Source organism: Centroberyx affinis, unplaced genomic scaffold (genome assembly GCF_046629955.1).
Source record: "Centroberyx affinis isolate AG114_WGS23_722 - 3 ecotype Tasmania unplaced genomic scaffold, CSIRO-AGI_Caff_v1 ptg002499l_1, whole genome shotgun sequence".
NCBI lineage: Eukaryota > Metazoa > Chordata > Actinopteri > Beryciformes > Berycidae > Centroberyx > Centroberyx affinis.
This window is the reverse complement of record NW_027280723.1, coordinates 642-135,217: the sequence shown is the minus strand read 5'-3', so window position 1 is coordinate 135,217 and position 134,576 is coordinate 642. Positions and strand designations below refer to the sequence as shown.

Here is a 134,576-nt window from a genome sequence, read left to right as displayed (position 1 = left end):
TCTAACTAGTTAACCTAACTAACCTCAACCCTGGTCTTCGTGCAGGTACTGGTGGGGGGTACTTATACACTGAAGCCCGCTGGCGTGGGAAAGGAACCAGAAAACTGGCAGCCTACCCGAAGCCACGGATGTGTTCCCGAGACAATTGCTCTACCCACGGTCTCCGCCACACTACAAAACTTAACCGACCAGTCCCATAGGGGAACCAGCCGCTTAAGCCTACCAGGGAATATAGCTCCAAAACCAAGAAAACTACCCCAACCAAGCTATTGCCACACTGTGGACTGACCCCCCCCCAAACACAATTTAACCCAAAGAGGACTCAAATCACAGGGACAAAACTAATGCTCCCCCCTGACATCACTCACAACTTAACAAAAATACCTTAACCCAAATATGGCAAATACAATATTTTTGCAAAACAGGAACCAATGCATGATTCTCCCAAAAGAGTAGCGTTTACCAAATTGCCAAACAAATAGTTGCCTACCACATGGTACTACAACTACTACCACCTTCAACAACTGAACCAAACTGGCAATGTATTGTCATCCCCCGCATGGCCAACAACCTACCATGAATTGCCAAGGAGACCAAACATACTACGCACTATCCCAAGCTGAGCTAAAGTTGTACTTACGTTACCCTATGCTCAACTACAAGTCAAGAGAACATGTAACTAAAAAGCGACGAGCCCCCATTTTGTCACACACCGGCTCATGTGTGACAAAAGATGGGAGACCACGCAGAACTTTAAATGCCAAAAGGATTATTTATTTAGAACTAAGAATAATAAATTATATCAAATGAGGAAATGGGATGTGTTAGCCAGTATAATCAGTGGTGCATGGATGTGGTGCATGGCTGAGTGAAAAGTATGGTGTAGGGGTGTTGCCTGGTGTAAAACAAAAGACCCAAAACCATACACCAACCAAAGTGGATACCTGTTGAGAGGGAGAGAGACAGAGCGTTAGTGACAGCCAGCTTTATACCCTAGAGCTGAGACCTGCACAGGTGTACTCCATGAGCACTGATGACTCCTCCTATCACTCCCTGCCAGCCCTCTGCAACAGACCCAATGACAGTTAAGGAGAGCAAAGCAGGCGGGTCGTCACAAGGAAGTACAAGGATGACATCACTTCCCGTGTGCCAGCAACAGTTGGCATTTCCTTTGGGGAGGCTCAAACTTATCACAACGTGCATTTGTCCCTGCCATGGCTAAACACTGCAAATGTAGGTGAAAGGCTGCGGCCTTTCTCCCGGTGAGCACAACGGCTGAGGGGGTTAATGATAATAAAGAAGAGTGTCAAGAGAACAGAAAAATGTTACTAATGAACAAGGAGCAATGGGAGTTCGAGAGCTACAACAAAGAACAAATGATAGGATTAGTGGGACTGACATGGGAAGAAGTGAGGGAGAACCTCACCAATCAGTCAAGCCAGGAAGCACCATGGGTTGGTTAATACTAATTATGGTAATTCTCTTACAATGGAACGCCAGGAGCTTACTGGCTAATGGCCAGGAATTCAAGCATTTCATTAAAGAAATGGCTGTGTACCAGATTTTTTCTCTGTGATATTGGGTGATGTTACAGAAACAAGCAGTTATACTATTAATCTTATTATTTTGTTAGGGAAAAGATTTATTTTTAAAGCTACTGACGTGGATTCCTTGAATATTAATCAATTTGTTCATTAATGTTCATTAAACGTCATTTTATTTTGGAAGGATATATTGCAAACACAAATGATGACGTTAAAAAACATTTAGAAAAGTGGGAAAGGTTTATTGAAGTGGAAGGCTGGTAAAGAAAAAAAAAGCATAAAGTGTAGAATTTGAATTTTTTCTTTTTTCTTTTATTTTTTATTTATTTATTTTCTTTCCCCTTTCTCCTCTAATGTTTTGTTACTTATTTAGGTTGTTAGGCCTACTGATATATGTTGTGATGATATATGGTATGTGTGTGCATTTATTATTTTGGTTTGTTTTAGTGTTACTTGGTGTGTTAAGTTTTATTTGTGTTTATTGTTTGTTTGTCTTCTGGTGATTTATGTCATGTTTTTGTTAAATAAAAAAAATAAATAAACTGGTCCATCCTCCACCACATGCATTACATTTACATTTTAGTCATTTTGTGTGAGCATATGGAATTTTCTTGTATTCATTCTTAGCTATTCTTGTGTACCAATGAACTTTCTTTATTTATATTACCTTCCATAATCATTCGTTTTTTGTTTACCACTTCTTACTTTTGAACCAAGGTTTATAGGCTGATGAGGATGTGTGTGAAAAACCCACAAGGAGTGGCCAAGGTTAGGAAGGCGCCTCAAAGCAGCTGTTCTCTATTGAGGACGACCCCTTCCTGTGTGTATGAAGCTTGGCTGTCTCAGCTCAGTTTACCCTATGAGACACTGAGCAGACACCTGTGTGTTTTGTTTCCTCTCGTCTTCCAGCTGTAATAAACTTTCGGTCTTTCATCCTGTCAAAAAAAAAAAAAAAAGAAAATAAAGAAATGGCTGTAAAACCGGATGTAGTATGTGTTCAGGAAACCTGGTTAAAACCAACTTTAGACTTTGTGGAATGCTGGCAAGTTATCAGAGTGGTTTTAGGAAAGGAAGGAATACCATGGACTCAGTGATAAGGCTTGAGACTGAAATAAGAAAGGCCCAGGCAAATAAAGATTCAGTAATTGCAGTGTTTTTTGATATAGAAAAAGCTTATGAAATGATGTGGAAGGAGGGATTGTTAATTAAGCTACACAGGATGGGTGTTGGTGGGAGAGTTTTTAACTGGATAAAGGATTTTCTGTTTGGAAGAAAAATTAGTATGGATTGGGTCAGACTTGTCAAGTCAGTACACGGTTGGAAATGGCAGGCCTCAAGGCAGTGTGATAAGCCCGCTACTCTTCATCATTATGATCAATGACGTCTTCTCAAAGGTATCAGTAGATATAGGTAGGTCATTGTTTGCGGATGATGGAGCCTTGTGGAAAAGAGGAAGGAACATGGAGTATGCAATCAGAAAAGTACAAGGAGCAATTGATGAGGTGGTGGACTGGGGTTATGATTGGGGGTGTAGGTTCTCAGTGGGAAGAACTCAAACAGTCTTTTTCACCAGGAAAATAATTGAGGAAGGGATGAAGCTAAGGATGCATGGGAAAGAATGAGAAAGGGTTGGAACATTTACATTTTTGGGAGTTCTCTTTGATTCACGGTTAACGTGGGCAGACCATATCAGGAGAATAGAAGAAAAATGCAAAAAAGTAATAAATGTGATGAGATGTTTGACTGGTAGGGAATGGGGAGAAAGTTGCTCATTGTTGAAAAGAATATATGTGGCCTTGATAAGATCTGTGCTGGATTATGGCAGTGTAGTATATGGAGCAGCAGCCAGGTCTCTTATAAGGAAATTGGATGTGATTCAGGCACAGGCATTGAGAGTGGGGCTTTTAAATCATCGCCAGTACCTGCCCTACAGGTAAAAATGGGAGAAATGCCGTTGGAATTGAGAAGGATGCAACTGATTACTGGGCTAACTTGCAGGGACACAATGATTCTCACCCCACAAAAGGAATGTTGTAGGCGTGCTGGGAGAATGGGAGGTGTCAGAGGGATAACTTTGGTCGGGTAGGGAATGACATTGTAAAGGAACTTGGAGTGTCTGATCTGAGGATAAGCCCTTCAGTAGTTTATCCGGTGGTGGCTCCATGGATGCTTGTGTGGCCTGATTGGCATTTGTTAGAGGTAAAAAGGAAAGAAAAAGATCAAATGGATTTGGTAAGTGCATTCAATTACCATGTAATGAAAGAGTATAGTGATTTTATACAGATTTATACAGGTGGTGCTAAAGAACCTGAGACAGGAGTGACAGGATTTGGGGTGGCAGTACCAGCAAAAGGAATTGGAATCAACAGAAGAAAATCCAATAAATTAGGGGTTTACACATTGGAGATGTTGGCGGTGTTGGTTGCACTACGATGGGTGGAGAAAACTAGTCTAGATAAGGTGTTGGTATGCTCAGATTCATCCTCAGCCCTAGCAAGTTTAAGGTCTTTCCAATCAAACAGCCATCAAGATATATTATATGAAGTCCTTCAGTCAATCACAAGAGTAACAAATCAGGGAGGTCAGGTAAAATTTCTGTGGGTTCCAGCACATGTAGGGGTGAGGTAGCCTGGTGTCCAGCCCCTATGAATCGCAGTTTTCAGCACTCTTCGAATTTGCATGCCGATTCATAAGGAATATGAATTGCCAAGGTGAATTCACCTTATGAATTGCCATGCAAATTCGAAGAGTGCTGAAAACTGCGATTCATAGGGGCTGGGCACCAGGCTAGGGGTGAGAGGGAATGAGAGGGTGGATGAGTTGGCTAAGAGGGCGTTAAAGAAAGGAAATATAGAAATGCAAATTGGTATCAGTAAAGCATCTAGGTAGAAAAAATGTGTAATCTGGGACAAAATCTACCAAATGTGGCAAGAAAGGTGGGACAGAGAGGGGAAAGGGAGGCACGTCAAATTCAAAAGAGTGTCAAAGTTACTAGGGTGGGTGGTGGACACAGGAGAGAGGAAATTGTGCTGACAAGGTTAAGGTTGGGGCACTGTGCACTAAACAAAACACTGAAATTTGTAAGGAAACACCAGACAGGATTGTGTGAGGGGTGTCAGGAGGAGGAGGAGTCAGTGGAGCACATAGTTCTGAGGTGTAGGGGGTATGGGACACAGAGAGAGATGATGAGGAATAATCTGAGGGAATTAGGGGTGCAGGAATTCACATTAAAAATATTACTGAGCATGGGTGAGAGAGCACAGATCAGGGTACTGTTAGCCTTCTTAAGGGATACAGGGGTTTTTGATAGGATATGATGGATAAGCAGGAATAGGATGCTAGGGTGGTTGACACGGATAGGGATTTTATAGTAGGAAAATGTAGGGTGTGTGTGTGTGTGTGTGTGTGTGTGTGTGTGTGTGTGTGTGTGTTTTGAAGGGATTTAGAGTGTAAATCTATTGTCTGATCCACACTCCAGAGCAGTAGGTGGCGGTAATGCACCAATAAACTGGATGCCAACCGCCGTAAAACTAGAAGAAGAAGAAGAAGAAGAAGAAGAAGCCTCAATTGCTTACGGCCAAGAAGAAGAAGAAGAAGAAGAAGTCTCAATTGCTTACGGCCATACCTCGCACGTGCGAGGCAGAGGACGCCAGAGAGCGAGGGAGTTTCGGTGGGGAGAGAGCTGAGAGAGAGTGTGTGGTTTTTTTTCGTTGTGTGAAAGTAGTTATCGTCTTTTGTGTGCTTTTTTTGGTGTTGTCGTGTCACCCAGCAGTGATTCACTGTTTGAGGGATATTTTTTCGGGAGTTAGTGTGTTTTTGTCTCAATGACGGACCAAGCGGGGACAGAATAAAGGAGTGGCATTATGGTGAACCAACAGCAAGACGGACGAGCGCGCATGTCGAAAGACGGTGGAGATGGCGACAGGAGTTTCTGTAAGGAGCTGACTGTGTGTGTTGAGCTGCAGGGAGGAGACAAGGTGACACTGGAGTTGATGTGTGCGGGAGCTGTATGGAGGGCTGATGGCGTGCCGGATGATTGGCGAGGGGAAACGAGATGACGATGAGCCACTGGAAGGGGAGAGATCGGCTGCTGGAGGGATTCAAAATCGGAGAAGCGAGAGTTATTGCAAGGGAGCTGTGTAATGACGAGCTGGTGGTCTTCTTTCGAAACCTGCGATTCTGGAAAAACTGCATGGTTGGGGAATGTCGGCCACCTCTCCGATCAAGCGCAGGATGTGGTCGGGAACACGGATTTCTGATGGGACACGGTTCATGAAAGTAAAGTTTAATGATCAGGTAGCCTACAATCTCTCCCATACTCCACAAAATTCAACACTGCTTTGGGGGCAGAATACTTCCCTGTCATTCATGGTAAACAGGTTAAAGTGTGTAGTATGTGCATTCAACCTGGGCACATCCTGCGTGAGTGCCCGGAGTTTAGCTGTCTTAAGTGCGGGGTTCAAGGACATTATGCCAGAGAATGTAAAGTTAATTTTTCAAAATGTAAACTGTGCCGCAATGTTTTAAGCGAGTGCATTTGCAATGAGATCGAGGGAAAGGTTCCCATTTGTCAGGAAAAATGAATGGAAATGTATTGCCATTGTCAAAATTGTGACACGGTGTCTGTGTGTTCGACGTTTAGCACACTTTGAATGGTGTCAATTGGGAACATCCTCGACATATGGGAACGCACCGCGCCGACGCACCAGATCCTAAGAGGGGCGTATGTGTGCCACCTTGACAAATGGTAACTTTTTTGAAATTTGGGAATACATATTAAGGGGAATGTTCAGATGGGATGCCAGACGGGATCTATGGCCTATGTGAACATTTTTGAAGCTCTTCCTCTGACGTTTGGGAAACCGTGGGGTGACAAACGGAAACATTATTGAATATTACTGTTATTATTGTCCATAGGAATATATATATATATATATATTGACAAGTGGGAACATTTTTGACATTTGGGTCAATATTTGTGATATTCAAAAGTGTGCCAAGTGTCAAAAAAAAAATGTGTCACCAATCTGTCCAAATTTGACAGGGGCTGTACAACTAGTCAATCCTCACACCATCCTCACTTCATTATTTCAAATAAACCTCATTTTTTTCTAGTTGCCGCACTGTCTGTGCAAAATCTGCGGTGTCTGGGACCTTTCTTTGAGAAGATATGCACGAAAATTTTATGTCTGTGTCCATTTGGGAACATTTTTGACATTTGCAATTGTCCATTTGGGAACCCTGGCCACCCCATTCAAAAGTATGTCAAAATATTAGGGAATGACTAAAATCTGACATTTGGCACACTTTTGAATGGGGTAGTCAGGGTTCCCAAATGGACAATTGGAAATGGCAGAAATGTTCCTATCTGTCAGAATGGGACTTTGTGGTCCTGACACTCCCCTGATACTCCATGCTTTCACTTGGTGGTCCGGGTACACTGACACATGGAAACCCTGACCACTCCATTCAAATGTATGCTAAATGTCAAAATATGAGGGTCACCCTAACCCTGACCCAAATGTCAAATTTGACACAAGGGAAACCTGCCGACCCTTTGACCTTTGCGCAGGTTTTTAGGCATCTTAACATGCATCCAGAACCACCAAATTCATGTCAGCTCTTCAGTGCAACACCAACTTTCAGTTGGAAAAGGTTGCAACTTTGTAGCTCCAGTATAAAGGTTCAAAATCCAGTGAAATGGCCTTAACAACCTTTTGTTCATTTGGGAACATTTTTGCCATTTGGGTATAACTTCCCATTCATTTATCCTATCCAAATTTCCCATTCAAATGTATGTGGGGTGTCATGCTTCCCACGCAGCAATGTTACGTGCTACAGGGTCTGAACAAAGATGGAAGTGCCCCATTTGGGTGTGGCAACAACATATTAAAAAATCAGAGCTCTGACAAATTTAGAAAAAAAAATTCACCAATCTGCCCAACTTTTACAGGGGCTGTACAACTAGTCAACCCTCACACCATCCTCACTTGACTATTCCAAATAAACCTCATTTTTTTCTAGATGCCGCAGCGGAGATTTGGTGATATGGGCTTGTTCTAGGCCCCGCCCACACTGTCTGTGGGGGTCTCTGGGACCTTTATTTGAGAAAATATGCACATTTGAAATATAATATGCACATCCCAAATGTCAAATTTGCCACAAGGGACCCTTGCCGACCCTTTGACCTTTGTGCAGGTTTTTAGGCACCTTAACATGCATCCAGAACCACCAAATTCATGTCAGCTCTTCACTGCAACACCAACTTTCAGTTGGAAAAGGTTGCAACTTTGTAGCTCTAGTATAAAGGGTCAAAATTCAGTGAAATGGCCTTAACTAGACCTTTTCACCTTTTGACCATTTGGGAACACTGTGCAGGTTTTTAAGGAACCTTAACATGCATCCAGAACCACCAAATTCATGTCAGCTCTTCACTGTAACACCAACTTTCAGTTGGAAAAGGTTTAAACTTTCTAGCTCTAGTATAAAGGGTCAAAATCCAGTGAAATGGCCTTAACGAGACACACACACAGACTGCATGAGTGACTGATCAGTGCATGGTCAATTCCTTACATTTGGCATACATTTGAATGGGTGGTCGGGGTTCCCAAATGTCAAAGACCAAATAATGACTTGATGTTGACTTATCAATGTGAAATTGAAATATGTTCCATAATAGAGGCTCCATAATAGAGGCTCCTCCTCTTAACGAGCGGTGCCATCATGTCTACTGTCCTCTCTTTCACTGCAGGCTGAGCAGAGGCTGAGCCAATTAAAGAGCAGTAAGAAGCCCTAGACCCCACCCAGCTTTCCCTTCTGCTTCAGTTGGATACAGCACACTCTGAAAGTAAGTTGTGTTTCTCTCTTCCTTGCTTTCTTTGCTTGGAAATTGTATTTTAGACAAGAATGTGTGAGTGCAGGTAGTACAGTTAAGCAGTATAGAGGACTTTAAATGATGTTTAAAGGTCATGCGCTGATCACATGCAGTCTGTGTGTGTGTGTGCATGTGTATAATTAAAGTGAAGTGCATTTATTTGATTTATTGCCCATATTTTATATATTTATTGATATTTTGTCAGCCACGGCAATATTTACTGAAGCCTATAACCTGTGTTTTTGAATCAACTAAGAATGTTTTTCTTTGTTTTTTCCTTCAGACATGACTCTGCCAAAGAGTAGCAACTGCTGCCCTGTCTGCTTGAAGGTGTATTTGGCTATGTCGAATCACCTTCGCTATTCTCACGGGATAGCGAATCCAAAGGAGAGGAAGCTTCTGCTATACCTGGCAACCAAGAGGGTGAACGTCAGGGATAAGGCCTGTCCAGTCTTGGGATGTACTTACAAAAGTACGAGACTGGACAGGCATCTGGTAGACAGCCACTCGGAGCTGAGCCAGGACGAGGTGGAGTGCCACTTGGACGAGGTCAGGAAGAAAAAAATGATTACCCTCCTGGCAGCTCTGAGGGTGACAAATCTGTCCCTGGCCATGGTGACCGCCCTAGACCTGGAGGGAGAAGAGCAGGGGGATGAGGTGCACATGGGGGAACCGCCGGAGGAGGAGCCCATGTGCACCGACCCCGAGTGTGTGAAGCTCAAGAAAAGCCGCACACAGAAAAACCAGAGGCTGGAGAAGCAGCTCTCCATTCTCCAGAGGAAATACAAGCGCCTGGCAAGAAAGCACTGCCGCCTGTCCAAGACAGCTGGATTGGTGAGTGAAGCTGGCTAGCCCTAGGCTTGAGTGTTTGATTATAACATGAGCTCAGAGAAAAGGACTGAGAGAATCCTGAGTTTTATTGAAATTAATTTGAGATGGAGCAAGTGAGAAATATATAGACAGCATGGGTGAAAGTAATTATTCTTTCTCTGTGTGTTTTTTGACAGCCGACGCTAGATGCTGGTGCACGGTCTGAGGAAGAGGAGACTGGGGCTGGAGAGGAGGAAGAAGAGGCGGGCCAGAGCGGGGTCGGGGAGCAGGCACCTCAGCAGCAGGCACCTGGGCCTGAGGTGGCGGCGGAGGAGGAGGAGGCTGGAAGGGAGGAGGAAGAGGCAGGGCCAAGCAGGCCGGCTTTGACCAAAGCACAAAAAGGGGGCGTGATGCGCAGTCTCTTCCAGGGTGGTGGGAGAACGCCGGGAATGAGAAATTTTCCCTACCTCCATTGGTAAGAAAAAAAGTAGCATGTGAGTGAGTGATTTAAGGTTCTAATTTCATGTTAAATGTTATCTATCTATGTGTATTCACAGAAAAATACCTCGAGGACTACCAGCGGTTCCACGAGGGAAGCTGTCCGTCCACCAAACAACTGGAACGCCTTCTATAAGGTCAGCAGAGTTAAATCCTTTGTGTTCTTCATGAGCATGGGGAACAAGGACTTGCACTCTTGGCTGTTTCTCGACAATATGGACAAAATCAGAAAGTAAGTGTGGCTTTCCTAATCAATTGTTATTAAGCAGTTATGACACAAGCCTGTGAACAGTGACTAAGTCCAACCTTGTGCTTTTGCAGATAGTCAGGCCACCTGGCAAGCATGGGCTAGACCATAACGACAGCCAACTTCTACTTGAGAAACGTTTACCAGTTTCTCAAGTACACAAAGGAGACCCCACCACGCCTCTGTCGCCTGTCCCAGGCCCAGCTCACCGGAGTGGTCAGGGCTGTGAAAGGAGCCCTGACCAACATCACCAAAAAGGTCGTCCTGCACCAGCTAAAGGTGAAGGCCGACAAAATGTCCAGGGTTGTGTCGAGGGAGACCCTGAAGAGGTGCCGGGAGCTCGCCATGGCCAAAATCCCAGAGCTGCTGGGTAAGTGTGCATAGTGGACAGTTTAGCCTGTGTGTGTGTGTGTCTGTCTCCAAGGTGCTGAGACGGTTTTTGTGTTCTTTCTTTTGCCATGTCCTCCTCTCAGATGAAATGAAGGAAGACAACACGCAGCAGCTCCGGTACCGTTTTTACGATTACTTTGCCGCATTTCTGGCTTCCCTGTATGGACACCGCCCCGGAGTCCTGACCAACATGAAGGTGGATGAAGTCCTCGCTGCCAAGACTGACACCCAGTCCTCCGCTGGTTTTGTTCTCTCTGTAAGTATGAGGGTCTTGGGGGATGTTCAGTTTGCTGTTGTGGAGGAGTGGGGAGACCAGAGAGTGTTCGCATTTGGGAAGCTTGAGTCAGAGAATTTGTTGTTTTTTTGTTTATTTTTATTTTTTGGAAAATTGCTCAGGCCGATTGATCGATTGTCAAGGTGGTTGGCGATTGGTTTAGTGGTTGATCGTTGCAACTCTACATACATTTGTCATTAATAGTGTGATTCTAAACCGAGATTGGGGGGTGGGGGGGGGAGAGGAGGGGAGGGAAGGGGGGGTAAAAATGTATGTGTATTGTGATGTATTTTGTTGATTTTCAATAAAAAACAATTGTTCACAAAAAAAGTAGGAGGGTCTTGACTGATGTATGGTTATAATTTGAGTTTTATTGGAAATGTTTGACAGGGTCCGGGCGTCTGTCTGTTTTCTCCATCCATTTGGAGCTAGAAGAATTCAAGTGGCTGGAGACCTGGCTGGAGCTGCGGGAGAGGTGCAAGCCCCGTAATAAGCTTGTCTTTTTCACGGGTGGCAAAGGGCCATGCAAGAACTTGGTGCGCTATATGCAGCGGGCCTAGAAGGAGATGGGCTTGCCAGGGAAGCCCACTCTCACTGACCTACGCACGGCCGTGTCCGCACACGTGAGTTCTCTTCAGTCACTCGTCCTGCAGCAGTATTGCAATTAAAACTGCTGGCTTTAATAACAGTACCAATCTTTTTTTGTCCCTCTCTTCTACTGTCTCCAGGCAAAGAATGTCCACTCAGCAGAGGTGAGATCGAAAATGGCCACTTTCATGTGTCACAACACCTCTACCGCGGACAAATTCTATGCCTTAAATCTGGACGTCCCCTCATACTGCATTTTTCCGACTTCCTTTGACTTCCTTCACTTTTCAGGCTGCCAAATAGAACTAATTGGTTCAATTGGACTTGGGACGTTAGAGTTTCTATTTCGAGGTCAGAGAAGTTTCTCTTCTTGGACGTATTACGCATCTCCATGTCATAAACTCTGGGAGCGAGGCCTCTAAACCGAGAATATTTAGGGGCGTGATATTTAAATGACGATTGTTTTCAGTCGCCACATTTATCAACGCCCGATCATTCTTACGCTGTGATTGGCGAGATACGAACGTTTCATGAATCACACGTGAACCCTGTCGTAAGATGATTTCTGCGCTCGGATCTGCGCTTGTTTCTACGTTAGATTGATAAATGAGGGCCAATGTGTGTTTTGTGTTTCCTCACCAGATGCCCGTAAAGCCCAGCAGCACTTACGCGCAGTACCAAAAGGTCATGATCAGGCTCAGCCCGCTGGGGGACAACATGCAGGCTGCACAGAGGGCGAAAGACAGGGCCCACGACAAGGCCAGGAGAGCAGCCATCAGGAGTGCCAGGAAGAGTGAGCAGTGGGGCCCGAATTTCCCTAATGCCTGAATGGCCGAGGTTGCTAAACGTCATTATGCTCCTAAGGCAGGGAAGGAAATTATATTAAACAGTGGGATAAGATAAAAGATCGAATTAAGAGAGCTTGTACAAACTATAGTAAAGAGAAAAGATGGATAGAAGGGATGGAGGAAAGATCCTTAAGGGATCTTCTTTCAAAATAACTTGTTTTGTTAGATAAGAATCCTGGTAGAAGCTGTGAGAAATTTGAAATGTATAAAACAAAGCTTGATATTTTTGAAAAAAAAACAGATGTAGATTTAAAAACATTTAAATCTACATTTAAAAACATCCTGGAAGGGGAGAAATGCACTGCTTTTTTCCTTGGGTTGGAGAAGAAAAAGCAAAATAAAGCTATTATTGAACAGATTGAAAATAATGATGGTGTTGTTATAACTGAGCAGGAGGGCATACTTGAGGAGGTGCATGCTTTTATGAGAATCTCTTTGCAAGTAATGCTTCTAGTCCAGATCAGATTGATGAAATGTTGGAATGTATTGAGGGAAAAATGAGTATTGATGATAAAGTGTGGTGTGACACCCCAATTTCTTTAGGGGAGGTTGAACCAGCGATTGATGGGTCAAATAAGAATAAGAGCCCAGGCTCTGATGGTATTTTGGCTGAATTTTATCAGTGTTTTAAAGACCAGCTAGCCCCCCTGTTATATAATAACATATTATTAACAATTATGTAATAACACAGAAATTGATCAGGTAACTCCGGATTCTCTCACAAAAGGTATCATTACATTAGTGTTTAAGGATAAAGGTAATAGGAATAAACTTGAAAATTACAGACCCATCAGTTTGCTCAACTCTGCAATGATTTTTGCTAAGATTTTGTAGTCAAACAGGCTTAAATTGGTAATAGGTTCTATCATAGGTAACACACAAGTGTACAGTATTCTAGGTAGGGACATTGCAGACTCCATCAGAACAATTAGGGACACAGTAAGGATTATGTCAGCGAAGGGGGGTTTATTGCTAGGAATAGATTTGGAGAAAGCGTTTGACAGGGTGGAGCACCCTTTTCTCCTGGCGGTGTTGGAGAGGTTTGGTTTTGGGCCAGCTTTTGTTAAATGGATTGATTTATTGTACAGTGGTGCGTCTAGTAGGGTGAAATGGAATGAGACTTTCACATCAAGAGATCAGTGAGGCAGGGGTGTCCTCTCTCTGCTTTGTTGTACAGTTTGGTGGCGGAGCCATTAGCGGTTAAAATATTGTTGGATAAAAATATAAAAGGTGTTAAAACATCAACTGATAGTGAGATAAAGATTGTACAGTACGCAAATGATATTAATATTATGGTGTCTGAAGAAAGCAGTATAGATTTTGTGTTAAAACATTTAGAAGATTATGAGGTGGCCTCTGGGGCGAAAATTAATAGAGAGAAATCTGAGATAATTTTATGTGGCTGGAACAAAGCAACTGTTAACAGATGGGGTTTTAAAGAGACCTCTGGGTGTAGGAAGATTTTGGGGTGTATGTAGGGGAGGATGAGGGAAAGGCGAGGGACAAAACGTGGGAGGTGGGCTTATATCCGCACGTGCCAATGGAGGAAAAGCCTGAGTATCCTCCGACCACGCCTTATTGGAGGACGGAGGCGAGGAGACTTGAAGGATCCTTCATGCGTCTTTTAACCATATGGAACATCCTTAATGATGGCGGCTCATTTTTGGATGCCAAGTCAGCGAGGAGACGAGGTCGCGAGGACGCATTTTGGCCAAATGGAATGCACCCCTGGCCAGCAGCAGTGCAGGAACTTTTGCAGAGGAAGTCTTTTATACAAGGCCAAGCCGTGTATAAAAGGCCCTCCTGCCGCAGTTTAATTGCTTACGGCCATACCACTCTGAACACGCCCGATCTCGTCCGATCTCGGAAGCTAAGCAGGGTCGGGCCTGGTTAGTACTTGGATGGGAGACCGCCTGGGAATACCAGGTGCTGTAAGCTTTTTCATCTTTCTAGGCAGCAGAGGGCGCTGCTCCCTCTCCAGGGGGAGACAGGGCCTTGAACAGCAGTACAGTGACTTTTGCGGAGGAAGCCCAAGGATGACATCACTTCCCGTGTGCCAGCAACAGTTGGCATTTCCTCTGGGGAGGCTGCAAACTTATCACAACCTGCATTTGTCCCTGCCATGGCTGAACACTGCAAATGTAGGGGAGAGAAAAGACTGCGGCCTTTCTCCCGGTGAGCACAACGGCTGAGGGCGTTCATGATAATAAAGGGCAGAGAAAAAGGCCCGTTTGGTGGAGGGTTTTGAAGGGGCCCTGCACTAGGCACGGGCTAAGCCGTGTATAAAAGGCCCTCCTGCCGCAGCTTCAATTGCTTACGGCCATCCCACTTTGAGCACGCGTGCGCATCGTGGGACTGAGGAAGCGAGAAGAGCGAGGAGTTGTGTGGAGAGAGTGGAGAGTGTGTTGGGTTTTTCGTTGTGTGATAGTTGCTTTTGTGTGCTTTTTTGTGCATTTCGTTTTTTCGTTTGAATCCCCCAGCAGTGCTTCACTGTTTGGGGGATCAGTTTTTCCGTGTGTGAAGGTTTTTTTTCTTCTTCTTCGTGTGTGTTTGTTTGACGGACCACCTGGTATCGAACTCAAAGACTGGCAATATGACGACCCTCAAGCAAGACGGACGAGCGGGTTTGGCGAAGGATGGTGGAGCCGGAGAGAGAGTATATTGTAAGGAGCTGACGGTTTGCGTGGAGCTGCAGGGGGGAGAAAAAATCACAGCAATGGAGCTGATGAAGTGTGTGCGGCAGCTGTGCGGAGGGCTGATGGCGTGCCGGATGACTGGGGAGAACAAATATGAGATGACCATGAGCCACCCGCGGGGGAGAGAGATCGGCTGCTGGAGGGTTTCAAAATCGGAGAGGCGAGAGTGATGGCGAGAGAGCTATGCAATGACGAGTTGGTGGTGTCTTTCTTAAACCTGCCGGCTTATATCACAGATGACGAGATATTGGAGAAATTGCATGGTTGGGGAGTGTCGGCGACCTCTCCAATTAAGCGCAGGGTGTGGCCAGGAACACGTATATCTGATGGGACTAGATTTATGAAGGTCAAATTCAACGACAAGGTGCAGTCTCTCCCATACTCGGCCAAATTTAATACTGTTTTGGGAGCAGAGTATTTTCGAGTAATCCATGACAAACAAGTTAAGGTATGCCGTATGTGTATCCAGCCAGGACATATCCTGCGTGAGTGCCCTGACTTTACGTGTCTTAAGTGCGGAGTCCAAGGGCATTTTGCCCGAGAATGTAAGGCTAATTCTTCAAAGTGTAAGCTGTGCCGCAATTTTCTAAGTGAGTGTGTTTGTAATGAGAGTGAGGATGACAGCAGCGCCGTCTCTGAGGAAGAGGTCGGGGCTAATCACTGCTCTGTGGTTAGAGAGGAGCAAGAGAGGCAGGAGAGGAGCGAGGCAGAGAAGGAGGGCAGTGAGCTCGAGTCTGGGCAAGCAGGTGCAGCGGCTGAATTTCGGCATGCTGCGGCAGTTGTCATGGACGGGGCAGGCAAAACTAGTCCGGAGCTGGGCTCCAGTATGGACTGCGTGGCTGCGAGCTTGCTTGTAGCAGAGTCGGTGAGAGGCGGGGGGGGTGCGATGCCCATTTCGGGAGTCAGACCTCCTGCTCTGCCTATCTTAACCGATGAGGTAAGTCCTGCTATCGTACCGGGCACTGCGTGCGACCCGGGTAGAGTGCTGACCCGGCGAGAGTCCTCACAGATGGAGGGTAGCCCGCTGCAGGCCTCAGCCCCTCTGCTTCCCTCTTTACTTGACTCTGACTCTGAGATGGACGTTGCAAAGAGTATTCAGTGGAGGAAAAGGCACAGTGATAGGTTATCTCGAAAGAAGAGTAAGAGGAACAAAGAAAGTAAAAGAGTAATGTGTAAATCATGGCTGTCGAAATCACTCTTTTTTTCACTCTCCTCATGATTAGCTTCACTTCTCTAAATGTCAATGGGCTCCGCACCAAAACAAAAATTGACTCTGTTTTTTCGAGTTTGAAGTTTGATGTTGTATGCTTACAGGAAACCAGGTGGGACAAGAAGTGGCATGATTACACAGCTGGACAGTGGGGTGGGAGTTTGTTTTCAAATTTCGGTTCTATAAAGTCATGTGGTGTAGCGATTTGGTTTAGAGCAGGCACAGTCACAAATCTTGCTGAAATATACAGGGACGGGCAGGGCAGGGCAGGGTTTTAATCATGGATCTCTCCTTCAATGATCGGTGTTATAGAATAATAAATGTTTATGCTGCCAATAATGAGAGCGAGAGAAAGCAGCTATTTGTCAGCCTAAATAAATGGTGTGACAATAACACGGTGATAATGGGGGACTTCAATGTGTGTTTGTCACAATCTGATATCTCAGTAAATAATACATTCAGAAATGATTGTAGCAGGAAGGCCTTAATGAGTTTGATAAGTGAAAATAATTTTGTGGACATATGGAGGGTGTCAAATCCGCTGACGCAGGGTTTTTCTAGAAGACAGGTGGTACAAGGAGTGCTGAAGCAGTCCAGAGTTGACCTCTGCCTGGCCTCCTCTGGTGTCGTCAGAAATATTAGTAATGTCAAGTATGTGTTTAACAACTGGAGTGATCATGCTTATTTGTGTTGGCAGCTGGAGAGAGTCGGGGCGGCCAGAGGGGGCGGCACCTGGTGCTTCAACGCCAGTCTCCTGGAGGACCTTGTTTTTAGACAGAAAATTAAAAGATTGTTAAATAACGTGAAAGAGGAATTAGATGCACAAGAGAATTATATCAAACAGTGGGATGGGATAAAGGGTCGAATCAAGTGGGCTTGTATAAATTACAGTAAGGGGAAAAACTGGAGAGAGGGAATGGAGGAGAGAACTTTGAGAGCTCTTCTCTCTAAAGAACTCACCTTGTTAGATAGGTGCCCTGGTAGGAGCTGCGAGGATTATGAAATATATAAGGAAAAGCTGAATATGTTTGAAAGACGAAGATGCAGAGGGGCGGCAGTTAGGAGCAGGTTCAAGAATATCCTGGAGGGCGAGAGGTGTACTGCCTTCTTCCTGGGCTTAGAGAAGAGAAAGCAAAATAAGGCTTTCATAGAGCAAATTGTGAATAATGACGGAGTGGTCATTACAGAGCAGGAGGGCATCCTCGAGGAGGTTCGCGCTTTTTATGCGAATCCCTTCGAGAGTAATGCTCCCTGCCCGCATAACATTGGTAAAATGTTGAGTTGTATCGAGAGGAAAATCAGTGTAGATGACAGAGTGTGGTGTGATGCCCCTTTCTCTCTAGAAGAGGTGGTGCAGGCAATTGAGGGTTTAAACAAGAACAAGAGCCCGGGCTCCGATGGCATTTCTGCTGAATTTTATCAATGTTTTAAAGATCAGCTGGCCCCCCTGCTACTGCAGTTGTATAATAACATCAAGGTGGATCAGATGACTCCAGAATCCCTCACAAGTGGAATCATTACGCTAGTTTTCAAGAATAAGGGTAGTAGGGACAAACTTGGCAACTACAGACCCATATCTCTGCTTAACTCAGACTATAAAATTTTGTCAAAAATCATCGCAAATAGACTCAAACTAGTGATAGGTTCAGTCATCGGCAACACACAGGCATATAGTATCCCGGGTAGAGATATTGCAGATTCTATTAGAACTGTGAGGGACGTAGTCAGGATCATGTCAGGTAAAGGGGGTTTACTGCTAGGCATTGACCTAGAGAAAGCGTTTGATAGGGTGGAGCACCCGTTCCTGATGGCTGTGCTGGAGAAGTTTGGGTTTGGGCCAGCTTTGATCGGATGGGTGGCTTTGTTGTATAGCGGTGCGACCAGTAGGGTGAAGTGCAATGGGCTTCTTACTGGAGATTTTAATATCCAGAGGTCGGTCAGACAGGGATGTCCTCTCTCAGCTTTGTTATTCAGTTTGGTGGTGGAGCCGTTAGCAGTGCAAATCTTGTTAGACAAGAATATAAAAGGTATCACAACATCCAATGGTAGCGAGGTAAGGATAGTCCAGTACGCGGATGACATCAATATCATGGTTTCGGATGAGAGCAGCATTGATCGTGTTTTAAAACATCTGGAGGAGTTTGAGTTGGCCTCTGGCGCGAAAATGAATAGGGAGAAATCGGAGTTGATGTTGTGCGGTTGGAACAAGGCAACAATCAATAGGTGGGGCTTTAAAGTGACCCCTGGATGCAGGAAGGTCCTGGGGGTGTATGTAGGGGAGGACGAGGGAGAGGCGAGGGACAAAACGTGGAAGGAAGTGCTGAGCAAGATGCAGGGATCTCTAAATTTGTGGAAGGCAAGAGGGCTTAGTCTGAGAGGAAAGGTAGTTGTTTCTAATGCTCTGGTTCTGTCAAAAGCGTATCATATTTTGGGAACTTGTGAGCTGCCAAGTTGGGCTCTAAATTCGCTGAACAGCGCAATCTCCTCCTTCCTATGGAGAGGTAAGGGAAATTCGATTGCTCACAGGACATTAGTGGATAATAAAAGGGAGGGGGGTTTAGCTTTGATTGACGTGAGTGCCAAAAAGGATGCACTGAGGGTGAAATGTGTAGGGAAATTTTTCGATTCGGCTTGGCAGCACCCCTGGAGGGACTTGCTGGTGGGCTACTTGGCGGAGTATGGGGAGAGGAGTGTGTACAATCTCTGTGTCTCCTCCCCCAGAAAAGCCTATAGTGGTCTGCCGCTGTTCTACCAGGAGGTGCTGGAGGCATGGGGCAAGATTCTGCCCCACCTCAGACCAGAGTGCAGGAGTAAAGAGCACGTGTTACAATTACCTTTCCTCTGTAACCCGTGTTTTGTCTTTCAAGGGAATCGTTTGGCCAGCAGTCACCTGGTGGCTGCTGGTCTTACTAAAGTGGGACAGGTTGTGAATTCTAATGGTGATTTTGATGTGCCAAAAATCTGTTTGAAATTAAGAGGTAAGAATGTGAAACATAGGAAAGATAGTGTTGTGTTATTGGGAGACAAATTTGACATGTGTTTTCCGCCTGAGTGGCGCGATTTGGTAAGAAGCAAGAGCTGTAAGGTGCAGGACGGTGCTTTGAACTTCCTCCTGTGCCTGGGTGAGGATCCTGTCGATATCGCAGCTGTAAAAACTAAGATCTGGTACAAACTGCTCATATCTAAAATTGTGAAGAGACCAGCCTCGGAGATGGCCTGGCAGAGGGTTTTTCCCTCTCACAATGTCAGCGATATCTGGAAGAACATTGAAATCCCGCTCATGTCGTCTGTTGTTTTTCACCTGGATTTCAGGCTGAGGCACAGGAGGATTTTCACAGGCATCGTCCTGCACCAGATCCACAGAGGTTTGTTCAGCAGGGACTGTGCTGTGTGCGGCACGGAGGCTGAGGACCTGGAGCACCTGTTCCTCAGGTGTCCGTCGCTGGGGGGCCTCAGAGAGAGGATCAAGGCCCTCTTGATGACATACTGTGGCCTGGAAAGACTTGCGGGGCCCGAGTGGGACTGGACGTTTCTGTTCGGGCTCCCACGGAAGAGCAAAGGGACGAATAATGTGGTGATCAACACTGTGCTGGCTTTCGCCAGACACGCAGTGTGGCTCAGGAGGAACTTCGCCTTATACGAAAAGAAGAACTACAGTGTCGTTGGTCTATTTGAAAACTTGCTAAGAGCTCATCTGAGGCTGCTGTTCGAGGCCGATGGAGACGGCTTCAGAGGGAAATTTATGCAGCGCTCTTCGCTGGTGTACGAAACGGAGGAGCAGGAGATTGCTTTTCATTTTTGAAATGTAAAAGTGTGATTGAGTGAGGCTATGTCTTTTGTGTTTTAAGTATTGTGTTTTTTGATTGGGGGGGGGCTTTTCTACTATGCAGTTGTTTGGTTTCTCTTTTGGTTTTCTCTGGGAGTCATTGTGTGTATTTGGGTGGGCTCAATGTGGTGTGCTTGAGGGTTTTTTTTCTGTTTTTTAAACTACGTAGTCGTATGGTCTCTCTTTGTTTCTGTTTTCAATGGCTTCCATTGGAGTCATGGTTTTTGTTTCCGGTTGTATGTATTTGGGTGGGTTTGAGGGGTTGTGTATGATGTTTTGTGTAGATATGTGTAAATTTTGTATTTTTGATAATAAAAGATCAAAAAAAAAAACACGCATGCGCTGTGAGACAGGAGAAGCCAGAGAGCGAGGAAGTTGTGTGAAGGGAGCAGAGAGTGTGTGCGTTTAGTTTTTCGTTGTGCTAGTTGTTTTTGTCCTTTTTTGTGCATTTCTTTTGACTTCGTCATATCCCCCGCAGTTCTTCACTGTTTGGGGGATAAGTTTTTCGTGTGTTAAGTGGTTTTTTTCGTGTGTATTTGTGTGTCAATGACGGACCACGAGGCAACGATTCTAAGGACTGGCAACATGGTAAACCAAAAGCAAGACGGACGTGCGGGCTTGGCGAAGGATGGCGGAGATGGAGACAGGGTTTTTTGCAAGGAGCTGATGGTGTGCGTGGAGCTGCAGGGGGGAGAAAATGTGACGACCATGGAGCTGATGAAGTGTGTGCGGGAGCTGTGCAGAAGGCTGATGGCGTGCCGGATTATCGGAGAAGGGAAGTTTGAGATGACCATGAGCCACCCGAGGGGGAGAGATCGGCTGCTGGAGGGTTTTAAGATTGGAGAGGCGAGGGCGATGGCGAGGGAGCTATGTAATGATGAGCTGGTGGTATCCTTTTTGAACCTGCCGGCATATAGTACGGACGGTGAGATCTTGGAGAAGTTACACGGTTGGGGAGTGTCGGCGACCTCTCCAATTAAACGCAAGATGTGGCCAGGGACACGTGTGTCTGATGGAACTAGATTCATGAAGGTTAAATTCAATGACAAGGTGCAATCGCTCCCATATTCAGCGAAATTCAATACAGTGTTAGGTGCGGAGTATTTCCGCGTGATTCATGATAAGCAAGTAAAAGTGTGTCGTATGTGCATCCAGCCGGGGCATATCCTGCGGGAATGCCCTGAATTTACTTGTCTTAAGTGCGGAGTCCAAGGGCATTTTGCCCGAGAGTGCAAGGCTAATTCTGCCAAATGTAAGTTGTGCCGCAATATTCGAAGTGAGTGTATTTGCAATGAGAGTGAGAACGACAGCTGCGTCGTCTCAGGAGAAAAGGTCGGGGCTAACCACTGCTCTGTGGTTGGAGAGGGGCAGGAGAGGAGCAAGGCAGAGAAGGATGACAGTGAGCTCGAGTCTGGGCAAGCAGGTGCAGTGGCTGAAATTCGGCCTGCTGCGGCAGTTGTCATGAATGGGGCAGGCAAAACTAGTCCGGGGCTGGGCTCCAGTTTGGACTGTGTGGCTGCGAGCATGCTTGTAGCAGAGCCGGTGAGGGGTGGTGGGGGTGCGGTGCCTGTTTCAGGGGCTGGGCCTCTGCTCTGCGACCTGAGTAAAGTGTTGTCTCGGCTGGAGTCCTCACAGATGCAGGGAGGCCTGAAGCAGGCCTCAGCCCCTCTGTTTCCCAGTTTATTTGACTCTGAGACGGACGTCGCTCAGGTTATCCAGTGGAGGAAAAGGCACAGTGAAAGGTTGTCGAGAAAGAAGAGTAAGAGGAATAAAGAAAGAAGTAATGAGTAAATAATGGCTGTGCAAATCACTCTCATTATCACTCTTTCCATGATTCCAATTTGTCACAAACCGGGTCTAGTACGTGACAAAGAGGGAGTCCACACATGAATTTAACTTCTTGGTCTAAATGTTTATGCTTTTCAGGCGAAACACGATAAAAGCGCTGCCTTATCGGTACCGCATCTCCCACATCCACGTCATGTTCAATAAGATGTGTGCGAGAGGGTACATCAGAAAACAGTGAGGGATAGCTTTTTATAAGGGCACTCAACTCTGCACGTTTAGAGTCATCCAAATATGCCAACATGCAATCCAAATTTCCCAAGCTCTCTGAATTTTTCAACCGACCTTGCAAAACAACATCAGGGGTTGAGGTCTCCTCCGGCAAGGCTGGTGGTGATGAAGCAAAGGCAACTGTAGTGGTACAAAGAGAAGCATTAACACTGGAACTCCCATTTTTCCCCTCAACATCTGGCAAACGTGAGTGATAGGGTTTCAACAGATTTACATGACACAACTTAGTGGCTTCTCTACTTTTTGGAGTCGCAATGATGTAATTCTACTCCGACACCTGTCGCACCACAGTGTAAGGGCCTGTGAATTTAGCTTCAAAGGGAGAAGTCACAATAGGTTGAAGCATCAGAACCTGATCGCCAGCATTAAATTGCCTAGGTTCTGCACGCCTATCATAGAGACATTTCATTTTCTGCTGTGATTTCACCAACTTCTCTTTTGCCTTTTCACCAGCCAAAAACAACCTCTGCCTGAAACCATTTACATAGTCAAGAAGATTTTACGGGGGTTCTGTTATTTTCCAGCTGTCTGTCAATACAGCCATGGGACCACGTACCTTATGACCAAACACTAAATAATTCGGGCTAAAACCTGCGCTCTCCTGCACCACCTCTCTGGCCGCCAACAGCAGCCATGGCAATCCTTCCTCCCAGTCGCAACCCAGTTCTGTACAATAAGAGCGCAACAATGACTTCAACGTTTGATGGAAACGTTCTAATGCTCCCTGACATTGTGCATGATACGCCGAAGCTTTGTTATGCTTGATGTGAAGTTGCTGGAGAATTTCCACGAACATGCGAGAGGTGAAGTTAGAAACTTGATCGCTCTGAATGATTTTTGGTATCCCGAACACAGAAATAAACTGCGTCAAAGCTTTTACCACGGATTTAGTGGTTATTGTTCTGAGTGGATACGCAGCCGGGTACCTGGTTACTTGGCACATAACAGTAAGCAAATAATTATGTCCAAGCTTTGAACGGGGCAACGGACCAACGCAGTCAATAATCAGATGCTCAAACAGCTGATCCACCGCAGGAATTGGACAAAGTGGAGCTGGTCTGATTGACTGGTTTGGCTTGCCGGTTAACTGACATGTGTGACACGTTTTGATGTATGCAGAAATGTCACGCTTCAAGCAGGGCCAAAAACAGTAACGCAACACACGGTTATACGTTTTCTTTACCCCCAAATGCCCAGCAACATTGTCATGGCAAGTCCGCAACACCAACTCTCGAAACTTAGATGGTACCACAAACTGAAAGACAGGATCACCAACAAGAGCTTCTCCATGAGGCACCCACTTCCTAAACAACATGCCATCATGAAAAAAATACCCTTGCGCAGAGCTACTTATTTCGCCAAGTGGCAGAGCTCTGTCAGACAGTTCTTGTAAGCCCGTATCATTTTTCTGCTCTGTCACCCAATCAGCGCGTGACATAGACTGGAATTGCTCAGGCAAAATCAAATCAACTTGGGCAATTTCAGTATCTACCTCCTGAGAGGTACGTGGCACGTCACTGGCACTGCTCATGGCACGCGTAACTGCGCAGGCTGGGTAAGCCACGACACCCTCAGACAAACTTTCCAGCTGAATTGGACAAGGTAACTTTTGAGTGACTACATTAGGTGGTGGCCCATCAGCCCATACCCGCAGACCAGCAAGACTGTTACCCAGAATTATGTCCACGCCATCAACAGGCAGCTCAGCACGCACCCCCATCCGGACTTCTCCATTCACCAAATCTGAAATGAGAGACAATTCATGGACCGGAACAGGGAACACAAACATTCCCATCCCCCGAATTAGAATAAAATCTCCTGTGTTAGTTTCAGATGAAAAAGGTAACAAAGATTCACGCACAAATGAATCTAGCGAACCTGTGTCTCGCAGTATCTTTACTGGCACCTGTTTATCACTGCCCACCAAAGATACATAACCATCAGAGAAGTATGGCCTATATTCATCCATGCTCTTTTGCTTTAATGGCTCAAGTTGCTGTACAGACGGCAATGCAACGGGGCTGAGTGAATTGGCCAGTGCAGCAGGTTTTACTTGTGCATTAGAGAATTTTCCTTTTGATTTTAGGACAGGACACTCACACAGCCTTGTGTTCTGTAATGTAAGTGGCCACATAATTGGGTACAGAGTTTTTAACTGTTCCAATACCACTAGATCACACAGTTTATCAAATGTATCCACTTCCGAAGCAGAACACCAGCGACCAAATTGGGCAACCAAATCTCGCGCAAACTCAACATGAGACTGTTTATCTCCTTTTTTCCAATTTCGGAACCGCTGCCGATAAGCCTCCGGCACTAACTCATAGGCCTTAAGCTCCGCGGACTTAACCAGGTCATAAACTTGACAGTCAGCGGGACTCAAAGCAGAGTATGCCTCTTGGGCTTTACCGGTCAGAACGCACTGCAACATTAATGTACGATCTTCATCAGGCCATTGCCTCGAATCTGCTATACGCTCAAATAATGAAAAGAACGTATCCGGATCCTTCTCACTAAATTTCGGAAGCAGGCGCAAATTACTGATTATATCAAAAGATGAAGCTGGGGCAACCGACCGATTAAAAGAATCGTCAGTACCAGATGAACTCAATAGCTTACCGTCTGATTAGACTCAGTTTTGTATGCTGCAACTCTAATTTGGCAAGTTCAGTCTTTTGTCTTAGTTCTTCCAAAGCCAACTCTTTGTGTTGTCTAATCTTTTCAAGTTCCAATTCCAACTCATGTTTATGTTTTAACAACAAAAGTTCTTTTTGCTGTTCGAAACTCAAAGCAGTAGCTACAGACAGACTACCAGACCGAGCCCCATCAACAGGCTTAAGAATTCCCTTCTCCAACAACCCTGCTTTTATACTGGTCTTAACAGACTCCTTCAGTTTTTTATCCGTTATCTCGAGGTCATATTGCTCAGCAATTAACAATAACTGGTCCTTAATACACTGCTCCAACAGTCCTACTGAAGGCGAGCCAACAAAATCTTGCACAATGGAAGCCATGATCCTCTCTCTGTACAAGTTGAAAAATACCAAGAACTCACCTGTGCTGGAACCATGGAGTGCAACAACCAAGTTTAGGACAGCCCAACCAAAATGGAACCTCCCCAGCCCTAACTGACTACACACCCCACTAACTACCTCATCTCAACCCCTAGTCTTCGTGCCACTACTTGTGGGGGGTATTTATGCACTGAAACCCACTGGGCAGAAAAAGCAACTGGAAACCAGCGACCCTTCTGAAACCAGGGATGTGCTCCCGAGATGACCACTCTACCCACGTTTGCAGCCACTCTAAGATTACCCAAGACCAGCCCCCTTAATGGGAACAAGTCATCTCAGCCTACCAGGGGATTTATGGTTCCTACAATGTAAAATGACTATCCCAACAAAATCATTGCAACCCCAATGACCCAACACTCACCTTACTTACTGAAACCAGAAAACAAATCCAAAACCATTAAATTAAACCAAAACTGGGGACAAATGCTGCTTTTCTACTTCCAAACTCCACCAACAATCAATCCTCCCTCAAAAACATGAAACAGGAGGTTCAAATTCACATGTGGTACTCCCAACACTGGCATACAACCACTTTAGTCTCCTACTAGCACCAACAGGTACTACCATTAAGACTAAACACATTTGAAACCAATTAGCCCACCTATATATAGAGTAAGCCAAAATACTATTCCTAACAGGAACTCAAACAAATGCCAGCAAGATTTAACTAACTCTCAGACCAACTAGACTGAATTTCAACAAATGCACCCTTACCAAACTAGATAAACTTCCAATCTGTCACCAATTGAACTTGATCAACAGAACTGGACGAGCCCCCAATTTGTCACAAACCGGGTCTAGTACGTGACAAAGAGGGAGTCCACACATGAATTTAAATACAAAAAGTAATTTATTTTAACCTAATTAAACTCAAATAAACCTAAAACACACCAAAAGGCATCAGTGGGAATAAATGTAAACCATCAGTCATGTCTGCAATGTATGGATGAATGAAGTGTAGTGTGTGTTGAAAGGTGCAAAATGAACGCCAGCTTAGCCCCACATGGCAGGTGGAGACCTGGGACCAAACAGTGGTGAGAAGGAAGAGAAAACAGAGAGACACATTAGGCTGCTAGCACAACAGCATATATACACCATGAGCCCCAGCTACCCAGGTGAGATGAATTGGTTGACGACCTGCCCCACTCTGCTGATAACCTCCCCTGAAGGGAAACAATACAGCCAGTAAGCAGGCAGAGGGGGAGGGCCGTCACACTTTACATCTCTAAATGTCAATGGATTCCACACAAAATCAAAAATAGACTCTGTATTTTCAACATTGAACTCTGATGTAATATGCTTGCAGGAAACCAGATGGGACCAAGGGTGGAATGATTATACAGCTAGACAGTGGGGTGGGCAGGTTTTTTCAAATTTTGGATCTATGAGGTCATGTGGTGTGGCGATATGGTTTAAAGCAGGCACTGTTACAAATCTTGCTGAAATATACAAGGACGGGCAGGGCAGGGTTTTAATTGTGGATTTTTCCTTTAATAATCAAAGTTACAGAATAATTAATGTTTATGCAGCCAATAATGAGAATGATGGAAAACAATTATTCATCAGCTTAAAGAAATGGTGTTGTAGTAACACGGTGATAGTAGGAGACTTCAATGTGGGTTTGTAAGAGTGAGATTTTGGGGGTGTACGTAGGGGAAGTTGATGGAAAGGCGAGGGACAAAACGTGGGAGGAACTGTTAAAAAAGATGCAGGGAACTCTTAATTTGTGGAAGGCAAGAGGGCCTAGCCTGAGAGGAAAGGTAATTGTCTAATGCTCTGTTACTGTCAAAAATGTATCATGTTTTGGGAACTTGTGAGCTGCCCAATTGGGCTCTAAATTTGCTGAATAGCGCAATCTCCTCCTGCCTATGGAGGGGAAAGGGAAATTCGATTGCTCACAAGACGTTAGTGGCTAATAAAAGGGACGGGGGATTAGCTCTGATTGACGTAAGTGAGTAAGTGCACTGGCGAACCTCAGAGAGAGGGTCAAGGCCCTCTTGATGAGGCACTGTGGACTGGACGGACTCGCAGGGCCTGAGTGGGACTGGACTTTTCTGTTCGGGCTCCCACGGAAGAGTCAGAAAACAAACAATGTGTTGATCAATACTGTGCTGGCTTTCGCCAGACACAGTGTGGATTAGGAGAAACTTTGCCTTATATGAAAAGAGGGACTTCGGTGTTGTGGAACTGTTCGAGAACATGTTGAGGGCTCACCTTAGGCTGCTGTTCGAGGCCGACAGGGACCGCTTCAGAGGGAGGTTTATGCAGCGCTCTTCGTTGCTGTGCGAAACGGAGGAGCAGGAGAGTTTTTCAATTTTAAATTAAATGTGTGAATGTAGGATTTGGTGAGATAATGTCTATTGTGGGGTTTGATTTAGTGGGTGGGATAGAGATTATTATTGTGTATTTTTGTTGAGCACTTTTGGGACTTTTTGGGGTCTTATGTACCGATTTGTTTTGTCTATGGTTTACTCTTGTCTGGTTGGTTTAAATCTTATGTTTACATCATATTTTGGCTATTCGTTTTTGGGGTGATTTTGGTCTTGTTTCTTGTTTTTTTTTCCCCATTTAATTTCATATATGCTGTGGTATGGTTTTTCTAGTATTTACTTTTACTTTACTGTTATTTTGGGGTTTTATGTATTTGGGTGGTTTATTAATGTGTTGTGTATTATGTTTTGTGTGGATATGTGTATTTTTGATAATAAAAGATTAAAAAAAAAAAACCCAACATGCCCGATCTCGTCCGATCTCGGAAGCTGTTGTTCAAGGGCCTTAAACAACAGTGCTGGCCAGCGGCAGTGCAGTCACTTTTGCAGAGGAAGCCCAAGGATGACATCACTTCCCGTGTGCCAGCAACAGTTGGCATTTCCTCTGGGGAGGCTGCAAATTTATCACAACGTGCATTTGTCCCTGCCATGGCTGAACACTGCAAATGTAGGGGAGAGAAAAGACTGCAGCCTGTCTCCCGGTGAGCACAACGGCTGAGGGCGTTCATGATAATAAAGGGCAGAGAAATAGGCCCATTTGGTGGAGGGTTTTGAAGGGGCCCTGCACTAGGCACAGGCTAAGCCGTGTATAAAAGGCCCTCCTGCCGCAGCCTCAATTGCTTACGGCCATACCACTTTGAGCACGCATGCGCATTGTGAGACTGAGGAGGCGAGAAGAGCGAGGAAGTTGTGTGGAGAGAGTTGAGAGTGTGTGTTTGTTATTTCGTTGTGTGATAGTTGTTTTTGTCCTTTTTCTGCATTTCTTTTTTTTTTCGTCGTATCCCCAGCAGTGCTTCACTGTTTGGGGGATAAGTTTTCCGTGTGTGAAGTGTTTCTTTTCTCGTGTGTGTGTATGACGGACCACGTGGCAACGAACTTAAGGACTGGCAACATGACGACCCATAAGCTGGCCGGACGTGCGGGCTTGGCGAAGGATGGTGGAGACGGAGACAGAGTATTTTGTAAGGAGCTGACGGTGTGTGTGGAGCTGCAGGGGGGAGAAAAAGTCACAACCATGGAGCTGATGAAGTGTGTGCGGGAGCTGTGCGGAGGGCTGATGGCGTGCTGGATGATCGGAGAAGGGAAGTTTGAGATGACCATGAGCCACCTGAGGGGGAGAGATCGGCTGTTGGAGGGTTTTAAGATTGGAGAGGCGAGGGAGCTGTGCAACGACGAGCTGGTGGTATCCTTCTTAAACCTGCCGGCATACATCAGGGACAGTGAGATTTTGGAGAAGTTGCATGGATGGGGAGTGTCGGCGACCTCTCCGATTAAGCGCAGGATGTGGCTAGGTTATCTCGGAAAAAGAGTAAGAGGAATAAAGAAAGGAGTAATGTATAAACTATGGCTGTTGAAATCACTCATTTTCACTCTTTATGATTAGCTTTACCTCTTTAAATGTCAATGGGCTCCGGAGAGAAGGGATGGAGGAGAGATCTTTAAGAGCTCTTCTTTCTAAAGAACTTGTGTTACTGGATAGGAACCCTGGTAGCAGCTGTGAGAATTATGAAATGTATAAAGAAAAGCTTGATATGTTTGAAAAGCGCAGATGCAGAGGGGCAGCAGTCAGGAGTATGTTTAAGAACATCCTGGAGGGTGAGAGGTGCACTGCTTTCTTCCTAGGTTTGGAGAAGAGAAAGCAAAGTAAGGCTTTCATTGAACAGATTGTGAATAATGATGGAGTGGTCATTACAGAGCAGGAGGGCATTCTCGAGGAGGTGCACGCTTTTTATGCAAATCTCTTCGCGAGTAATGCTCCTTGCCCTGATAAGATTGCCAAAATGTTGGATTGTATTGAGAGGAAAATTAGTTTTGATGATAGTGTGGTGTGATGCCCCTTTTTCTCTGGAAGAGGTTGAACAGACAATTGATGGTTTAAATAAGAATAGGAGCCCGGGCTCTGATGGCATTTCGGCAGAATTTTACCAGCGTTTCAAAGATCAGCTGGCCCCCCTGCTGCTGCAATTATATAACATAGGAATTGATCAGGTAACTCCGGAATCCCTCACAAAAGGGATCATCACACTAGTTTTTAAGAATAAAGGTAATAGAGATAAACTTGGAAATTACAGACCCATCCGTTTGCTTAACTCCGACTATAAAATCTTGACAAAAATCATTGCACATAGGCTCAAATCGGTTGTAGGCTCCATCATAGGTAACACACAAGTATACAGTATTCCAGGTAGGGACATTGCAGACTCCATCAGAACAGTTAGGGACACAGTAAGGATCATGTCAGCGAAGGGGGGGGTTTATTGCTTGGAATAGATTTGGAAAAAGCATTTGATAGGGTGGCGCACCCTTTCCTGCTGGCTGTGCTGGAGAAGTTTGGTTTTGGGCCAGCTTTGGTTAAATGGATTGATTTGTTATACAGTGGTGCGTCCAGTAGAGTGAAGTGTAATGGGCTACTGTCATGAACCTGCTCAAAGTCCAGACAAACAAGGGAGACCACACCGATAATTATGGATTTAAATTAAACCCATATTAAACTATACGCAAAAATACAGTGCAACATGTAAATCAGTATTATCAGTAGTGTAGTGAGTGCATGGGTGTGAGTAAGTGTAGTGCAGGCAAAAAGTAAAATGAAAAACAAGCCTAATAGAACCCAAAACCAACTAAACCAAGGTCCTGCTGGCCGGGAGGAGAGAGAGAACTGACTATCCAGCCCTCTTATATAGCAATCAGGAGGAATTAATTCACTACTCCTCCTGACACACCTCTGCCACTCTGACTGCCTCCTACCCAGGAACAGGAAAAACACACAGAGCCACAAACAGAGGGGGGAGGAGTCGTCACACCCCCCCGCATAAGAAAGGAGACCCACCAGGTACTCCGCCAAAATATTACAAAAAATACAATATTAAATACTACAATTTACAAATATTCATAAATTATCTAATCAGTACCAGAATACCTAACTCTTGCATTTGTCACTTGTACTGGAAGACTCACAAAATCACCTTCTACTTTTGGCCTATTCAAAAATCTAAAATACCTTATACCAATCCCTCCAAGTACTCTTCCTCACCCACTCCGCATACCTTGGTACCTGTAGGAGCATTTTAAGAGAGAGCAGGACCGACCAACAGGGAGAGACAGAAGAAGGCACAAATATAGGCAACATTAACAGTTATGCGGTAATGCAACTAGAAGGCGTGAGAAAGGGTGTCAGCCATTATCCAAATGATAAGGCTGCAAAGATAAGGCCCATCTCATCAAGCGTTGGTTAGGATTTTGCAAAGAGCGCAAAAAGGTAAGGGGGTAAGGTCTGTGTCCACTATGAGAGGGGTCCCAGAACATACACATCAAAATGCTGTAATCCCCAAATTAATGAAAATAGTGCTGGGTAGCTATTTATCAGTGAAACCAGTTCATTGCGCTTACCCTCATCCAAGTGCCCAAGTACTAACGGCAAAAACTTCAATGCCTCAGAATTGTTCAACCGTACCTGCAACACCCCCTCATCTTTCGGCCATTTCCCCTCCCCAATAACGGCCCCCACCGGAGAAGACACCAGCTCAAAGAGGGGCTTCACAGAGGGATCAGACTTTTGTTCCTGAACTAACTCACTATGAGAGATAGACTTAAGAGGCACAGGTATTACTACAACTTTTTCCTGCCGAGCAGCCTCATCTTTTCCGCGACCTATAGCTCGAGTTACTGCGCAAGCTGGGAACAACTCCACCTCAGGTTCAGACCCCGCTGTTTTTTCTACCTCTGACTTTGAAGGCAGCGGTACAGGGACCTGGGTGACCACATTAGGTGGTGGAGCATCAGGCCAAACTCTACCTCCCGCCACGTCATTCCCAAGAATTATATCGACCCCTTCCACAGGCAACGCCGGGCGCACCCCAACTGCCACCTCTCCAGTGACCAAACCGCAGACTAGCGCCATTTTATGCACTGGTACTGGAATAATACCCATACCCCGCATCAAAATGAAACCTCCAGTGTCTGTACCTGAGGAGAAAGGAAGAATCGACTCGATTTTAACTGCCACTTCCTTCTTTCCCGGCAAGGACACATAACCATCTGAAATAAACGCTGAATAATCACCTTTGCTTTCATACTCACCCCCAGTGAAACACAGGGCATCAGAGGGACACTCCGTTTGGAGCGCCATCTGGGCTGAAGAAACAGGGGCAGCCAATGCAGCAGATTTTACCTGCGCACTACCTGCAAACTTTGCTTTCCCTTTAAGAGCAGGACATTCATTTTTCCAGTGCCCTTTACGCTGGCAATAATTACAAGTGTTACTGGACTCATCTTTCTTCCAAGTACTACGCTCAAACCTGGAAGAACCAGACTCCCCAGGTGACACAAAAGGTTTACCCATGCGCGCTGAAAAAATATTCTGCTGCGCATTAACACCGCCTTCGCCAAATGTATTTTTATGAGTCAGAATATACTCATCGGCCAAAACTGCTGCTTCTTGGGGCATTTTAACTTTTCGTTCATTTATGTGAGTAGCAATACCATCTGGCACGAAATTTTTAAGTTGCTCAAGTGCTACTAAAATCACACAGTTCTTGGAGTATTAACCTCTGATGCAGAGCACCAGCGATTAAACTGTACCACCAAATCCCGCACAAATTCAACATGAGTCTGGTGTTCCTTCTTTCTCAAATTCCTAAAACGTTGCCGATAGGCTTCGGGAACCAGCTCATATGCCCGCAACACTGTAGTCTTAAAGTCCCACTGAAACGTTTGTTATTGGGCTGTTTCTTTGCTTTGACCTGCCAAGGGACTACAGATGTGAATTAGCTTGCAGCTATAATCTGGTATGGTGCATCAAATGGTGACATTTATGTTTGAACTGTACATTGTCCCTTTTAAATAAATAAATAAAAAAAAAAATAAAAAAAAAGGGAAGTTAGAGCATCTTTAGCTTCTGTACTGTGACGTATTTCCCAGTGAAATGGAATATTTGAGCGGTGTACAGTTACAAGAGGGATTTAAATCAAATCCTTCGCATTTGATTGGACCGCTAAACAGTGGGCGGGGCTTAGACTTTAGCGCTATACGGAGCTACAGAGGACTGTTGGCTCCACACACACCAGGTTGAAGAATGATTGATGGGTGGATGTCATGATATTATTGGTTGAAATTGGTTGGTTCATGCTTACGTAAGCACACGGCATATTTTGTTTTACAGGAAGAAAACATGATTGGATTTTGATATAAGAATACAAAGAAATGGATTTTTTATATTTTTTTCAGCATATATTGTTAAATAGGTGTACAATATGACTGGGGATGTGATCTAAAAGGGTTAAAAATGCATTTTTCATTTCATCTCGACTTTAACAACATCATAATTCTTACTCTCCGCTACAGTCAAAGAAGCATAAGCCTCCAGTGCCTTACCTGTGAGGACACATTGTAACAATAGCGTACTCTCCTCATCAGACCAGTCCCGAGACTCTGCCACCCGCTCAAACAAAGAAAAAAACTGGTCTGGATCTCTTTCTGTGAACTGGGGAAGCAATTTCAGGTTATTTCCAACGTTAAATACACTTTCCTCCTGAACAGCACCCACACCACACATCTTTCCCTCTCTTACCAAACTCAATTTAGAGTGTTCCAATTCCAACTTTGCCTGCTCATGTTTTTGTTTCAACACTTCCAGTTCAAATTGTTTATGCTGCATCATTTTTTCATGTTCCAATTTAAGCATTAACAACTGCTGTTCAAACGTTAAGGACTCAGGGGTCACTGCAGGAGAAAACACGTTTACCCACATCTTCAACAGACAGAATCTCATCTTCCACCAGTTTACCTTTCAGAAAAGTTTTTATATTTTCCTTCAAACGTTTATCAGTCACCTCAATACGAAAGTGCTCAGCAATCCTTAACAATTGGTCCTTCGTACACTGATCAAATAACTCCACTGAAGGAGTCTGAATAAACTCCTCCACCACAGAGCCCATATTCAAAGCCACTTACCTATAAGTAGAGGACAATCAACGGTGCAAGAATGGCAAAAACCTGGAGTCCAATCCCCCAACCTACCTCACCACATACTACCTAACTCAACCCTAGTCTTCGAGTGGTTAATTGTGGGGGGTACTTATACACTCTAAATCAGGGGGGTGGTAAGGCAACTGGTTATACCAGCGACCCCCCCAGAAGCCCCTGAGGTGTTCCCGAGCATGTAGCTCTACCCACGTTCACCACCACACTATAGATAAAACAACGGATTCCCTAAACAGAACCCGCTGTCTAATACCTAGCAAGGGAATAGAACTCCAAAAAAACAGGGCCATTCACTTAGAACCAGCACTGCACCAAAAAAAAAAAAAAGAGCTACCAGGCACTAACCAAGCTCTCTCTCCCCCAAGACCAAAACCAAATACCTGTGTGCATCTCCCACAACAATTTACACTAGTGAAATAATTTCACAATCAAATGTGGCACAGAATAAACCTTCCCAAGTGTTACTTACCAGGGAAGTCCAAAATCAATTGCCACCACTACAACTAAGCCAAAAAGCCACTAACTAGTCCTTTTAAATTGGACGAGGATTTAAAGTAAATTAAATTTATTTAACCCATGTTAATCTATACGCAAAAATACAGTGCAACATGTAAATCAGTATTATCAGTAGTGTAGTGAGTGCATGGGTGTGAGTAAGTGTAGTGCAGGCAAAAAGTAAAATGAAAAACAAGCCTAATAGAACCCAAAACCTAACTAAACCAAGGTCCTGCTGGCCGGGAGGAGAGAGAGAACTGACTATCCAGCCCTCTTATATAGCAATCAGGAGGAATTAATTCAGGTGTGGCTCATCTGAGTCAGGTATGGCTCCTCCTCCTGACACACCTCTGCCACTCTGACTGCCTCCTATCCAGGAACAGGAAAAACACAGGAAAAACACACAGAGCCACAAACAGAGGGGGGAGGAGTTGTCACAGCTACTTACTAGAGATTTTCACATCAAGAGATCGGTGAGACAGGGGTGTCCTCTCTCTGCCTTGTTGTTCAGTTTGGTGGTGGAGCCGTTAGCGGTTAAAATATTGTTGGATAAGAATATAAAAGGTGTTAAAACATCCAATGATAGTGAGGTAAAGGTAGTTCAGTACGCAGATGATATTAATATTATGGTGTCTGATGAGAGCAGCATTGATTTTGTGTTAAAACATTTGGAATATTATGAGATGGCCTCTGGAGCGAAAATTAATAGAAAGAAATCTGAGTTAATGTTATGCGGTTGGAACAAGGCAACTATTAACAGGTGGGGCTTTAAAGAGACCTCTGGGTGCAGGAAGATTTTGGGGGTGTACGTAGGGGAGGATGAGGGAAAGGCGGGGACAAAACGTGGGAGGAACTGTTAAACAAGATGCAGGGAACTCTTAATTTGTGGAAGGCAAGAGGGCTTAGCCTGAGAGGAAAGGTAATTGTCTCTAATGCTCTGTTACTGTCAAAAATGTATCATGTTTTGGGAACTTGTGAGCTGCCCAATTGGGCTCTAAATTCGCTGAATAGCACAATCTCCTCCTTCCTATGGAGGGGAAAGGGAAATTCGATTGCTCACAAGACGTTAGTGGCTAATAAAAGGGACGGGGGATTAGCTCTGATTGACGTAAGTGCCAAAAGAGATGCACTGAGGGTGAAATTGTTAGGAAGGTTTTTTGATTCGACTTGGCAGCACCCCTGGAGGGACTTGCTGGTGGGCTACTTGGCGGAGTATGGGGAGAGGAGTGTGTACAATCTCTGTGTCTCCTCCCCCAGAAAATGCAAATGGATTTGCAAATGGTCTTATTTAAATTGAAGGGAAAGAACGTGAAATATAGAAAAGATAGTATAGCTTTATTGGGTGAGAGATTTGAGATGTGCTTACCGCCTGAGTGGCGTGGCATGTTAAAGAGTAAGAGCTGTAAGGTGCAGGACAGTGCTTTGAACTTCCTCCTGTGCCTCGGTGATGATCCTGTCAATATTTCAGCTGTAATCAAAAATGGAGAAAAATACACACTCAAATCTGTGCAAGAATCTTTATAATATGCAAGCTTTCAGTCAGAGACCTTCTTCAAGGCATGAACAGGTAGCAACTTGCAGAGAGGGTGAGAAGAGTACTTGGAGGGATTGCTACCTGTTCATGCCTTGAAGAAGGTCTCTGACCGAAAGCTTGCATAAAGATTCTTGCACAGATTTGAGTGTGCGGATGCTTTTTTCATTCAATATTTCAGCTGTAAAAACTAAAGATTGGTACAAACTGTTCATATCCAAAATTGTAAAGAGACCGGCTTCTGAGGTGGCCTGGCAGAGGCTTTTTCCCTCTCATAATGTTAGTAATATCTGGAAGAACATCGAAATCCCGCTCATGACATCTGTAATCTTTCACCTGGATTTTAAGATGAGGCACAGGAGGATTTTTACGAGCATTGTCCTGCACCAGATACACAAAGATTTGTTCAGCAGGGATTGTGCTGTGTGTGGCACGGAGGCCGAAGACTTAGAGCACCTGTTCCTCAGGTGTGCGTCACTGGCAAACCTCAGAGGGAGGGTCAAGGCCCTCTTGATGAGGCACTGTAGACTGGACGGACTCCCGGGGCCTGAGTGGGACTGGACTTTTCTGTTCGGGCTCCCACGGAAGAGTCAGAAAACAAACAATGTGTTGATCAATACTGTGCTGGCTTTCGCCAGACACACAGTGTGGATTAGGAGAAACTTTGCCTTATATGAAAAGAGGGACTTCGGTGTTGTGGAACTGTTCGAGAACATGTTGAGGGCTCACCTTAGGCTGCTGTTCGAGGCCGACAGGGACCGCTTCAGAGGGAGGTTTATGCAGCGCTCTTTGTTGCTGTGCGAAACGGAGGAGCAGGAGATAGTTTTTCAATTTTAAATTAAATGTGTGAATGTAGGATTTGGTGAGGTAATGTCTATTGTGTATTGTGGGGTTTGATTTAGTGGGTGGGATAGAGATTATTATTGTGTATTTTTGTTGAGCACTTTTGGGACTTTTTGGGGTCTTATGTACCGATTTGTTTTGTCTATGGTTTACTCTTGTCTGGTTGGTTTAAATCTTATGTTTACATCATATTTTGGCTATTCGTTTTTGGGTTGATTTTGGTCTTTTTTCTTGTTTTGTTTTTTTCATTTAATTTCATATATGCTGTGGTATGGTTTTTCTGTCGATTTTCTTTCAGGCACACAGTTGTTTGGTTTCTCTTTGGTTTTTTCTTGATGATTTTTCTTGGAGTTATTTTGGGGTTTTATGTATTTGGGTGGTTTATTAATGTGTTGTGTATTATGTTTTGTGTGGATATATGTGTATTTTTTAAAATATTTGTATTTTTGATAATAAAAGATAAAAAAAAACCCCAACACGCCCGATCTCGTCCGATCTCGGAAGCTGTTGTTCAAGGGCCTTGAACAGCAGTGCTGGCCAGCGGCAGTACAGTGACTTTTGCGGAGGGAGCCCAAGGATGACATCACTTCCCGTGTGCCAGCAACAGTTGGCATTTCCTCTGGGGAGGCTGCAAACTTATCACAACCTGCATTTGTCCCTGCCATGGCTGAACACTGCACATGTAGGGGAGAGAAAAGACTGCGGCCTTTCTCCCGGTGAGCACAACGGCTGAGGGCGTTCATGATAATAAAGGGAAGAGAAAAAGGCCCATTTGGTGGAGGGTTTTGAAGGGGCCCTGCACTAGGCACGGGCTAAGCCGTGTATAAAAGGCCCTCCTGCCGCAGTTTCAATTGCTTACGGCCATACCACTCTGAACACGCCCGATCTCGTCCGATCTCGGAAGCTAAGCAGGGTCGGGCCTGGTTAGTACTTGGATGGGAGACCGCCTGGGAATACCAGGTGCTGTAAGCTTTTTCATCTTTCTAGGCAGCAGAGGGCGCTGCTCCCTCTCCAGGGGGAGACAGGGCCTTGAACAGCAGTACAGTGACTTTTGCGGAGGAAGCCCAAGGATGACATCACTTCCCGTGTGCCAGCAACAGTTGGCATTTCCTCTGGGGAGGCTGCAAACTTATCACAACCTGCATTTGTCCCTGCCATGGCTGAACACTGCACATGTAGGGGAGAGAAAAGACTGCGGCCTTTCTCCCGGTGAGCACAACGGCTGAGGGCGTTCATGATAATAAAGGGCAGAGAAAAAGGCCCATTTGGTGGAGGGTTGTGAAGGGGCCCTGCACTAGGCACCGGCTAAGCCGTGTATAAAAGGCCCTCCTGCCGCCGCTTCAATTGCTTACGGCCATACCACTCTGAACACGCCCGATCTCGTCCGATCTCGGAAGCTAAGCAGGGTCGGGCCTGGTTAGTACTTGGATGGGAGACCGCCTGGGAATACCAGGTGCTGTAAGCTTTTTCATCTTTCTAGGCAGCAGAGGGCGCTGCTCCCTCTCCAGGGGGAGACAGGGCCTTGAACAGCAGTGCTGGCCAGCGGCAGTACAGTGGGTGCATTCCATTTGGTAACGATTTCTCCTCGTCTCCTCGCCTCGCGTCTCTTCCTCGACTCCTCGGTCAAAGGTCACGGAGGAAACGAGGAGAAGATGCGAGGAGGCGAGTGAACCTGGCTTGTCAATTGGAACGTCCTCACTCCGCCATATTGAACTGACGTGTGAAGCGTTGCGTTGAGGCTCCTCCCGCGCAGGATGACAGCTGTCTAAATTATTCTAAGGCTCGTGTTTTATCCACATAAAAACGTTTAACAAAGTTCAGATTAATGTTTAATTCATCTAAATTATGCCAGCCTCTAGTGAGCCTTGTCTTAAAAAAAATCCCTAATGCCTAAAAAGCGTTTCTGTTTCTGTTTTATTCAGTTTTTTTGTTATTCTGTCTGCTGTATGCTACATTTTAATTTTGTGAAGCACTTTGCAGCACTGATAAGAAAGGTGCTATACAAATTGTCCAACTTTTATCCTTTATGCGACTTGGATTAGACAACGATCATGTGGGCTGTTTGACACTTACTGGCAATGAACCAAAGTGCTTTCTTTTTATTCCTAAATAAATAAATACAATTCCCAAATAACCATAGATCTAGCTGTAAGAGCAAAATGTGCGATTTTAAACAAGGAAATGCTGTTAATGTTTAGTAAGAATTTATTCTCCAGAAAAGAAATTCCATGGCAACACACACAAACACAATTCATAAGCATGATGAATACTGAATGAGAGACACATCAAACAAACGCAGCAAACCAACTGGTGATCCAGAGAAGACACAGAAGTGATTCCAGCAGTGATTCCGGCCTTTATGATGAAAATATGTCCTGTCATGGCAACGGTCATTGCCAAGGTTATGAATATGGTGAGAATGGAAACAGAGGTAGGCTACGCCTAAAAGGCAGAGAATTTTTTTTTTTTTTTTTTACATTAAAAAAAATAAATTAAATTGTCTCTAATATAGTTGAAAATCGCTCCGTCTGCTGCTCAGCCCGTGCGTCCTCGGTCGCTTCCCGGAGAAACCCCAGCAGCGCTCCCTCTCGTCTTCGCCTCTTGGCTGCCGGGGGACCCGAGGAAGCAGCGGAGGTCACACATGGGAGCGGGCAGCAGCATCTGATGGCCCCGGTTGCTCATCAGGGGGACTGGGATCGGGGCTGGATGGGGAGCGACAGCGGCTGACTCCGGCTGCTGGTCCACACGAGTCTATTAAAGCGGGAGGGAGCGCCGATGGCATCCCGCCGGTAGTCTCATGCTTGAGGGAGAACCGGGGCCAGGCCGCAGCCGTTTGCTCCCCATCCTCAGACCCAGAGCCCGGTGCTGCTGACTTGAGGTCCTATTAGAAAGAGACGCATGGTAAAAGAGTTGCATGTGTGCATTTATAGGCTATTTCTATATGTCCTAATGAACGGATTTCATTCAGGCTTATTAGATCATGGAATGTCATTCATAGTAATGATAAATCCTATAAAATAACTCCATATAAAATTCACGTTACTTGCCCCCGCTCACCCTCTCTATGCGCTGGAGGATCAGCTGGCGCATCTCCTCTGTCCCTATAATCACATTCAAGCCTTAAGATCATTTCCTGATGCCTATTTGGGAAAAGTTTGACATCCTACAACTACAGCAGATCTGTCAGTATATGAACCTTTAACGTATAACCCTTCATTAACAAATGTTCGGCTAACATTTAAAACCTCTGCTATTTCTGTTTGAAGAATATATAACAAGTTGGGGCTACTTACACCTGTGGATTTTTTTTCTGCCAATGTCCGCACGTTTTCTGATGGTATGGAGGTGGGCTTATATCCGCACGTGCCAATGGTTAATTGCCTTCACTCATTATTTCCGCATCGAGGATACACCTGAGTATCCTCCGACCACGCCTTATTGGAGGACGGAGGCGAGGAGACTTGAAGGATCCTTCATGCATCTTTTAACCAATTGGAACATCCTTAATGATGGCGGCTAATTTTTGGATGCCGGGTCAGCGAGGAGACGAGGTCGCGAGGACGGAGGAGGAGACACAAGACAATGCACCCGAGGAGACATGAAGGATCCTTCATGCGTTTTTTGACCAATTGGAATGTCCTTCATGATGGCGGCTCATTTTTGGATGCCGAGTCACCGAGGAGACGAGGCCGCGAGGACGGAGGAGAGGATGCATTTTGGCCAAATGGAATGCACCCAGGGACTTTTGCGGAGGAAGCCCAAGGATGACATCACTTCCCGTGTGCCAGCAACAGTTGGCATTTCCTCTGGGGAGGCTGCAAACTTATCACAACCTGCATTTGTCCCTGCCATGGCTGAACACTGCACATGTAGGGCAGAGAAAAGACTGCGGCCTTTCTCCCGGTGAGCACAACGGCTGAGGGCGTTCATGATAATAAAGGGCAGAGAAAAAGGCCCATTTGGTGGAGGGTTTGGAAGGGGCCCTGCACTAGGCACGGGCTAAGCCGTGTATAAAAGGCCCTCCTGCCGCCGCTTCAATTGCTTACGGCCATACCACTCTGAACACGCCCGATCTCGTCCGATCTCGGAAGCTAAGCAGGGTCGGGCCTGGTTAGTACTTGGATGGGAGACCGCCTGGGAATACCAGGTGCTGTAAGCTTTTTCATCTTTCTAGGCAGCAGAGGGCGCTGCTCCCTCTCCAGGGGGAGACAGGGCCTTGAACAGCAGTGCTGGCCAGCGGCAGTACAGTGACTTTTGCGGAGGGAGCCCAAGGATGACATCACTTCCCGTGTGCCAGCAACAGTTGGCATTTCCTCTGGGGAGGCTGCAAACTTATCACAACCTGCATTTGTCCCTGCCATGGCTGAACACTGCACATGTAGGGCAGAGAAAAGACTGCGGCCTTTCTCCCGGTGAGCACAACGGCTGAGGGCGTTCATGATAATAAAGGGCAGAGAAAAAGGCCCATTTGGTGGAGGGTTTGGAAGGGGCCCTGCACTAGGCACGGGCTAAGCCGTGTATAAAAGGCCCTCCTGCCGCCGCTTCAATTGCTTACGGCCATACCACTCTGAACACGCCCGATCTCGTCCGATCTCGGAAGCTAAGCAGGGTCGGGCCTGGTTAGTACTTGGATGGGAGACCGCCTGGGAATACCAGGTGCTGTAAGCTTTTTCATCTTTCTAGGCAGCAGAGGGCGCTGCTCCCTCTCCAGGGGGAGACATGGCCTTGAACAGCAGTACAGTGACTTTTGCGGAGGAAGCCCAAGGATGACATCACTTCCCGTGTGCCAGCAACAGTTGGCATTTCCTCTGGGGAGGCTGCAAACTTATCACAACCTGCATTTGTCCCTGCCATGGCTGAACACTGCACATGTAGGGGAGAGAAAAGACTGCGGCCTTTCTCCCGGTGAGCACAACGGCTGAGGGCGTTCATGATAATAAAGGGCAGAGAAAAAGGCCCATTTGGTGGAGGGTTTGGAAGGGGCCCTGCACTAGGCACGGGCTAAGCCGTGTATAAAAGGCCCTCCTGCCGCAACTTCAATTGCTTACGGCCATACCACTCTGAACACGCCCGATCTCGTCCGATCTCGGAAGCTAAGCAGGGTCGGGCCTGGTTAGTACTTGGATGGGAGACCGCCTGGGAATACCAGGTGCTGTAAGCTTTTTCATCTTTCTAGGCAGCAGAGGGCGCTGCTCCCTCTCCAGGGGGAGACAGGGCCTTGAACAGCAGTGCTGGCCAGCGGCAGTACAGTGACTTTTGCGGAGGGAGCCCAAGGATGACATCACTTCCCGTGTGCCAGCAACAGTTGGCATTTCCTCTGGGGAGGCTGCAAACTTATCACAACCTGCATTTGTCCCTGCCATGGCTGAACACTGCACATGTAGGGCAGAGAAAAGACTGCGGCCTTTCTCCCGGTGAGCACAACGGCTGAGGGCGTTCATGATAATAAAGGGCAGAGAAAAAGGCCCATTTGGTGGAGGGTTTGGAAGGGGCCCTGCACTAGGCACGGGCTAAGCCGTGTATAAAAGGCCCTCCTGCCGCCGCTTCAATTGCTTACGGCCATACCACTCTGAACACGCCCGATCTCGTCCGATCTCGGAAGCTAAGCAGGGTCGGGCCTGGTTAGTACTTGGATGGGAGACCGCCTGGGAATACCAGGTGCTGTAAGCTTTTTCATCTTTCTAGGCAGCAGAGGGCGCTGCTCCCTCTCCAGGGGGAGACATGGCCTTGAACAGCAGTACAGTGACTTTTGCGGAGGAAGCCCAAGGATGACATCACTTCCCGTGTGCCAGCAACAGTTGGCATTTCCTCTGGGGAGGCTGCAAACTTATCACAACCTGCATTTGTCCCTGCCATGGCTGAACACTGCACATGTAGGGGAGAGAAAAGACTGCGGCCTTTCTCCCGGTGAGCACAATGGCTGAGGGCGTTCATGATAATAAAGGGCAGAGAAAAAGGCCCATTTGGTGGAGGGTTTGGAAGGGGCCCTGCACTAGGCACGGGCTAAGCCGTGTATAAAAGGCCCTCCTGCCGCAACTTCAATTGCTTACGGCCATACCACTCTGAACACGCCCGATCTCGTCCGATCTCGGAAGCTAAGCAGGGTCGGGCCTGGTTAGTACTTGGATGGGAGACCGCCTGGGAATACCAGGTGCTGTAAGCTTTTTCATCTTTCTAGGCAGCAGAGGGCGCTGCTCCCTCTCCAGGGGGAGACAGGGCCTTGAACAGCAGTGCTGGCCAGCGGCAGTACAGTGACTTTTGCGGAGGGAGCCCAAGGATGACATCACTTCCCGTGTGCCAGCAACAGTTGGCATTTCCTCTGGGGAGGCTGCAAACTTATCACAACCTGCATTTGTCCCTGCCATGGCTGAACACTGCACATGTAGGGCAGAGAAAAGACTGCGGCCTTTCTCCCGGTGAGCACAACGGCTGAGGGCGTTCATGATAATAAAGGGCAGAGAAAAAGGCCCATTTGGTGGAGGGTTTGGAAGGGGCCCTGCACTAGGCACGGGCTAAGCCGTGTATAAAAGGCCCTCCTGCCGCCGCTTCAATTGCTTACGGCCATACCACTCTGAACACGCCCGATCGCGTCCGATCTCGGAAGCTAAGCAGGGTCGGGCCTGGTTAGTACTTGGATGGGAGACCGCCTGGGAATACCAGGTGCTGTAAGCTTTTTCATCTTTCTAGGCAGCAGAGGGCGCTGCTCCCTCTCCAGGGGGAGACAGGGCCTTGAACAGCAGTGCTGGCCAGCGGCAGTACAGTGACTTTTGCGGAGGGAGCCCAAGGATGACATCACTTCCCGTGTGCCAGCAACAGTTGGCATTTCCTCTGGGGAGGCTGCAAACTTATCACAACCTGCATTTGTCCCTGCCATGGCTGAACACTGCACATGTAGGGCAGAGAAAAGACTGCGGCCTTTCTCCCGGTGAGCACAACGGCTGAGGGCGTTCATGATAATAAAGGGCAGAGAAAAAGGCCCATTTGGTGGAGGGTTTGGAAGGGGCCCTGCACTAGGCACGGGCTAAGCCGTGTATAAAAGGCCCTCCTGCCGCAACTTCAATTGCTTACGGCCATACCACTCTGAACACGCCCGATCTCGTCCGATCTCGGAAGCTAAGCAGGGTCGGGCCTGGTTAGTACTTGGATGGGAGACCGCCTGGGAATACCAGGTGCTGTAAGCTTTTTCATCTTTCTAGGCAGCAGAGGGCGCTGCTCCCTCTCCAGGGGGAGACATGGCCTTGAACAGCAGTACAGTGACTTTTGCGGAGGAAGCCCAAGGATGACATCACTTCCCGTGTGCCAGCAACAGTTGGCATTTCCTCTGGGGAGGCTGCAAACTTATCACAACCTGCATTTGTCCCTGCCATGGCTGAACACTGCACATGTAGGGGAGAGAAAAGACTGCGGCCTTTCTCCCGGTGAGCACAACGGCTGAGGGCGTTCATGATAATAAAGGGCAGAGAAAAAGGCCCATTTGGTGGAGGGTTTGGAAGGGGCCCTGCACTAGGCACGGGCTAAGCCGTGTATAAAAGGCCCTCCTGCCGCAACTTCAATTGCTTACGGCCATACCACTCTGAACACGCCCGATCTCGTCCGATCTCGGAAGCTAAGCAGGGTCGGGCCTGGTTAGTACTTGGATGGGAGACCGCCTGGGAATACCAGGTGCTGTAAGCTTTTTCATCTTTCTAGGCAGCAGAGGGCGCTGCTCCCTCTCCAGGGGGAGACAGGGCCTTGAACAGCAGTGCTGGCCAGCGGCAGTACAGTGACTTTTGCGGAGGGAGCCCAAGGATGACATCACTTCCCGTGTGCCAGCAACAGTTGGCATTTCCTCTGGGGAGGCTGCAAACTTATCACAACCTGCATTTGTCCCTGCCATGGCTGAACACTGCACATGTAGGGCAGAGAAAAGACTGCGGCCTTTCTCCCGGTGAGCACAACGGCTGAGGGCGTTCATGATAATAAAGGGCAGAGAAAAAGGCCCATTTGGTGGAGGGTTTGGAAGGGGCCCTGCACTAGGCACGGGCTAAGCCGTGTATAAAAGGCCCTCCTGCCGCCGCTTCAATTGCTTACGGCCATACCACTCTGAACACGCCCGATCTCGTCCGATCTCGGAAGCTAAGCAGGGTCGGGCCTGGTTAGTACTTGGATGGGAGACCGCCTGGGAATACCAGGTGCTGTAAGCTTTTTCATCTTTCTAGGCAGCAGAGGGCGCTGCTCCCTCTCCAGGGGGAGACATGGCCTTGAACAGCAGTACAGTGACTTTTGCGGAGGAAGCCCAAGGATGACATCACTTCCCGTGTGCCAGCAACAGTTGGCATTTCCTCTGGGGAGGCTGCAAACTTATCACAACCTGCATTTGTCCCTGCCATGGCTGAACACTGCACATGTAGGGGAGAGAAAAGACTGCGGCCTTTCTCCCGGTGAGCACAATGGCTGAGGGCGTTCATGATAATAAAGGGCAGAGAAAAAGGCCCATTTGGTGGAGGGTTTGGAAGGGGCCCTGCACTAGGCACGGGCTAAGCCGTGTATAAAAGGCCCTCCTGCCGCAACTTCAATTGCTTACGGCCATACCACTCTGAACACGCCCGATCTCGTCCGATCTCGGAAGCTAAGCAGGGTCGGGCCTGGTTAGTACTTGGATGGGAGACCGCCTGGGAATACCAGGTGCTGTAAGCTTTTTCATCTTTCTAGGCAGCAGAGGGCGCTGCTCCCTCTCCAGGGGGAGACAGGGCCTTGAACAGCAGTGCTGGCCAGCGGCAGTACAGTGACTTTTGCGGAGGGAGCCCAAGGATGACATCACTTCCCGTGTGCCAGCAACAGTTGGCATTTCCTCTGGGGAGGCTGCAAACTTATCACAACCTGCATTTGTCCCTGCCATGGCTGAACACTGCACATGTAGGGCAGAGAAAAGACTGCGGCCTTTCTCCCGGTGAGCACAACGGCTGAGGGCGTTCATGATAATAAAGGGCAGAGAAAAAGGCCCATTTGGTGGAGGGTTTGGAAGGGGCCCTGCACTAGGCACGGGCTAAGCCGTGTATAAAAGGCCCTCCTGCCGCCGCTTCAATTGCTTACGGCCATACCACTCTGAACACGCCCGATCGCGTCCGATCTCGGAAGCTAAGCAGGGTCGGGCCTGGTTAGTACTTGGATGGGAGACCGCCTGGGAATACCAGGTGCTGTAAGCTTTTTCATCTTTCTAGGCAGCAGAGGGCGCTGCTCCCTCTCCAGGGGGAGACAGGGCCTTGAACAGCAGTGCTGGCCAGCGGCAGTACAGTGACTTTTGCGGAGGGAGCCCAAGGATGACATCACTTCCCGTGTGCCAGCAACAGTTGGCATTTCCTCTGGGGAGGCTGCAAACTTATCACAACCTGCATTTGTCCCTGCCATGGCTGAACACTGCACATGTAGGGCAGAGAAAAGACTGCGGCCTTTCTCCCGGTGAGCACAACGGCTGAGGGCGTTCATGATAATAAAGGGCAGAGAAAAAGGCCCATTTGGTGGAGGGTTTGGAAGGGGCCCTGCACTAGGCACGGGCTAAGCCGTGTATAAAAGGCCCTCCTGCCGCAACTTCAATTGCTTACGGCCATACCACTCTGAACACGCCCGATCTCGTCCGATCTCGGAAGCTAAGCAGGGTCGGGCCTGGTTAGTACTTGGATGGGAGACCGCCTGGGAATACCAGGTGCTGTAAGCTTTTTCATCTTTCTAGGCAGCAGAGGGCGCTGCTCCCTCTCCAGGGGGAGACAGGGCCTTGAACAGCAGTGCTGGCCAGCGGCAGTACAGTGGGTGCATTCCATTTGGTAACGATTTCTCCTCGTCTCCTCGCCTCGCGTCTCTTCCTCGACTCCTCGGTCAAAGGTCACGGAGGAAACGAGGAGAAGATGCGAGGAGGCGAGTGAACCTGGCTTGTCAATTGGAACGTCCTCACTCCGCCATATTGAACTGACGTGTGAAGCGTTGCGTTGAGGCTCCTCCCGCGCAGGATGACAGCTGTCTAAATTATTCTAAGGCTCGTGTTTTATCCACATAAAAACGTTTAACAAAGTTCAGATTAATGTTTAATTCATCTAAATTATGCCAGCCTCTAGTGAGCCTTGTCTTAAAAAAAATCCCTAATGCCTAAAAAGCGTTTCTGTTTCTGTTTTATTCAGTTTTTTTGTTATTCTGTCTGCTGTATGCTACATTTTAATTTTGTGAAGCACTTTGCAGCACTGATAAGAAAGGTGCTATACAAATTGTCCAACTTTTATCCTTTATGCGACTTGGATTAGACAACGATCATGTGGGCTGTTTGACACTTACTGGCAATGAACCAAAGTGCTTTCTTTTTATTCCTAAATAAATAAATACAATTCCCAAATAACCATAGATCTAGCTGTAAGAGCAAAATGTGCGATTTTAAACAAGGAAATGCTGTTAATGTTTAGTAAGAATTTATTCTCCAGAAAAGAAATTCCATGGCAACACACACAAACACAATTCATAAGCATGATGAATACTGAATGAGAGACACATCAAACAAACGCAGCAAACCAACTGGTGATCCAGAGAAGACACAGAAGTGATTCCAGCAGTGATTCCGGCCTTTATGATGAAAATATGTCCTGTCATGGCAACGGTCATTGCCAAGGTTATGAATATGGTGAGAATGGAAACAGAGGTAGGCTACGCCTAAAAGGCAGAGAATTTTTTTTTTTTTTTTTTACATTAAAAAAAATAAATTAAATTGTCTCTAATATAGTTGAAAATCGCTCCGTCTGCTGCTCAGCCCGTGCGTCCTCGGTCGCTTCCCGGAGAAACCCCAGCAGCGCTCCCTCTCGTCTTCGCCTCTTGGCTGCCGGGGGACCCGAGGAAGCAGCGGAGGTCACACATGGGAGCGGGCAGCAGCATCTGATGGCCCCGGTTGCTCATCAGGGGGACTGGGATCGGGGCTGGATGGGGAGCGACAGCGGCTGACTCCGGCTGCTGGTCCACACGAGTCTATTAAAGCGGGAGGGAGCGCCGATGGCATCCCGCCGGTAGTCTCATGCTTGAGGGAGAACCGGGGCCAGGCCGCAGCCGTTTGCTCCCCATCCTCAGACCCAGAGCCCGGTGCTGCTGACTTGAGGTCCTATTAGAAAGAGACGCATGGTAAAAGAGTTGCATGTGTGCATTTATAGGCTATTTCTATATGTCCTAATGAACGGATTTCATTCAGGCTTATTAGATCATGGAATGTCATTCATAGTAATGATAAATCCTATAAAATAACTCCATATAAAATTCACGTTACTTGCCCCCGCTCACCCTCTCTATGCGCTGGAGGATCAGCTGGCGCATCTCCTCTGTCCCTATAATCACATTCAAGCCTTAAGATCATTTCCTGATGCCTATTTGGGAAAAGTTTGACATCCTACAACTACAGCAGATCTGTCAGTATATGAACCTTTAACGTATAACCCTTCATTAACAAATGTTCGGCTAACATTTAAAACCTCTGCTATTTCTGTTTGAAGAATATATAACAAGTTGGGGCTACTTACACCTGTGGATTTTTTTTCTGCCAATGTCCGCACGTTTTCTGATGGTATGGAGGTGGGCTTATATCCGCACGTGCCAATGGTTAATTGCCTTCACTCATTATTTCCGCATCGAGGATACACCTGAGTATCCTCCGACCACGCCTTATTGGAGGACGGAGGCGAGGAGACTTGAAGGATCCTTCATGCATCTTTTAACCAATTGGAACATCCTTAATGATGGCGGCTAATTTTTGGATGCCGGGTCAGCGAGGAGACGAGGTCGCGAGGACGGAGGAGGAGACACAAGACAATGCACCCGAGGAGACATGAAGGATCCTTCATGCGTTTTTTGACCAATTGGAATGTCCTTCATGATGGCGGCTCATTTTTGGATGCCGAGTCACCGAGGAGACGAGGCCGCGAGGACGGAGGAGAGGATGCATTTTGGCCAAATGGAATGCACCCAGGGACTTTTGCGGAGGAAGCCCAAGGATGACATCACTTCCCGTGTGCCAGCAACAGTTGGCATTTCCTCTGGGGAGGCTGCAAACTTATCACAACCTGCATTTGTCCCTGCCATGGCTGAACACTGCACATGTAGGGCAGAGAAAAGACTGCGGCCTTTCTCCCGGTGAGCACAACGGCTGAGGGCGTTCATGATAATAAAGGGCAGAGAAAAAGGCCCATTTGGTGGAGGGTTTGGAAGGGGCCCTGCACTAGGCACGGGCTAAGCCGTGTATAAAAGGCCCTCCTGCCGCCGCTTCAATTGCTTACGGCCATACCACTCTGAACACGCCCGATCTCGTCCGATCTCGGAAGCTAAGCAGGGTCGGGCCTGGTTAGTACTTGGATGGGAGACCGCCTGGGAATACCAGGTGCTGTAAGCTTTTTCATCTTTCTAGGCAGCAGAGGGCGCTGCTCCCTCTCCAGGGGGAGACAGGGCCTTGAACAGCAGTGCTGGCCAGCGGCAGTACAGTGACTTTTGCGGAGGGAGCCCAAGGATGACATCACTTCCCGTGTGCCAGCAACAGTTGGCATTTCCTCTGGGGAGGCTGCAAACTTATCACAACCTGCATTTGTCCCTGCCATGGCTGAACACTGCACATGTAGGGCAGAGAAAAGACTGCGGCCTTTCTCCCGGTGAGCACAACGGCTGAGGGCGTTCATGATAATAAAGGGCAGAGAAAAAGGCCCATTTGGTGGAGGGTTTGGAAGGGGCCCTGCACTAGGCACGGGCTAAGCCGTGTATAAAAGGCCCTCCTGCCGCCGCTTCAATTGCTTACGGCCATACCACTCTGAACACGCCCGATCTCGTCCGATCTCGGAAGCTAAGCAGGGTCGGGCCTGGTTAGTACTTGGATGGGAGACCGCCTGGGAATACCAGGTGCTGTAAGCTTTTTCATCTTTCTAGGCAGCAGAGGGCGCTGCTCCCTCTCCAGGGGGAGACATGGCCTTGAACAGCAGTACAGTGACTTTTGCGGAGGAAGCCCAAGGATGACATCACTTCCCGTGTGCCAGCAACAGTTGGCATTTCCTCTGGGGAGGCTGCAAACTTATCACAACCTGCATTTGTCCCTGCCATGGCTGAACACTGCACATGTAGGGGAGAGAAAAGACTGCGGCCTTTCTCCCGGTGAGCACAACGGCTGAGGGCGTTCATGATAATAAAGGGCAGAGAAAAAGGCCCATTTGGTGGAGGGTTTGGAAGGGGCCCTGCACTAGGCACGGGCTAAGCCGTGTATAAAAGGCCCTCCTGCCGCAACTTCAATTGCTTACGGCCATACCACTCTGAACACGCCCGATCTCGTCCGATCTCGGAAGCTAAGCAGGGTCGGGCCTGGTTAGTACTTGGATGGGAGACCGCCTGGGAATACCAGGTGCTGTAAGCTTTTTCATCTTTCTAGGCAGCAGAGGGCGCTGCTCCCTCTCCAGGGGGAGACAGGGCCTTGAACAGCAGTGCTGGCCAGCGGCAGTACAGTGACTTTTGCGGAGGGAGCCCAAGGATGACATCACTTCCCGTGTGCCAGCAACAGTTGGCATTTCCTCTGGGGAGGCTGCAAACTTATCACAACCTGCATTTGTCCCTGCCATGGCTGAACACTGCACATGTAGGGCAGAGAAAAGACTGCGGCCTTTCTCCCGGTGAGCACAACGGCTGAGGGCGTTCATGATAATAAAGGGCAGAGAAAAAGGCCCATTTGGTGGAGGGTTTGGAAGGGGCCCTGCACTAGGCACGGGCTAAGCCGTGTATAAAAGGCCCTCCTGCCGCCGCTTCAATTGCTTACGGCCATACCACTCTGAACACGCCCGATCTCGTCCGATCTCGGAAGCTAAGCAGGGTCGGGCCTGGTTAGTACTTGGATGGGAGACCGCCTGGGAATACCAGGTGCTGTAAGCTTTTTCATCTTTCTAGGCAGCAGAGGGCGCTGCTCCCTCTCCAGGGGGAGACATGGCCTTGAACAGCAGTACAGTGACTTTTGCGGAGGAAGCCCAAGGATGACATCACTTCCCGTGTGCCAGCAACAGTTGGCATTTCCTCTGGGGAGGCTGCAAACTTATCACAACCTGCATTTGTCCCTGCCATGGCTGAACACTGCACATGTAGGGGAGAGAAAAGACTGCGGCCTTTCTCCCGGTGAGCACAATGGCTGAGGGCGTTCATGATAATAAAGGGCAGAGAAAAAGGCCCATTTGGTGGAGGGTTTGGAAGGGGCCCTGCACTAGGCACGGGCTAAGCCGTGTATAAAAGGCCCTCCTGCCGCAACTTCAATTGCTTACGGCCATACCACTCTGAACACGCCCGATCTCGTCCGATCTCGGAAGCTAAGCAGGGTCGGGCCTGGTTAGTACTTGGATGGGAGACCGCCTGGGAATACCAGGTGCTGTAAGCTTTTTCATCTTTCTAGGCAGCAGAGGGCGCTGCTCCCTCTCCAGGGGGAGACAGGGCCTTGAACAGCAGTGCTGGCCAGCGGCAGTACAGTGACTTTTGCGGAGGGAGCCCAAGGATGACATCACTTCCCGTGTGCCAGCAACAGTTGGCATTTCCTCTGGGGAGGCTGCAAACTTATCACAACCTGCATTTGTCCCTGCCATGGCTGAACACTGCACATGTAGGGCAGAGAAAAGACTGCGGCCTTTCTCCCGGTGAGCACAACGGCTGAGGGCGTTCATGATAATAAAGGGCAGAGAAAAAGGCCCATTTGGTGGAGGGTTTGGAAGGGGCCCTGCACTAGGCACGGGCTAAGCCGTGTATAAAAGGCCCTCCTGCCGCCGCTTCAATTGCTTACGGCCATACCACTCTGAACACGCCCGATCGCGTCCGATCTCGGAAGCTAAGCAGGGTCGGGCCTGGTTAGTACTTGGATGGGAGACCGCCTGGGAATACCAGGTGCTGTAAGCTTTTTCATCTTTCTAGGCAGCAGAGGGCGCTGCTCCCTCTCCAGGGGGAGACAGGGCCTTGAACAGCAGTGCTGGCCAGCGGCAGTACAGTGACTTTTGCGGAGGGAGCCCAAGGATGACATCACTTCCCGTGTGCCAGCAACAGTTGGCATTTCCTCTGGGGAGGCTGCAAACTTATCACAACCTGCATTTGTCCCTGCCATGGCTGAACACTGCACATGTAGGGCAGAGAAAAGACTGCGGCCTTTCTCCCGGTGAGCACAACGGCTGAGGGCGTTCATGATAATAAAGGGCAGAGAAAAAGGCCCATTTGGTGGAGGGTTTGGAAGGGGCCCTGCACTAGGCACGGGCTAAGCCGTGTATAAAAGGCCCTCCTGCCGCAACTTCAATTGCTTACGGCCATACCACTCTGAACACGCCCGATCTCGTCCGATCTCGGAAGCTAAGCAGGGTCGGGCCTGGTTAGTACTTGGATGGGAGACCGCCTGGGAATACCAGGTGCTGTAAGCTTTTTCATCTTTCTAGGCAGCAGAGGGCGCTGCTCCCTCTCCAGGGGGAGACATGGCCTTGAACAGCAGTACAGTGACTTTTGCGGAGGAAGCCCAAGGATGACATCACTTCCCGTGTGCCAGCAACAGTTGGCATTTCCTCTGGGGAGGCTGCAAACTTATCACAACCTGCATTTGTCCCTGCCATGGCTGAACACTGCACATGTAGGGGAGAGAAAAGACTGCGGCCTTTCTCCCGGTGAGCACAACGGCTGAGGGCGTTCATGATAATAAAGGGCAGAGAAAAAGGCCCATTTGGTGGAGGGTTTGGAAGGGGCCCTGCACTAGGCACGGGCTAAGCCGTGTATAAAAGGCCCTCCTGCCGCAACTTCAATTGCTTACGGCCATACCACTCTGAACACGCCCGATCTCGTCCGATCTCGGAAGCTAAGCAGGGTCGGGCCTGGTTAGTACTTGGATGGGAGACCGCCTGGGAATACCAGGTGCTGTAAGCTTTTTCATCTTTCTAGGCAGCAGAGGGCGCTGCTCCCTCTCCAGGGGGAGACAGGGCCTTGAACAGCAGTGCTGGCCAGCGGCAGTACAGTGACTTTTGCGGAGGGAGCCCAAGGATGACATCACTTCCCGTGTGCCAGCAACAGTTGGCATTTCCTCTGGGGAGGCTGCAAACTTATCACAACCTGCATTTGTCCCTGCCATGGCTGAACACTGCACATGTAGGGCAGAGAAAAGACTGCGGCCTTTCTCCCGGTGAGCACAACGGCTGAGGGCGTTCATGATAATAAAGGGCAGAGAAAAAGGCCCATTTGGTGGAGGGTTTGGAAGGGGCCCTGCACTAGGCACGGGCTAAGCCGTGTATAAAAGGCCCTCCTGCCGCCGCTTCAATTGCTTACGGCCATACCACTCTGAACACGCCCGATCTCGTCCGATCTCGGAAGCTAAGCAGGGTCGGGCCTGGTTAGTACTTGGATGGGAGACCGCCTGGGAATACCAGGTGCTGTAAGCTTTTTCATCTTTCTAGGCAGCAGAGGGCGCTGCTCCCTCTCCAGGGGGAGACATGGCCTTGAACAGCAGTACAGTGACTTTTGCGGAGGAAGCCCAAGGATGACATCACTTCCCGTGTGCCAGCAACAGTTGGCATTTCCTCTGGGGAGGCTGCAAACTTATCACAACCTGCATTTGTCCCTGCCATGGCTGAACACTGCACATGTAGGGGAGAGAAAAGACTGCGGCCTTTCTCCCGGTGAGCACAATGGCTGAGGGCGTTCATGATAATAAAGGGCAGAGAAAAAGGCCCATTTGGTGGAGGGTTTGGAAGGGGCCCTGCACTAGGCACGGGCTAAGCCGTGTATAAAAGGCCCTCCTGCCGCAACTTCAATTGCTTACGGCCATACCACTCTGAACACGCCCGATCTCGTCCGATCTCGGAAGCTAAGCAGGGTCGGGCCTGGTTAGTACTTGGATGGGAGACCGCCTGGGAATACCAGGTGCTGTAAGCTTTTTCATCTTTCTAGGCAGCAGAGGGCGCTGCTCCCTCTCCAGGGGGAGACAGGGCCTTGAACAGCAGTGCTGGCCAGCGGCAGTACAGTGACTTTTGCGGAGGGAGCCCAAGGATGACATCACTTCCCGTGTGCCAGCAACAGTTGGCATTTCCTCTGGGGAGGCTGCAAACTTATCACAACCTGCATTTGTCCCTGCCATGGCTGAACACTGCACATGTAGGGCAGAGAAAAGACTGCGGCCTTTCTCCCGGTGAGCACAACGGCTGAGGGCGTTCATGATAATAAAGGGCAGAGAAAAAGGCCCATTTGGTGGAGGGTTTGGAAGGGGCCCTGCACTAGGCACGGGCTAAGCCGTGTATAAAAGGCCCTCCTGCCGCCGCTTCAATTGCTTACGGCCATACCACTCTGAACACGCCCGATCGCGTCCGATCTCGGAAGCTAAGCAGGGTCGGGCCTGGTTAGTACTTGGATGGGAGACCGCCTGGGAATACCAGGTGCTGTAAGCTTTTTCATCTTTCTAGGCAGCAGAGGGCGCTGCTCCCTCTCCAGGGGGAGACAGGGCCTTGAACAGCAGTGCTGGCCAGCGGCAGTACAGTGACTTTTGCGGAGGGAGCCCAAGGATGACATCACTTCCCGTGTGCCAGCAACAGTTGGCATTTCCTCTGGGGAGGCTGCAAACTTATCACAACCTGCATTTGTCCCTGCCATGGCTGAACACTGCACATGTAGGGCAGAGAAAAGACTGCGGCCTTTCTCCCGGTGAGCACAACGGCTGAGGGCGTTCATGATAATAAAGGGCAGAGAAAAAGGCCCATTTGGTGGAGGGTTTGGAAGGGGCCCTGCACTAGGCACGGGCTAAGCCGTGTATAAAAGGCCCTCCTGCCGCAACTTCAATTGCTTACGGCCATACCACTCTGAACACGCCCGATCTCGTCCGATCTCGGAAGCTAAGCAGGGTCGGGCCTGGTTAGTACTTGGATGGGAGACCGCCTGGGAATACCAGGTGCTGTAAGCTTTTTCATCTTTCTAGGCAGCAGAGGGCGCTGCTCCCTCTCCAGGGGGAGACAGGGCCTTGAACAGCAGTGCTGGCCAGCGGCAGTACAGTGACTTTTGCGGAGGGAGCCCAAGGATGACATCACTTCCCGTGTGCCAGCAACAGTTGGCATTTCCTCTGGGGAGGCTGCAAACTTATCACAACCTGCATTTGTCCCTGCCATGGCTGAACACTGCACATGTAGGGCAGAGAAAAGACTGCGGCCTTTCTCCCGGTGAGCACAACGGCTGAGGGCGTTCATGATAATAAAGGGCAGAGAAAAAGGCCCATTTGGTGGAGGGTTTGGAAGGGGCCCTGCACTAGGCACGGGCTAAGCCGTGTATAAAAGGCCCTCCTGCCGCAACTTCAATTGCTTACGGCCATACCACTCTGAACACGCCCGATCTCGTCCGATCTCGGAAGCTAAGCAGGGTCGGGCCTGGTTAGTACTTGGATGGGAGACCGCCTGGGAATACCAGGTGCTGTAAGCTTTTTCATCTTTCTAGGCAGCAGAGGGCGCTGCTCCCTCTCCAGGGGGAGACATGGCCTTGAACAGCAGTACAGTGACTTTTGCGGAGGGAGCCCAAGGATGACATCACTTCCCGTGTGCCAGCAACAGTTGGCATTTCCTCTGGGGAGGCTGCAAACTTATCACAACCTGCATTTGTCCCTGCCATGGCTGAACACTGCACATGTAGGGGAGAGAAAAGACTGCGGCCTTTCTCCCGGTGAGCACAACGGCTGAGGGCGTTCATGATAATAAAGGGCAGAGAAAAAGGCCCATTTGGTGGAGGGTTTGGAAGGGGCCCTGCACTAGGCACGGGCTAAGCCGTGTATAAAAGGCCCTCCTGCCGCAACTTCAATTGCTTACGGCCATACCACTCTGAACACGCCCGATCTCGTCCGATCTCGGAAGCTAAGCAGGGTCGGGCCTGGTTAGTACTTGGATGGGAGACCGCCTGGGAATACCAGGTGCTGTAAGCTTTTTCATCTTTCTAGGCAGCAGAGGGCGCTGCTCCCTCTCCAGGGGGAGACAGGGCCTTGAACAGCAGTGCTGGCCAGCGGCAGTACAGTGACTTTTGCGGAGGGAGCCCAAGGATGACATCACTTCCCGTGTGCCAGCAACAGTTGGCATTTCCTCTGGGGAGGCTGCAAACTTATCACAACCTGCATTTGTCCCTGCCATGGCTGAACACTGCACATGTAGGGCAGAGAAAAGACTGCGGCCTTTCTCCCGGTGAGCACAACGGCTGAGGGCGTTCATGATAATAAAGGGCAGAGAAAAAGGCCCATTTGGTGGAGGGTTTGGAAGGGGCCCTGCACTAGGCACGGGCTAAGCCGTGTATAAAAGGCCCTCCTGCCGCAACTTCAATTGCTTACGGCCATACCACTCTGAACACGCCCGATCTCGTCCGATCTCGGAAGCTAAGCAGGGTCGGGCCTGGTTAGTACTTGGATGGGAGACCGCCTGGGAATACCAGGTGCTGTAAGCTTTTTCATCTTTCTAGGCAGCAGAGGGCGCTGCTCCCTCTCCAGGGGGAGACAGGGCCTTGAACAGCAGTGCTGGCCAGCGGCAGTACAGTGACTTTTGCGGAGGGAGCCCAAGGATGACATCACTTCCCGTGTGCCAGCAACAGTTGGCATTTCCTCTGGGGAGGCTGCAAACTTATCACAACCTGCATTTGTCCCTGCCATGGCTGAACACTGCACATGTAGGGCAGAGAAAAGACTGCGGCCTTTCTCCCGGTGAGCACAACGGCTGAGGGCGTTCATGATAATAAAGGGCAGAGAAAAAGGCCCATTTGGTGGAGGGTTTGGAAGGGGCCCTGCACTAGGCACGGGCTAAGCCGTGTATAAAAGGCCCTCCTGCCGCAACTTCAATTGCTTACGGCCATACCACTCTGAACACGCCCGATCTCGTCCGATCTCGGAAGCTAAGCAGGGTCGGGCCTGGTTAGTACTTGGATGGGAGACCGCCTGGGAATACCAGGTGCTGTAAGCTTTTTCATCTTTCTAGGCAGCAGAGGGCGCTGCTCCCTCTCCAGGGGGAGACAGGGCCTTGAACAGCAGTGCTGGCCAGCGGCAGTACAGTGACTTTTGCGGAGGGAGCCCAAGGATGACATCACTTCCCGTGTGCCAGCAACAGTTGGCATTTCCTCTGGGGAGGCTGCAAACTTATCACAACCTGCATTTGTCCCTGCCATGGCTGAACACTGCACATGTAGGGCAGAGAAAAGACTGCGGCCTTTCTCCCGGTGAGCACAACGGCTGAGGGCGTTCATGATAATAAAGGGCAGAGAAAAAGGCCCATTTGGTGGAGGGTTTGGAAGGGGCCCTGCACTAGGCACGGGCTAAGCCGTGTATAAAAGGCCCTCCTGCCGCAACTTCAATTGCTTACGGCCATACCACTCTGAACACGCCCGATCTCGTCCGATCTCGGAAGCTAAGCAGGGTCGGGCCTGGTTAGTACTTGGATGGGAGACCGCCTGGGAATACCAGGTGCTGTAAGCTTTTTCATCTTTCTAGGCAGCAGAGGGCGCTGCTCCCTCTCCAGGGGGAGACAGGGCCTTGAACAGCAGTGCTGGCCAGCGGCAGTACAGTGACTTTTGCGGAGGGAGCCCAAGGATGACATCACTTCCCGTGTGCCAGCAACAGTTGGCATTTCCTCTGGGGAGGCTGCAAACTTATCACAACCTGCATTTGTCCCTGCCATGGCTGAACACTGCACATGTAGGGCAGAGAAAAGACTGCGGCCTTTCTCCCGGTGAGCACAACGGCTGAGGGCGTTCATGATAATAAAGGGCAGAGAAAAAGGCCCATTTGGTGGAGGGTTTGGAAGGGGCCCTGCACTAGGCACGGGCTAAGCCGTGTATAAAAGGCCCTCCTGCCGCAACTTCAATTGCTTACGGCCATACCACTCTGAACACGCCCGATCTCGTCCGATCTCGGAAGCTAAGCAGGGTCGGGCCTGGTTAGTACTTGGATGGGAGACCGCCTGGGAATACCAGGTGCTGTAAGCTTTTTCATCTTTCTAGGCAGCAGAGGGCGCTGCTCCCTCTCCAGGGGGAGACAGGGCCTTGAACAGCAGTGCTGGCCAGCGGCAGTACAGTGACTTTTGCGGAGGGAGCCCAAGGATGACATCACTTCCCGTGTGCCAGCAACAGTTGGCATTTCCTCTGGGGAGGCTGCAAACTTATCACAACCTGCATTTGTCCCTGCCATGGCTGAACACTGCACATGTAGGGCAGAGAAAAGACTGCGGCCTTTCTCCCGGTGAGCACAACGGCTGAGGGCGTTCATGATAATAAAGGGCAGAGAAAAAGGCCCATTTGGTGGAGGGTTTGGAAGGGGCCCTGCACTAGGCACGGGCTAAGCCGTGTATAAAAGGCCCTCCTGCCGCCGCTTCAATTGCTTACGGCCATACCACTCTGAACACGCCCGATCTCGTCCGATCTCGGAAGCTAAGCAGGGTCGGGCCTGGTTAGTACTTGGATGGGAGACCGCCTGGGAATACCAGGTGCTGTAAGCTTTTTCATCTTTCTAGGCAGCAGAGGGCGCTGCTCCCTCTCCAGGGGGAGACATGGCCTTGAACAGCAGTGCTGGCCAGCGGCAGTACAGTGACTTTTGCGGAGGGAGCCCAAGGATGACATCACTTCCCGTGTGCCAGCAACAGTTGGCATTTCCTCTGGGGAGGCTGCAAACTTATCACAACCTGCATTTGTCCCTGCCATGGCTGAACACTGCACATGTAGGGCAGAGAAAAGACTGCGGCCTTTCTCCCGGTGAGCACAACGGCTGAGGGCGTTCATGATAATAAAGGGCAGAGAAAAAGGCCCATTTGGTGGAGGGTTTGGAAGGGGCCCTGCACTAGGCACGGGCTAAGCCGTGTATAAAAGGCCCTCCTGCCGCAACTTCAATTGCTTACGGCCATACCACTCTGAACACGCCCGATCTCGTCCGATCTCGGAAGCTAAGCAGGGTCGGGCCTGGTTAGTACTTGGATGGGAGACCGCCTGGGAATACCAGGTGCTGTAAGCTTTTTCATCTTTCTAGGCAGCAGAGGGCGCTGCTCCCTCTCCAGGGGGAGACAGGGCCTTGAACAGCAGTGCTGGCCAGCGGCAGTACAGTGACTTTTGCGGAGGGAGCCCAAGGATGACATCACTTCCCGTGTGCCAGCAACAGTTGGCATTTCCTCTGGGGAGGCTGCAAACTTATCACAACCTGCATTTGTCCCTGCCATGGCTGAACACTGCACATGTAGGGCAGAGAAAAGACTGCGGCCTTTCTCCCGGTGAGCACAACGGCTGAGGGCGTTCATGATAATAAAGGGCAGAGAAAAAGGCCCATTTGGTGGAGGGTTTGGAAGGGGCCCTGCACTAGGCACGGGCTAAGCCGTGTATAAAAGGCCCTCCTGCCGCAACTTCAATTGCTTACGGCCATACCACTCTGAACACGCCCGATCTCGTCCGATCTCGGAAGCTAAGCAGGGTCGGGCCTGGTTAGTACTTGGATGGGAGACCGCCTGGGAATACCAGGTGCTGTAAGCTTTTTCATCTTTCTAGGCAGCAGAGGGCGCTGCTCCCTCTCCAGGGGGAGACAGGGCCTTGAACAGCAGTGCTGGCCAGCGGCAGTACAGTGACTTTTGCGGAGGGAGCCCAAGGATGACATCACTTCCCGTGTGCCAGCAACAGTTGGCATTTCCTCTGGGGAGGCTGCAAACTTATCACAACCTGCATTTGTCCCTGCCATGGCTGAACACTGCACATGTAGGGCAGAGAAAAGACTGCGGCCTTTCTCCCGGTGAGCACAACGGCTGAGGGCGTTCATGATAATAAAGGGCAGAGAAAAAGGCCCATTTGGTGGAGGGTTTGGAAGGGGCCCTGCACTAGGCACGGGCTAAGCCGTGTATAAAAGGCCCTCCTGCCGCAACTTCAATTGCTTACGGCCATACCACTCTGAACACGCCCGATCTCGTCCGATCTCGGAAGCTAAGCAGGGTCGGGCCTGGTTAGTACTTGGATGGGAGACCGCCTGGGAATACCAGGTGCTGTAAGCTTTTTCATCTTTCTAGGCAGCAGAGGGCGCTGCTCCCTCTCCAGGGGGAGACAGGGCCTTGAACAGCAGTGCTGGCCAGCGGCAGTACAGTGACTTTTGCGGAGGGAGCCCAAGGATGACATCACTTCCCGTGTGCCAGCAACAGTTGGCATTTCCTCTGGGGAGGCTGCAAACTTATCACAACCTGCATTTGTCCCTGCCATGGCTGAACACTGCACATGTAGGGCAGAGAAAAGACTGCGGCCTTTCTCCCGGTGAGCACAACGGCTGAGGGCGTTCATGATAATAAAGGGCAGAGAAAAAGGCCCATTTGGTGGAGGGTTTGGAAGGGGCCCTGCACTAGGCACGGGCTAAGCCGTGTATAAAAGGCCCTCCTGCCGCAACTTCAATTGCTTACGGCCATACCACTCTGAACACGCCCGATCTCGTCCGATCTCGGAAGCTAAGCAGGGTCGGGCCTGGTTAGTACTTGGATGGGAGACCGCCTGGGAATACCAGGTGCTGTAAGCTTTTTCATCTTTCTAGGCAGCAGAGGGCGCTGCTCCCTCTCCAGGGGGAGACAGGGCCTTGAACAGCAGTGCTGGCCAGCGGCAGTACAGTGACTTTTGCGGAGGGAGCCCAAGGATGACATCACTTCCCGTGTGCCAGCAACAGTTGGCATTTCCTCTGGGGAGGCTGCAAACTTATCACAACCTGCATTTGTCCCTGCCATGGCTGAACACTGCACATGTAGGGCAGAGAAAAGACTGCGGCCTTTCTCCCGGTGAGCACAACGGCTGAGGGCGTTCATGATAATAAAGGGCAGAGAAAAAGGCCCATTTGGTGGAGGGTTTGGAAGGGGCCCTGCACTAGGCACGGGCTAAGCCGTGTATAAAAGGCCCTCCTGCCGCAACTTCAATTGCTTACGGCCATACCACTCTGAACACGCCCGATCTCGTCCGATCTCGGAAGCTAAGCAGGGTCGGGCCTGGTTAGTACTTGGATGGGAGACCGCCTGGGAATACCAGGTGCTGTAAGCTTTTTCATCTTTCTAGGCAGCAGAGGGCGCTGCTCCCTCTCCAGGGGGAGACATGGCCTTGAACAGCAGTACAGTGACTTTTGCGGAGGAAGCCCAAGGATGACATCACTTCCCGTGTGCCAGCAACAGTTGGCATTTCCTCTGGGGAGGCTGCAAACTTATCACAACCTGCATTTGTCCCTGCCATGGCTGAACACTGCACATGTAGGGGAGAGAAAAGACTGCGGCCTTTCTCCCGGTGAGCACAATGGCTGAGGGCGTTCATGATAATAAAGGGCAGAGAAAAAGGCCCATTTGGTGGAGGGTTTGGAAGGGGCCCTGCACTAGGCACGGGCTAAGCCGTGTATAAAAGGCCCTCCTGCCGCAACTTCAATTGCTTACGGCCATACCACTCTGAACACGCCCGATCTCGTCCGATCTCGGAAGCTAAGCAGGGTCGGGCCTGGTTAGTACTTGGATGGGAGACCGCCTGGGAATACCAGGTGCTGTAAGCTTTTTCATCTTTCTAGGCAGCAGAGGGCGCTGCTCCCTCTCCAGGGGGAGACAGGGCCTTGAACAGCAGTGCTGGCCAGCGGCAGTACAGTGACTTTTGCGGAGGGAGCCCAAGGATGACATCACTTCCCGTGTGCCAGCAACAGTTGGCATTTCCTCTGGGGAGGCTGCAAACTTATCACAACCTGCATTTGTCCCTGCCATGGCTGAACACTGCACATGTAGGGCAGAGAAAAGACTGCGGCCTTTCTCCCGGTGAGCACAACGGCTGAGGGCGTTCATGATAATAAAGGGCAGAGAAAAAGGCCCATTTGGTGGAGGGTTTGGAAGGGGCCCTGCACTAGGCACGGGCTAAGCCGTGTATAAAAGGCCCTCCTGCCGCCGCTTCAATTGCTTACGGCCATACCACTCTGAACACGCCCGATCGCGTCCGATCTCGGAAGCTAAGCAGGGTCGGGCCTGGTTAGTACTTGGATGGGAGACCGCCTGGGAATACCAGGTGCTGTAAGCTTTTTCATCTTTCTAGGCAGCAGAGGGCGCTGCTCCCTCTCCAGGGGGAGACAGGGCCTTGAACAGCAGTACAGTGACTTTTGCGGAGGGAGCCCAAGGATGACATCACTTCCCGTGTGCCAGCAACAGTTGGCATTTCCTCTGGGGAGGCTGCAAACTTATCACAACCTGCATTTGTCCCTGCCATGGCTGAACACTGCACATGTAGGGCAGAGAAAAGACTGCGGCCTTTCTCCCGGTGAGCACAACGGCTGAGGGCGTTCATGATAATAAAGGGCAGAGAAAAAGGCCCATTTGGTGGAGGGTTTGGAAGGGGCCCTGCACTAGGCACGGGCTAAGCCGTGTATAAAAGGCCCTCCTGCCGCCGCTTCAATTGCTTACGGCCATACCACTCTGAACACGCCCGATCTCGTCCGATCTCGGAAGCTAAGCAGGGTCGGGCCTGGTTAGTACTTGGATGGGAGACCGCCTGGGAATACCAGGTGCTGTAAGCTTTTTCATCTTTCTAGGCAGCAGAGGGCGCTGCTCCCTCTCCAGGGGGAGACATGGCCTTGAACAGCAGTACAGTGACTTTTGCGGAGGGAGCCCAAGGATGACATCACTTCCCGTGTGCCAGCAACAGTTGGCATTTCCTCTGGGGAGGCTGCAAACTTATCACAACCTGCATTTGTCCCTGCCATGGCTGAACACTGCACATGTAGGGCAGAGAAAAGACTGCGGCCTTTCTCCCGGTGAGCACAACGGCTGAGGGCGTTCATGATAATAAAGGGCAGAGAAAAAGGCCCATTTGGTGGAGGGTTTGGAAGGGGCCCTGCACTAGGCACGGGCTAAGCCGTGTATAAAAGGCCCTCCTGCCGCAACTTCAATTGCTTACGGCCATACCACTCTGAACACGCCCGATCTCGTCCGATCTCGGAAGCTAAGCAGGGTCGGGCCTGGTTAGTACTTGGATGGGAGACCGCCTGGGAATACCAGGTGCTGTAAGCTTTTTCATCTTTCTAGGCAGCAGAGGGCGCTGCTCCCTCTCCAGGGGGAGACAGGGCCTTGAACAGCAGTGCTGGCCAGCGGCAGTACAGTGACTTTTGCGGAGGGAGCCCAAGGATGACATCACTTCCCGTGTGCCAGCAACAGTTGGCATTTCCTCTGGGGAGGCTGCAAACTTATCACAACCTGCATTTGTCCCTGCCATGGCTGAACACTGCACATGTAGGGCAGAGAAAAGACTGCGGCCTTTCTCCCGGTGAGCACAACGGCTGAGGGCGTTCATGATAATAAAGGGCAGAGAAAAAGGCCCATTTGGTGGAGGGTTTGGAAGGGGCCCTGCACTAGGCACGGGCTAAGCCGTGTATAAAAGGCCCTCCTGCCGCAACTTCAATTGCATACGGCCATACCACTCTGAACACGCCCGATCTCGTCCGATCTCGGAAGCTAAGCAGGGTCGGGCCTGGTTAGTACTTGGATGGGAGACCGCCTGGGAATACCAGGTGCTGTAAGCTTTTTCATCTTTCTAGGCAGCAGAGGGCGCTGCTCCCTCTCCAGGGGGAGACAGGGCCTTGAACAGCAGTGCTGGCCAGCGGCAGTACAGTGACTTTTGCGGAGGGAGCCCAAGGATGACATCACTTCCCGTGTGCCAGCAACAGTTGGCATTTCCTCTGGGGAGGCTGCAAACTTATCACAACCTGCATTTGTCCCTGCCATGGCTGAACACTGCACATGTAGGGCAGAGAAAAGACTGCGGCCTTTCTCCCGGTGAGCACAACGGCTGAGGGCGTTCATGATAATAAAGGGCAGAGAAAAAGGCCCATTTGGTGGAGGGTTTGGAAGGGGCCCTGCACTAGGCACGGGCTAAGCCGTGTATAAAAGGCCCTCCTGCCGCCGCTTCAATTGCTTACGGCCATACCACTCTGAACACGCCCGATCTCGTCCGATCTCGGAAGCTAAGCAGGGTCGGGCCTGGTTAGTACTTGGATGGGAGACCGCCTGGGAATACCAGGTGCTGTAAGCTTTTTCATCTTTCTAGGCAGCAGAGGGCGCTGCTCCCTCTCCAGGGGGAGACAGGGCCTTGAACAGCAGTGCTGGCCAGCGGCAGTACAGTGACTTTTGCGGAGGGAGCCCAAGGATGACATCACTTCCCGTGTGCCAGCAACAGTTGGCATTTCCTCTGGGGAGGCTGCAAACTTATCACAACCTGCATTTCTCCCTGCCATGGCTGAACACTGCACATGTAGGGCAGAGAAAAGACTGCGGCCTTTCTCCCGGTGAGCACAACGGCTGAGGGCGTTCATGATAATAAAGGGCAGAGAAAAAGGCCCATTTGGTGGAGGGTTTGGAAGGGGCCCTGCACTAGGCACGGGCTAAGCCGTGTATAAAAGGCCCTCCTGCCGCCGCTTCAATTGCTTACGGCCATACCACTCTGAACACGCCCGATCTCGTCCGATCTCGGAAGCTAAGCAGGGTCGGGCCTGGTTAGTACTTGGATGGGAGACCGCCTGGGAATACCAGGTGCTGTAAGCTTTTTCATCTTTCTAGGCAGCAGAGGGCGCTGCTCCCTCTCCAGGGGGAGACATGGCCTTGAACAGCAGTACAGTGACTTTTGCGGAGGGAGCCCAAGGATGACATCACTTCCCGTGTGCCAGCAACAGTTGGCATTTCCTCTGGGGAGGCTGCAAACTTATCACAACCTGCATTTGTCCCTGCCATGGCTGAACACTGCACATGTAGGGCAGAGAAAAGACTGCGGCCTTTCTCCCGGTGAGCACAACGGCTGAGGGCGTTCATGATAATAAAGGGCAGAGAAAAAGGCCCATTTGGTGGAGGGTTTGGAAGGGGCCCTGCACTAGGCACGGGCTAAGCCGTGTATAAAAGGCCCTCCTGCCGCCGCTTCAATTGCTTACGGCCATACCACTCTGAACACGCCCGATCTCGTCCGATCTCGGAAGCTAAGCAGGGTCGGGCCTGGTTAGTACTTGGATGGGAGACCGCCTGGGAATACCAGGTGCTGTAAGCTTTTTCATCTTTCTAGGCAGCAGAGGGCGCTGCTCCCTCTCCAGGGGGAGACAGGGCCTTGAACAGCAGTACAGTGACTTTTGCGGAGGGAGCCCAAGGATGACATCACTTCCCGTGTGCCAGCAACAGTTGGCATTTCCTCTGGGGAGGCTGCAAACTTATCACAACCTGCATTTGTCCCTGCCATGGCTGAACACTGCACATGTAGGGCAGAGAAAAGACTGCGGCCTTTCTCCCGGTGAGCACAACGGCTGAGGGCGTTCATGATAATAAAGGGCAGAGAAAAAGGCCCATTTGGTGGAGGGTTTGGAAGGGGCCCTGCACTAGGCACGGGCTAAGCCGTGTATAAAAGGCCCTCCTGCCGCAACTTCAATTGCTTACGGCCATACCACTCTGAACACGCCCGATCTCGTCCGATCTCGGAAGCTAAGCAGGGTCGGGCCTGGTTAGTACTTGGATGGGAGACCGCCTGGGAATACCAGGTGCTGTAAGCTTTTTCATCTTTCTAGGCAGCAGAGGGCGCTGCTCCCTCTCCAGGGGGAGACAGGGCCTTGAACAGCAGTGCTGGCCAGCGGCAGTACAGTGACTTTTGCGGAGGGAGCCCAAGGATGACATCACTTCCCGTGTGCCAGCAACAGTTGGCATTTCCTCTGGGGAGGCTGCAAACTTATCACAACCTGCATTTGTCCCTGCCATGGCTGAACACTGCACATGTAGGGCAGAGAAAAGACTGCGGCCTTTCTCCCGGTGAGCACAACGGCTGAGGGCGTTCATGATAATAAAGGGCAGAGAAAAAGGCCCATTTGGTGGAGGGTTTGGAAGGGGCCCTGCACTAGGCACGGGCTAAGCCGTGTATAAAAGGCCCTCCTGCCGCAACTTCAATTGCATACGGCCATACCACTCTGAACACGCCCGATCTCGTCCGATCTCGGAAGCTAAGCAGGGTCGGGCCTGGTTAGTACTTGGATGGGAGACCGCCTGGGAATACCAGGTGCTGTAAGCTTTTTCATCTTTCTAGGCAGCAGAGGGCGCTGCTCCCTCTCCAGGGGGAGACAGGGCCTTGAACAGCAGTGCTGGCCAGCGGCAGTACAGTGACTTTTGCGGAGGGAGCCCAAGGATGACATCACTTCCCGTGTGCCAGCAACAGTTGGCATTTCCTCTGGGGAGGCTGCAAACTTATCACAACCTGCATTTGTCCCTGCCATGGCTGAACACTGCACATGTAGGGCAGAGAAAAGACTGCGGCCTTTCTCCCGGTGAGCACAACGGCTGAGGGCGTTCATGATAATAAAGGGCAGAGAAAAAGGCCCATTTGGTGGAGGGTTTGGAAGGGGCCCTGCACTAGGCACGGGCTAAGCCGTGTATAAAAGGCCCTCCTGCCGCCGCTTCAATTGCTTACGGCCATACCACTCTGAACACGCCCGATCTCGTCCGATCTCGGAAGCTAAGCAGGGTCGGGCCTGGTTAGTACTTGGATGGGAGACCGCCTGGGAATACCAGGTGCTGTAAGCTTTTTCATCTTTCTAGGCAGCAGAGGGCGCTGCTCCCTCTCCAGGGGGAGACAGGGCCTTGAACAGCAGTGCTGGCCAGCGGCAGTACAGTGACTTTTGCGGAGGGAGCCCAAGGATGACATCACTTCCCGTGTGCCAGCAACAGTTGGCATTTCCTCTGGGGAGGCTGCAAACTTATCACAACCTGCATTTCTCCCTGCCATGGCTGAACACTGCACATGTAGGGCAGAGAAAAGACTGCGGCCTTTCTCCCGGTGAGCACAACGGCTGAGGGCGTTCATGATAATAAAGGGCAGAGAAAAAGGCCCATTTGGTGGAGGGTTTGGAAGGGGCCCTGCACTAGGCACGGGCTAAGCCGTGTATAAAAGGCCCTCCTGCCGCCGCTTCAATTGCTTACGGCCATACCACTCTGAACACGCCCGATCTCGTCCGATCTCGGAAGCTAAGCAGGGTCGGGCCTGGTTAGTACTTGGATGGGAGACCGCCTGGGAATACCAGGTGCTGTAAGCTTTTTCATCTTTCTAGGCAGCAGAGGGCGCTGCTCCCTCTCCAGGGGGAGACATGGCCTTGAACAGCAGTACAGTGACTTTTGCGGAGGGAGCCCAAGGATGACATCACTTCCCGTGTGCCAGCAACAGTTGGCATTTCCTCTGGGGAGGCTGCAAACTTATCACAACCTGCATTTCTCCCTGCCATGGCTGAACACTGCACATGTAGGGCAGAGAAAAGACTGCGGCCTTTCTCCCGGTGAGCACAACGGCTGAGGGCGTTCATGATAATAAAGGGCAGAGAAAAAGGCCCATTTGGTGGAGGGTTTGGAAGGGGCCCTGCACTAGGCACGGGCTAAGCCGTGTATAAAAGGCCCTCCTGCCGCCGCTTCAATTGCTTACGGCCATACCACTCTGAACACGCCCGATCTCGTCCGATCTCGGAAGCTAAGCAGGGTCGGGCCTGGTTAGTACTTGGATGGGAGACCGCCTGGGAATACCAGGTGCTGTAAGCTTTTTCATCTTTCTAGGCAGCAGAGGGCGCTGCTCCCTCTCCAGGGGGAGACATGGCCTTGAACAGCAGTACAGTGACTTTTGCGGAGGGAGCCCAAGGATGACATCACTTCCCGTGTGCCAGCAACAGTTGGCATTTCCTCTGGGGAGGCTGCAAACTTATCACAACCTGCATTTGTCCCTGCCATGGCTGAACACTGCACATGTAGGGCAGAGAAAAGACTGCGGCCTTTCTCCCGGTGAGCACAACGGCTGAGGGCGTTCATGATAATAAAGGGCAGAGAAAAAGGCCCATTTGGTGGAGGGTTTGGAAGGGGCCCTGCACTAGGCACGGGCTAAGCCGTGTATAAAAGGCCCTCCTGCCGCCGCTTCAATTGCTTACGGCCATACCACTCTGAACACGCCCGATCTCGTCCGATCTCGGAAGCTAAGCAGGGTCGGGCCTGGTTAGTACTTGGATGGGAGACCGCCTGGGAATACCAGGTGCTGTAAGCTTTTTCATCTTTCTAGGCAGCAGAGGGCGCTGCTCCCTCTCCAGGGGGAGACATGGCCTTGAACAGCAGTACAGTGACTTTTGCGGAGGGAGCCCAAGGATGACATCACTTCCCGTGTGCCAGCAACAGTTGGCATTTCCTCTGGGGAGGCTGCAAACTTATCACAACCTGCATTTGTCCCTGCCATGGCTGAACACTGCACATGTAGGGCAGAGAAAAGACTGCGGCCTTTCTCCCGGTGAGCACAACGGCTGAGGGCGTTCATGATAATAAAGGGCAGAGAAAAAGGCCCATTTGGTGGAGGGTTTGGAAGGGGCCCTGCACTAGGCACGGGCTAAGCCGTGTATAAAAGGCCCTCCTGCCGCCGCTTCAATTGCTTACGGCCATACCACTCTGAACACGCCCGATCTCGTCCGATCTCGGAAGCTAAGCAGGGTCGGGCCTGGTTAGTACTTGGATGGGAGACCGCCTGGGAATACCAGGTGCTGTAAGCTTTTTCATCTTTCTAGGCAGCAGAGGGCGCTGCTCCCTCTCCAGGGGGAGACAGGGCCTTGAACAGCAGTGCTGGCCAGCGGCAGTACAGTGGGTGCGTTCCAATACCCATACTTCCATACTATTTAGTATGCCAGAAAAAGATTTAGCATGTCCCAATTCATGCATGTCAATGCATTATGCCAGAAAATACCCGGATACCCTACTACATCCGGTCGAATTTTGCAGTATGCAGGCCAGCATGCTTTTTTGGCTATTCTGACCCACAATCCTCTGCGCAGCGGAAGACACGTCACTTCGACTGAGCCGCATGCTGAGCCGCCAGAGAGAGAAAAAAACAAAACAAACAAACTGCAACCGTATTACTGCGACGGATATATAAGCAAGAGGATCAAAGTTCAAGACGCAATGTGATGACGAAATAGTATGTCCCAATTGTCTGCCTACTACATGCACAGTACATACTTTCTAAGGGCAGATGTAGTACGTAGTGTAGTAAAAAGAAAAAGTATGCGATTTGGAACGCAGGGAGTGACTTTTGCGGAGGGAGCCCAAGGATGACATCACTTCCCGTGTGCCAGCAACAGTTGGCATTTCCTCTGGGGAGGCTGCAAACTTATCACAACCTGCATTTGTCCCTGCCATGGCTGAACACTGCACATGTAGGGCAGAGAAAAGACTGCGGCCTTTCTCCCGGTGAGCACAACGGCTGAGGGCGTTCATGATAATAAAGGGCAGAGAAAAAGGCCCATTTGGTGGAGGGTTTTTAGGCACGGGCTAAGCCGTGTATAAAAGGCCTTTCCTTTCACTAAAGTAGATATAATATATCCGAGGAGACAATTTATAGAGCTTGCTCCATAGATGCTACATACCAATTTTGGTGGTGATCGTTCACACGGTGTAGCAGGAGATGTTAAAAATGTGTTTTTCAAAACTTTCAAATATCTCAAAAATTTTCCAGGCGTACCTTGAGGGTCTAAATTGCAAAATTGTAGGGTTAGGACACCTGCATGTGTGTAGCAAGTTTCGTGTAAATCGGATAAACGGTGTACGAGTTCTGGCCTTTAAAGTAAAACCTTTAATTATAGCGCCCCCCTTCAGGCCGGTTAATATTTGTTGAGCTAGTAACGGGTCATAGTATCTGTCATTGGGCATTTGATATCTGCGATGTACAAACTCACGGGAATTTCCCTACGGGCTTGAAACCCTAATAAACAGCTCATTTGAGAAAAAATAAAGTTAAGTTTTCCTAAACGTTTAAGAAGGAGAGTTAGATGCCACTAATGTAATATAGCCTTTTGCTTTCTTATATGTGCTTATTTGTGCTCATTAAACTTTCTTAGAAGTACCTTTTGTTTACAATGAACCTCCTACTTTTTTGCTATCTTTTTTTATATATATTTTTCATTTTGTCTGGTAGAATGAAGTGTATTTTCTATATCCATTAGCACAGTATACACTGTGCAATGTTGCAAAACATACGTAGGCCTATTTAATATTATTCATCAACATTTTTTCATTTGAGCTTAGTAATGTTGTTTATTCAAAAGCGCAAACATAGAGTAAATTACAAATTGATTAATTGACGGGAGATAGTAACGTCTGACGTCGTCAAGGCAACACGTGATGCCACAAAGTTCTGTCACATTCCTCCAATCCGCGTTCCATACCATCATGACTTCTCGGGCACTACAGCTGCGCACACAGGTGACGACAGTTAAGTCTGTGAGGGCTCAGGGCTCAGGGCTCAGTCCGTAGGGGGGACATTGGGATTGGGCCTAACACTGGGTAAAATGTGGGGGGGTTAGGGTTAGGGTTAGATGCATAAAAATGCATAATGTGCAGGGGACACGTACCCTGTATCCCCCCCGTATTTTGTGCCAGTGATATCAAACCTAACCTTCACAGCCATTTTGTTTGGGTACTGTACAACTATACCCCTTGGCGGACTGTAACATTCAACTCTTCATAGTTTGAATATAGTTTCTGAGCATGGATTTTCAGTTTGCAAAACGACACTGAGTAGCTTATGTGTGGTAGATTCCACGTCAACCAAAAGTATGTGTCAGAAGTGGGATTCGAACCCACGCCTCCATTCGGAGACCAGAAACCCCATTTCACTGGAAGGTATGAACCTTGAGTCTGGCGCCTTAGACCGCTCGGCCATCCTGACAACTGTATGTTCATCGTCGCTAGAAGGCTTTTTAGCTCCGACAACAGTGATATCTACGGACTTTTACCTGCTATACAAATAGTAGGCCTATTTTACGTGGGGAAGAGGAAACGGCTTTTCTATTGCTTTGTGGGCATATTCACGGTTGATATCCAGGAACTAAGCGCAGTTCTCAATAAAGGCAAATTCGAACTAAATGAATAGCAGTAAAATATAGGACTGCAAAAGTCATTTGTTAAGTTGACGCTAATTCATTTGCGAACTCACCTGGTATAAAAAGCGTGTGTCAGAAGTGGGATTCGAACCCACGCCTCCATTCGGAGACCAGAAACCCCATTATACAGGAAGGTTTAACCTTGAGTCTGGCGCCTTAGACCACTCGGCCATCCTGACAACGAGTGTGTGTGGGGAAAATAGGTCTATATATAGATGATCTATCGTATCATTTATTAAATACGAATATTGTTTTAATACATTTCCAAATGTAACGTCTAGCTTCCATTTCGTCTGCTAGATAGGCTATAAAAACATATTAGAGAAACGTTTCCACGGAAAATCATATCAGGCTAGGGCTAGGCGGTTTAGGATTAGCTAACAGAGGTGGTGAGGAAGCAAGAGAGAAATCCTCCACTCACTAGTGTAGCGGCCGGGCCCACAACCCAAATTATATAGCTCGGTAGGTCGTATCACTTGGAAGCTTGTGTGTTTCAATTCAAGCTTAGATATGTATTTAAAATAAATTCAGGACCTATATTGTCAAGCAAGGCAAGTGGGAAAACTCGCACATCCAAAAAAAAAAGAGAAACACAGTAAACCTATAAAGGACCTATATTGTCAAAAGTAAAGGACATTACAATTACAATTTCCCATTTGGCAGACGCTTTTATCCAAAGCCACGTACGCATGAAATGTTAATACAACATAAGCAAGGATCTAGTCAGGAGAGAACAACAAGAGTAAGTGCCATTATGTCCTTTCATGCAATGCTTTTTGAACGAGTTGGGTCTACTTGTCATTACTTAGGTACTAGCTACTTCTAGTGTGCCTGTGGTACACAATAGTGGAGTTTATTGTGATATTATCATACTTTATTTTGTATCTCCTCTGGTATCACTCCTATAATATTCCTATCAGGGCCTATTGTTTGATAGCATTCTTCTAAACGTTATTATAGGATTAGCCTATATCTCTTCTTCGTATGGAAAAAAAACCCATTACGTTCAAATTTAAATATTTGTAGATAACGTAAGGACCTAAAGAAAAGGGTTAGAGTTGCCATGTGCATGGTGTTATGCCTCAGTGTAAGAGATGCAGTGGAAATACACTGAATATATTCATGAACGTAACCAGCAGGGGCGCTAGTCTTTACTTTCCCTCCGTCGAGGCACGTGACTCTCCTAACCCGCCCCTTTTACTACATAACACCAGTCATCCTTATGAAACACAAAATCGTTGGAGTATTATGCTAGTGTTGTTACCGTAATCGGCTAGACACATATTGAAGTCCACTTGAACCGGACATTCTTATCCCTTAAATATGTCTATTTACAGGAATGTCGTTTGGTTTATGAAAGGATTCCAAGAGTATACAAAGTAAGTGAGTATAATCATTTCGACTGGGAGCTGTGTAATGTAATGTAGTCGTAATACACTGTTGCCTCTGGTCCATAGTTAAGCAACAGTCAGAGCCATAGAGGGCTCATTGAAATACGTATTGAAGTTGGCACGCTGGGCGTTACAGCACAGCTGACACAATATGCATAATTTCTTGCACCCTTGGTCCATTTGTTGAAGGTATTCTTGCATCGGCTCTCTCAATTTACCATTAAAATTAGGGGGAATGCATGACATAATTTGGATATGCATTGTGTCATTAACCGTCCTGAAATTACTGTAAATCCAATCTTGGAACCCATCGCCTATCGGTCTGACGACGATTAGACTCTGAGGGCGACGGCCTCGTCAGACCGATAGACGATGGGTTCCGAGATAGCTGTAACTCGCATTGGTTTCTTTGTAGTAAAGTGATTTATTTTGCTGCACTTTGCTCCCATCAGGAGTGGCTATGAAGCTGCAGCAAAGCATTTCACTCCAGCGGACCTAGACGTGAACCTGAGTGGCAGGTCCTTCATGATAACAGGCGCCAACAGTGGTATAGGGAAATCCACAGCCCTGGAAATAGCCAACAGAGGTGAGTCTTCATGGGAGTCTTTTAAACTGTGCATGTGTGCGTGCGTGCGTGCGTGCGTGTTATGGCCTATGATTAAGTGTATTGCCTAGTTCAGTTAGTTGTGTGTGATGAATTGGCTGTAGGGCCACATTTCACCCTTGAAGTCACAGGACTCCACAGAGAGACTCATAGAGGGTTGCTTTGAAGTAATCATCTAGAGTGTAAAGTTTGGGTGAATATCAACAGTTACAAGCAAGCTCTTTCCCTTCTCCTTGTGTGCTTTGATCAGGAAACACAATACACAACTGGGGGGTTTAGGTAAACCGTGCATGCATCTGTCCTATTTCTGAGTGGGATTAAAGGAATTGAGACAAGGAGAGGTAAATTATTTGAGTTGATGGATTGTAGGCCCACTGGTATTGTTTCTTTGTGTGTCTACAGGGGGAACAGTTCACATGGTGTGTCGAAACAAGGGCAGGGCAGAAGCAGCCAAGGACGAAATTGTAGAACACAGTAAAAATCAGGTGAGGACTGAATAATGCTCAGCCCTGTAACAGTCTGTCCACGCCCTCCATTCATATACAATACATGACAGCCAGGAGTGGCAGGCTCTAAAGGTGACTCTTGTGTGAAAACATGAGCTTTTTCATCAGTAAAGCCCTTTCACACATCGTAGGTGAAAGTGCTACAGTATTTCTTGACTTAATATCAGGAAGATGTGTTGGTCACTTTATCTGGTCTGTTGAAGTGAGTTCAAGCTCACACATATCAGAAAGACTTAAAATTAACACAACTGAATGAACTTAAATTCCTAGATCAACATTACAAGCAACAAATACTGAGGAGTGCAAGAATCATCACAGCCACAACTTCCAGATAATTTTGTTTTAGGGGGGGTTTGTCCCAAGTGGTCCCTCAATTTCACTGATGCCTGTTTGGAATAAACCATATAATCATCTGTTTCATCTCTGCCTTTTCAACAGAAAGCGGAATAGTTGTCGGTACTGAGGTGTGATATTGTTCATATTTTATGTTTCCAATTTATTTCCAGAATGTTCATGTACACATTGTGGACATGTCCAGCGCTAGGCAAGTGTGGGAGTTTGCCCAGAACTTCTCACAAAACAACAGTTTACATGTACTGGTAGGTATCGGTTGGATCATCTGTCACATACTGATACTAGAGTTAATCACCAAAGAATCCTGAACAGTAGTTTGTATTGAAATTTTACTTTGTCATACTCACCAGATCAACAATGCAGGCTGTATGGTCAACCAGAGAGAGTTAACTGAGGAGGGTGTGGAGAAGAACTTTGCCACAAATACACTCGGTAAGGAAGAGAAACCCAACATCCTTTTACATTTCAGTCGAACAAAACATAATACCTGTACGCACTGTGTTGGCTGGCATTGCAGTGATCTGTGGTAGTATAACAATATTGTGCAATGAAGACATGCAATGTTTTACACTGGTCATATCAACAGGATTAACCAACCTCTGAATGTAGCCAGTTTGTAAAGCAGTGTATGACATACAGAAAGAAGAGTACATGTGGAGAATCCAGAGAAGTGTTGAGGAGCTGACCTCTATGCTTATGTTTATCTACAGGTACATACATCCTCACCACAGTCTTGCTACCTGCCCTGAAGAAGGCTGAAGACCCCAGAGTGGTGAGTTGCATTCTGCATCAGCTTGTCAAAAAATACTGATCATGTTGACACACAAATATGTGATTGAAAATTTTAAGCTTTTTTACAGTCACATTAATCTTTGGCTGCTAACTTGCTGTTTTCTGTTCCTGAAATAAAGGAACCCAGCATCTCTTTATTAAAAAAAAACAGTGGCAGACACACAACTGCATCCTATGATGAAATTCACTCTTGTGCAAATAATCACCCTCATGTGAAGCGCATATTGTCTTAAAATAAAAATGCCACCATCTCCCCCAGGTCACCGTGTCATCTGGAGGCATGCTGACACAGAAGCTGAACGTGGATGACCTGCAGTTTGAGAAGGGAACGTTTGACGGCACCATGGCCTATGCTCAGAACAAAGTAAAGGAGACTGGACTGCAACAAGAACTGTGCAGCCTAGAGCTGGATAGAAATTGTGGGTGTTTTGTGCATGCCTGCTGAAGTGCCTTTGTGTTGTCATTACGACAGAGACAGCAGGTGATCCTGACAGAAAGATGGGCATCCCAACACGAAGGCATCCACTTTTCTTCCATGCACCCCGGCTGGGCTGACACACCAGGTAACGACCACAGAGAGAGAAAAACATGAAAAGTGTGTCTTTAAACTTTGGACTCATCTGGCATTGATAGTGAAACGACATCACTGATATGGACCAGACACCAAACCTGTCAACTAGAACACCTGAGTACATGTGACTGAAGATGTTGCTGCTGTAATCCAGGGTCTTTTTCTCTCCATAGCCGTCCAGTTGTCCATGCCCGACTTCCATGCCAAGATGAAGAACAAACTCCGGACAGAGGCCATGGGGGCCGACACCACGGTGTGGCTGGCTGTGTCTGCAGCTGCCGCCAAGCACCCCAGCGGACTCTTCTTCCAGGGTCAGAAACAGAGTTGTACTCCATCTTCTTAAAACATTATGGAACCTGTTTGTATGACGTTTGACCTGACTGTTCTCCAAGTTTATACAGAAAATTGTGACATTCTTTGCCCTGCTGCTGGCCTTGTTTGATCATTTTAAAGGACAATACTGTCATTGGAGTCAACCTACATGTTTGATACCAACTTAAAAAAAAACACTGGTATTATCCTTTAATTTGCCTGTTGTGGACTTGTGTGCCTGTATGACATTACTGATCAGTGGCAATCATACATCATGAATGAAGTGGGATGCCTCGTTCATATTTCTACATCGCAATACTGCAAAGGGGGCAATGTATATTGATACTTCACACTCTTCCCTGATATCTAGTGTCTTGGATAATGCACTTTTGTGGTACAGGGTCTTCTGCTTTGTCTCATACTTTGTCTCCCTAAACTTCCTTGCAGATCGCAAAGCGGTGGCTACACACCTGCCGCTGGCCTTCTCCAGGTCCTCGCCACAAGAAGAAGAGAGGCTGCAGGCTACGTTGGAGCAGTTTGCCAATAAGTTCAAACCTTAACAAATCTGCCAAAAAAAAAAAATTTTTTACCAAGCACTCCTCACTACAGATGTTAACATACTGTATATTCTTTACATAATCATTTTGTTTTTTCTTGGATGTACTAGACACTTTTTAAAAATTTGAGCTAAAAAGAACATGCTGCATTCCAAAATGCTCTTTATCCATTCTGAGAAATGCTGGTAATTTGATTTTTTTTTTTTTTTTAAAGAAAGTAGCTAGTACAGTTGTTACAGCTATTATGTTTCAGTTCTATCAAAACATAGGCCTGTCATAAGGAAAATATAATTATTTTTTCAATTTTAATTTAAAGACACATTTCTTTTTTTTCTTTTTTTACATAAAATGCAACATATTCACCTCACAGAGCAGGACTTGAATAGATAAGGCAAAACCTACTGTAACCTCAATATATAACACTATTAAATGCTAATTTGTATATTAATTATTCTAAAATAGATTGATAATTTTATTAAACAGTTTTGATAAATACCATATAAGTGTCTTATTTTATAGCAAATGTCACTTGTTAAGATTTCTCACAGTGGCTTATCTTTGTCCCTACACACACTCCTTTATTTATAATGTCATATTAGGAAAGCTTGCCTAGTATTTATGTATTTATGAAGGACAGTATAGTTCCCAAGAATTATTTCTGCTGACTGTTTCTAAACCTCCGACAGAGACAGGTAATTAAGTCTGGAATACTGGGAAGCTGGAATAAAGGTTTAGGCATTGTGTATGTAGTGATTTTGTATCTCCTGTGTATTGGGGGATTCTGCACTGTAGCTCTGACTATACCCACACGCTAACACTCACGAGTCTGGACCATAGTTAGTTAACATGTACCTGTATGAAAAGCGCAGATAAACAGAAACAATTTAACAGTGTTTGTTTATGAACAGTCAATTAAAGCTGTGACCATTTCACTACTGTTAGATGAAATCCTTGATAACCTTATTTCAGGACTAAACATCATACCTCTTTCTAAAATACTCAGTAGGTTTTGAACTGGCTCCATGGGTCCTAGGGATACCCAGCTTATAACTTGACCTTTCAATTCAAATACAAACATGATAAATACTAAAATTGAGGTTACAAAGTTTTCTCTTAACAGCAGTGATTCATCACGTTTTTGTTTCTTGATTCCAGTGCAATAACTAAACAGAAAAAGCATAATATATTATGACTTTAAAAACAGTTAACCACAAAATCAAAGCAAAAAAGGTTCATTACACAGTTTTTAGTCCTGATTCATGTACATGCTGCCACAGTAAATGATTAGCTTGATATGTACATTTTCATGTCAGAAACATATACACTCATAATAAATAATCTCATAAAACAACTACAACAATTACAGTATGATGACAGTATAGAACATTTGCCAACATACGTTTGACAAAAAGAGATTTTTTTCATGGTATGGTTGATAAAAAAAGAAGTGCTCCAGTATTTTTCTTTGCAAAACCACATCAACTAGAGTGCAAAGTCAGTTCACCACATGGGATCTCAAGTGTATTTGTGTGAGGCCTGGAAATTTTCATAATCCTACAATCAAACATTTTCAGTCTCAATTTGCACATTACAAAACCATGTACTCACAACATCATGAGATAGAGTCTGTCATCTGACCTAAATCCTCCGTCTCCCATCTTTGTTATCACAATATACTTTCCAGTAAAGCAGGGATGCAAAGTAATAATTTGATATAATCTAACATGATTTCCATTTTTCCTACAAAGTTCAATGGACTAGGTGCATCTAGATGGTGGCCTCTAGGAGAAGAGGCTGCTGTGGATGTTTGGATGCTATGCACTTTGGGATGGGTAATCACTGGTCAGTCACTGGTCCATTTAAAGTACAAAATTACATGGTCCATATTCCCTGTCTTTTACATTTGTGGCCTCCCAGGCTCTGGCCTAAGTCTTATTTAATGAGGATAGGTGTGGATGAGAAAATGCTTCTCAACCAACAGGCTAAGTCTTCCCCCTAGAGGCTGAAGTGAGGTAGAGCAGCCTAAAACAGAGACTCACCGTTAAAATGAGAAGTCAGGGGTTCAGATCCTTATTTGGTAAAATCCAGGGACCAACATGAACAGTTTACTCAGCTCAGTGTCACATGGTTAAAGTACTGTTATGCCCACCCTGTCTCTGTCAGATGTTATTGATATTAGATTAAACATTTCCAATCGTAAATGTGTTGATTTCACTAGTCATTGGTTACTTCTTTTGTGCTTCCACAGAAAAAAAACATACAAAACAATAAGTGAAAAAGACAATAGAAGATCATTTCCATGTCCTTTTGGATATGATTAAGAAACAAACATTGGGTTTAGAGGGAGCTGTTCAACATAGTGCACCAAGCGCTGGTGGAGTTGCTGCTCTGTGCCCAGTTTCCAGTTTGAGATAGGCAAGGAATGCATGAAAATAAAGTAAATAAGGTGTGTTAAACGCCCTCCCACACATACACACACACACACACACACACACACACACACGCACACACAGAGTCTCCATCCATGACCTTGTGTCTACGAAGGCCTATCCCATTACCAGAGGCAGGCTCCACTGGCCAGCAATGTCCACGCTGTATGAATGTGCAACAGTCACCGGTTGTGTGAATGTTATTGGGAAAGTTTGTGAAATGACATGGATACTGTTGGTTATCCTCCTCCGGCTCCTCCTCTTCTTCAAGTATGACTGCCGTCGTGATGCGTAAGCTTTCAACAGGTTGGTGAACAGAGCTTCCCGTTAACTCCTGGCCGACCACAGACCTCAGGACACCACGGGAGTCATGTCCCATAGCTGGAGACACACACAGAACACCATTGGTTTCATGTCAAAGAGAGGCAACTTAAATATGCTTGTAAACTAACTGTAAAAGAGACATTTCTGCTGACTCTCCATAAAGCTCAGACATGGTTGGCTAATAAACCCTCATGATCTCTGTGTGGAAGAGCATGCAGAAAGAGTTCAGATAGCATTCGACTGATACCAAAATTTTTAGTCTTAAGTTACCAATTGCCAACTGTGCCAATATTCATGTCATTATGATGTCTTTACATTTGACCATTTTAATGCAAAAAAATGCCAATTATTCAGTGTTTCCCCCAGAATTGTATTCTTATCAGGGTGGAAATGCAACTGAACAGCATGTAAACCATCATGGGACACTAAAATTCTTCACTTAAAGCCATACTAATGAAATCCTTAAGGCAGGGTGACCCACCACAGCTATTCAATGGTAGGGGATACTCAGGCATACGTTAGGCCTTTAAATGAAGAACTTATTTGCAAAACACATAATTGAGCAAAGAAATGACTAAATAAAATGTGCAAAGAAAATAACATTTCATTGCAGGTTTTACAGATTGTTTTATGTAGCTGTGGTCAGTCCTGTAAGTAAAGATTAAATGGGAAATAACCAAGCATGGAACCCACTAAATGTTACTGTATGTACGTGTTCGGATGTCTCGTTCGACAATAAGCTTCTGACCAACTCCACTAAATACAGACAGACACTCTATGTTCCCCAGTCAGACCTTGATAACCTTGTCGGTGCCAGAGGTGAGTAGACTTCCTGTGGTGGGCTCATAGTGCATGTAAACGATGCTGTGCTTGCTGTCATGGAAGGTGGCTGTCGGCGCTCGACTGGAAACAACAAAGGGAAACACTGGAATCGTTACATTTTGGTCTGATAGTTACAAATAACTATTTTCAGTTCAAAGTAATAGTCTAGTCCAATCTCTTTTGTTGATATGTTGAATTGATCCACAATTCGTTTAGCTATGTCTTTCAGAATCAGAGTAATAATACACAATATAACATAGCCTCATTAAATCAACTAAAACTCCACATGCTTAGATTTCACCACAATTTTACTTACACATCTCTAGTGCATAATATACAATGCATATCTCATTTAGGCAGGGTCAGTAGTACAATAACAGAGGTAAATTTTTACTCACTCCTCATCAGTGATGGACTCGTGGCAGCTGTCACACACTCGCACCTCAAACTCGAAGCCCATGAGGGGGATGGTGGAGCGTTTGGACGAACATTTCCCACACACCGCCTGGCCACACTTCCTACAGTGGTGCTGAGGAGGAGAGGAGACCCTGAACATGTGCCCAGTCAGCAGTGCATTGCAACTTGTCTTTCCTTAGTACAAGCTGTTACTGCCATCTAGTGGATAGAAAACAGAACTGTAACCCTGAAAAAAGCTTGAGGCCCATAATGTGATAAAATTTACATTTTAGGCATTAAGCTGATGCTCTTATCCAGTGTGATATGATGAGCATGTTTACATGCACACGGTGATGTGACTATTACCAATAGTCTGAGTAAGACAGTAGTGTGATTAAGCCATTCACATGATTCTATAAATTGACACCTCCCCTTATAATCCGGTTTACATGTGATGTGTTTATTGTGAGTATTGACTTCTCTCTAACAGAACAACATGAGTTACATCACCAACTACACATGCACAACTTATAAACAACTTATAAAAGCTGCAATGTGTCCCTCACTGGAATAGTGTCACAACTTGTCAACAACAAATGACTTTGTCAGAGCAAAGGTCAATAACATCCGCTCCCTGATCTCTAGCTCCTCGTCTCTGCCTCCCCCAGCCTCTCCTCTGTTTTGCCACCGTCACACAGAGAGATACTCAGGAAACCAGCAGTAAGATTAAATCCTCCACATGTTCTCTGGACCCGATCTCCACTGTTCTGCTCAAAACTCAAAACGCCCCCTTCTCAAGAAGCCCACCCAGGACCCAGAGGCTCTAGCAAACTACAGGCCCATCTTAAATCTCCGCTTTCTGTCCAAGGTGCTGGAAGAAGTGGTTGCTGCCCAGCTCTAAGACCAGCTCAGATTAAACAACCTCTTTACCAGCATTACACACAACCAAGGGTCAGATCCACAGTGCCCTAACAATATTCCTGTTACCCTAGTACATTCATGAAGGAAAGAAGCAATAGGAAAAGAAATAAGAAAGATAAGAGCTGAGGATGAGAAGTGATTTGGATTATCATTATGCATTATTTGCTAATTTTCACCGTTTAGTCATTATTTTGCTGTAATTAACTTATTTACAGAGTATTATTAGCTTGTAGCTTGTGCAATTTACAAGAAGCGTAGATGTAATACCCTACTTGAAATGAGAAGCCACAGCTTACAACTGTCCCTGAGAGGGAGACAATAAAACAGCCACAGGATGTTTGCAGGCCATTAGTGTAGCAGAACTGCAAGCTTGTATACGCTTGTTGGAAAGCTGTTTAGAAGTGCAGTCAGGGTACAGTGGAGCTGTATAAGAGATGTTGTTACTCTGCCCCTGAATCTGCTTCGGCTGAGTGCCTGACATTAAACCTTTCACTTTAATTCCTGTGTCATTTAATTATCCACTAAAGATGAAATTGTATCCTTGTGAAAGTAGGAACAAACTTGTGCATTACCTGTCGTAAGCCAATCTTCTTACTGTCCCACATCTGTTTGAAGTTCCAGAAGAACGGCTGCTCACACTTCTGACAGGAGTCACTGTCCAGCCACTCTGGGGTCTGGGCAAAGTCACAGAATTCAAGGTTTGGTTTAATAAGATTTGGCTGGCCACATTCCAAGGCAAAATGGACTTCTTTATACACACATAAATTGATAAACCGACTGATAGCAAATATGCAAGTAACATTTTTTTGTAGTACATGTTGCTCATCAAATCATGATATACAATATTGGGCACAACTATAATCAGTAAGTAGCGAAGTGCAGGCAAAGGGAAAGAAAGAGACAAAAGAGATACACAAACAAAAAGAAAAGAAGCAGGAGGGATTCAATGAGAATGACAGATAGGTAAAAGCGATCTAATGTACAATGATGCAAAGTGATAATTTCTTGGTGAAATTGAAATTGCTGCCAACTCCCTCTGGCACTGTTTATTCTCTAATCTTTTATGCCACAGCTCTGGTGAATCAGCCATCTAACCGAACCAGTTAGCATCCTTCGCTGAGTAACCAGCTGGATGGTGTATCGCTTGGGATAACAGCTATGACTGACTGCTTGGGGAGAGAACAGCGAGCTCCTGATCTTCTTGTCAGTTTCAAACAGAAAGCGGAGCAAACGATGGAACAGAGAAAATAAATTTGAGATGAACATTCGGGCAAAGTAATGGAGACCGCGACTTAAAACAATGACACCGAGGCAGAATGAGAGTGAGTCCTAACTGTCTGGAGACCGGCAGAGCACGGGGGGAGGCGAGAGAGTGCAGTGCTCTCTGATTAAAGCTAGGCTGTGTGTGTGTGTGTGTGTGTGTGTGGGTGTGTGTGAGAGAGAGAGAGTGAGGGAGTGCGAATCAAAATGACATTCTGCTAATCTGGTGACCTTTTATGGATCTCTTGAGATAGATTAATCCGCAGTAGGAGGGAGAACAAACATAAGCGCACAATCAGAAGCTTTTCCAACAGTGTGCTCTCTACTTTATGTGCACATATACAAACAGACATGAATACACAGATGGCACACATGAAACACATAATGTATACAATATTTTTCACATCGCATGCATGCCGTTAGTATGTGTGTGTGTGTGTGTGTGTGTGCAACCCCCTCCATTAGTCTGCTGCTTCGCCCCCCTCTCACCTCTTGTCGTGTCACATCCATGTTCCAGATGACAATGCCTCCGTCTGAGCTGCAGGAAATGAGCTGACGAGTGTGCGAGGCGTAACACAAGCCCTGGACCTTTTCACTGTAAGGAGAGAGTGCACACACACACACACACACACACACACACACACACAGGCATTGGACAAGCAGAGGATGAATTACTTGGGAATACTGTTGGCATAGCTGACTGACTGATATTACCATACCTTTGGGAGTCGGCCCAGGCAAAAATGGAGCGATCTGATTGGCATGCAGTATGGTGGTCTCTTATTTTTTTATCTCTGCCAAAAGGTATGTCTGACTTTGACTGGAGTGTGTCTAGTCGCTTGTTTAAAGGTAAGATCCAAGGGCTAGACCTCGCTGTAGGGACCACGATGTTCAGAAATATTGCCATTGATATTTAAGTCCATGCTGCAGATGAACGAGGTTGAGTGGGGTAAATAATTGTCGTTGAATACTCGTATTTCAAAATGTACTGACTCTGCTTTCAGTAGCCATTCATAACACTGGATTTATTACTGTGGAAAAGAAAATTGTGACTGGATACTTTCAGATGGGTCACTGAAATTGAATGGGGTTTAGATTGGCAACAGCAAAGCAGTGAATGTCATTGTCGCTGACAGTAAATATGATGCATGTGTGTGTGTGAGAGAGAGAGAGAGAGAGAGAAAGAGAGAGAGAGAGAGAGTGAGAGAGAGTGTCTGTGTGTGAGTCTTACTTGTGTCCCTGCAGCTCAATGGCGGTGCCTTTGCGCCCTCCGATGTCCCACATGATGATGGAATGGTCTGAGCTGCCAGAGAACAGCACCCTCTGGACCGGGTCCCAACACAGCGCCGTCACATTACCTGGGGCATGGGAGAACAAGCGCACGCACACACACACACACACAGAAATACATGAATAAAAGGAGCAGACAAACAGATAAGCATGCAGGCACACTCTCGCGCACACAGTTCATAAATAGGACAGAAACAAATGAGCACTGTGAGACCTAATTAAGTTTATCCTCATCTTGTAAACAAGATGGCCTGTATGAAAGACCACTATGATCTCTTGATGAATACAGATTCTAGTGAGAGCGTTGTGTTAGCGCTGCTTGACCTGAACGCAGCCTTCGACACAACTGATTATGCTATTGTCATTTATAAATTTAGGAATTAGGTTGGTATCTCTGGGGTTGCGCTGCACTCATTCTCTTTTTCACTGTCAAACAGAAAAAATGTCATGTACTTTAGTAATTATGTTTCTTCTCTCTGTCTCTCGTCCCTTCGAAATATTATTTGTTGGCATCTCTTTTCACTGGTCTTCTGATGACACTTAACTCCAGAATACATGTCTGAACAAACTGAGCTGTCTGTCAGTCCTTTCATTTTGTATCAAACCTGTATCTTAAAATCTTTGATTCATGTTTCAACCATGAGTAGCATGCTAATAACATGATTCATGATTTTACCAAGGTACATTGCCAAGATTAGATTGGTCTACTCCTTTAATGACACTGACAGACTCGTACATGCATTTTGGATGGTGAAATGGCCAGTTCTCCTGTTTCAATCAACAAGCAGCAGCACAGCTCTAATTCTGCTGCCAGGTTTTTGAAGAAAACTAAATGCACATTACAAGCTCATACTAGACCTGCCTCAGCTTCTCTGCACCGGTTGCCTGTTAGTTTTAGAATTGATTTGTCTTAACTTGAAGCACATTTTTAGGCTTTGATCTAAATTATTTTCAAATTATTTTACTTCTACAGTATTTGCCTGCTTTTAATTCATGTCTGGCATTTTTATTGCTTTTCTTATCGGACTCTGCAACACGGTTTTGAAAAGTGACATTTATTATTATTATGAAAATTATCATAAAATGTCTCTGTGATTCACAGTCAGTGACAGCATCTCTCTCTCTCCCTTTCATATTTGCAAAAGCAGCATGTGAGGGATTGAAGACAAAAAAAAAACATGTTCGGTAACCAATTATTTGTTTTTGTCTAGACAAGCTCTGCACAAATACTGTCTCATCATCACTGGTAGCCTAAGAGAAAATGCATGCTGGTTTCATTTCACAGTATTATTGATCATATAGGCTTAGGCTACAAGACTCAAGGCATTCTAGGTGTGTGTGTGTGTGTGTGTGTGTGTGTGTGTGTGTGTGTGTGTGTGTGTGTGTGTGTATACCAGTGTGTCCCTTGAAGGTGGTGACCAGGCTACAGCTGTCCTGCTCCAGCTTCAGGATGGTCACCTGACCAGACTGGTCCCCTACAAAGACATGTCTGGTCTCCACGTCAAACCTGGGAGAAGATTAAGGTTAAGGAGGAGGAAACTGAAACAAGCTGTTGCCTCCGGTCTTATCTGTCTTTGTTTACAACGCCTCTCAGTCTATCAACTGTAATAGGACTAAACAAACAGACAGAACAAGACACTTTCCATTCTAATCTCTATCTAAGAAATCATTTTAAACAATATGAGTGTACTGTGTTTCGTGCTGTATTGCCAAATCTGGCATCAAAATGGTTTGGATGTGTGGAATAGAATAACTGTCTGCCTTTCCTCAGAGCAAAACATCCTGTGTCAGATTTCAGTTCAGCCGTCTGCAGCAGCGAAATGATTACAGAGTGTCAGTGACTTGACTCTCAGGCCTTTCAGTGGCCTTTCAGAAGGCCCCATCCCACACAGTCTTCCTCTGACCTGCTTAAATCACTACAGGCCAAAATCATTAGAACAATGTCCACACTGCAGAATGGAGGAAAGGAGAAACAAATGAACGTGTAAGAAATAACCTAATTATGCATTCTAATCTAATTCCTCCTGTCTTAAAATGAACCACAATACAAATATAATTACTGGTTAACTCCGTGTTGTGGTTGTTAGAGCAAGAATAAACAATTTTCTAATTGTTTCCCCTCACTGAAAAACTAGAAATAATATGTGCCTTTACCAAATTTGGTGTGGTTAGGTGAAATGTGGCCACTCAAAGTCATAAAGTCAGGACGGTCAAAGAGGGCTATCATTATCACATGAAATGTTGCCAAAGAAAATCCCATATAAAAAACTGTAACCATCACCGCTCAGCCTCCCTCTATTTCTCCCATTCATTTTCTTGCCATGCTAACTAGAAAGTGTAATTTGTAGGACACTAGCGTAGTTCGGCTCGCAGGATACCAGCAGTCTCATAACCTCATAGCAGGCTCATTGGTATGGACCAGTGCCGTTGCTGAGCACTCTCACAGCCTTTCATCTGGCCATTACAGAAACCTACCCCGACGGTTTCCTTGACAACAGCATGACTGATGCCTATTGTTAGCCCTTCCCAATAATACAAACTAACTGGAAGCTAATCTCACTTGCACTGTGTCTTAAGTGGCTGTGCTGGAAGAAGCCGAGGCCTAAAGATAGATTCTGTTGTCATAATAAAAAGGCAGAGATCTGTCCGGTAGGGCTGGGTATCGCCACTGATTTCCCGAATCGATTTGATTCCGATTCACAAGGTCCCGATTCGATTCGATTTTCGATTTGATTTGATTTGATTCGATTCGATTTTCGATTCGATATCGATTCAGTTAGGGATATTTCAGTTACAATACCAATTTTGCTTGGATATGAAAGAGATTCTCAGAGAACCAATGCTGTAAATTGTACAGGGAACCCTCTAACCTGGTGCATTATTAAAAATATGAATGTTGAATGTTGACCCCAAAGCAGTTACATTAATGTACTTTTTATTTAACATGACCAACACACTACAGCAGTCAACACAATATAGTGCAAGTTGTGCAACTCTACAGACTCTACAGTCAGTGAGAGTGACCAGATAAGTGCTGTCTTTAGTGCAGTGTAGCTTCAAGCTTCAAGCATCCATGGGAAAAGGCATATATTAAAAGATCGATCTCAGGATTTTATGAATCGATATCGGATCATTCAAATGAAGATCGATTTAAATCAGAAAATCGATTTTTTAAACCCAGCCCTACTGTCCGGGTCCGAAACACCAAAAATGGCTCATCAGTTAGCGCTTGCTTCCTTCCCTTCCACTACATTTAGCGAGGAGCATAGCTGGCAAGTTCATTGAGCACAGTCTAGAACTGAGCTAAGCATCCTACAAGTCCAGATCACAGTGTGACAGAGGTCTGAGATGCCGGCACTGCCGCTCAGACAGGCCGCATAGTCAGTGGAGGATACTGTAGGCCGGAGACCCAGGCGGCGGTGCGATAGGTCCCTAGCTGCTGACCGCTCTCTGAGCAGTGCCAGGTGAAGTTCTTGTCCTGGCCTGTGCTCAGGACCCACTCCATCTCCAACACAAACAGCACCACTGTCACTTTGCCCTGGTGGGCTGCAGGCACACATGGACAAACACAAACAGAGCATGTTAGATGTAGAATCACTATAACAAACATAGAGGAATTAATCTTGGGTGACATTGGTGCATAGAGATTTTGGCAACTCACAGAGTATCAAAGTACACACTGACACACATGATACAAGGACACATGTGGTGCAGATCCTCACAAAGGATGCAAAAGGGAAGTGCAACACATATGATGGACAGCAGACTATAAATATCACTCTGCATTCACTCAAGAATCAATTTTCCTATGGCTATTCATACAATGTGTCATGCAGTATAGTTAAAGCTGTAGAGGGGAAGTATGGGGAGTGACCAGTAGCACACTGGTCTAGTGTGTTATGAGGAAGTTACACTCGATAGAAAGAGATGCATCAAATAAATTATGAATAAGGGAGAACAAACATTCCTGAGGCTGCAGAGTCCGCAAAGCCTTAAGTATACAGCGCAGTGCAGATTTTATTAGTAATGAAGAACTGTCCTAAAACTGCTTGGGTAATAATAAATAGCTTATTAAATAAAGATATTAAATGGTAAGGTATGGTAAGATATTAAAATATAAAGATATTAAATAGGGACAGTAGTAAGGTCCAGAGATTTCAGAGTTATACAGGGGATGATACTTTGGAGGGATTTTTATATAGGGTTTATATATTTTAAAGTTACATTTTCTTGCAAAAACAGACTGTGACATTATACACCATGGTGCTACATTGTGGTATGGAAAACGTGCAAATCAGTGACATGGTGGCCGTCGTCACATGCGACAAAGACAACAAGTTTTGAGGCAAACCAGCTACGGTACGGTTTTGGTTCTCCTACAGCCATTTTGAACATCAGCTGACACATACACACGAGATAACACATAGGGGGACGGACACACACACACACACACACACACACACACACACACACACACACACACACACACACACACACTTCCTGTCTCACCCTGGTAGGTGCTTGCTGGGGTCATCTTGTTGTAGTCTTCTGACAGGATGAACTCCTGAAAGACAGGAAGTGGAGAAACATGACACTCACTCAACACCAAGATTTCCAAATACACTAGAACCTCAGATTCCTGTGTGCTTTCTACTGAATGGGCAACATGTGCTGATGTAGATATGTGTTGGAATTTACATAGTAATCAAACTTACTTTAACATATCTATCTTGTATTTCAAATGAAACATGCAAAACTTCAAAAAGGTTTTGTCCAGAAATTGAATACATTCTACTGTTGTGCAAATGTCATTCTCCAAAACAACCTTAATACTAAATACAAAATTCATACTATGGTTTCATTAGCATTACGTTTGTTCATTGTGCCATTGCATATATTATACAATGTAAAAGTTTTCAATATCACCACATTCTAATTGCCTGGAAAAAAATGTGATTATATTTGGATGTATCCTCTATCGTAAGCTATAGTTTTTCCTTCTGAAGAAAGATGAATACTTTTCACCTATTTGGATCTAGAGACCAAGAGAGAACGCTCATTTATCACTCTCCAGCCTCATGTATAGACGGCATAGCTTCAGAAACAAAGTCTTTTCATGTTGAGCCCCTTACGAGCTATTCAGGAAATCATGTGGAAGATTAGCTGAGAGACCCGGCTTCCTCAAATGCATCGATTGGTGCTGAGTATCTGGAGGTCAGACTGAAAGACACTAGAGAGGAGAGCAGCTCTCCAGAGAGCTCATGAAATATGAGAGCATGACCGAACCGGCCCTGACTGACGCTGCTCTCTCTGTGTGTGTGTGTGTGTGTGTGTGTGTGTGTGTGTGTGTGTGTGTGTGTTGCGGTTTGAAGGTATTTGCTTCGCAGCCAGGCCAAATGTAAATGACTGGAGATACAACCTGCAGGCCTATGCATAGGCTAGAGGACTGGGTGCATAGAAGAAGAACAGCTCTTGGGTTAATGCTGTGCTTCCCCCTGAGGCCAGTGCCACCTGTATTAAAAACATAGGCACTTGTACTTTAGATTGCTCTGGGTTTAAGTGCCTGGCAAATGTTTTGTTATGCTACTGTCTGACCTGAAATAACTGGCTTGGCAAAGGACCTGCTGTTGGGCCTACTTGTTCTAAAACACTCTAAACTCCAATACTGAAATGTTCAAACAAAACCACAAGCACTGGAGTGCATTAAACTACTCAATATTTTAATAGACTGGGTTGTGTCAGACTCTCCTGTCACAGAATGGGCCTGTATACGACAAAAAATGACACATAATATTAAAATGTACAATAAGCACTCTTAAGTTCTCCGATATGTGAAGGGTAATTTTGAAAATGAAAGCACAACACAGCCCATAATATAGCAGAACAGAAAAAACTGTTTTTCAGAATTCAGAGGTCGTCTGCAGTCACAGTGAGCTGACAACAGCCCCATTCCAGTCTCTTAAATACACCCACCAGAACACATTCCTTCTCCACGCACTGGAGAGCAGCCGTTTTTACCTAAATGCTGACAATTTGAGGTGCATTCCATTTGAATTGCAAAAAAAAAGAAGAGGAAAATGGATATCCCTCGTCTCCCTCCTAAGATCTTCCTGTCAACAAGCCAACAAAAATATGACCTCTTGGAATGGCATGTATCCTACAGGTCGGGGCGACTGAAAAAGCATGAAAACACCTCCGTCCTGGGGCTGACTGACTGAAGAGAGGAAAGACAGGCGAGAGTTTTGTGGTTAGAGGGGAAGTCGGTTGGTGGTTGAACTTACAGAGACAACTCCAGTGTCCATGCCCACTGACAGCCTCCTGGTCTCTGGGTTAAAGGACACGCAGGAGCACGAGGCTGGAGAGACAAGGAAACATAACTGTTAAACTCTGTGTGTGAGTGTGTGTGTGTGTGTGTGCCATTTTCAAACAAGGTCACCTGACTTTTGAGTGACTTTCAAGTCTCCTGTGTTATTATTTCTATGCATTTTTTATTGTTATTATGATAATATTACTGTTACTTCATCTTGCTCCATCTCTGTTCTGTTGAACAGAGCCTTAATGGAGCCAGCAGTACACAAAAACTTCAAATTTTACCATTTTCATGCCAGAAAATTACAAGTATTCAGTTTTTCCCACATAATCATATTCTTGCCAAGCTTCTGAAACAGCATTTAGACCATGGCACACTAAAAAATCTCCATTGAAACCCAGACCAATAATAACAACAACAACAATAATAAAACATAATCATGCATACTGAGTGAACCAACTGTGTTGCTATGAATGTCACCACACTTCCAATTACTCTTTTCCTCCTCTTACATAAAATAATTGTTTTCTTTGCAAGACTGGCTAATACTGATGGATTTAGATTGTTTAATTTATTAAATGTGGCAAGTTATAGATCTATAGTTGGCGACTGTTAAACCTACTTTCTGCTGTAGGCTCTGGGTTGATTTAATGGGAGGAAAATAAACCAAAAATGACTTTAGACATTTCTGCTCATTATGAGTGTTTAAGTATTTTGGATAAAAATGCAAGATAGCAATTTCCTAGCTGAGCTGGCTAGTTTTAGAAGACGGAAAATAACTGCAATAAATGTGGGAACAAAGCAATTTAACTCCACCTGAGAACAAGACAGATATGAAAAACTCAGTGAATATGCTAAAGCAACTCGGAGACGCACAGCCGTCCAAATGCGTGAAAAACATATTCCATCTTGGCAGACTGACTAGATCAACAAGTGAGAACTAGCTTAGTGGTAAATGATTTTAGTCTTAGAGGGGCTGAATCTTCTCCATGACATCCACATTGCTCTGACTGATCAGCTGACAACCAATCGTGATGGTGGACAACTTTGCCAGGAAAAAGGCGACTTACACCAAACCCAACACACAGATGCATGTCACTGTAAGTAGTGGCTCTTAAAAACTACATTCATCATTACTTCCTTTTCTCTCTCTGTGTTTCATATTTTTGTTAGTCATGAAAGCAGTGATTACATTTTGCTCCCCCCCCCCCCACTCCCCACTCCCCACTATTTTTTTTTTTTCAGTCTACTATCTAGCTTCAATGCTCTAGCTTTAACTGTGAGAATGGGATTTCCTTCTATTGCACAACTGGAGGGAAAAAAATAGAAGATGACATCGACTACAGTATTCAGTGGAAAATTAAACTGTTTGATGGCGGATTTCTAAGAAACCAGATTGGACCCGCACCTATCTATTAAACTGTATGCACTCTTGGCGAGCTAATCTAATATTTGCAGGTATTCAATCTGAAAATAGGCATAAAACATTCATTAGGTACTCATACATATTCATGACATATTTGGTTACACTGAAAAAATAACCTAGGCGATCATTTATCCTATTAAAAACTGCCCAGATGCTTTATGGACAGATATTTGCCTGCTCTGAAAACAAAGGCAGTGGAATTGAAACAATATTGATGGCAGGTTTAATGGCAGAAAGCTTGGCTATATCAAAACCTATGACTATGTTCGGGGAATATAAATTTGTATTTATTAAAAGTACACAAAAAAGGTAAGTCATCTGACTTACTTGGCATTGTGTGGTAGACACTGGGCCAGTACTGGCCACTGTCCCTCTTCAGCCATACCCGAATTGTCCTGCAGAGGAAGGTGAGAACACAATGGGTTAGCCTGCATGTCATTACAGGCATTATATACAACCTTTGCACATACAGACACTCACACCCACCCTCAAGCATTCACACATGTACACAGGCTAGATAAACACACACACTCTTAGCAACCAAAGAAAACACGCACTAGGCAAGAGTACACACACTCCAGGCAGGTAAATAACTGGGAGATGGAGGTAAGAAATAGCACAATACATACCTGTAGTCTTCCCTAAAGCAACCCAATAAGGATTAGAGCCTGTGCAGGTAGTAATAGGCCAAAGTCATATTTTACTAACAGCCTTATGCCATACATATGGCAGAACACATTGTCCAAAATTGTGTGCACCTGTACTAGAAAGCGTCATCTTATTTACCTATGGGATGGGGGTCATTCAAAAAAAAAGTTATGAATGTAAAATCATTAAAGCTGGTAGACAAAATAAATAATACACTTTATTATTTATTATTTACATTGTATAGTATACTTAGTACACTACAGTTCTATGCACACGAATGACTAAGCTATATCAGCTGACTTTGGCCAGGCAGCTTTATGCAAATGTTTATGGGGGACATTTTCTTTTATAACCATTGACTTATTCTACATAGAAAGGGCTTGGAAATAATCAAGCCAGACGGGAGCCTAAGTTCAACAGCACGATCGATGACCGAATTGGGGGAGAGGGGACATGCTGGGGAGGGGGGGCAAAGGCAATATTGCATGTAGTAAACGTAGGCACTTAACAGATAGATTTGTAGATATAGATTATTTGCGGTCTGTGGCACGCTAGAGTCGCAGTACTGCACACAGCTCACCTGTCTTCAGAGACGCTGATAACGCCGTCTTCCTTGGGAATGATCACCGCCGCGCTCACAACATCTTGGAAAGCCTCGATTTTGCTCAGCAGGACGGGCTTGCGAGTCTGCGGTTTGGGCTGGATTTCGGCCGCCATGGGTTGATGCACAAATCTCCTTCTCCAGTTTTGGCTCTTGGAAACATAACACCCTTGTCCGACAGCAGAGCTACGGCTAGGAGGTAGCCTACTAGCTAGCAGGCACTTGGCAGACAGGCGGTACACGATGTTGTGACAGGCAGCCAGAGATGCTGCCAGTCAGCTGACAGGACACTCATCTACAGACCGCTGTCAAGCCAGACACAAAAACACGAGACACGTCTTCCGGTTGAGACTTTCACAATAAAACTCTTACGGTGTGTGGCAACGTTTTATGATGAATACAACGTACCAACGTGAAAATGAAGAATGTATTTTAAGGAGAAAGTTCGATATCAAGTGATAACATGAAATGATAGGATAATATGGACATAAGAAAACGATTATATGAAAATACTCCCGGAACCTCGTGCGCTAGCACCAAGACTGACGTGAGAGTATTTGACAACGAAACATACTTCCGGTCAAATTGTGTTCAGACTTCACAATAAAAGTCAAATCGTTAACGCCTTGATATAGCCTACTGTAAGAGATAAGATAAGATAAGATCAGATGAGATAAGATGAAATGTCGGGGGGGGGCTGATATCCCAATACCACCACAGTCAGCATTTCTGGGTTAGTAGGCTACATCAATCCTTTGACATGTGAATTGGGCTTTGATGAATGACCATTTTATGGCATAAAGGATTATATCATCAAATCCTGTGCATATGCTCAGTGGTCTCCATAGGGAAAGTGGGCCGTTATAGCAGCAAATAATAGTAGGCTAAAAAAAAAAAAAGAAAGAGAAAAAAAAGAATAGAGCATATGGGCGCTACTATTGAAATATACACAACCAGCAATTTCAACACTGGAACATATTTAGTAGAAATGTATGAATGAAAGTATGAAAAAATTATCAATCACAGCAGTAAGAAGGTGTAAATAGTAGCATTAGACCTTACTGAGACAAAGAAAAAATGAATGAAAAATATATGTTATGAGAATATTGCAACACATTTTTAAATGTGTGCAGTATGAAATACGTGAAAATTTCAATATCAAATCAATATGTATGCAATATATAACAAGTAAGAGGTAAATGAGGACATGAAAAAAAAAGTAAAATTGCAGCATATAGGATGTGAAAAATGCTTGTATTCACATTCTTCAGTTAGCCTAGATGCCTTGGTTGTGAAAAGTAACAGAGAACATATCATTTCTGTTGCGATCACATTGGAGATCAAACCAACAGATTATTTTTCAGCAAATGACAAATACAAAGATATGACAACCATCTCCAATTTTTGTTTACAATTCACAAAGTGATGTACACACTCTCATTGCCTACAATATAATTCATTGGGTCACAGCACTCTATAATGTCAAAATTTGTGGTCAACAATTTTGCGCCCATGATCCTCTTTACAGCACCACCCTCAACACGCTTTATTTTGAAAAACGTGTCAGTGACAAAGCGGAAATAATGTAGTGGACTGCTGTGTCTTGCTCCAGGGAAGTCTGTCAAATAGAGGCAGATAGGCTACTCTTCCTCCTCTAATGCAAGAGCCAGCCGCCGGATGTTTTCCTCCTATTTTTGCGGAAGTGATGATATTTTCCAAGTATCTACATTATGTAAATTGTGTTGCTCAATCTCTTATATTCGATTTAGTGTCATGTGGGATAAATCTCGAGCTAATGTGGACTCTAATGCCAGGGAGAGTGTAGCTATTTGGCGATTTATTGAAATTCTAAGCTTTTAAAGGTTATGAAACTACCAAGAGTAGGTCCCTTTCATGAATGAAATCTAAATCGTTCCCAGTAATGCCAAAACTGCATGGGTACCCAAATTAGAGGCAAGGTTAATGGAAGCCAGCCTTCTAACTGTTTTTATTATAACAATCAGAATCCTCCCTGAATGCATGTTATTTTTTGAATTTTCTATGTTTAACAAAGTGGATGGTTTCATCCACAGGAAAAAGGACAATTAGTGCATTGCAAAATCTTACAGAGCTGCAGGGTGTGTGTGTGTGTGTGTGTGTGTGAGAAAGAGAGAGAGAGAGAGAGCGAGAGAGAGAGAGTGCGCGCGCGCGCATATGTGCGATCAGTCCTTTGCAGTGATTATTAAACCTATTTCCTTTCAGATCGTTTCGTAGAATGGGCTGCGTTTAATAGTTCAATACGTGAAAATAAAGTGCCATATGTGAACGAGTAGTTTTAGTGTCTCTGGCGTCATTATTAGATTGCAGTGTTATTGTTTTGGGTATATCTTCGCCTTCAGTTTTCTCCATAGTCTTCAAGGGCTGTCTTTCACAGTAGCCCACGCCCGTGCATAAGATGAACTGAGTGTTGATTATGTAATCATTTCACATGGCGGACATTGCTCTATTCCTCGGCAACATTTGCTTGTAAATCACAGCCTCGCTCTGGTAAAGAATGTGTGGCCACATATGTTATATTCTTCAACACATAATGCATGTTGTTGAGAATATTTTTCCTTGCATTCCAGCTTCCGATGCAAGCATGCGCACAAGAGCCTTATGGCTTTGTCCTTATTTGGATATGGTAATTAGGCCCTTCAAACAGCCAATGAGTGACCGAGTGAGTATGCATGTGACGCTGAAAGACCGCTTGGGAGGCGGGGTCAAGCGCGTAGCTTAGGTTAAAACCAGTGGACAAGACACAGCGCATTCAGTGTAGGGAGAAGCAGGGACTCACTGTGAGGGGGAACTTTGTTTCTATGAAACTTAGGAATATTTGCAAAATATTGTAAAAATTATCAAAATCCCTCGTAAATCAATAACCTGCCCCTAGGGTTTGAGGTTTTTAGTTTAGTTTACCTGGAAAGGGCTTCTACACTCACTATTCTTACACTTTTTTGAAAGAATGTGTGAGACAGACAGTTAGCCAGCTAGCTAGCTAGCTGAGAGCTGATACAGGCGGCAGGAGAACAAAAGATTTTTTTGCGTTTTGGCCGGTTGCACTGACACCAAGTCCATGCAGAACGTGTCATCACCATCACAATGCCCGTTTTACTTTTTCTGATAGACACGTCCGCTTCAATGAACCAGCGCACCCATCTGGGCACTACCTATCTGGACATAGCAAAAGGCGCTGTTGAGACTTTTATGAAGGTACTGTAACCACGGGACAAATTAATATTGGGAGATCCCAAGCGGGATTGCGGTTCAGATCATCATTGTACTGTTGCAAGCTCGCCTGTCAAACATGATCTCTCGATAACCGTAAATAATTCTCTACTATTTCCACAGCTCAGAGGGAGAGATCCGGCGAGCCGAGGGGACCGGTATATGTTGGTAAATTTTGAGGACGTTCCGCTCGGAATAAAGGTAGAGTTTATTTTCGGGTCATGTCCAGCTTTACATTGCGCAGATAGACTGTCCTTCCATCGCTCCACCACGTTGTGATCACTACATCAATTGTGTAGAGAAAATCTTCAGGAGGAGCTTTCATACCCCTTTTAAAACATGGCCGACATTTTGTTTCAATGTGAGCAGCAAGGAACTCTGGGTGTTATTTATACAGCGAGGTGATGTCTGGGGGGAGAAGGGGGGTGACTGACTAGCCTACTTTACTTGTTTAGACCAAATTGCCACTTAGTCACCGTACGCACTGCGACTTTGCCACTTTGTAATTTATGATCCCAGGCCAGTCACACTGGGCTGATAGGGAAGGATGACGGGCTTGGCTGCACTGCTGTCAAATTGTTGACTTGGGCAAATGGAGAGGAAGCAACCTATATAGATGTTTATCAATTCATAATCATAATAAAATCATATAAGTTAAATATTGACCTCTAGGGAAGCTGTCTGGTTTTTGCTCCAATAGGTGCAGGGTAGTTATTTATCTGTATTAATGTTGTTATTAACCAAACTTCTTGTTTTTGTTCTTTCCTAAAGGCTGGATGGAAAGAGAGCCACGCCACATTCATGACAGAGTTGAGGAACCTCCAAGCAACTGGACTCACATCTATTGGCCAGTCCTTGAGGACCGCTTTTGATTTACTCAATCTCAATAGATTAGTGACTGGGATAGACAACTATGGACAGGTATGTGGTGCTGGAGAGGCAGAGAGGAAACTAGGGTGACAAAAGTTCCATGACAAGCTATATACCCCCACAGATTGCCCCCTTCCCCTGTCCCCAGTCTTTCAAGCATCAAACACCTGCACACTGTGTCCCCACACACTCCTTCAGTCATGTGCTCATGACACAAACCATGACAGCCATAATGCAAAACATGGAATAACTGCTTTTTTCACGTCAGTAGCCGTTATTGATCTCAACATTGATTTGATAACTTTTCTTTTTTTTTTTTTAGCCGTAGCAGAAGTGTCAGAAATCCAAACTATTTTCATGCTAAAATTATAGGCTATCAAAGGTGAAGGTGATCCGTCAAGACCTGCCAATGCATGATTTAGCATTTTACTCAGTAGAAGGATCTCTTAAATAGAAAATCCTCCATGTGGTGATAAACGGTCAATGCAGTCTGCTGGCTGATAGTGTGCGTATAGATATAGCATCTAGCTTGCCAGGGGAATCATCTTTATTGCGTGATTTGTTTTTGAATTCCAACAAAAGATGCAAAACCTATTCACATGCCTTCTGCAAAAAGACAGTTTTTGACCTTAGGGGGGATGCCTATTTTGTTACTAGTTAAACTTTGATACAAATGCAAGTATTTCTCCTGTCCTGAGACACCGGCGAGCATAGGGAGTTGGCTCTGATGAAAGGCTTTAAAATCATTATATCATTCTGTTGACGAGATCATGAATGGTCAGACACTCAAGGGAAGGGTTTACTGTGCGATATCTTTAGAGCAAGTTAAGGAAATAAAAACCTGCGACTGTTAGGTCTGGCAATCACACCAGATTTTTTATTTTGTTTTCTATGCAAACAGCAGAAGTGAAGCGAAAAAGAAAAAAATACACTGCAAGTCTGAACTCGTGTTTAGTGTCCTGGCGTGCTAGTCCCATGCAGTTAGGTGTTTCTCTCTACAAAGCATGACTAAGTCTTTGACCCCCATGCTAGTTAGCTGTATGTTTCACAAAACGGCTTTAATTACACTTATGGCAGTTTTCTTTTTTTCTTTTTTTTTTCACACCATTTTAGCATTTCTTGTCTCTCGGTGAGTTTGTTGTTTCTGGAAATGAGATGATGATAAGCCACTTAGATGGAGTTTAAGGTGAGATTCTGTTTACCTGGGGCTCTCTTCCATTCAGTGATTCACACACTTAGCTTACCATTAAATACTGTGTGGGAGCCTATATAAGCGTTGCAGTCGCAGCCCGGGCCACTGTATGCCCATGATTAATGTAAGGTATTTAGAACTGTACTCTATACCCGGCTTCATTGCCAGGTGTGTGTGTGTGCGCGCTTGTTTTGATATTGAGTCAGGACGTCTATTTTCCAGTGAGAAGCTAAGCATGGAGGTAAGTTGGGGGAGGTTGAGTGGATTAATGAATGTTTAACCAGTATTTCCGGAGAAACAAGGGGGAGATCTCTGCCGTCAAGGGTAATGCATACATACAGCATAAATAATGCATGTCAGAAACTCTTAGGGAGTTTGAATGGCAAATACCAAATATAATGTTAGCAGGCGGTCATTTATGGTGTCCAGCGTAGGATTTTCGCTTAATATATCCTTGACAAATGAATTGTGATGCAGACTATCTGTATTCCACTCTACACCTCATGAGCTGCTTTCTGTTTGCATATTTCATTTTGTCTTCGGCTGGTATTTTTGATGCGTAACTTAACCAGTCAGCTAGAAGGGATTTCTAAAGGGAAGTGGAGCATGGGGACTTCCATGTAAGACCAAATTATTGTACAAAGCAGATTTCTTTGGGTTTACTGTGAGAGATCAACTGTCACTTTTTATATTAACATTTGAATGTTTCTATCCAAATAACAGTATACTGAGAAAACCGTAGATATAACATCTTTAATCACTATCTGCACTCATTTGTTTTACTCAGGGTATTGAGTGCAGATGTTGGTCAGAACCCATTTTCCTCCAGAAGTTTCCTTGCCCCCCCTCCTCCTCTGAACATGATACAGAATTATCTTCAAACTCTGTGCCAGTTCACTTTGAGGTGCAGACCTATCTTCTGCACAGTCAGAATCCAACAAAGACGGCTCTGACTGCTCTGATTACTGCAGACACATAGATGTGTTTAGTCTTCTGTTTTCCAATTTCTGTTTGCATCAACCAGTTGGAAATCAAAGCCGAACAGAAGTGACACAGTAGCTGAATATTTAAATTAACTGCAAGTAATTTGGTTGTGCAAACATTCAAGAGGGATTTCATAAGTTGATATTCTGTCTGCCTTACTGTCCCATGTAATTTATTGGGAAAATGTAGTTTGATTTTTATATATTTTCTTCCATCTCATATTCCCAAGTGTCAAAGGTATAGAAATTCAGTGGGATAGAGAGAGCTAGAGAGGGAAAAGAGAGTGGGTTGTGCATGTGTGGGGAGTTAATATTGCCCTGGAGTGTTTTTCTCTACAGTGATAAAGAGCCCTCCAGGTTGCCAGGCGTCTGAGACGACTCTCCCTAGAGAGATGATGAGGGGGTTGGAGGTAGAGAGGGAGGCAGAGAGGAGGGAACCAGCCAGTGGGTAATCCTGACACTGATCACATTTTCATTAGGGATGCAATGAAAGGCCGTCAAAACCAGAATACAGGAAAGGGAGAGGCAGAAAAATGTGACTGCTGATGGGGGATAGTCGGTCGCAAATGAACATGGCAGCCAGGGGGATAGACAGGGCCCCATTGGATCTCTATCAGTCTATCATTGTTTTAGCAGAACTGGAATCTTGCCAATTTCAGATGGACCCAGCTACAGCTGACTGCATAGACAGATGTACCTATAGGAATACACTGACCTGTCAGACTAGAAACAGGTCTACACGACCACAGCTGGCCAGTCAATTATGTTGTTCTGTAGCGCCAATATGGACTGATGCTTTGTCCCAAAATCAAATTTGACCAGATGCATTTGGCATAGTTTGGGAATTGGCTCAAGGCCCTTTATGAGCAACATCTGATAATATAACCACAGTATAAGCCAAGTTAGCTGGCCTGCCAGTGAAAGACAGTGATGTAATCATTACTAGTCTGGCGAGTTGGCCTCATCACCGGTATTACAGCTCATTAGCATGCTAAGACGGTATCCAATATCATAAGGGGATTTTGGGGAGGGAAAAAAGTGCTAGGTTGTTATGGATACCCATGGTGGGTATTGGTAGTATCCTGGTCTATTTACTCCGGTCTGTTTTTATAACTGGACAAATCTATCATTCAGCAAAAACCACAGCCTACGGGGCAAAGCCCAAACTGAGTGGGCCCACATCCATTAATAATTGCGCTGCTGTCGGGGTTGAGAGGTGCACCGGGACAGGACGGCCCTTTTTGAGGCCTCAGTATGGGAACGGCTTTGCAGAGAAGTTTAGGGTACTGTCTCTTCGCTCGCTGTACTCCTCGCGCTACATTAAGGTTTATACTGTTAACTCACTAAGTTATTCAGTGAGCTTAGAAATCCCCTCAGAGGGCCACAGGGCTGATACATGGTGATGAATGCAGTACAGTTAGGGTTTCATTATATCAGTATGAAGTGCTGATGTCATGAAATATTGTTCGGTCTAGGAGGGGAGAGGTTTCATAGATCCTTCAAGTAATGTACCCTGCCAGTGTGGAGAATAAGGAGTGAGAGGACACTGCAGACACACACACACACACGCACAATCGTTGTTATTGTCGGAGAGGTGTTGATGTAGTCTGCACCCTCCCTACAGGCTATAGTGTTTCTATTTATTATTAGGTTAAGGATCTCTCTCACACCCTAGATCCCCTGTAAGTCACATATAATTATACTTTATCTAGTCTTGTTATTTTTGCCTCAGACTTTCAAGTGGCATAAATATGAGGTTGCTAATGTCAGTATGAATTTTGCACTTTGGTTCTCATATGAGTGCACCGTCTACATTGTCATCTTTCTATGTCTTTTTTCTATTTGACACATTGGTTTACCTACTACTGTGGTTTCGTTTGAACTTTTGCAGATATGATTTGTGAATATGTTCAGTGCAGCATGCCCCTTTGTCTTTACAGGGCAGGAATCCCTTCTTCCTCGAACCTGCTATCATAATCGCCATCACCGACGGCAACAAGCTGACCAGTAGCGGCGGAGTCCAAGACGAGGTCAGCCATAATCTCCACAGAGACGAGGGTCCCAGCCAATCAGGAGTGCTTCCTGGTTGGTCGGTTGGTCAGCTCTGGATCCTGCCTGATCATATACAAATGCAGACAATGTTCACTTTAACACAAGCATCCATTACTTCATCGTCCCTGTCCTAATATTTATCTTTGCGCATTATGGAGGCTAAAATTATATTCACAGAGTCATTTTAGGCCCACCGTTATAGAGACGACTAATGGTTAAGGTTAGAATCATCCCGTGTGTATATGGAAACAATCACACCAGATTGTCCACCTTCAGCATCATATCTCACTGTGTGCTACCACTAACTTAAATATCCCAGTCATTAAACAGTGATGAAAATTGCTGGTCACTTTTAGTTGAAGGCGTGAAGCAGGGAAATTAAGATATGCAAGTTAGTACAACTACAAAAGTTACCCAGGTAGCAGCAGAGAAAACATGCAGTGTTGCCTTTTGTAACGGCTGCAAACATGCTGAATCCTCAATAGCTTGCTAGTCTACTTATGATTATACTCCCTGTGAAACAGGAGCTCCGTCTGACTTTGAATATAAATCCTTACTATTTCTATCTACTACACCTTCTAGATTGTCACATCCGCTACCTCTGCGAACCATACAAATAGCAGACAGCTTGAGCATTGTCACTGCCCCATCCCCAAAGGAGACGACCCTGTGGATGCTATTAAGCCATATAGTCATACAGCTTTATAACTGGAGGAGCATAGCTTGTGCATACCATTCACTTAACAACAAAAGCGACGTTTTTACAGCCGCAGCTTAATTCATGGTTCCTGTGATAATTCCAGGTTGGAGGCAGGACGGGTGCCTGTTTGGATTGGGCAATCACCAGCTGGCATTTAGTGGGAAAGATTGACCTCAATTGCAGGTCTCAAGACACAATCGTTGAAAAGTATCTGGGCTTCCTATTAAATATCGAATTAGTTTGATTTTATGAGAAAATCAGTGTCAAGACTTTCTGAGGAGCACTGTAATATAAAGAAGCCTGATATTTAAAAGTGGGATGCAACATCACTATGAAATCTTTTTATAGTACTTTATTTTGCAATAGGCATCAGGTGAAACTTGACTCTGAGCGGATTCTTACCAGTTGCTTAATACCCTCCCTTGGTAGGAAATTTGTATCAAATGTGCCAGTCCTGAAGTCTTTATTTAACTACACACTTACACCTCCTCCAATGTCATTGTTCATTCTAGTTTGCTCACCCATTACATAGTTCAAACTTTCCAGTGACTCATATACTAAGGCTATACTTCACAACAACAATCAATTCAGATGTGAGGTCGCTAGTTATCTCATACATATTTGTGCTATCATTTACACACAGTCTTCTGTCGCTCTCCTCCTGTCCCCCTCTCCACCCTCCAGCTGCATCTGCCTCTCACCACCCCCCTGCCAGGCAGCGAGCTGACCAAGGAGCCCTTCCGCTGGGACCAGCGCCTGTTCTCCCTGGTGCTGCGCATCCCCGGCCACGCTTCAGTGGAGCCTGAACCTCTGGGGGGCGTCCCGCCTGACGATTCGGCCATCACCCCCATGTGTGAGGTCACCGGAGGTAGGCTGGTGGGGGAGAGATGGTTGAGGAGGGGGGAACAAAAACAGTGGGAGGAAAGGAGTTCAGGGGAGGCTGAATGAGTACTCAGTTGCTTTGTTAAGTTAGTGTATGTGTTTGTAGAGGAGTTTCTTAAATACAGTAGATTTAATTTAGATGTTGGAATCATCATTCAGTATCCTTTTAGTTCATTTAGTATCTCCAAATCATCATTCAGTATCCTTTTAGTTCATTTAGTATCTCCAAAACAAAGAGGACCATTTTCATATAATTTTTGCATCCATATACTTAAGTTACCTGTTATCCTCTAAAACGTACCACAAAGTGTTTTATTTTATACTGTCAATCATTTGTAAGTAGATGTCATTTAATTCAAATGGTGTATATCTCATTTTGGGACAAAACTTTACATGCCGTAGACATATCCTTGTTTGGAGCAGCATAAGCCTTTTTTCAGCAGAGCTAAGTGGAACTTGCCAGGGCAAGCTCAAAGTATTTATAACACCAGATCAAAATAGCTATTTGTTAAATGGATGCCATAGCCCAGCTGATGAATCATCTCTGTCAATACAAAGAAAAAGAATAATAGGAATGTTTTTGTGGGGAAGGTTTAGTGATATAAATAAGAGTGCTTTGGCCAGCTGTTTTTGACTTTCTTTATCCAGGGAAAGCCACAAGCTTTTTCAACACTTCCCTGCTTAACATACATACAGTTACATGTATTCACATTTGGGAGCCACAACTACAGTCTTTTACTGCTGACCAATGGGAGCTTTCCAGTACAGCCCCAGGGTTCTAGTTTTAACCACTGGGCTACTCCACTGGAGCAGTTGGGGGTTAAGTGTCTTGCTCAAGGGCACCTCAGTAGTAATTGTTGAGTATGGGTAGAACACCCAGATTTTCCCAGCCGGTCAGGGATTCGAACTGTGGACCTCCCGCTCACAAGTTCCCCTCTCTAAACTTTCAGCTCTGTATTGAAAGCCAGGCTAATGATTTCCAATCTGTAATTCCCCAGGTTGTAGAATAAGCCCGGCTGCCTACCTACCAGTGTTAAAGAACATCCACTCAGAAGTAGGCGTTTATCCCTGCTGCCTCCAGTCCGCATACTGCCTGGCATGGGAATCGGCTGGAGTAGGAATAGACTAGAATGATGCTGATGGCAGGTTAAGATTAAAACACACACGCACAGACGCACAGAGACAGAGCCAACCAAGGCTTTCTGTAGCAGTCAGTGGTGCTGAATGCAGAACATGACACAGCTCCATTGACAATGACAGGCAGTCCATATGCTGCCTTTCCATTACTGCTGATGGCAGAGTAGACACAATGCCACAGGCTATTGAAACGTGTGAGAGTGAATGGGTGCAAAACAAGGTCACTAGAGGTGAAGTGTGAGGCAATAAATGGTGCAGGCCTGATGTGTGAAGTTGCCATGTCAGTTGTAGTGAACTACAGCACGCCTTATACGTGTTCTGTACTTATGTGACTATTACTACTGACTGTGTTTAACTGTTTGAAATTGTGAGTTTTGGTATGATGCACGAAGTATCATATTAGTTAGGCAGGATACGCAAGTCATGCGTCCCACATCACCTGATTGCCAGCTGATCCAAACAAACACCAATCACTTTGGGTACTTCAAACAAGGCGGCCCATTTAAGCTGTCAGCTCCTCATTCATCCCTGTGGTTCCTACCTGCCACACACTGCTGTTGACTGGCTGTGCTGCTTTCTCCCTCCACCACCCCAGTCTCCTCCTGTCTGCTTCCTTACTAACCAATATACTTGCAATGGTGTGTTTCTGTAGTCTCTTGAAATCATGTATATTTCAGATCTCAATGATATGTGTTGAGTTGACTGCGCTCCCTGCTGAATTTTTAGCATGCTGCTTGTATTCATACAGGGAGCAGAGTCTGTACCGCCAGATACAACTATATAACTATTCATACAGTGGTTTTAACTTCATGACGAGAGTGGTCCTGACTGAAATAAGCTGAAGCACTTTTAGAATCTTTAATGTACTTTTCAAGTACATTTGATGCAGTGTCTCTGATTGCATGGATATAACATCCATAAAGTGTAAAAGACTCAAATCCACTGTACCTACTGTCAGGCACTACACTGTTTTAATGTCCACTAAGGGTACTATACATTCATACACTTGTCACATGCTTTCCCTTGAAATGTATACTAATATCAGGATGACTGACAGGGATGTGGTCTTTTTCTATTCACATTTCTAACCCAACATCTGTCTGTGTGCCTCGTTGCAGGGCGTTCCTACAGTGTGTTCTCTCAGCGCATGTTAAACCAGTGTCTGGAGTCTCTGGTGCAGAAGATCCAGAGTGGGGTGGTAATCAACTTTGAGAAGACGGGGCCTGACCCCCCTCCACTAGAAGGTAAGAGACACCTCTGCTGTTTTGTTTTTGTTTGCTTTTAAAGGAATTAATTACTGACTTTATTTCTAAAGACCCCTTTGGCATCTGCAGCACAGCATCTGTTTGATTAGTGGAGGACCCCTTTGCTCTCTCCCACTCACCTTTTTTTTTTTTTATCCTCACTGAGTTTTCCTTGCTGCTGTGCACAAACAACTAGTCGATATTGCTGTTGAAATCCCCACCTACATATTGTAACAGTGTCTCTACACTGTAGCTAATTGTCAAAGTCATTTGAATTTCCCTGCTGGTTAGCTAATTTGATTTGATTTTCAAAAAGAACAGAAATGGTTAAACTGGAATTCCTGTGATTAAGCCTGATAAATCAAGAATATCTTTGGTAATGTGGTAAGTAATGTGATACAGTCTGGTATTTGACTTTCTACCTTGCTGTTTAACATGTCACAAACAACTTGTTGTCTTTAACAGGTGATGTTCTTTTAGCTTTGAAGTCAGTCTCATCCTCCTCTGTCTCTCTTTATGTGCCTGTTCAGATGCCCCAGCTGAGGTGGTGAAACCTGGTCCCCAGCCTTGGCACTGCTGTCACAAGCTCATCTACGTACGGCCCAACCCTAAAACCGGTGTGCCCATAGGACACTGGCCAATCCCAGAGGCCTTCTGGCCAGACCAGAACTCCCCCACACTGGTATGTAACACTTCGTAGAACGGACACAAGAAAGTGTTGATATAGTTTGACCATATGCCTTTCATAATGCCTTTTAATGCCTATGTTACATTTTTGCAACTACATTTGGCCACTGACTCTGCTGTTACGCTGAGTGCAACAGTAGAAGAATCTTACATTCCTAGATTACAAGCAACAAATCGTAAGAAGTGCAAGCCATAACAAAAGTTATAACTAATGACTTAATGATGATGACTGTAAAGATTTGGTTTCATGAAACTTAAATGATCCCCCTGGGGAGTTAGGCCATTGCAGCAGCAGAGAATAGTAAACAATAATAAGACAAATGGGGAGCACTGAAGATAATAAAACATAATTGCAAGAGCCAAACGGAAACAATACAGCAAATAAAGGTACAGCATCTTCATGCATCGTGCATCGCAAGCTATTTACATTATCAGATGTGAGATCAAATGCACACAGTTGTTTACAGATGGACAAATATGCATTTTATGGTATTCACATGATTAGATGTACACAGGTACCACATGTACAGAAATAAGTGCAGAATATGCAGATGTAGAGCCATCACCGTGTGTAGTGTCTTGTAACATGTATAACTGCCTTCTAAAATGGCATCTGCCTCCTTCTCTCCTTCTCTCCCTCTCACCCCCCAGCCCCCCCGCTCAGCCCACCCCCATGTACGGTTCTCCTGTCTGGACTCTGAGCCCATGGTGATAGACAAGGTGCCCTTTGACAAATATGAGCTGGAGCCCTCGCCACTCACCCAGTACATTTTGGAGAGGAAGTCCCCTCACACCTGCTGGCAGGTAGGGCATGCCTTACAAATGTTAGATGAGGTCAAAATATAGCTGAATAAACCACGAAGGGATCATTACTGTTCAGGTTTCTTTTTACTATCATGGTGTTGTCTTTTATATCAAGCAGCTGGTCTGTATTTTAGATCTCATTCATTTTTTGCTCTCTGTCTTTTCTTGTAGGTGTTTGTATGTAACAGTGCCAAGTACAGTGACTTGGGCCAGCCCTTTGGCTACCTGAAGGCCAGCACAGCCCTCAACTGTGTCAACCTGTTTGTCATGCCCTACAACTACCCTGTGTTGCTGCCACTTCTGGGTAAGACTTGCACTTATGCATGTGGATCCATGTCACATTTGGGATTCTCCCTTATTTTAACTTGTTCCCACTGTGCTCCTGTGATGCCATTACTCCTGGTAATTGCCCATATTTCAGAGCAATTCTCATTTATAGTGAAGTAGAATCTTTGCACCAGTCATTTGTACTTGTGGATTCCGCGTAACATTATGCTCTTTGCATTACATTTCCTCCAGGTTACTTTGTACCTTCAAACTAAAGGTGTGATATGGGCTTTGAAAATATGTGGAAAATATTGCCAATTAAATAATCAAATCCATGATGATTTCTGTTAGAAGAGCTTTAGAAAGTAGAACAATCACCAAGATGTGATCTACAGGAAAAAGTTGACTATTAGATTTATAGACTCACCTGAAAATTAAACAATTCTGTATCTCATTTTGCTCTGTTTGTATTTCTGATCATTTTATTAAAGGAGAGGAGGCCTTTCCATCTTATAAAATGCACACTGAGATGAACCACACCAGTCCAACTTGGGGGTGTAAAAGATATTCACCCTTGAAGTTGCCGTTGTATGATATTCAAATATAAATGAGGCCAGCATAGCCATAAAAAAGATACAATGATGGCACCAGTAGCACAGTAGATGCAAGTGGGGTTTTTTGTGTGCTTGTGCTCGCGTGTGCACATTGAGGTGGGCGGTTATGGTGTTGCAAAATCTCTATTTTCAGAAATGAATGTCAGCAGTTATGGTTTTTCAGCAAAGAGGCTGGAGAGCGTGTTACCTTGCCACACCACTTCTAGAGGAAACCCTGCTGTAGAATACGATTCATTCGCTTTGTTAACACTGATGACTGTAGATGAGTCTCCTTTTCCAGTCTAGGATTCATTTTCTTTTTTACTTGCTCATTGCAGATGACTTAATCAAAGTGCACAAGTTCAAGCCTACCATCAAATGGCGCCAGTCCTTTGAGAACTACCTGAAGACCATGCCTCCATATTACATCGGGGTCAGTGGACTTGGCATCACTGTGCATTCCTTATTTCTATAATTGTAATAACATATCAAACATTGCAAACATTACATTGGATTAATTACTGTATTATTTTCCGTAGTCCCTGAGGAAGGCTCTGAGGATCATGGGAGCACCGAACCTACTGGCCGACAACATGGAGTACGGCCTGAGCTACAGTGTGGTCTCCTACCTCAAGAAGCTTAGCCAACAGGTTGGGCTGATATGTGGGCACATATCCCAGAAAATGTATTCTTTGTGTGTGCATATATTTGTACTTAGTGGTATCACTGTGGTATACATCAAGTAAGATACTGAATGTAACTGAATGCATTCCACTTTCACGATGCACCCAATCATACACCTAATTTGTTCTCCATCTGCAGTCAAAAATTGAGTATGACCGCCTGATCGCCTTAATCGGTAAGAAGGTGCCACCGGAGGCAGGCATCAAGGTGCGCTGGCGGGGAGGGGGCGGTATATCCCTGGCCCAGCGCAGGGACTTCACGCAGCTGCTGCAGAGCATCACAGGAGAGGCCCCGGCCCTGCCCATGGAGCTCAACACCAAGGAGTTCCAAGGCTTTCAACTGGCGCTGCTCAACAAGGTAGGGTTGGATTGTTTCTTTTGTTTAACCTTCATTTATCCAGGGAAGGTTTGCTGAGCATGCATACCTTTTTGTCATCAACACCCAGCTTCATTCATACAATTACACACATCAACAGTGTCTTTAACTGTTGTCCACTTAGCAGCTTTTACCGGAGCAGTTGGGATTTAGATGTGTTGCTCAAGGGCAATGCGTTGTTCAACTCTCCACAACAGATGTTGAGTGAGGGGAAAATAATACTCAGTCACTTTCTGTCCTGGCTTTCCACCCAATGACCTAGTCACAAACACACTTATCTAACATTTAGGCCACTGTCGCTCCCGTATTGAGGTGTTTATTGAGATGTTTTATGTGGCTTATTTCGAAGGTGCTTGGGGGCTGTGACATTTGAAAAATGGTCGGCTCTTTCAGACTATATCCACTCTGCTGTTAAGGCCGAAGTACTACAGTATTTCACCAGAAATTGACCGTCTTGCTGGGCCTGAAGGGAGACCAACCTTAAACTCACATTGCTCACTATAGCAGCATCTTGTACATGACTGAAATTTACTTTCCCTTCCTTCCCTGCTCTCCTCTTCAGAGCCTGAAGCCACAGAGCTTTAGGAATCCCTATGACATCCCCCGCAGTCACCTGCTGGACCAGCTCAGTCGCATGAGGAGGAACCTGCTAAACACCAGCGTCTGTTCCCTCAGAGGACAGGATCCAGGTAGGACGCACATGTTGCTGTGTGTGTGTGTGCCTGTGCATGCTATAGACACCCAGCAATCTCAAATGTGAATGTGAATTTATCAATTGTAAAACATTTAAGACCAAACGGTAAAATCTTTTCTTTGGTCTTGGTGCGTTCCCTCTCTCTCCTGTCCAGACCAGCTCCACAGCGTGCCAATAGCCCAGATGGGCAACTACCAGGACTTTCTCAAAGCTGCTCCCCAGCCTCTCCGAGACGCAGACCCTGAGCAGCCCAAGCGCCTGCACACGTTTGGCAACCCCTTCAAACTGGACAAGAAGGTAAGTCCCAGTGCCTTGTATCACCTAACCCTAACCCTATCCTACAAGCACAGTCCAAATTATGGAGGAACATGGAAATTCACCTAGCTTGTCAAAGGGCTAGTTTGATTGAATGCCATGTTCCTTTAGTCACAAAGTACATTTACATGTGCATGTTGTCCTGGTGACATTGTTGCAGAGACATACTGACAACTTATTTTCACAATACACACTGACACCAAGGCAATAGCACCTCACATACAATGCAGAGGGACATTGTAAGACATACTACGGACACAGTACATCACATGACTCTATGCATGTGAGCTCTTTATCCATATCCACTTTCATTAATGTTCATTATTGATTATCTCTAAAATATAGAGGATCCAGTTTGTAAAAATGTAAAAATTTGCAACAGAAGTTCATGTTTTTTTTAAATGGTCTAATTTTGGTATTCATTCACCATGCTATAGCTGTGTTCGAGCAGTGTGTTATACAGTATGGTTGCAGCTGTAGAGGGAAGTGTAGTTAGTGTCCAGTAATGCCTCGGTCCAGTGTGAACCAGTAGCACTGACCAACAGATGTGTTAGACACTGTTATACACTGTCATAAATGTCTGTGTCTTTCTCACTTCACTCCCAGGGCATGATGATCGACGAGGCAGACGAGTTTGTGACCGGCCCCCAGAACAAGGGCAAGAGACCAGGGGACAGCAACAACATGCAGGGCGGGGGGCCCAAGAGACGCCGCTGCATGTCCCCTCTGCTGCGCCTGGGCAGGGCCTACACCCCCCCAGTCACACCCCCCGCCAGCCCACGACCAGCTGGTGAGATTAGCATTGAGAATGTAACACACACAGGTGCACACATGTATACTGGCACTGTCACGGCACAGATTGGGCTACAACCCATGCACACACTTGCAATCATGTCTTTCATCACATAAATGATGGTTATCAGTTTCTGTTTCAAATAATTCAAAAAATGTCAGTTATAGCACTAGCACTTCACTCTTACATGATCATTTTGTAATGACAGGAATATTATACATTTGCACTCTTTATTTTTGATCCATGTAATTTTTGATGATCTAGGAATTGAAGCTTGTTCTTCTGATACACTCCTTGTAAGTCGCTCTTGATAAAAGCATTAGCTAAATGTCTAAAATGTAAAAGTAAATAATCAAACATTTACCAATTGTTGTGTATTTTTTTTTTTTAATCTCTGACCCTGCAGATATGGAGAACAATGATGACGCATCAGAACCAGACTTGATCATCAACCACCTGGATCAGAACCACTACAGCCCAGATCGGACCTCTGACTCAGAGCCAGAGTCCCTGGACCACGAGGAGAACCACATGGCTGAGGATCCCAAGGACCACCGGCACAGGGGAGAGGAGGAGAACGGCCAACCCCACGACGGTGAGCTGCAGCCGGGGAGCGAGGGCGGAGCAGGAAGGGTCTCGCCGGAGGACCAGCCGCCACGCTACCCATCGCCTGCGACTCTAAAGAAGCAGATTTACTGCGAGAGTCTGGAGGTCAACAACCAGCTGAGGGCACTCATCACCAAGGAGATCAGGAAACCTGGAAGACGTACGTAGCCAAAGACAGTGTGTGTTTAGAAGATGCATCAGACAATAATAAAAAACTGGTCTAACTTCTTTACCATAGTGATTGAGCTGGTGCAGACATGTTTTTCTCAAAAAACTACTCATCACAAAAAAGACAAGCTCCAGATTTTACCAATACTTTCAGCTGGGGTGTAATGTGGTCCAAATAAACCTTACATTAACAGAAGGTATCTGCAACTGAAGGCCGTATCTCTCAACTTTTCCATTAATGTCAATAGAGCAGACCTGCAGTTTTTCTTCCCACAGTGGTTTATGATGACATTGGTGTTACCCAGACATAGAGGCTGAGTGAAAACTCAGCATAAAGGGATAGGGAGGAAGGGAGATGCACTGTTGGATTGGTTTAGTTGTCTCATCTCAATCAGCATATTTGTCTGTTTTCTGTGAAGCAAGGCCAAGATTGTTATTAATAGTGTTATATGTTAAGAGCAATAGATTAACGACTTTTACTGTCATTCTGTCCTAAAGACAGGGTGATAGTTGTCTGACTGCCATTAGTTGTGTCTCTGTTTTTGTGCTTGCCTTGAAATGGAATTGGAAGTTAAAGGGAAATGTTATGTCTATAAATCCAGTCCCTCCTCCTTATCCTCCTCTTGTTGTTTGTGCAGACTACGAGAAGATCTTCCATTTCCTGAAGCAGATCCAGGGCAGTCTGGACACCCGGCTCATCTTCCTCCAGAACATCATCAAAGAGGCGGCCAGGTGCTGAGCTCAACCCTCCTCTGGCGTATTAGTTTTACCATTATTACACTGCTGTCTCAAACAAGCTGTGAGGAATACCATCTGGAGTTGTGGTTTTGAAATGAGTCGCCTGTGTTTCAGTTGTAGATCTTGTATTCCTCGACTATCTTTGCCTAAGTCCTCTCTTTCAGAACTTTCCTCAAGTAAAGAGCAATGCTGTGTCCTCTGGCTTTGATAAGAAAAATGCAATACAGATAGTTATGAAGTTATGAAAACACATCACAACATTTTAGTAGCGTTCCTCAGCATCAATTTATGTATTTAACATGCTGTACAATAACGTATGTTTTTATCGTTTGTTCTCTGCACAGGTTCAAGAAGCGCGTTCTCATCGAGCAGCTGGAGAACTTTCTAGAAGAGATCCACAACAGATCCAATAACATGAACCACCTGGACACGTTCTGAGACGCACTCCTTCCCAGACAGAACTTACTCTTATGTACCCGACAACCCTCCATCCCTCTACCCTCTAACCCCTTCTACCAGGCCCTGCAGAGACGAGACAAGACGGCATCCAGCTCTCACACCATCGCTTCCTCCAGTGGACCCTCAGTCTCTTAATTGTCTCAATATCACTGATGGCTGGATTGGTTTACACATAAACTAAAGGCAGTTTTGACCCTGGATGATGCTAGTGCATTCTTCAGACATCCATTAGGGGGAGTGAAAGAGCATTTTATTGCTACAGGTGAAGATTACGGAAAGCACTTGTGTATGTGTGTACGCTGGCTTATGCAATGAAATTGCTGGCCCGTGCATTTGTGTGTGGTTGCATTCCATTCCATGAAACTGTCCTCCTGCACGCACCCTCGGTCATTCCCTACTCTGATTCGATTTTATTTGGCTAGGTTTAAGTGATAAGGTGGAAACTGGGACGGGCAGTGAATAATCCCTTGATCAGAGAAGCGGAGTGACAGAGGGTGTGCAGGACCTTCTGGGATGGAATACAGCACAGCCTGTACCTGTGTGTGTCGTGTCCTTATCTGTGACAGTATGATGGACCGATATCATTGTGGGAAGGGTTCAGGTTGTGTGTGGGCTTTCAACCAACTCAGGGTCAAAGCAGAATCCAGTGATGTTGTGAAGTGTCATTCATGAAACTTTTTTTTTTTCTTCCTCATGCTTTCCATTCACTCACTTCACTTTTCCCTTTATGCTTGGTCTTAAGTTACTTTTTTGGCATTTTGTGGGAAGTCGGTAGTCTTGATGCACTTTTAGTGTCCTGATTATCATTTTGTTTGACTAATGAAATTTGGTGACCGCTTTTACCACTCCACTAATAGAAAAGCACTCCACTGCTGTGTCCATAAATGGGTACAGCTTGGCTCAACTCTTGAATTTGTTAACTTATGGGATAACTACCTGGCTCACAATGAAGATTATTCAGTAGTAAAAATTGATTTAATACTGAAAATGCAAAATTTCTGTGCCCTCTGGTGGGGAAAAAAAACTGTTCCATGATGTTCATTATGTCTGGAGATGGTATCGTTAAATAGCCTTGTGTGACTTGTCTTTAGCAATACAGGTTTTCAGCAAGACTCATACAAACAAAAATGGGAGTCCTTTTGAATGATGTGGCATGTTGCCACAAATGTTGAACTACAGGGACAATAGCTCAGGAACTGACACTAATGCATCGCGGTTAGCAATAACATTGGCACTACTTTTACCCCATATTTTTATCTTTATTTTAATCAAAAACAGTTGATATGCAATGGCAAAATGTTTTCCCCTGGAGTGTTGATGAACTGAGGTCTTGGATGCCAGCTTGTCCCATGTGCTGGTAGCTGCCAAATATTTAACCCACCCCCCAACTCCTTTTTCCACCATGAATCTCAAACCAACTCCTTGTTGCTTACCACAAATGCACTTGTGTACATTTGAGAATGCTTGTTTAATGTAATTTTTAAAAATGCCTAAAACTACCTTTTTACAGAACAAATTTCAACAATCATTATATTGGACGAGCTTGTTCAGTCTTCTCAAATCTACACAAATGATTTGAGTACGGTCCAGAGCAAGGGTTGATTTGTGATTCAGGGGGCAGCCCTCTTCCGTTCCCTCCCTCCTTGGACAGGGACCAAAATCTGCCATACTTGTCTTTGTTTGTGAAGAGGCCGCTACCAAAAGAGAGTATTTTGAATACACTGTAAAGATGTAAATAACCCTAGAGTACTATTTAAAGAGAATGTTCAGTGGAAATGGCCTTTTTGTAAGTATTTCCATGAATAAAGTTTCTATTTTACACTGTGAAGGGCCATGTAAATAAAGTGTCACATTGTTCTGTAAAGATGTGAATGTATGGATTTTTCTTCCACTGGTTTTTGCAAGCTGTCCTCTGATCACCAATGAATTATTCGTAGTGGGGGAAGAAAGGACCAAAACACCCGGAGTGTAAAAACAACACATGTATTAAAATTTTATTTACAGATATATACAAAAATATTGTCCCTCTTCCTGAAGTGTCTGTGGAGCGTCCTGTTGGTCCACAATAAATACCAGTAGTGAAATGGGGGTAAGGGGTAGGTGTGTGTGTGAGGTGTTTGGGTATAAGAGTCTCTTGGATCCTAGGGTGCCTGGTCAGCTGGATTCATCACACGTCCCATGAACAAGATGGATCCTGAAACAGAACACAATAATAAGGTTCACAAATTTGCAATGACTTGCTTTCAGCAGCACTCACCAGAAACAATAGTACGAAATCATTTGAGGTACCACCAGTGTAAAATAAATACCTGTGCTAACTTGTCGCAGAAGGAACAAGAACGGCCGGTCAGCCTTGAAAACAGGAGCACGGGATCGTTTGAGTAGCACCATAGCTGCAAGGCAGAGAAATTCCTTTAGAAACCTTGTGCCATGAACTTAATGTTGTGGGTGGAGGTGAGTAAGATTGCCTTAAAATGGCATATTTGTATAATTGTTCCATATCCCAGCATTAATACAGGTAGATAACTCAAAATTCATTATTATGCACTACATTCCTCACCTGTAGCAGCAGCTGCCTTTGTCCCATCTTCTGTCACTTCTATCCTTGTTTCATGGAAGGCATCAGACACGTAGAGACCCTCCTCTACTGTAAGGAGAAACATTGTGGTCTGGGTTATGTTGAAAGCAATGCAAATTAAAAGGATAAGCTTCTACTGGAGCTTAAATGTATTGCACGCAAATCTGAATAAAATAGATTTTAAGAACTGTTAAAACCAGACTTTGAATGTGTGCTTAAGGAATTTACCTGATATGCCAGTGAAGTCAGCTACTGTCGGGTTAAAGGCGTCACTGATGCCCATGGAGGGTAGCACCGACCTCAGGTTAAACTTGTTCTGCATTCTGAACCTGTAAATGAAAGAGAGAAATTAGTTAGTATGCCATCTCCATCTATGCTGAAAAAACCTGACGAGAGTCTTAACAGCATCTAGTCGCTATGGTATTTATATTCTTGGCATCATCCTTCGTAAAACATCATCCAGCACACTACTGTAACCCAATGAATGATCTTCACCTGGGTAGGAAAATGTCCATCTTGATTCTGCGGAGACCGGTGTCCCAGGAGGCCAGTTGGCGCGGGGTGAGCTGGGATTCCAGGGAGGACAGCGGGGTCTTCCTGTCACTTGCCAGGGCCACCAGCAGGCTGAGGGAGCGGCCCAGGTAGGGCAGCTCCAACACGGTGTAGCGCTGCTCTGAAGCTGTCCGGAACTGGCCTGCCAGGGAGGGCAACAAGTTCAAACCATTCAAGAGGTGAACATGTTGACAGGACTACTGTTCTGCCTGAATCAAAGTACTTTTGTCTGTGCTATTCCAATGACTCGTATGAATTTCAGTGAATTTAATGATAATGTTTGATGTTTTTTTTCATAAAGCTATAATGGTATATGATACTGACCTCTGTGATAGCATCTTGATTTAGGTTCAGTAATTGTATTATGCCTCAAATGTTCCTTTCAAATTCATGCATTCATAATGGCTGCTTTGGCAAATTATATCAAAGCACACTGAAAGACAGGAATTAGCTCTTTGATTGCTTGGTTGCTTGGCTGATTGATTGATTGATTGATTGGTTGATTGGTTGATTGGTTGATTGATTGATTGACATCTCTTACCAAAGTTGACCTCTGTAGCCTGGTACATCATGGGCACCTTGATGGCACTTCCATCAGAGAGGGTGAAGGGCAGGTTCTGGGTGTTGATGAAGAGAAACTGTTTCTGCCAGACCCCCCGGAAGGCCACCCTGTTGACCAGGGTCATCTGCAGCCGGTGGCCCCAAAACAAGGCCTCTCCCTGGGCCTCGCCTGAGCCTGAGAGCTCCCCGCTGCTGCTTCCGGCCTGGAGGGGCCAAGTCTCATCTGGGAGTTGACGAGGGAAGGTCAAAGTTTAACATAAAGGGCACGAGATCTGCAACTAATTTCTGAAAAGTCAGTGATCTCCAGCCCAATGACTCAAGTGAGGCAAGGAACAGAGCAAAAGCATTTGTAAATACACCCAGGAGGGGTAAGGCTGTATTGCTTACCACTGCCATGGTTGTGTCCCCATCGCTCCAGATGGCTGTGAGTGTGGTTGGGCTGGCTGAAGTTGGCACGCACCAGGCTAGTGTTGGCCCAGTCTGCTGCATGTTGTGTAAACTCTGTTAGGAGCTGGACACCACTGTGGATGAATAAGGCACAGGCCTGCTGTAGCCACACCCCCTGACTGCTGTTACCCACATTGCTCTGCGAATGCAACAGAAAGTCCTGCACCTGCACATCTGTGAGACAGGAAGAGACAGGGAGAGAGGTCAGAGATCATGCACAAGAACTTTAGGAACTGTATGAAATCAATTATGTAAAGCTGAGGATTTAGTTTGAATTTTTTTTTTATATGTTTATCCCAAGAGTGGCTGAAGCATACATCCACAGAGTTATGGAACAATTGAAAAACTCTAACCTCTTAACATCAAGGTTAAAGCATGTTCAACAGCAATATTTAGTGTGTATCAACATCAGAGCTTACTGAAATACAAAACAATGAGACTAGTTTCAAAATCTCTGCTAGAGAATGCCTTATAAAATCCCTACAACAAAAGAATGATTACTTTAATGGAGACTGGGACTCAACTTGACAGCTTCGAGCTTGCTTCACTCCTTTACAATCAACCCCTCGTATTTCCTCCTGAATGAAGCGAGTAAAATGAATGCACGCCATGTTCCAGCAGGATGATGCACAAACAAATGCCTATTTGACTTGATTTGAACACTGCTTAACACATTCTCTCAGCCTGGTGGGCACTGTATACCACTGGGATGTTATCATCTGAGAAACTCCTCCAAATTGAACTCACTCTCATATTCTTGGCATCATGACTGCAACGTTTCCACATGAGTGCACAATGATTATGAGACACAATACAGCAGTTTCCACAAGCACTCACTGTATAATGTGATTTCTACTGAGAGGTAGCGTGTTTCCTTTCCTTCAAACCATAGTGCACGGTTGCACTCTATGACATGTCACATGACTGACTGTCACTAATCTGAGTATCAACAACAGGGATGGAAGTTTTACTAACATGCATGCAAATTATCCTTACTGGATAGACTTTCTTTTAGAATTGATGGAAATGATTTGGAGATCATAGCCAAGGTAGCACACTTGGTTAGAGACCAACATCATTACATTCCCTCCCTGAGTGGCGTGTATGATCACATAATTACTCATGAGGTGACAGCAACATCAGTTCCAACATATACTTTCATACCATCATACTCCTCTTTGTTTTCATGTGTTTGTAATGCAACACATTGACCTCTCCACCCCAGAGTCCCTTCGCCTCGCCCCGGGAGTGGTTAATGAGATTAGAGTTGGTGCGGAGGCAGGTATTATGGCTCCAGACACCACTGTGCTCTGCCCCGGGCTGCATGGCCAACAGCAGCACCGCTCCACACCACCTGGTACCAACAGCACAGCACTGAAGGAATCCTGGACCTGTACGCACTGCGAGCCGCAGCCAGGCCACAAACAACCATTATGACCAGACGAAGCGTAAAGTTCACCTAACCCTACCTGAACACAAGCTGTATTTTGTACAGATGAGTGTAATGAGACAATTTCCAAGGGTGCTCCGTGACGACAAGCTTTGCCCTTTGACCTCTGGATCCAAAAGTGTGACTGGTGGACTTTAGGGGGAATCCTACCATTCACATTGTATCCGAGCGCTCCCTCCAGTTGAGCCAGCGTATTCCCCCTGGCGCCGAGCTGCAGCAGCCCCAAGGACAAGGAGACGCTCACCGGTGACACTATCAGGTTGGAGTTGTTCTCTGTCTCTGTGAGCGTTTGGTAGAGGCTGACGGCAAACCTGGTGTGCAGCTCTCCCATGCTGTCCTGAAGACTGCCGTCGCAGTGGCTTCTCTCCACCAACCAGAAGCAAATGAAGAGTGAAGCCACTGGCAGGCGACACATGGCCTCAGTGTTGCAGGTCAAATGTCCAATGATGATGTAATAGGAGATCCAAAAAAGAAATCCCTGTAAGACAAAAAACGCAAATTAACCTATTGACTACAACATGTAGGCAAATGGAGCTCAGAGTCAGTCTGCCCCTCTTATTGATTACCTTCAACATTCAAATACAGAGATGTGGCACTTCATATTGAGACTTGTGTGTATTCATTAAACTTCTCAGGGTGAGTGAGCCTGACTGTGTCAACAATGTTCTTCAACTCCACGGCCAAAATGACATAATCAAATAGGTTGTGGTGCATAAAATCCATCAGAATTGAACTGAAATATCGTAGAGTGGCAACATTTTAACAGTATACAGTAGTCTGTAGATCTCAAAGCATTTTCTTCCTGTATGTCACACTGGGACAATAGTCAGCATTTATTATAGATACCATAAGGTTACAATAAACTCAGTAGTGAGCATCACAGACACATTACCTGTGTCCCTGTGGCAATATTATAAGAACACTATAATGATGCCATAAAAAAACATACTAAGTACCGTAAGGTCAATGTAAACTCACTATTGAGTGCCACAGTCAGTCAAGACAGTCATTTAAAGTCCCTATAGGAAGATTATAAGAATATTATAGTGATTTTTTTTGCTAGAGGCTTTAGTGTATCACCTCAGGCGCAAATGATGAAACGTACCTTGCGGACAGGTGAGGCAGTATCCGCTTAACTCCAGTTGTTCTCTCTGAGTTGCACCATGAACGCTTGTCCAAAGGTGTTGTGTTGACTCCTACCCCTCTCTCTCTCTCTCTCTCTCAGCCTCCTGTCACTACGTTGGCGCTCCTGTCTTTGCTTATTGAGGGAGCCCGTAGTCATAAGACCGTGTTTAAAGGGGAATGCTCCGTGTTTGCAGTCTCCGTCGGCGACGTCCGTACCACTCGACCGGGATTCCTGCCTCCGCGGCGCTATAAGGAGCCAGGCGGAGGGAGGCATGTCACCGACCAGCAAATCCCAACACGACACTCACGAGCACGCACGGCACGCGTGCATGCAGGGTCTCTCTCTCTCCCTCTCTCTCTCTCCCTCTCTCTCTCTCTCTCTCTCTCGTAGTAATATTCCCAGGGACTTGTTTTTTGTTGTCCATCCCCATCCATGCTTAAGGCAACATGGCTCATTTAAATTGCCTCAGAAAACTGTTCATGTGTCATCTCCTAGGCTACATTCCATTGGACTCTAAACTTTTATATTAGTGCTGATAATGAGTTTAGGGCCACAGATTATAGGAGTAAATAGTGAGTTTATTGTGACCTTATCGTGCTTCGTGGTATTTCTTTTAATCTCCTATAGTATCACTATAATACTACAAGAAAGGCTGTCATAGAGTAGCCTATATAGTTAATATTTTGCTGTGAATATTGTAGGCCTATTGTGGCTTTCTAAAATGTAGTTTTAACCAAATTCGTGTGCGTGCACACACACACACACATACAGAGAGAGAGAGAGAGACAGACAGACAGACAGTAGTTCTGTTATACAAGTCGCTTGGTCTTTTGTTGTGATGATCAAAAGACATCCCTACTGGAATACAACGAGCCGCTCTGACCATCAAAGTGCTGCGTCAGCATTTCTAATTGGTAGGCATTACTCTATGGAATGTGCCATTAAATGAGGACTCATCATGGACATGCTGCTTCCCTGAAACAGGGCCACATGATGAATTTAATATCTCAGTGGTCACAAAGCCTTTAATCAGTGCTTTGTAAAGACGTGCAGGTTGAGCAGAACAAAGCCATTTTGACAAGTATTTTTTGGAAGAGGATTTTCAGCGAGTAACCCACCTCTGTTTTCATTGATATTTTTCATTTATTAAGTTTACTAAACCAGGTTAGTATGACTGAAATCAAGAATCACCTTTTCAAGGGAGACCTGGAAAAAGCAGCATCAAGAGATGGACAATGCAATGATATAACCATGTACACAATACAATCAAAGTCACATCAACCAAATAGCATTTTTCTATAAAAGCGCTTCAAAAGGCAGAAGTGCAATATCAAACCAACAGACTCCTGGTCCAAACCTATTTAAATCTTGACTGAACTAGGAGAATTGCTGTTGTTGCAAATTATTGAGTCTGCCACGAGATCCTTCATTATCAGTTTGAACTCATCAAGATAGAGCAGCTCTTTCAGCTTTAAATCATTTTGCAGTGAGTTCCCTGAAGAGGCAGCAGAGCACATCATGGAACTTTTGTCTAATTCAGTTCTGACATTAGGGACAGATAACAAAAACAAATCCATAATATCCTGTGTGTTTAAATACAAATCTTTACTCAAAAATACACAAATGGGGCACTTTGTGAGCGGCAGGGCAAAAGACACATGCCTGTGCATCTTTTTCACCCTATCTGTGCACATACATGACCCTTGTCACTAGGAAGAAGACATATATAGACGCATCTGAAAGAATATGAAGAGAAGAAAATGAAACATTGCCCGCAGTGGATGATAGTATGCCCTGCAATTCACCTAAAAGCAATCTGCCGTAGAGCACTGTCCCCTCAACCGACCCTCTTAATTGGGGACATGGCAGTCAGCATAATAAAATCTGGACATTTTTTCCCATGAAGGACAGACCATGATTGGTAGCCATCAGGTATTTGGCTGCTTTGTCTAACAGGGATTCCGCCCATTACTGGACTTGACTAATTAGTGGAGCCAGCTCGGCTTCATTAAATGGAGTCGCCACATTCTTCGAACCCCGATGTCCCAACTCCGGACACAGGAATTTGGAATTTTAAGGACTGGGATGGAGGAGTTGAGATGTCATGGTAATTGACCAAAGACAATTGTTTGAAAAGACGCCAAGATAAACAACAGCTTTCATCTTGGTGGTTGAGAGGCCTTCCGACAAACACAATGTTAGAGCTGGAGGGAGAGAGAAATAATGATTTGTGCTCTCCATTTCTGATCCCTGGACCAATTACAAAGCAAGTTCCCGCTGGACTGATGGGGTCAGCGTAGAGGGCAGTTCGCTCTTGCTGGAGTGGAGCCCTTGACTTGACAGGCCCTGGAGACTGGAGATAGTCACACTTCACCTTGCAATGCAGGTATTAATGTGGAATTGGCATTGTTTCATTAGACATGCTCACAATAGCAATAGCAGTTTGCATTAGATCTTGGAAAGCTGCCACTTGGTGAACCCTGCAGTAGTGACCTTCCATGCCAATCACTTTACCAGGCTATAGCAAGTACTGCTATACTACTATAATACTGAGGTGAGGTTTAAAAGCCTTCAATGGTTCGGTACAATTAGAAAATACCCATTTGTGAGGACATTTTAGCCAGTCCTCATGACAGAACATGTTTATTTCAGGGTTATTGGGGTTAATCAAGTATTGCAAGTCATTAGAATGTTCTCACGATGATACCAATACTTGTGTGTGCACATGTGTGTCAGTCTGTGTTTCCAGGGGATTACTAGAGAATTTCTGCTCCTGTAATATTTCCAAATATGTACGTTGATGAGTGTGTCTGTGTGTGTGACTCTGCGATGCCTCCGCCTTTCCCCACACGGCAGCAATTTAATCCCTACTAGCGGTGACTGTCCCCAGGCTCTCCATTCAGACCCCTCACCCCCAGTCCCCCAACCCCATGGCCCTTGAACTTTTAGAGCAGATAACCATGAACGGAGAAGGAGGAGGGTTCACAGCATGGAATTGCCACAAAACCACAGGAACTCTGTACGGTTTCCTCTTCTTTGAGTTTCATCCAACTAAGAAAACCAGACCCATCATCTGGTAAAAGAATTGCCATGTGTTCTGTAAGTAAGGGAGGGAAGGAACGAGAGAGAGAGAGTTTATAGTGTGTTCCCTGGCTTAGGTTTGTGCAATGTTCTGTAAGAATGAATGAAATGCAGACACACAGGTGCATGTAACATATGTCTATATCAACTGCAAGGCACACACACACACTCTCAAACCAGCCTATATGAAACCAGAGTACATAGGAATGTTATAGTAGAGCACAGAGTGTAGTAAGCAGAGATGCATGGAGCGTGGTCCACTGGCTGCATTGGAGTGACTTGTTCTGGCTCACCTCCTGTGCCCTAGTTCCCCCCGGGCTCCTGGGCCTTTGGGCAGGGAGGGATTAGAGGGGATGCCGGTGCGCGGGGCCGGGCCGGGCCGCAGCGAGGCCGGCAGCGCTGTGAGCCGGTGTCGCGGGAGCGATCTGCCAGGTACGCCGTGGAGGATTAGAGCCACAAGTGCTGGCACTGGGAGAGGGGCGACGTGAGGGGACGCATCCCACTTAGGCTACACCTCGCAGGAGCACGGGCATGGGTTGGCTCCTGGGACCATGGGAAAAAAGGTGGGGATTGTGTAGAGCTGCTTTGACCGGAGTGGAGTGTCAAGACATTAGATCAGAAATAACATTTGGAAATACTTTGTGTCTGGTTAGGGAATACCCTGAATGTTCTTTGGTGCAGCAACAAAAAAAAAAAAAAAAAGAAAAAAAAAAAAGAAGATTATGCTTACAGCAATGACAAGGTCTGTGACATGTTGGATATACATAACTTTATTAGTATATCACTAAAACCATAGAGGCCTTGCTTTATAAGGCGTTTGTGAATTTTGAAATCAGTGTGGTTGCGTTAGCCACTTTTGCTGCACTAGCACCATCTGCTGTCATTTGGCACTGCAAGCTTATTGTCTTCTGCAGCCAAGGACCAAGGGTAATTGATACCCTTGGCGGCACCTGCCACAGGTGGGTAGACCTTGTGTTTGGACTTTTAACCACTTTTTTGGTTGTGTCTGTGAACTGTTAAGTAGGTGGTGATAGCACATACCACTGTCTCATTGTACCAAGTACAGTCAACCACCCACAGACTGTATCTGTAAGAGATAACTCTTTGGAGGAGCAAATATGGCATCATAACATTTTTATGGGTTTGATAGCATAATATTTTTGGACCATTACCTGCTTTTACAAAAACGTTTATGGCTCATGATTGGACTTTGCAGCTGCATAAATGCCACTTGAATCAGTCTGAGAGTTGATTTGATTGCTGTTGAAGAGAGCCTGAGGTAATGATTATGAGGTTATGATTGCAATAGCTCCCCCTCATTATCATCAGCCTACAACACTCTAAAAACCCTTTATATCAGTACATGTCTGGGGACAAAAAGCCATTCATTTCCCCCCAGTTGCTTTTGAAGAAGACTCCTTGCAAAGATATGGCTCACCTTTGAAGCAAAAACTGAAAAAAGAGGAAAAATAAATATAATTTAGCATTACTTCATTGTAGAAAATGTGTAAAACTGGCCATCTTAACTTCATGATATTTAACACACAATAAACGCTTCAACTTGCAGATGGTTCTGTAAACCAGACTTCTTTATGTGTAACCTCTGCACCGTGGAAACAATAGATTATCCAACCCTTTGTTCTGATTGGCCCATGATGACATCACCTCTGCAGAGCTCAAGGAGTCCTCACCGTGACAACCTGTGTATAGGTTACTATTATGTGATTTCCCTCTTCAGACTGTATAGAGGCCTCACTAGCTGACCCACACCTGTTGAAGTGCTTACATGCAGCAGTGAGACAGGGATGTTTCAGACCGTGTGCTGAAACAACACCTCGTTAAAACTCTCCTCAGACACACAAGGGAGCCATTACAGACCTCACCACAGAAACAACTCTGACAGCCCAGTGATACTGTGCCAACAACAGACCCACATCCCTTTGCTCTTGAAACAGGTTTTAATGAATTAATTGAATTAATTCATGTATAATTTAGCTTGAAACCAAGATGCAGGTGTTTATTGGATATAGACATAATTGAAACAGGGACTAATGTGGAGAGCTTATATGTGATCCTGATGTAGAGTTAAAACCTTTAGTTTAAAAGTTCATCACAAGAGGGCACCATTACACTGAAAGACACAGAACAGTCTCATAGAATATTCCAAAATTCCTTTTCCTTTCCACTCTTATCCTTTATTGCATTTTTCTTAGCCAAATGATTAGCGAAGAGCTCAAGCCCATATGCTCCTTTTTACCTGTCTTAGTATAAACATGCCTCACTTTCCCCAAACAAATAATTTTGTTCCATTGTTTCAGCCAGTTATGCTCATCCACACAGGATGTTATTGCCCTCGCAAAAACTAGGTTAAAATCTACAGCTAGATCATCATCCTGAATAAATAAAACATCTGCAGGATGTAGAAGTGCTGGGCAAGGCTGGAAAACCACCAAACTTCATGGCAGATGAAATATTTATTAAACTCCCTCAATCAAAAGATTAAATATACAAGAGACATATTTCTATGAAGCTATTACTGCTAACCAGCACAACTCTAGGCCTATATTGAGTTCCATCGATTGCCTTTTCAACCTCGTCCCTTCTTACCTTCTTGTTTCTTCGACCGCTGACTGAGCTTTTTAGCCTTTGATGTTGAGAAGACCGATAGTATCAGATCTCAGATCCCTCCTCCTGTTCCTCTTGCTGATATACCTTGCCCCATTCAGTCTGGACGTGTTAAGCCACTTTTTGCACAACAAGCCCTTATGGATTCTGAATCAGATATGAAATTTCCCTTCAGTGTCTTTGTTACTCTTCCCACTTAATCCTTCAGAGAGGCTATGGGGGCTACAGGCTCTTGCTTGCTTTGTTTGGCTTTTATTTATTAGAAGCACTTTATAACACTGTTATGAAATGTGCTATATAAATAAACTTTATTATTATATGCTGACATATAATGCTCACACCATAATTGCTGTTCAGATAAACATAAATAAAATGGAGAATCAGGGTCGTAAAGTTGCCTAAAAGTGGTATTGGATAGCACATAGGAGCGGAAAAGAATTTTATTGAATAGTGTTTCTGTCTTCTGTTAAGTGATTGGCCCTTTGGAAATGTGTAATGCATTTCATTTACTCATATAACCTGGCACAGAGAAACTCTACCTTAAATCTACATACAAAAAAGTCATAAACACAAATACATGAAAATACCATGTAAATACATAAACACGGAGAAGTGCTGTGATGCAGTATTCTTCACTAGTTTGCCTTTACACTGTCACAAGTCCACTTTTACTATTAGACACCAGGGGGCAGGGCAGAGCTGTACTGACAGTATCTCTGCCCTAATGTCTGTTACTGGCCAATGCGAGTCCGTTCAGTTTACACCAGTTTATCAAATGTAGAATTCTTGGTCTTCTTCCTCTACATTGTGTGCCTTTTGGCAATACCTCTCTTCAACTGGCCCGCTAATGCTGTTGGAACTGTCCCATTGGTTTAGTGAAACATCACTCAGGGATGGAGCAGCACTTGTGTTTAGGCAGGGACTTTGGGGGTGTGACCTCAGCAAGGTAGACGGTGTGCTATTGCTGGATAGGCTACTTGTTCTTACGGGAACAGGGGGCCGGCCCAATGTGGACGCCTTACCAATGGCACTGCCTGAGATGCCAGGAGAGAGGGGGGGGCCTATGTCCTCTGGCGGTGCTGATAATGGCCGGGGAGTCCGTGAAAGGTTGGGTTTCATGTATGCAGACACCACTGTAAGGTCCACACTGCTGTCTGTATCCACTTTATTCCCCGTATCCACATCTGTCTCCTCTGCACCGATCAGAGCGTCCACGTTGAGCCGAAAGGCCGGGATGAGGGAGGAGCTACGGGTGAGGGAGGAGCTTCTGTAGTGGGGACCGGGGGAAGGTCCAGGGGAGGAGGAGGTTGAGTGGGAGCTGGCGGGTCCCATGTTGGGCAGAGAGAAGAGGGAATTGGACCGGTGGCTCCTCCACTGGGTTCTCCAAGTGTCTGGATGGCGCTGGTCCACCCACTGCTCTTCCTCATCCTGCTCCTCACAGGCCAGAGGCAGGGAGTTGTGGGAGGCCTGGCTCTGGACTCTGGGACGTGATGACATCCGATGGTACCGGCGGTTCCTGTAAGAGGCAGCGCTGCGGCTGAAGGTGGATGGAGCCGAGAGCGATTCAGGGGCAGAAGAGGAAGATGCGAGGAAGGCATCTTGTTTGCATTTGAAGCGTGCACCTTGGACCTGTACAAGGAACAGAAAACAAATGAGAACGCTTGCGCTCCTGTATATGTGTGTACCTCATTGTATAGGTTATAGCCTCCTTAGTTGGTTCAACGTCTGTTCTGTTGTGATCAGACAGTCTAATGTGCAGTTTGACAGACCGTGAAAACAGCAACAGTAGAGAGAAGACAGAAACCCTCCCATCTTGAGCCTTGTTCTGTGCTCTGTATGGGCAGTGGAATATGAGGTCACAGGGGATACAAAGGAAGGAGGCGCATATTCAAGACTATTAACCTCCTTCTATAAGGCTCTCATGCAACCAAGGGCTCCTCACGCAATGAATAGGCTGTGGAGCGAAGGAGGAAGGGGTGTGAGGGAACCCCAGGGTTCACTAAAGGCCCCCCACCCCCTGTTTTCACTCCAGCCACTTTATGAATCAAACCAACAGCTGGGGAAGTCATCAGCATCCAGAGGAATCCCATGTGTATCACTCGTCCATTTACGTACCTGAGCCATCAAAACACAGGAATTGCTGTTCAACAAAAAACTTAGTTGCCGCACAAATCTACAGCCTGATTTCCTTCCACAAAATAAAAAGTCTGGAAAAATAATAAGCAACATGGTGGTAGGTTTCTTTGTTCTGACACAAGCTTGGTGAAATGTTATTCTGAATAAGTTAGGCAGCATTCAAGGGCAAGATTGTCCCATAGCTGCCGCAGTATTCATTTCCCTCCTCTCGTCTATGTTTCCATTTTCTGTAAGAAACCTCACATTTAAATGCATAAGACTCTCCTCCGCTCAACATTGATGGTTTCTCCATGTTGCTATTCTTATGTCTGCCATGTCATCCAACTTTCCAACCAAACAATACAGGGAGAAGCAATGACTTTCCATACTGCCTCGAGACAATGATTTCCACAAGAGCACGGAGGGGCGTTTGCACATTTCCATATGTTCAGGTTCACTACCAATAAATGCTATGGCAACACAGTTGAATGTTTCCTGAGCACAACAACTGAACTCATTCATCACAGGCCCTCGGGACAGTCTAAATTCAGTGAGGTAATGACTTGATGCCTGTATTTCTTAAATGAATAAACAGGTGTTCATATTAAATATTGTTTTTGATAGTGATGCCTTAAATCCATATGCTCTTACAGTGTATATTGCAGTATGCAAGGCACCAAATGTGTGATTATTGGCGAGAATGTAATCTGCCTCATTAAGAAAATGGCTCATGAGAGTGCCTCCCTGAGTGGATACTTTGTGAAGTGAGCGGCTAATTTTCATGCCAGATCTCCTGTTTTTTGTTGCTTTGATAAAAGCCTGATAGTATTTCTGGCTTTTGCGATGTGTGTGTTTGTGCGATCAAGGCAGGTTATGTGTTAACTGAGGTTGTAGTAGAGTGGGCAGAGTGTGTATGAGGGGAACGTGAGATGTGTTCCGAGAGCTTGCATGAGAGTGATTAATTGTGTCTTTGTATGCTGCCTGGTGAGAGTCTGTCTTTGATGAGGGATATTTCTGTGTGTGTGTGTGTGTGTGTATGGTGTGTGTGTGTGTGTGTGGGAGGTGGGGGGGTATGAGTGAGAGAGGGAGAGAAAGAAAGAGAGAGTGTGCGACAAAGCCCCAGTGTTTCCTTCTCCTCACCTCACTGCACTCTCTCTCCTTTCTTTTTTAAACCAGTGCTCCCCTGTGTTTCTGTTCCTCCTTTTCCTCTACAGTCTGCTGCATACTGTTTATTCTTCTCTCAGTCTCTCCATCACTTTGTCTTTCTTCTTTTGGCCCTGTAGCCTCTCTTTGTGGTGAGCCATGAAGTGGTGTATGGCTGTATACTTATCTCTCCCACACAGGAAAGAAGGCGGGAGAGAGTGCTGTTGTGTACTGTTGAGGATGTGATTTACAGCTTAATAACACTTGAGGGAGACCGGGGAAAGACAGGTGTGTGTGTGTGTGTGTGTGTGTGTGTGTGTGGGCGGGTGCGCACATGCATGCAGACGTTGTTGGTTGTGTACTTGTGTATACATTTCTTTGTGTGCATCATTATCCCATAAGTAGGCCTTCTCACTGAAAATGATGCATAAGCATGAATTTGTTATTTACTAACACTATTTAGTGCAAGTCTGAGTGAAAACATTGTCAGGCAGCGTGCTTCTGGTGAATATGACATGACATGATCTATCCAGTTTTCCATGTGGACAGCATACAATGCTGGTGAGGAGCCACAGCAGGGGGTGCTGGGTAATGAGGTTGTTGACATGGCAATGATCAGACTCTTACTCTTTTAAGGCTTAGTTATTCTGGGATAAGCCAGGTCAGCCATAGATCTGACCTCAGCAAGCTAAATATGCCACTACTGATCACTAACCCTCAACACCACAACACTGCTGAAGCTAAAGTGAAATACAATCTCTTGGTTGCTTCAGTAAATTGGTGCTTCTCTTATTATAGCACCAGCAGTTATCAGTGTTGTAGTTTCCAATGCATCGATTCCTTAACACATAGACTAACTTGAGTTTGCTTAAACACTGTAGCACGCCCAAGAGCTGATTTCTTTAAAATTTTGCATGCTGTTACAGGTTTCTCAGAACGACATGCATTTTTATTTTTAAGTTGATCAGCCATTGTTAGGCCTGTAGTAGTAGTGATAGTAGTAGCAGTAGTAGTACCACTATTAGTAGCAGTTGTATTGGTAGTCATAGTTGTAGCAGTTGTAGTAGTAGTAGTATAAGTAGTATTAGTAGGATGCTCAATGATACACAATTAAAAGGATAAAAACACACACACACATATGCACAAAAAGGATATTGACATACATGTCCCACTTCTCCATTCCACAGGTCCTTATCTGCAATGGGATTAACTACTGTAGATAATAAGCTAAACAGCAAGCTTGCTAGTGTCAAAAATGATCTATTTAGGGATCCAAAAGCTAAAGTGAAACTAGTTTCAAAATGCTTGACACTGGTAAATCACTGCAGAACGAGACATGAAGTTACTTTGCTTGTTAGCCATTATCTCACGTTAGTTATGATACCATGTAATGCACTGTTTTATAGTGTGGATGGCTATGTGACGTCAAGCCAGGTGGCAGATAAGCATTATGCATATGGTCCATTGTCATCATAGATTAGCTCATTGTTTCCCCCATGAAGGGATCCAGCGCTGTTCCAATCCCAGTAATGGACTACTGGATAATCGGCTTGAACTTTCAGGATTACTTATCTCCTGCCCCCAACAGGAATCCAGTCTGAAATTGACACCCTCCAAACAAGGACAATTTTGTGTGTGTGTGTGTGTGTGTGTGTGTGTGTGTGTGTGTGTGTGTGACTGTACACCTTGTACAGTCTGGATGGAGGGATGGATGGATGGATGGATGGATGAGTGGGTGGATGGGTGGATGGATGGATGGATGGATGGAAGGGGATAAGGGGCTGCAAATTAAGGAGACTCAATGCTCCTTTGTCTGCTGTGTGAGTTTGTTATTTTTGGCTGCAGCATCTATTTCATTCCCCACTCTGAACCTGCTGGTGCGGTGGGAACCCTTTCTTTCTCTCTCTGCTTCTCTTTTTCTTTCACGTAAGTAACCATAAGCAATCTTTTCTCTCTCTTTTTCTTTTCTTAAACATTCATAAATACAGGCACTAGACAGAGCGAGGCACACTCATACACATGCTGGAAACTGTCATTCTTTCTGTGGCTGTTCTGTCTTGCCAAAACCTTTGTGTGTATTTGTGTGTGTGTGTGTGTGTGTGTGTGTGTGTGTGTGAGAGAGAGAGAGAGAGTGAGAGAGAGAGAGAGTGCTTGAGCACAAGTGTGTGTGTGTGTGTGTGTGTGTGTGTGTGTGTGTGTGTGTGTGTGTGTGTGTGTGTGTGTGTGTGTGTGTGTGTGTCAACACAATCTCAAGAGGACAAGCATCAGGCTGGAACATCTTGATCATATTTCTCCTGCTGCTATAGCTGTTTTCCTATTACATGCTGCTAAGTAGAAAAGTACACCTCACACCACAAGTCTCACAGTATTTGTCTGGCTTCTAGGAACATTTCACGTCCAAATTCATAATGAAGAATATTGTTCAGCTCAAGGTCAATAGGGTGGTGGCAGCAACTTACTGGTTACAGCACTCCGACTGAGATTAAAGAGTAGAGCTTGACAGATAACATCAATGGAGCCTGGGTGACGGAGGTATACCGACACACTGTAAAAAGTCATTTATGACAAATTGAAAAATGCCACATTTATTCAACACAGGCAAGCTGACGCCAACCCAACACACTCTCACCTGCAGCAGGATTTTGTTCCCGTCGTAGTCCTCTGTCTGCCAGCGCACCTCACTGATTGGGCTGCAGGGGCGTGGCAGCAGGGGCACCAGCGCCCCGACGTCCCGCACCCTCACCTCCATCACCGCCGACTCCATTGCCACCGGGCCCTGGCCCCGCGGCAGCCTCTTGAATGACAGCTGGATCTCCGTATCCGGGTTGGAGTACACCACAAAGAAGCAAAAGTCCTCCTTCTTCTGCGCGACCCTCCGCTGAAGCAGCAGCTTGTACAGCCGCACCATGTCGACATAATTTTCATGGCGGCAGTACACGGTAAAACGCACTATCTCCTTCCCGTAGTGGACCTGCCGCACGGCCCAGAGCGGCGTGCCGGGGGCCAGGGTGAAAAAGTCCTGACTGCACGGTGTTAACGGCAGCATACGCCGGCCGTTGCTGACTTTCTCAGTGTGGTGGTAGCGCCAAGGCGGTCGCTGCAGCGTGCGGTGCAGTGACAGTATCTGCTCCTCGCCACCATATGTTTCCTGGAGGAAAAGGATGACCGCCAAGGACGGTTGGCAGGCCGCCGTCGAGCTGCCGTTTTGATGGCGCTTGGGCCGGGGCCGCTGGGAGTTGGAGGCACGTTCAGAGACACGGAAGAGCTGCAGCTCGGGGTGAACCCATGCCAGCACAGCATCGGCTGCACACTGCAGGAACTTGCCCTGGCCTGGGTCGGCGATGAGGTGGACACTGACAAGGAAGGGATCTTGGAGCTCGCCCATGGATAACTCACCTCCACATACAACAGCACCATGCGAGAAAAGACATGGAAGACAGGGAGGAGAGGGAGGAGTGGAGGCAAGGGCAAGGGGGGAAATAGGATGAATAGGATGGGGCAGACATGGGGGGAAAAGAGAAGAAATCATAAGAAATACAGCCTGCTGAATTTGAGAACAGAGTAAAACCAAAACATAAACATGGCTACAAAGCTACAAAGAATAAGGCAAGAAGAATGTGAACGTTCAGGGAACAACAGTGAGGCTCACGTTGGTTCAGAAAATCACTCAAGCTGACCCTTCCCTTCTTTCCAAACATCTCCATTTCTTCCTTTACATTTTCCCTCCATCTCTTCCCCTCCTTCTCCCTTTGTTTACCTCTCTGTCCATACATTTTCTCTCCCTGCCCTCTCCCTTCCCTCTTCCCACCAGATCTCTTACTCCCGTCCTTCTCCATTTCACTTACTCACATCGAGCTCCATCTTTCTCCCCATTCCCTGTTTACCTTTCTCCCCCCTTCCCCCATTTCTCTCCTTCCCTCTATCCCCTCCTCCTCCTCTCCCCCTCCACCAGATCCATGTGGAGCAGTGCTCTGTGTAGACTCATTAGTGCCATTAGGAGGTCATTACTGAAGCCCAGAGGAATGTTCCAGACCACAGCAGGAGCGCCGCATCAAGGTGTAGCCTCCCCCTGAACCCATGACCCGGAAAAGCTAGCACCTCCCCTGGGGGAGGGCAGGTACTGTGAAACCACCGTTACCCCTACGAAATGTTCCCCAAATGCTGAGAATTGAGTTGTTTTTGCCAAAAGCCAGCATTCCGTTGTTATTCTTTAGTCTCCATGCTACATGCAAACAGATGTACATGCTCACACAGTATCGCCTCATCGCCATGTTCTCTCATTCTCTCTTTTCAGAACACTTTCCCTACACTCTTTATCTTACTTCTCTGGGGGCTTGTCCCATTTCGTTTGTGCTTTGAGGCCCAGGGCACTTTGGGGCGAGGGAAAGGAGACGGTATTCTTGTCATTGGCACAGGAGGGTGTTTTTGGCATCGCCAGCATCACTCCATGCAACAGAGAGGGCAAACAGGGACAGGATCTGTCTCATGAGTCCCACTGGCCTTTGCAAAAGGACAGTTTCTACTTGACCAAAGAGGTGACATTTGCTCAGTGTTGAGATCATGTTACAAGGAAACATTTCTAAAAGGTGGCCGCCCCGTCATTCCGGTATTCCACCACAAACGTGCCAGTCACAGGTAACTAACAAATTCTGCCTACACAAAATCGATATAAACAACAACTTCTACGACACAATGTGAATTGAAATGTGACAGAAGCAAATGTCCTCATGTGGCTCAGTAGCTCTCTCTCTGTCTCAGGCATTCTTTATAGAGATCAGGAGAGCAGGATCAAGAGAGATCTACTGTAGGTGTAAGCTGGATGCCAAGGCAACAGACGCACTGCCACTCACACTCAGAGCAACACACCCATTAACGTCTGCCTGATCCCATTAGAATCAATGTCTATCTCCCTGACGTCTAGCTGGCATCAAGACACCAAACACATGGATGATAGGGATCTTAAAGGGTATTTAGCGTTGAATGCCGTCCCATACAGACACACGCACACACACACACACACACTCAGGATAACACACCCACCAACGTCTGCCTGTTCTCCTCAGAATTTGAGAAGTAAAACCAAAAGATAAACAGTGCAGTGAAAAAGTAGAGAACATCAATAAGGCTTGCTTTGGTCCAGAAAATCTCTCATCCAAACCCTTCCATTCTTTCCAAACATCTCAGTTTCTTGCTCCTACATTTTCATTTACATTCCACTCCACTCGTTTTATTCTGCCTTTCATTTGTTTACCTCTTTGCTTGCCCATTTTGTCTCCCTCTCTTCCCTTCCCCTGGCCGTCTCCCACCAGATCTCTCCCTCCTGTCCTTCTCCATTTCACTTCTCCACATCTATCCCAGGCTTTCAGGAATCGGTAACTAAAATGAGCCACAGGATTAAAGAGAGATCTAGGTTTGGTTCAGGAACAAGGACACAGACAGGCTCCCGCACACACTCGGGGCAACACGTCTGCCTGATTGAATTAGAATCAATGTCTGTCTCCTAGCTGGCATCAAGACACCAAACACTATTTGAAACACATGGATGACTGGGCTCTTACAGGATATTTGACAACCTAAACGCAGACAGACAGACCTGAAAATGATCATCTCTTTCTCTGCTTTCACAGACATTTAAAGGCTGTTTCTCAGCAAAATGACTACACTAACTTCTCTATCGGTGCTGGCTTATGTTTTTGTTTGTTTTAATTGCTTTTAGTGGTGTCCTTGTTGTTTGCTGGTATTATTTGTTACGCCGTTTGCTGTCTCCAAGTCGTTATTTCCATCCAGTCATCCAGTTTGTGCAACTTTACTGTCTTTTTACTGTCTTTTCCAAGTAGTTTACTGTTACTTCTGTAGTTAAAATACGTTAAAAATCAAAATAGTATCACAAATATTGCAAGAAATGGTTTAACTAGGCCACGTTGATGTTATAAAAGACGACAACATATACGGCACACTTGGCCACAACAAGTAAGACTCAATACCCTGATGCTAGCTGACACTTCCTTAGCAATACGGGTTAATGCGGAGCTGGCCACAGACACTAATAAATTAGAGATTAAGTCACCCCAGAGCAGGTTGTCCTGTTAAGAGTCTAGAGGGAGTTTGTGGGCTGTGTGTAAAGCTCTGGAGGAGTGTGTCTTTAAGATCTTAATCCACTAGAGTCTTCAAGCTGATGCTGATGTTCTGACTTGGCTGAATACACTTCAGCATGTGCACAACTACAAATGAATACACCGAAAATGCACACCCACAGTACAAACATGGGCTGTGTCATGGGCGGACACACACACACACACACACACACACACAAACACAAAATTGAACAGCATGCACACGCACAAACATATGGGAAAGACACAAACTTGTTAAATATTCACACACGCACACAATACACAAACACCCACACATCAAGCTGAAATGTGTGCACACAGACTTATACGTACCTCATAAGTATGCGCACACACGGCAGACATGTTCTCTCTCTCTATCTCACGTACGCACACACACACACACACACACACACACACACACACACACACAACACACACACAAACACACACACACACACACACAACACGTAGCTGAGCTGTGGTGAAATGATTAAAATGGAGATCATGGATAGAGAGAGGTAGGGAGGGAAAGAGGCAAAATTGACCAGAGAAATACAGGATGTACACATACTTGGACACACACTTGGACACACACACACACACACACACACACTTGCAGATGGCATTGTTTATGGAGCTGTTTGTCTTCCTCAGACAAACAATAATGCTCTAGGATTTCCAACAGTCTGTGATGCTGACAAATAAGTATTCCACAGCCAAAAATACGACTCTCTCTCTCTCTTTCTCTCTCTCACACACACACACACACACACACACACACATACACACACACACAGATATTTCCGGCATGCACATGCACACATGTATGTATGTACACATATGCTCTCAGACATACACACTCATGCGCACGCACACATTTGCTCAAGCGCTTACATCCATACACACACACACACACTCATATCTGTCATGTTTTGTCTCTGGCTCTATTTTTCTCACCGTGTCTCTCATCTCTATCTTTCTCTCTCCATTGTAATCTCTCTCTCGCTCTCCTTCTCCTATCTGCTGTTCATTATTTCCATCGTAGTCTGAGCTGCTATCCATTACTATGTTCTACACATCGCTCTGTTAACATATCCACAACCCTCAGTTCATTAGCTCTCCGTTTCTCTCTCTGTCCCTCTCTCTGTCTCTTTCTCTTCGCTCACTTTCTCCCCTCGCTCTCGACCCGACCCCCTTTCCCTCTCTCTCTCTGTCGCTCTCTCTCCGTCTCTTATGGTGTTCATTTATCTGCTGCGCCTCGGCCCCGCTGTGATCCGTCTCTATTAGCTCTGCCCAGGGCTGACCGGCTGGGCCACAGGCTCCGGCCGCCCTTCCTGAAATGGCCCCGCTTCTTATATCTCACTCCACCTGTTACCAAACTTTGCTCAAACTTTATTCAGCTGTGAGATTGGGGGTACAGAGGCTGGCTGGAAAAACGGCAAGCTTTGAACCCTGTTTTTCCCAATTGAAAGACAGTCTCGGGACTTGTTGTGTCATCCTGAGATCCACAGGGGCCCTTTAGGGAATTTCAGGGAGTCGCCAGAAAAATTAGCAATAGTTTAATTTCACTGTTATTTCAC

At 46.1% G+C, this 134,576-nt stretch overlaps 5 protein-coding genes and 56 non-coding genes across 65 annotated transcripts; 56 read left to right on the top strand and 5 right to left on the bottom strand.

Moving 5' to 3' along the window:
• Nucleotides 1-13,892: 13,892 nt before the first annotated feature.
• Nucleotides 13,893-14,011, top strand: LOC139656619 (5S ribosomal RNA). The gene has a single exon (XR_011696151.1). It is a non-coding gene; the product is annotated as a 5S ribosomal RNA (ribosomal RNA).
• A 23,137-nt stretch (nt 14,012-37,148) lies between these two features.
• On the top strand, nt 37,149-37,267 carry LOC139656618 (5S ribosomal RNA). The gene has a single exon (XR_011696150.1). It is a non-coding gene; the product is annotated as a 5S ribosomal RNA (ribosomal RNA).
• Nucleotides 37,268-37,641: 374 nt separating this feature from the next.
• Nucleotides 37,642-37,760, top strand: LOC139656616 (5S ribosomal RNA). Its single transcript, XR_011696148.1, has one exon. It is a non-coding gene; the product is annotated as a 5S ribosomal RNA (ribosomal RNA).
• A 2,575-nt stretch (nt 37,761-40,335) lies between these two features.
• On the top strand, nt 40,336-40,454 carry LOC139656615 (5S ribosomal RNA). The gene has a single exon (XR_011696147.1). It is a non-coding gene; the product is annotated as a 5S ribosomal RNA (ribosomal RNA).
• A 390-nt stretch (nt 40,455-40,844) lies between these two features.
• LOC139656614 (5S ribosomal RNA) lies at nt 40,845-40,963 on the top strand. The gene has a single exon (XR_011696146.1). It is a non-coding gene; the product is annotated as a 5S ribosomal RNA (ribosomal RNA).
• A 374-nt stretch (nt 40,964-41,337) lies between these two features.
• On the top strand, nt 41,338-41,456 carry LOC139656613 (5S ribosomal RNA). The gene has a single exon (XR_011696145.1). It is a non-coding gene; the product is annotated as a 5S ribosomal RNA (ribosomal RNA).
• Nucleotides 41,457-41,846: 390 nt separating this feature from the next.
• LOC139656612 (5S ribosomal RNA) lies at nt 41,847-41,965 on the top strand. The gene has a single exon (XR_011696144.1). It is a non-coding gene; the product is annotated as a 5S ribosomal RNA (ribosomal RNA).
• A 374-nt stretch (nt 41,966-42,339) lies between these two features.
• LOC139656611 (5S ribosomal RNA) lies at nt 42,340-42,458 on the top strand. Its single transcript, XR_011696143.1, has one exon. It is a non-coding gene; the product is annotated as a 5S ribosomal RNA (ribosomal RNA).
• A 390-nt stretch (nt 42,459-42,848) lies between these two features.
• On the top strand, nt 42,849-42,967 carry LOC139656568 (5S ribosomal RNA). The gene has a single exon (XR_011696103.1). It is a non-coding gene; the product is annotated as a 5S ribosomal RNA (ribosomal RNA).
• A 390-nt stretch (nt 42,968-43,357) lies between these two features.
• On the top strand, nt 43,358-43,476 carry LOC139656610 (5S ribosomal RNA). The gene has a single exon (XR_011696142.1). It is a non-coding gene; the product is annotated as a 5S ribosomal RNA (ribosomal RNA).
• A 374-nt stretch (nt 43,477-43,850) lies between these two features.
• Nucleotides 43,851-43,969, top strand: LOC139656608 (5S ribosomal RNA). The gene has a single exon (XR_011696141.1). It is a non-coding gene; the product is annotated as a 5S ribosomal RNA (ribosomal RNA).
• A 390-nt stretch (nt 43,970-44,359) lies between these two features.
• LOC139656607 (5S ribosomal RNA) lies at nt 44,360-44,478 on the top strand. The gene has a single exon (XR_011696140.1). It is a non-coding gene; the product is annotated as a 5S ribosomal RNA (ribosomal RNA).
• Nucleotides 44,479-44,852: 374 nt separating this feature from the next.
• On the top strand, nt 44,853-44,971 carry LOC139656606 (5S ribosomal RNA). Its single transcript, XR_011696139.1, has one exon. It is a non-coding gene; the product is annotated as a 5S ribosomal RNA (ribosomal RNA).
• Nucleotides 44,972-45,361: 390 nt separating this feature from the next.
• On the top strand, nt 45,362-45,480 carry LOC139656567 (5S ribosomal RNA). Its single transcript, XR_011696102.1, has one exon. It is a non-coding gene; the product is annotated as a 5S ribosomal RNA (ribosomal RNA).
• A 390-nt stretch (nt 45,481-45,870) lies between these two features.
• Nucleotides 45,871-45,989, top strand: LOC139656604 (5S ribosomal RNA). The gene has a single exon (XR_011696137.1). It is a non-coding gene; the product is annotated as a 5S ribosomal RNA (ribosomal RNA).
• Nucleotides 45,990-48,564: 2,575 nt separating this feature from the next.
• Nucleotides 48,565-48,683, top strand: LOC139656603 (5S ribosomal RNA). Its single transcript, XR_011696136.1, has one exon. It is a non-coding gene; the product is annotated as a 5S ribosomal RNA (ribosomal RNA).
• A 390-nt stretch (nt 48,684-49,073) lies between these two features.
• LOC139656602 (5S ribosomal RNA) lies at nt 49,074-49,192 on the top strand. Its single transcript, XR_011696135.1, has one exon. It is a non-coding gene; the product is annotated as a 5S ribosomal RNA (ribosomal RNA).
• A 374-nt stretch (nt 49,193-49,566) lies between these two features.
• Nucleotides 49,567-49,685, top strand: LOC139656601 (5S ribosomal RNA). The gene has a single exon (XR_011696134.1). It is a non-coding gene; the product is annotated as a 5S ribosomal RNA (ribosomal RNA).
• A 390-nt stretch (nt 49,686-50,075) lies between these two features.
• LOC139656600 (5S ribosomal RNA) lies at nt 50,076-50,194 on the top strand. The gene has a single exon (XR_011696133.1). It is a non-coding gene; the product is annotated as a 5S ribosomal RNA (ribosomal RNA).
• Nucleotides 50,195-50,568: 374 nt separating this feature from the next.
• Nucleotides 50,569-50,687, top strand: LOC139656599 (5S ribosomal RNA). Its single transcript, XR_011696132.1, has one exon. It is a non-coding gene; the product is annotated as a 5S ribosomal RNA (ribosomal RNA).
• A 390-nt stretch (nt 50,688-51,077) lies between these two features.
• LOC139656622 (5S ribosomal RNA) lies at nt 51,078-51,196 on the top strand. Its single transcript, XR_011696154.1, has one exon. It is a non-coding gene; the product is annotated as a 5S ribosomal RNA (ribosomal RNA).
• Nucleotides 51,197-51,586: 390 nt separating this feature from the next.
• LOC139656598 (5S ribosomal RNA) lies at nt 51,587-51,705 on the top strand. The gene has a single exon (XR_011696131.1). It is a non-coding gene; the product is annotated as a 5S ribosomal RNA (ribosomal RNA).
• A 374-nt stretch (nt 51,706-52,079) lies between these two features.
• On the top strand, nt 52,080-52,198 carry LOC139656597 (5S ribosomal RNA). Its single transcript, XR_011696130.1, has one exon. It is a non-coding gene; the product is annotated as a 5S ribosomal RNA (ribosomal RNA).
• A 390-nt stretch (nt 52,199-52,588) lies between these two features.
• Nucleotides 52,589-52,707, top strand: LOC139656596 (5S ribosomal RNA). Its single transcript, XR_011696129.1, has one exon. It is a non-coding gene; the product is annotated as a 5S ribosomal RNA (ribosomal RNA).
• A 374-nt stretch (nt 52,708-53,081) lies between these two features.
• Nucleotides 53,082-53,200, top strand: LOC139656595 (5S ribosomal RNA). The gene has a single exon (XR_011696128.1). It is a non-coding gene; the product is annotated as a 5S ribosomal RNA (ribosomal RNA).
• Nucleotides 53,201-53,590: 390 nt separating this feature from the next.
• LOC139656621 (5S ribosomal RNA) lies at nt 53,591-53,709 on the top strand. Its single transcript, XR_011696153.1, has one exon. It is a non-coding gene; the product is annotated as a 5S ribosomal RNA (ribosomal RNA).
• Nucleotides 53,710-54,099: 390 nt separating this feature from the next.
• On the top strand, nt 54,100-54,218 carry LOC139656592 (5S ribosomal RNA). Its single transcript, XR_011696126.1, has one exon. It is a non-coding gene; the product is annotated as a 5S ribosomal RNA (ribosomal RNA).
• A 390-nt stretch (nt 54,219-54,608) lies between these two features.
• Nucleotides 54,609-54,727, top strand: LOC139656591 (5S ribosomal RNA). Its single transcript, XR_011696125.1, has one exon. It is a non-coding gene; the product is annotated as a 5S ribosomal RNA (ribosomal RNA).
• A 374-nt stretch (nt 54,728-55,101) lies between these two features.
• LOC139656590 (5S ribosomal RNA) lies at nt 55,102-55,220 on the top strand. The gene has a single exon (XR_011696124.1). It is a non-coding gene; the product is annotated as a 5S ribosomal RNA (ribosomal RNA).
• A 390-nt stretch (nt 55,221-55,610) lies between these two features.
• Nucleotides 55,611-55,729, top strand: LOC139656589 (5S ribosomal RNA). Its single transcript, XR_011696123.1, has one exon. It is a non-coding gene; the product is annotated as a 5S ribosomal RNA (ribosomal RNA).
• Nucleotides 55,730-56,119: 390 nt separating this feature from the next.
• LOC139656588 (5S ribosomal RNA) lies at nt 56,120-56,238 on the top strand. The gene has a single exon (XR_011696122.1). It is a non-coding gene; the product is annotated as a 5S ribosomal RNA (ribosomal RNA).
• A 390-nt stretch (nt 56,239-56,628) lies between these two features.
• On the top strand, nt 56,629-56,747 carry LOC139656587 (5S ribosomal RNA). The gene has a single exon (XR_011696121.1). It is a non-coding gene; the product is annotated as a 5S ribosomal RNA (ribosomal RNA).
• A 390-nt stretch (nt 56,748-57,137) lies between these two features.
• On the top strand, nt 57,138-57,256 carry LOC139656586 (5S ribosomal RNA). The gene has a single exon (XR_011696120.1). It is a non-coding gene; the product is annotated as a 5S ribosomal RNA (ribosomal RNA).
• A 390-nt stretch (nt 57,257-57,646) lies between these two features.
• Nucleotides 57,647-57,765, top strand: LOC139656585 (5S ribosomal RNA). The gene has a single exon (XR_011696119.1). It is a non-coding gene; the product is annotated as a 5S ribosomal RNA (ribosomal RNA).
• Nucleotides 57,766-58,155: 390 nt separating this feature from the next.
• LOC139656584 (5S ribosomal RNA) lies at nt 58,156-58,274 on the top strand. The gene has a single exon (XR_011696118.1). It is a non-coding gene; the product is annotated as a 5S ribosomal RNA (ribosomal RNA).
• Nucleotides 58,275-58,664: 390 nt separating this feature from the next.
• Nucleotides 58,665-58,783, top strand: LOC139656583 (5S ribosomal RNA). The gene has a single exon (XR_011696117.1). It is a non-coding gene; the product is annotated as a 5S ribosomal RNA (ribosomal RNA).
• A 390-nt stretch (nt 58,784-59,173) lies between these two features.
• On the top strand, nt 59,174-59,292 carry LOC139656581 (5S ribosomal RNA). The gene has a single exon (XR_011696115.1). It is a non-coding gene; the product is annotated as a 5S ribosomal RNA (ribosomal RNA).
• A 390-nt stretch (nt 59,293-59,682) lies between these two features.
• LOC139656580 (5S ribosomal RNA) lies at nt 59,683-59,801 on the top strand. Its single transcript, XR_011696114.1, has one exon. It is a non-coding gene; the product is annotated as a 5S ribosomal RNA (ribosomal RNA).
• Nucleotides 59,802-60,191: 390 nt separating this feature from the next.
• Nucleotides 60,192-60,310, top strand: LOC139656579 (5S ribosomal RNA). Its single transcript, XR_011696113.1, has one exon. It is a non-coding gene; the product is annotated as a 5S ribosomal RNA (ribosomal RNA).
• Nucleotides 60,311-60,684: 374 nt separating this feature from the next.
• On the top strand, nt 60,685-60,803 carry LOC139656578 (5S ribosomal RNA). The gene has a single exon (XR_011696112.1). It is a non-coding gene; the product is annotated as a 5S ribosomal RNA (ribosomal RNA).
• A 390-nt stretch (nt 60,804-61,193) lies between these two features.
• LOC139656620 (5S ribosomal RNA) lies at nt 61,194-61,312 on the top strand. Its single transcript, XR_011696152.1, has one exon. It is a non-coding gene; the product is annotated as a 5S ribosomal RNA (ribosomal RNA).
• A 374-nt stretch (nt 61,313-61,686) lies between these two features.
• On the top strand, nt 61,687-61,805 carry LOC139656576 (5S ribosomal RNA). Its single transcript, XR_011696111.1, has one exon. It is a non-coding gene; the product is annotated as a 5S ribosomal RNA (ribosomal RNA).
• Nucleotides 61,806-62,179: 374 nt separating this feature from the next.
• LOC139656575 (5S ribosomal RNA) lies at nt 62,180-62,298 on the top strand. Its single transcript, XR_011696110.1, has one exon. It is a non-coding gene; the product is annotated as a 5S ribosomal RNA (ribosomal RNA).
• A 390-nt stretch (nt 62,299-62,688) lies between these two features.
• On the top strand, nt 62,689-62,807 carry LOC139656570 (5S ribosomal RNA). Its single transcript, XR_011696105.1, has one exon. It is a non-coding gene; the product is annotated as a 5S ribosomal RNA (ribosomal RNA).
• A 390-nt stretch (nt 62,808-63,197) lies between these two features.
• On the top strand, nt 63,198-63,316 carry LOC139656574 (5S ribosomal RNA). Its single transcript, XR_011696109.1, has one exon. It is a non-coding gene; the product is annotated as a 5S ribosomal RNA (ribosomal RNA).
• A 390-nt stretch (nt 63,317-63,706) lies between these two features.
• On the top strand, nt 63,707-63,825 carry LOC139656573 (5S ribosomal RNA). The gene has a single exon (XR_011696108.1). It is a non-coding gene; the product is annotated as a 5S ribosomal RNA (ribosomal RNA).
• A 374-nt stretch (nt 63,826-64,199) lies between these two features.
• Nucleotides 64,200-64,318, top strand: LOC139656572 (5S ribosomal RNA). Its single transcript, XR_011696107.1, has one exon. It is a non-coding gene; the product is annotated as a 5S ribosomal RNA (ribosomal RNA).
• A 374-nt stretch (nt 64,319-64,692) lies between these two features.
• On the top strand, nt 64,693-64,811 carry LOC139656571 (5S ribosomal RNA). The gene has a single exon (XR_011696106.1). It is a non-coding gene; the product is annotated as a 5S ribosomal RNA (ribosomal RNA).
• A 390-nt stretch (nt 64,812-65,201) lies between these two features.
• LOC139656569 (5S ribosomal RNA) lies at nt 65,202-65,320 on the top strand. The gene has a single exon (XR_011696104.1). It is a non-coding gene; the product is annotated as a 5S ribosomal RNA (ribosomal RNA).
• A 390-nt stretch (nt 65,321-65,710) lies between these two features.
• On the top strand, nt 65,711-65,829 carry LOC139656617 (5S ribosomal RNA). Its single transcript, XR_011696149.1, has one exon. It is a non-coding gene; the product is annotated as a 5S ribosomal RNA (ribosomal RNA).
• A 390-nt stretch (nt 65,830-66,219) lies between these two features.
• LOC139656605 (5S ribosomal RNA) lies at nt 66,220-66,338 on the top strand. Its single transcript, XR_011696138.1, has one exon. It is a non-coding gene; the product is annotated as a 5S ribosomal RNA (ribosomal RNA).
• Nucleotides 66,339-66,712: 374 nt separating this feature from the next.
• On the top strand, nt 66,713-66,831 carry LOC139656594 (5S ribosomal RNA). The gene has a single exon (XR_011696127.1). It is a non-coding gene; the product is annotated as a 5S ribosomal RNA (ribosomal RNA).
• A 374-nt stretch (nt 66,832-67,205) lies between these two features.
• On the top strand, nt 67,206-67,324 carry LOC139656582 (5S ribosomal RNA). The gene has a single exon (XR_011696116.1). It is a non-coding gene; the product is annotated as a 5S ribosomal RNA (ribosomal RNA).
• Nucleotides 67,325-67,698: 374 nt separating this feature from the next.
• LOC139656566 (5S ribosomal RNA) lies at nt 67,699-67,817 on the top strand. Its single transcript, XR_011696101.1, has one exon. It is a non-coding gene; the product is annotated as a 5S ribosomal RNA (ribosomal RNA).
• A 2,061-nt stretch (nt 67,818-69,878) lies between these two features.
• Nucleotides 69,879-69,988, bottom strand: trnal-caa (transfer RNA leucine (anticodon CAA)). The gene is made up of 2 exons: nt 69,951-69,988; nt 69,879-69,924 (listed from the first exon to the last, which is right to left on the bottom strand). It is a non-coding gene; the product is annotated as a tRNA-Leu (tRNA).
• A 284-nt stretch (nt 69,989-70,272) lies between these two features.
• trnal-caa (transfer RNA leucine (anticodon CAA)) lies at nt 70,273-70,381 on the bottom strand. The gene is made up of 2 exons: nt 70,344-70,381; nt 70,273-70,318 (listed from the first exon to the last, which is right to left on the bottom strand). It is a non-coding gene; the product is annotated as a tRNA-Leu (tRNA).
• A 1,047-nt stretch (nt 70,382-71,428) lies between these two features.
• On the top strand, nt 71,429-75,982 carry dhrs12 (dehydrogenase/reductase (SDR family) member 12). Of its 2 annotated transcripts, none has more exons than XM_071534212.1 (10): nt 71,429-71,581; nt 72,046-72,179; nt 72,600-72,682; nt 73,210-73,302; nt 73,408-73,489; nt 73,768-73,829; nt 74,109-74,220; nt 74,320-74,412; nt 74,594-74,731; nt 75,180-75,982. In XM_071534212.1, exons 1-10 carry the CDS (start codon nt 71,526-71,528, stop codon nt 75,290-75,292), a joined length of 966 nt encoding a protein of 321 aa, XP_071390313.1. In that variant the 5' UTR covers nt 71,429-71,525; the 3' UTR covers nt 75,293-75,982. The 2 variants fall into 2 exon arrangements, with proteins under 2 accessions (XP_071390313.1, XP_071390312.1); XM_071534211.1 differs by having other exon boundaries at nt 74,109-74,213; nt 74,322-74,412; nt 75,180-75,951.
• Nucleotides 75,983-77,471: 1,489 nt separating this feature from the next.
• On the bottom strand, nt 77,472-91,933 carry wdfy2 (WD repeat and FYVE domain containing 2). The gene is made up of 12 exons (XM_071534210.1): nt 91,696-91,933; nt 90,795-90,862; nt 89,013-89,086; nt 87,241-87,295; nt 86,127-86,277; nt 84,126-84,238; nt 82,673-82,799; nt 81,931-82,036; nt 80,754-80,855; nt 79,263-79,393; nt 78,837-78,945; nt 77,472-78,099 (listed from the first exon to the last, which is right to left on the bottom strand). The coding sequence occupies exons 1-12, from the start codon at nt 91,830-91,832 to the stop codon at nt 78,070-78,072; spliced, it is 1,203 nt and encodes a 400-aa protein (XP_071390311.1). The 5' UTR covers nt 91,833-91,933; the 3' UTR covers nt 77,472-78,069.
• A 2,591-nt stretch (nt 91,934-94,524) lies between these two features.
• ints6 (integrator complex subunit 6) lies at nt 94,525-113,033 on the top strand. Of its 4 annotated transcripts, none has more exons than XM_071534207.1 (18): nt 94,525-94,947; nt 95,086-95,163; nt 95,734-95,883; nt 99,948-100,037; nt 101,444-101,627; nt 103,897-104,022; nt 104,562-104,704; nt 105,361-105,513; nt 105,685-105,817; nt 106,712-106,806; nt 106,913-107,023; nt 107,196-107,414; nt 107,995-108,121; nt 108,281-108,423; nt 109,048-109,231; nt 109,641-110,000; nt 110,647-110,740; nt 111,091-113,033. In XM_071534207.1, exons 1-18 carry the CDS (start codon nt 94,837-94,839, stop codon nt 111,182-111,184), a joined length of 2,595 nt encoding a protein of 864 aa, XP_071390308.1. In that variant the 5' UTR covers nt 94,525-94,836; the 3' UTR covers nt 111,185-113,033. The 4 variants fall into 4 exon arrangements, with proteins under 4 accessions (XP_071390308.1, XP_071390307.1, XP_071390309.1 ...); XM_071534206.1 differs by having other exon boundaries at nt 104,553-104,704; nt 109,048-109,225; nt 109,632-110,000; XM_071534208.1 differs by having other exon boundaries at nt 104,553-104,704; nt 109,674-110,000.
• A 313-nt stretch (nt 113,034-113,346) lies between these two features.
• serpine3 (serpin peptidase inhibitor, clade E (nexin, plasminogen activator inhibitor type 1), member 3) lies at nt 113,347-117,208 on the bottom strand. Its single transcript, XM_071534213.1, has 8 exons — nt 116,944-117,208; nt 115,287-115,517; nt 114,877-115,119; nt 114,279-114,477; nt 114,012-114,112; nt 113,766-113,852; nt 113,515-113,598; nt 113,347-113,399 (listed from the first exon to the last, which is right to left on the bottom strand). Exons 1-8 carry the CDS (start codon nt 117,206-117,208, stop codon nt 113,347-113,349), a joined length of 1,263 nt encoding a protein of 420 aa, XP_071390314.1.
• Nucleotides 117,209-123,969: 6,761 nt separating this feature from the next.
• On the bottom strand, nt 123,970-130,962 carry LOC139656561 (protein FAM124A). The gene is made up of 3 exons (XM_071534209.1): nt 130,917-130,962; nt 129,513-130,279; nt 123,970-125,254 (listed from the first exon to the last, which is right to left on the bottom strand). Exons 1-3 carry the CDS (start codon nt 130,960-130,962, stop codon nt 124,397-124,399), a joined length of 1,671 nt encoding a protein of 556 aa, XP_071390310.1. The 3' UTR covers nt 123,970-124,396.
• Between the last annotated feature and the right edge of the window lie 3,614 nt (nt 130,963-134,576).

What these genes read in the sequence shown, in the direction of transcription:
- dhrs12 (XM_071534212.1), top strand. Translation starts at nt 71,526, where the DNA reads ATGTCTATTTACAGGAATGTCGTTTGGTTTATGAAAGGATTCCAAGAG. An exon ending in CGGCTGGGCTGACACACCAG is followed by an intron (nt 74,413 to 74,593) that starts GTAACGACCACA and finishes TTCTCTCCATAG; the next exon opens with CCGTCCAGTTGTCCATGCCC. An exon ending in CAGCGGACTCTTCTTCCAGG is followed by an intron (nt 74,732 to 75,179) that starts GTCAGAAACAGA and finishes ACTTCCTTGCAG; the next exon opens with ATCGCAAAGCGGTGGCTACA.
- wdfy2 (XM_071534210.1), bottom strand. Translation starts at nt 91,832, where the DNA reads ATGGCGGCCGAAATCCAGCCCAAACCGCAGACTCGCAAGCCCGTCCTG. An exon ending in TGGACACTGGAGTTGTCTCT is followed by an intron (nt 87,296 to 89,012) that starts GTAAGTTCAACC and finishes CCTGTCTTTCAG; the next exon opens with GAGTTCATCCTGTCAGAAGA. An exon ending in GCCTGGGTCTCCGGCCTACA is followed by an intron (nt 84,239 to 86,126) that starts GTATCCTCCACT and finishes ATCTTCTCCCAG; the next exon opens with GTTTGACGTGGAGACCAGAC.
- ints6 (XM_071534206.1), top strand. Translation starts at nt 94,837, where the DNA reads ATGCCCGTTTTACTTTTTCTGATAGACACGTCCGCTTCAATGAACCAG. An exon ending in TGACCCCCCTCCACTAGAAG is followed by an intron (nt 104,023 to 104,552) that starts GTAAGAGACACC and finishes GTGCCTGTTCAG; the next exon opens with ATGCCCCAGCTGAGGTGGTG. An exon ending in TCAAGAAGCTTAGCCAACAG is followed by an intron (nt 107,024 to 107,195) that starts GTTGGGCTGATA and finishes CTCCATCTGCAG; the next exon opens with TCAAAAATTGAGTATGACCG.
- serpine3 (XM_071534213.1), bottom strand. Translation starts at nt 117,208, where the DNA reads ATGTGTCGCCTGCCAGTGGCTTCACTCTTCATTTGCTTCTGGTTGGTG. An exon ending in GCTCGGATACAATGTGAATG is followed by an intron (nt 115,518 to 116,943) that starts GTAGGATTCCCC and finishes CCTGTCTCACAG; the next exon opens with ATGTGCAGGTGCAGGACTTT. An exon ending in AAAGGCAGCTGCTGCTACAG is followed by an intron (nt 113,599 to 113,765) that starts GTGAGGAATGTA and finishes TCTGCCTTGCAG; the next exon opens with CTATGGTGCTACTCAAACGA.
- LOC139656561 (XM_071534209.1), bottom strand. Translation starts at nt 130,962, where the DNA reads ATGGGTTCAGGGGGAGGCTACACCTTGATGCGGCGCTCCTGCTGTG. An exon ending in GATGCGGCGCTCCTGCTGTG is followed by an intron (nt 130,280 to 130,916) that starts GTCTGGAACATT and finishes TTGTATGTGGAG; the next exon opens with GTGAGTTATCCATGGGCGAG. An exon ending in GGAACAAAATCCTGCTGCAG is followed by an intron (nt 125,255 to 129,512) that starts GTGAGAGTGTGT and finishes TTCCTTGTACAG; the next exon opens with GTCCAAGGTGCACGCTTCAA.